General features: G+C 42.5%; 1 protein-coding gene across 2 annotated transcripts; it reads right to left on the bottom strand.

Moving 5' to 3' along the window:
* Positions 1-9,769: 9,769 nt before the first annotated feature.
* On the bottom strand, positions 9,770-84,226 carry scara5 (scavenger receptor class A, member 5 (putative)). Of its 2 annotated transcripts, XM_078399638.1 has the most exons (9): positions 84,021-84,226; positions 78,941-79,084; positions 71,801-71,932; positions 55,128-55,802; positions 47,923-48,003; positions 41,052-41,156; positions 38,692-38,745; positions 28,422-28,613; positions 9,770-11,478 (listed from the first exon to the last, which is right to left on the bottom strand). In XM_078399638.1, exons 2-9 carry the CDS (start codon positions 79,059-79,061, stop codon positions 11,342-11,344), a joined length of 1,497 nt encoding a protein of 498 aa, XP_078255764.1. In that variant the 5' UTR covers positions 79,062-79,084; positions 84,021-84,226; the 3' UTR covers positions 9,770-11,341. The 2 variants fall into 2 exon arrangements, with proteins under 2 accessions (XP_078255764.1, XP_078255765.1); XM_078399639.1 differs by lacking the exon at positions 28,422-28,613.
* Positions 84,227-131,398: the final 47,172 nt, after the last annotated feature.

The following is a 131,398-nucleotide window of genomic DNA, read 5'->3' as shown; positions in this document are numbered from 1 at the left end:
ACAAATATATAAGCACTAATCAGATATCAGGATTTTGAAAGCTATACGCAGTATTCAAAATGAAGCTGAAAATTAAATTCTGTATAGTTGACACAACCTTTCTCTGAAAAATATATTTACAGCTAAGTCATCAGGGATGTTTTTATGAAATACAATATTCAATTAGCATTTTTAATGCTGAGACAGAAAGATTTTTGTACCACTGGGAAATTAAGGTTCTCAATTAAATTACATTTCTTACTACTGTGTAAGTTTAAATACATTTTAAATATAAACTTGTTTATGGGCTATGCTAAATATCTTCCACATTAGTCTTTTTGGAACCTGCCTCCCTTCCTGAAGTTTGGCATGCTTTCTTCCTGAATACCGTTAGGCCTTTCTTCATGAACAACATTTACCACATTGCCTTACTAGGGGCCAGTGGTTTCCATATCCATACATCAAAACTCCACAGTGTCATATGCCCAGGTCATGGAAGGACTATTTCACGCCTCCCTCAAAGAGACAGGCAGAGTATGGGTCCATGCAAATTCTCATAATTTTACACTTATTTCAGAGAAAACGAATGGAGTTGAATATGAAATTATAAGAAGAGGAGATAGACACAAAATTCTGGATTAACAGCAGGACAGGCAGCATCTCTGGAGAGATTAAATGGGTGACGTTTCGGGTCGAGACCCTTCTTCGGACTGATGACAAGGGAATAGGTGGTACAGAGATAAAATGTAGTCAGAGAGACTGGTTGGAGAACTTTGAAGAAGCTCTCCGACGAGAGTTCAGCTACATCCTCTCTCACTGTTCCCCCTCTGTGATTTCTCCTGCTCTCCAACTCACCAACCACGTTTTAACCCAGACCCACAGCCAAAATTTTATTCTGTTCGAAATTTTTCGGCGACAGCTGGCTTGACGCCAATAATCGTAGCTTGTCATATCTTGTCGTGGGCGCTGTCGTAGGTTGTCGCCAGGTTGTCACCAGATGAATTTGGTTGTCGCCGGTGCTGATCCACCTTTTAATAGAATTTTGTTTGTTTGAATAAAGTAAATTTTGGACATTTTGACCAAAGATTGATGTTTGAAGTTATTGTATTTCAGAGTAGTTTCTCATGGCATCTCTTTCAAATATTTTAATTTAATTTATTTTGACTAATAAAACAGAATAAAATAAAATAAAACAAAATCAAATAATTTAATTTCAGATGCTGGTTAAACAGAAGACAGACACAAAAAAGCTGTAGTCAGGCAGTGGGTCAGGCAGCATCTCTGGAGACAAGGAATAGGTGACTTTTGAAGACGGGTCTCGACCCGAAACGTCACCAATTCCTTTTCTCCAGAGATGCTGCCTGGCGCGTTGAATCACTCCAGCTTTTGTGTCTGTCTCGGGTGTATAGGTTAATTGGCTTCAGTGCTTGGATAGTGCTTGTGTATGGGATGATCGCTGGTCGGCGCAGACTCCGTGAGCTGAAGGGTCTGTTTCCACGCTGCATCTCTGAAGACTACTTGTCCCAAAATGACCACATTGCATAAAGTGGGAAATCTCCATTCTTTCATGGGTCAGGAGAGTATCGCGAATGAGCACCTTGTGTAGATCGACATTGCTGTCAAATAGTTTTTTCTCATGCGTGTTTGTCATGCAAAGCGGCCGAGCAGAGCACGGCAGTCACTTGGGTAGGTGTGTAATGGTCGATTCTAGATGATCTTGGCATATATCCGCCCTCGGGAAATGAAACAGACATGCTGCATTCAAGTGATAATTCTATCCGCCCACAATTGTCAAATGGATGAATATTGTGTGAAATGGGAACTGTTTTCTCCTACAATCCTCGTGCCTTTTTTGTGAGATAGATATACTGATTGGTACCATTTTCGTATCGTGGGTCGCCAGTTGTCGTACCTTGTCGTCGCCTAGGTGGTAGGTTGTCGTAGCTTGTCGTAGGCATTGTCGTGGTCATTGTCGTAGACATTGTCTTAAGGTTAAAAAAATCGAAGGTTTTTCAGCGATCTGCTACGACTTTGACAGTCGCCAGCAGTCGCCTTAAAAATCGCCAAAGTGGGACAGGCCCTTTAGGCACAATCATACTATGTATAAGGTGTAAGATGGTAGACCACATTGAGTTAGTACACGAGTTGCCACGGTTTAGGTGCCATCATGCATTCTTCACATCTGAAATTTTAAAGCATATTAGAATCTTAACCTGGCCATAAACGCCTTTGTCCTGGTAGCAGCGCTGGGTTGGTGTTGCAATGGTTTTCCTGGTCAGGCAATGTGTTGACGGTCTCTACTGCTGCCCTGCCATTCGTGCTGTTGCAGGCTGTGTCCATTCTGTACGCTTGGCCACTTGGGAAAGTGCCCGATGTAATGGAGACCCAAATTGCTTCAGTGAAAGGTAATACTTAGGAACTACACTCATAGATAAATGAAAATTTCTGCTAAAGATACAGACAAGACACATACAGAAGTTGGGAGATAATAAGGCTGGACGCCGTGGAGTGAAGAGCTACTAAAGAAATTAGGTCATTGACTGTCTAAGTTGAATACTGGTATCACACTCTAGGTGGAGATAAAAAGTGTTTGTGCGGTGGCGTTTTTGCCTCTGAGATAGAGATCAGTTCTAGAAAACAAATTTGTTTTTCTATAGTGCCTTTTAAATGATTCAGGGTTCTACTCAAATATCTTAAATAAGTATTGTGACTTGGAAGTAGGTAATCATTCTGTATCGGGAACGTATAAAGAACAGTAACATTGTTTAGGAAAATAACTGCAGATGCTGGTACAAATCGAAGGTATCACAAAGTGCTGGAGTAACTCAGCAGGACAGGCAACATCTCTGGAGAGAAGGAATGGGTGACGTTTCGGGTTGAAACCCTTCTTCAGACTGAACAGTAACATAATTAGTCTACAGTCTTTTGTGTCATGATTGATAATTTGGTCAGGGGAGTAAACAGTCATTGAGATATTTAATATTCATTATCCCCCTGAAACAGGTGAAAGGGACCTTGATTCAACACTTTGCCTTCGGTACCATACCTCCGAAGTATTTCTTCAGTACTACATTGGAGTGAGTTACTTGAGATTATAGATATTTATTCTATAATACCTAGTTTTGTTACATACTGTTTAGTTGCATTCAGCAGTATAACGTGCATTGTTCCTAGTATTAAGCAGCATTACATTGGCTCACTGTCAGAAGGTAAATGCAGATCTGACAGTTAAAATTATAGTGAAAAATCACAAATTCATTGTTTTATTTTGTGTTCTGCATCAGCTTTTTCTGCTCTGCAAGGAAAATGAATGAACCATTGCAAATATCAGTGAAAATGCTTCATGTTGATTGTTGTCATGTGAATGCAGTTATATGAATTCCTGACCCATCTATAAATATTTACCCAGCTGTTTTTACTTGCTGTAGTTAGTTTAATACAACCTTTTGAATAAGCAAACAAAAAAAAATCAGCCAAAGCTTAACACGGGCAGTGGTTCTAAAGGAAATCCCTGCCAAAAAGTTTATTTATGCCTGAACTTTATAAAGTGCCTGGTTCTAAACAAACTATTTTTCCATAGAATATTCACCTCCAGATTCCCAACTGCATCAGAACTTTTCTTTCCGACACTCTGGGTAATCTTTAACACCGTGCGCGACTGCTCGCGGGCACCGAAGCAGAGACGTGTAGGTGGCAATGTTCGAGGGCGAGTGATATCACAGTGAGGGTGTGCCTAGAGCAATCACTGTGATGGCTGTTTGTGTAAAAATTGTATCTGTGTGTCCTGTGCTTTTTGTTGTCTACTGCCGGACCCTGACGTGAGAGGACGCTGGCGTTGTTTATTCGCCGCTTCTCCGTTAGGATAGTTTGTCTGTTTGTTTTTATGTTATGATTGTTTATGTAAAGCGCTTTGAGCTTCTGGAAAGGCGCTATATAAAATAAATGCTTATTATTATTATTATTATTATTATTATAATCTTGAGTGAATCAATATTTGTAAACCATCTGAGAAATAAATATATGAGTTGCTGCATATTTACACTGAACTGCTGTAGTAGGGCTTGCATGCTATGGTTTCCTGCAAGGCAAATAATGGAATCAACTACAGTACATATATGTATCCCTTTGCTAATTTACATTGTATGGAGACCTATTAAAGCTGACAGTATAGGGCTAATTTTCTGAATTTGTGCTTACAATTGTCATTGAATTCAAAAGTTTTTTGAAGATAACCATTTCTCTAAGTGAATTTGTACACATTTCATAAAAGCATGATGAGTTTTTCACTGAAGCCCAACATTATGCCAAAATTATTTTAGTTTATTAAAGATAATATTGTTCAAGTGGCTTTTGTTCCTGCACTTCTCATGCGGCCTTAATAATAAACCAGAATACCTTTATGTGAGATTGGTCAGTTCATGTTGTAACTTGAGTCATTTGGTTTTCTTGCCTCTGACAGAAAATAGCAGGTTCCAAGCCCAATTTAGTCCAACAAATTATTTTAGTACTTTCTTAAGAGTCATGTGTGTTTAATTGTCATATGTAGCAGCAACAGAACAATGCTAAGATTTGAGGTTCCCACCTGCTTTACAAGAGCATTTAAAGCAGGTGGGGACCTCAATATAGAACATCTCACTAAGTGTGTTGAGATTCCCACCTGTCATTTCAAAACAGGTGGGACCCTCAAACCATTGTAATGAGAGGTTGAAAATGCCCACAAAACTCCAGCCAGTTGTTCCACATAGGTTATAAGTACATCTGCGGGGCCAGATGCTTTCCAAGAGTTCACCCTCATGAAGGATCATCTGGCATTAGCCTCAGGTGACTGAGATTACACTGTCGTCAGGGACCATGAGTACCTGAGAAGGTTTGTGACATTCTCCCTTTTGAAGCGAGCATAGAAAGTATTGAACTCGTCCGGAAGTGATGCTTTGCTGTTGATTACTTGTTTTTGCGTTGTCGTAAACAAACACAGCAGCTGAATGTTTATCTCATTCTCATTCCTTCCACGTCCGGCAGGATGATAGGCGCTATGCCACTTAAGAGATGACATACTTGGTTTGCCTATTTTAGGCGTAGTAATCTATTCTGTGCAACCAATCATCACTACCTCAAACAATATAACTATTTGTAAAATTTAAAATGTTGAAATCATTCATTTAGTTTGTTTTTGTTACAGTGCATTCAGAAAGTATTCAGACCCCTTCACTTTTTCCACTACAGCCTTATTACATTACAGCCTTATTTTAAAATGGATTAAATTCATTTTTGTACTCATCAATCTATACACAATACCCCATAATAAAAAAGCGAAAACAGGTGTTTAGAAATTTTTGCAAAGTAATTAAAAAGAAATAACTGAAATATTATGGCGAGTCTGGAAGCTTGTTCTTTGTTAAAGAAGTTTATTGCGGCAGCAATATTCGATTACAAAGTATAACAAACGGATTTACAGACAACCATTAAATCAAACTGTTCGCTTCGAAGTTCTCTTCCCACTGACTGGTTTTGGGCGCCAAAACCACCACCTGACCTAGCTGGCCAATCCGAGGGTTCGACTCTCAGGACCAATCCCTATGGTCGCTACAATATCACATTTACATAAGTATTCAGACTCTTTACTCAGTACATTGTTGAGGCACCTTTGGCAGCGATTACAGCCTCCAGTCTTCTTGGGTATGGCACTACAAGCTTGGCACACCTGTCTTTGGGTAATTTCTATTCTCTGCAGATCCTCTCAAGCTGTCAGCTTGGATGGGGAATGTCGATGCACAGCTATTTTCAGGTCCTTCCAGAGATGTTCGATTGGACTTAAGTCCGTGCTCTGGCTGGGCCACTCGAGAACATTCACAGACTTGTCAAGAAGCCACTCCTGCATTGTCTTGGCTGTGTGCTTGAGGTCGTTGTCCTGTTGGAAGGTGAACCTCCGCCCCATTATAAGATCCAGAACGCTCTAGAGTAGGTTTTCATCAAGGATCTCTTTGTACTTTGGTCCGTTCATCTTTCCCTCGATCCTGACTAGTCTCCCAGTTCCTGCCGCTGAAAAACATGTCCACAGCATGATGCTGCCACTACCATGCTTCACCGTAGATATGGTATTGGCCAGGTTATGAGCAGTGCTGCTTGGCATTCAGGCTAAAGAGTTCAATCTTGGGTTCATCAGACCAGAGAAACTTGTTTCTCATGGTCTGAGAGTCTTTAGGTGCCTTTTGGCAAACTCCAAACAGGCTGCCATGTGCCTTTTACTGAGGAGTGGCTTCCGTCTGGCCACTCTACCACAAAGTCCTGATTGGTGGAGTGCTGCAGATATAGCTGTCCTTCTGGAAAGTTCTCCTACCTTCACAGAGAAACTTTGGAGCTCTGTCAGAGTGATCATCGGGTTCTTGGTCACCTCCCTGACCAAGGCCCTTCTCCCCCAATTGCTCAGTTTGGTCGGGCCGCCAGCTCTATGAAGAGGTGGTTCCAAAGTTCTTCCATTTAAGAATGACGGAGGCCACTGTGCTCTTCGGTACCTGCAATGCTGCAGAAATTGTTTTATACCCTTCCCCAGATCTGTGTCTCGACACAATCCTGTCTCAGAGGTCTACGGACATTTCCTTCGTCTTCATGGCTTGGTTTTTGCTCTGATATGCACTGTCAACAGTGGGACCTTATGTAGACAAGTGGATGCCTTTTCAAATCATGTCCAAACAATTTAATTTACCATTGGTGGACTCCAATCAAGTTGTAGAATTATCTCAAGGATAATCAATGGAAACAGGATGAACATAAGCTTAAGTTTGAGTGTCATAGCAAAGGGTCTGAATACTTATGTAAATGTTATATTTCAGTTATTTATTTTTAATTACTTTGCAAAATTTCTAAACTCCTGTTTTCGCTTCTTCTGTCTGGGGTATTGTGTGTAGATTGATGATTTAAAAAAAAAGAATTTAATCCATTTTAAAATAAGGCTGTAACGTAGGAAAAAGTGAAGGGATCTGAATACTTTCTGAATACACTGTATGTCAGTGTGGAAGCAGGCCCTTCAGCCCACCGAGTCCACACCATCGATCGATCACCCGTAAACAGGTGTCGATCACCCATACACAAATTCTATGTTATCCCAGTTTTGCATCCTACTTACTAGAGGCAATTTACCAAAACCAATAACCTACAAATCTGCATGGCTTTGGAATGTGGGAGGAAACCGGAACACCTGGAGAAAACCCATGCAGTCAGAGGGAGAATGTCCAAACTCCCCACATACAGCACCCGTAGGCAGGATTGAATCCTTAATTCAAGAAAGTCAGAGCTGAACCTATTTGTTAATCTACTATTAAGTGAAAGTTGGAACTTCAGTATATAAGTACATTTAGAATAGCTTTGCAGCTAAAGCATGCAAATGCTTAGTTTCCATCATAAGGAATAAAGGTCTACTAGAATAGGGTGGACCCATTGGGTCTAAACCTCTCTAGTGAGGGAGCCACTAACTCCGGCCCCGGGCAGCCATCATGGCAGGTCCCACCTCTTCAGTTCTTCTCCCCCCCCCGCCTCATTGGTCGCCACTCCTGTCATTCGGGCAGGTCCCGCCACCCCAGCGGCCATCTTGGGCATCCCCCAATTCATTGGCCACCACTCCCGTCACTCGGGCAGGTCCCGTCCCCGGTGGCCATCTTGAGCACCCCTCCCCTCATTGGCCACCACTCCCGTCATGCGGGCAGATGGCGGGTCCCGCCCCCGGTGGCCATCTTGGGCACCGCAAGTGGAAAAGGGATTTAAGGGATTTATTAAAGTTTAAAATGTCAAGAACTTTTAAAATATAACACCAATTTGAACGAAACTTGTTATTGCACACCCCAGGACCTCTCCTGCAGCCCAGGCAACCCTTGCCCATATGACGACACTCATCCACTCCATCCCCCCTCAACCCCCGTCTTTGCCCCCTCCTCCCCTCCCCCCCTCCCCTGAACCCCTCCTCCCCGGAACCCCTCCTCCCCGGACCCCCTCCTCCCCTGCCCCCCTCACCCACTCCATCCCCCATCAACCCCCTTATCTTCCCTCCTCCCCTCACTCCCCCATCACTCTTAGGGGCTCTCTTGCACTCCCCCGTTTCCCCTCCCTCCTCCTCCCCCTCCTCCCTCCCGCCCTCCCTCCCCCCAGCTCCCTTCCTCCCTCTCCCCTTCCTCTCCATCCCACCCTTCCCCTCCATCCCTCCCACCCCTCCACTCACCCACTCCATCCCCCCTCAACCCCCCCTTATCCCCCTTTGCTCCCCTCCCCCCCATCCAACTCACCCACGCCATCCCCCCTCAACATTAACGGGCCCCAACTGCGCAGGCGTGGATCCATTGGGTTCTGCGTACACGCGGATCCGGCGGTCATCTTACGTAAGTATCAGATCAACGGGCCCCAACTGCGCAGGCGCGGACCCATTTGTTCTGCGCATGCGCGGATCCGGCGGCCATCTTACGTAAGTATCAGATCAATGGGCCGCAACTGCACATGCGCGGACTGGAAAAGTGATTTTTTTAAATTTAAAAATGTGAATAACTAAAAATATAACACCGATTTACAGACGTACAGGTATGTAGGTTAATTGGCTGGGTAAATGTAAAAATTGTCCCTAGTGGGTGTAGGATAGTGTTAATGTACGGGGATCGCTGGGCGGCACGGACTTGGTGGGCCGAAAAGGCCTGTTTCCGGCTGTATATATATGATATGATATATGATATGATTTAAATGAAACTTCCTCCAGCCCATCCCAGGACAATGATGAGTAAGGTGGGCCTAAAATTGCCATGCTATCGTGTACCGTTCTGGCTGTAATTCAGGATCAAGCAAACTGACAAACCAACAAGATGAGAGTTTTAGAGATAGAAAGATAGACGACGGACGGACGGATAGACAATTTTTTTATGGGTCTGTTTATTGCTCAGCTTTCACCTGGCCACTAGAGAGCAGTATGATACCCTATTAACAATAGTGGAACATCAAGGCACACTAAAAATGTCTCAGAATATGCTCATTGATTATGGTTGTGGTATTCAATATATATGTGCAAAAAAACTATACCTAATTCCTGGTTGCAGATGATCGCTAGAAGATGACAAATAATTAATAGTTGTCAAGACATGGCATAATGCAAATCACACCATGCATCCACAGCTAAATTAAGCCTTTGATAGACATAAAAGGCTGGGGTAACTGAGTGGGATAATCAGCATCTCTGGAGAGAAGGAATGGGTGATGTTTCAGATCGAGACCCTTCTTCGGACTGAAAGCCACTTGAAAGGGAAACGAGAGATATAGACGATGATGTAGAGAGATAAAGAACAATGAATGAAAGATATGCAAAATACTAACGATGACAAAGGAAACAGGCCATTGTTAGCTGTTTCTTGGGTAAAAACAAGAAGCTAGTGCGACTTGGGTGGGGGGATGGAGACATGGAATGCTGGGGTTACTTGAAGTTAAAGAAATCAATATTCATACCACTGGGCTGTAAGCTGCCCAAACAAAATATGAGATACTGTTTCTCCAATTTGCAATTAGCCTCACTCTGACAATGGAGGAGACCGAGGGCGGAAAGATCAGTGTGAGAATGGGAAGGAGAATTAAATTGGACCTGAACAAGGTTCCTTTAGTCCTCAGAACTCTTAGGCCTAGCCTTTTTGAAAGAGAATTAAAAATCACTTTTTATTAAATGCATTTATTATTTTACATTATATTTCTGCTTCCTGCAATTATCTTATTTTTTGCAATAATAGAAACAGAAAGCCATCAAAATAAGAGTGAAATTTTATTTTGCATCACCTGAGGTAAGTTTCTCAGCAAATTATTAATCTGTGCTCAGCAGCTAGAAACAAAAATAATGTTACACAGGGACTGTAAAATACTTTAGCTCTCCAAACTAAAACAAAAGTATGAAAAGGGCATTGGATTAAATCAGATTGAAGTGAATCTGGTTCGGTGATCCCAGACATTGATAAAAATGGAGAGACTTGGCTCGGATGTTGGATCCTGAATTCATGACTACCTAACGAGACCAGTGACAAAACTATGGAAATTGGACTGTAGCCTCATCATGGTATTAATAGTCAGGCACCAGTCACACAGACTGAAGTAAATTGGAGATCAGCCAGGCAGGAGTACTGGCAGCTCTCCATGACTTTAATACATGGCTATAACATGAGGGCAATGGAAGGACCATCTCCCCAAAAGCAACGCCATCTATTGTATCTGGTATCCTCCACAAGATGATGTTGCCTGGGATGTCAAGGGACTGGATTTGTTTTCTTTGTAAAAGTGGAAAAGCCTGAGGAGGGACCTGATCAAGAAATACTGAATTCAAAGAAACATAAATAGATTATTTCCAAAGCTGAATTTTAAATGGTAAAAGGTAATTGTTTCTATTGCTTCAGATTTAAATTAGTTTGTTTCATAATTTCCCTGTTCAAGTATAGAAGACCTGTACCTTGCAGATTCTTCTTGAAGAAGGAACAAAATTTATGCAATGCTGCTGAGGAAGGCTCATGTGAACTCCTACCTTGATCGGGAATCGGATGGTTAGGCTTGATCATAAACTTGGCAATGGTACATGACAGAATGACATCGAAAGTATGGGGAGATTATGAAACGGACTAAGTTACATCTGAAGCAATAGAAACAATTAATTGCACCTTATTGACAATGACAATAAACTAATCTGACGTTACATTGAATTTTTATAATGACATGGAAATAAGTCTTTCAGTCCATCCTGGCTCTCAGAATAGTCCCATTAATCCCATTCCTCCATTTATGGCCTGCATTTAATCTCATTCACATGCCCATTAGCACCCTTCTGATTCTCCTAACACCCATCTACACCATTAACCAGTCAATCTACCGGTTTTGCATTGGGATGTGAGAGAAAACCAGAGTACTTGGGGGGGAAACTCACACAGTCGCAGTAAATGTGCAAACTCCATGCAGGCAGCACCGGAAGTCAGGATCAAATATTGAATAGCCCTGTAATCCAGCATATACATTTTAGTGGAGCACAGCATTATAGCAAGAACGAGTGACAATGGTAACATTTATTGAATCATTGATTTCAATATCCAGGGCTGCAACATGCACAATAAAACTGTATTCTTCAGTGCATAAAATAATTACCAGACAACATAACAATATTTATTATAATATTTCATCTTTTTCCACAGATAATACTGCTAAATATAGTTGTTTTCCACAGATGTTGTGACATAAAATGATAAAACTATGGAAAATAGAGAATAGGTGTACTTTTTGTAATTTTTTTAATAGGTGAAAATAAATCAAAGCAGAAACAAAACTCATTTAAAATGATGTCCTTCAAATGGTTAAGGGTTCACTTTTCAAATCAGTCAACCTTGCATATAAGCCCTGCATCTTCTGCATGCCCACAGTTAGTCTTCCCCCATCCTGAGAATTTGCACTGAAGAATTGTGTCCTCTCTCCCGGTACAGGCAACATCATCCATCCAGATTAGCCCTGTACCTGCAAACAAATAATCAGTTCCTTTTAGTTCTTTTGCAAGATAATTTTTTTAAAATATTCTATCAGTAAACGTTGTCTATTCAGGCATTCAGCTAAATCAAATGAGGCTAATTCGCCACCTGATTCACCAGTGTAACAGCTCTAAAGTTCACATATCTTTCAGATTTGCTTTAAGTTTAAACATTAGATGTCCTGCTTGTAGTTGGCTGAGTTCGCAAAACATCTAATGTTAGTGTTTCTGGTTCAAAGTGCTGATTGTTTAAGCACTTGTGCCAGATTTAAGACTCCAGCATATTTGTCTGAAACAAGATAAACAATGAATTACATTTGTTCAGTTGTCCAGAGCCTAGTTCAAACATTTTTTGGAAATTACGAACTTTGCTCCGTTTTGTTGATTTTAGTTTTAGGCCAAAGTTTTGTTGCATAATTTTTTGTTTTCCATTCAATGCTCTTGTTCGCCGATCACAAAGCAAAAAAAACCAAATATGGTGAGTTAACTCAATGCATGTGATTGTTGAATTTGCTATTATTATCAAAGCTTCCCAAGTGGAACCAATTTTAATTAATTCCAAATTACCAACATTTTGGCCAGTTTGCCATATGATTACTTTTCTGAGCCTGATTAGCAAAAACAGTTGTAGCCCCACGCACAGGGATCCAATGTGCCTCCACACAAGTATATTTAGTTTTCTAAGTCACAGCGAGTTTACTGCATACCCAATGCTTCCACACAGCACCATCGCCAACATCACCTTCCCTCACACGTGACCCCCCACCAAGAATAACCAGACAATGTGCAAATTAGATACCAGTAAGTTATTTACTTAAAAACATTGTAAATGCAGAACGTCAAAACTTGCACAGCAAGACCAGGTCTTTTTTATTCACAAACAAATATTTGAATTCATGTGAATTTTGAAGTAATCTAAAGAAATGTGCCCTTTTCGGAGGCCACATTGCAAAACGAAGTTGATGTCAAAACAGTAATCTTGAGCGTAGTATTCAGAGTGTAGACTTCGGTTGAGTAAAAATATATTGGTTGAGTTCAGATTGACATTTAGCATCTCTTATTCTTTTAAATTGCAGTGATAAACATGTAACAAGGTAACACTACATGACCCAGATACCTGAGAATATAAAACTGAGGTCCTAAATGAAGCACAGTGCATTCAGCATTGAGTGAGTGCAGCTTATACAGAGTATGAACCTTGGTGAAGTAAGGGCAATGGACACAAAATTCAATTTAATAATTATTCCGACACAGGTATGGCAAGACAGGTGTGATATACGGGAGGTGATTGAATTAATGAAATGTTGGTGTCCTCAGCTTAAGGGAATTCAACTGGGTGTTAATGAGTTGGCCTGTGATGCATCAGGAAAGGCGGAATTGCTGCTTGGATACTTTCTCTAGCAGGCCGTCACACCCCTTAGATCACCCGCTGCAGAATTGGCCAGGCAAGGTCAGGAAGACATGACGTTGACTAAGGCAGGTATAAGAATCCAAAAGGTAGTGTTGCAGAAGTGTCAACCCTTACACTTGTCCACTGGTTGAGATGATCTTTCTGTCTTATGTGGGTGAGCAAACTGACCATAGTCCATTTCTGTGGAAGTCATGTGTTGCTTGTCATGTGCTGGGATTAAGGACATCTTGAGGCTGGACGGCAATTTGGAGTAAATGGGAAACACTTAACTGCTGTGGTCCATTGAAGAACTGATTACATTGACGGAACAAAGATGGAGATTCTGCTATTGGAAAATGAGCATCAGGCTCCAATTTAAAAGCATGACTGCATGGGTGATAACCTCTGGATTACTATCCAAGCCATTGGCCAGGCATACATAAGATCAGAAAATTAAATGCACGATTCAAAGACTTGTGTAGAACAATTGGGGAAATGGTTCTGTAGAGAGAAATTTCCAGAAAGTTAAAGAGAAAGGAAAAAGTAATTGTTTAGGATCATGAAATATATGTCTGGAAGGAATGGTGCATACAAACATAAAAGTATGTTTCCAATGAGAAGTGTACGTGAACTACTGCTTCATCTGGAAAAACTGCTTGCTGAACTCCAGGATCCATGCACCAGGGTTGGTTATGAACCCAACAGGTGCCTACTCAGCCTAGTTCTTTCGGGCTTTCATTTTAAACTCTGCGGAAATATTCACAATATCTCAGATCCACTGTTCTGGTAAAGCATAGGTGTTGCTAAGTTTCTACTCCATTCTCATTTCAAAGTTGATTCCATTCTTCACATACATATCCTCCTGCTAATCATCTGGAACTCTTCAATGGTTCAATGGTACGTATTGTCACATGTACCTCTGAACAGCGAAATTCCTTTTTTTGCAAACAAACTATACATAAGCACAATCATATCGCAGTACAAGAATGTAAGAATAGTATATTACACTGAGGCAATACCGAAGTATTGCCGTGTTTCTGATGCCATCTTGTACCCTTCTCCCCTTCCTACATGGTGGAACTGATATTGTGCACATATTTTCATCTAGAGGCTATTTGTTTTATTGCCTGAGAAGGCAGCCAACATCCACAGCCCATCACTGCTGGAGAAGACATTCAGCATGGGGTTCTGAACGTATGACCTCCTGACTCAGAGAACTAGCACTATGAAAGAATGATTGAGCTTGGGACAGCTGAATTCACATTACTGTGATATAGCCAGGCCTAGATGTTGCAATATAGTGGAGAATTGATGGAAAATTGTGGGCAGGATGCCCACGACTCCCTGCTGTGTGCTGCTGGTGGTGAGACTCCCCGTCAGCAAAGTGAACTTGGGCAATCATCTTTAATGTCACGGTAAAGCTACTAAGACATTTATGTAGGATGCTCCATGGTGTCTGGAATCCTGTTCAAAGTCTCAATTAAATGCAGACACCTGCATTTAATCACAATTTCCTTAAAAGTCTTACAGCCAACAAATCTGTCTTCTATCTCCCTGACAAAGACATCTGTGTAGCAAATGGATTTTTTTTCGAAGGGGAAGTACGATGTTTTTGACATATTTTAAATAGCTTTCTCTGGTAGTGTTTCTTCAGTTTTCTGTTTCAAATAAACTATTCTCTGGGAAACATTTGATAACAGTTTCACTTAATACAGTAAAATAACATTTTTGCTTCCTTTTTGCAGCATATTTCAATTTATATTAAATGTAAAGGTCAACAAATGCCACAAAACAAATTTTTGCAGAGAAGTATTTATTCCATATGGAGATGAAAGGGCAGAAATCTATACATTCCCACGCACTATTCACACTGTGGTGTGTGTCTAATGTGTGCTTCTGAAATTAGGCTTCGTGGAACCAAGTTTTGGAAGAAAAATGTGACAGAAGATGAATTATGATGTTAATTTTCTTTCATCAAACTGAAAGCTATGTGCCAATTGTGTTGCATTTCAGTTATGAAGATTAATGGAAACATGATGAGAATATGAGCAGTCTGCCTTTTATATTGCTGCCTATTTCTTAGGTATCCATCAGGTAAGGCTGACTGGTAGACTGATACACAGACCGTGGGTTGATATGGAATCGACAGTACAGGGGATTCTCATGTTGTAGCAGTTTGGATAATGGAAATTCACCCTTACAGAATTCACAAATCACTACCAAAATATCTGAGATACAGAATAAAAATTTGGTATCATGGATATTGTGTGTCTATTTTTATTTTATTGTCAGCTCACATTTGGTGCATCTTCAGACGATGTGGCCTAATTTCGCTTTAAACCATGAAAGAGATGGTGTTTTGGGTATGCAACCCAAATTCCCCCAGGCCCTTCCTCATTGATACAGGGTTGATTCCTGCACTGTGGTAAAGAAGTCACTTTATTGCAATAATTTGCAATGTGATGGCACTGGCGTAGTGGCCAGTCATGAACAATTGTGAAAGCATTGAAGGACCTAATGAGTCAAATATCCATTAAAGAATGCAAAGGTAATGTGGGTATTACACAAGTACAATCTCTAACTGCTTCACTGCAGCAGCTAAGGATGCACGGTTAAGAATAAAATAAAAAGAGAACGTCTGAGAATATTAGACCTCAAATTATCATTGAAGTGGACAGCTGATTTCTTCAGGGCAGATATACCTGAACTTTGTTGATGTGGTGTCTCACAGAATAAATAAAGATAATTGCTGTAATAAGTGTAGGAAGGAATCGAAGATGGACACAAAAAGCTGGAGTAATTCAGCAGGACAGGCCGCATCTTTGGGGAGAAGGAATGGGTGATGTTTCGGGTAGAGACCCTTCTTCAGACTGTAGTAATATTGGGTGACTAATTTTACTGTCCATTGAAACAAAGAAAAAAAGGTAAGGTCTTGTTTTTGTGACGTCCTTCTTTAGTCTAAGTGCAGACAGGGTAGCAGTTTGAGTGCTGTTATGCTTTTCCTGCAGGATGTGGGAAGTCAGGGAAACTTCCACAGTCCCTCAGGACAACACCCATGGGAAGTGTGGTCAGTGCAACTCCTGCCTAACTGAGGGAACTGAAACTATCGCTGGGTGACCTCAAGATCATCCAGGAGAATGAGAGCTTCATAGACAGCTATAGTGAGATTGTCACAGATGAAGGCAGAAAGTAGATGGGTGAAAGTAAGAAGGGTAAAGTGAGTTAGCAGAGGGTGCAGGAATATCCAATATCTTTTGGATACAGTGAGGGGTATGATCGTGCAGGAGAACTTAGAAAACATAGAAAATAGGTGCAGGAGTAGGCCATTTGGCCCTTCAAGCTAGCACCGCCATTCAATATGGTCATGGCTGATCATCCAAAATCAGCACCCTGTTCCTGCCTTCTCCCCATATCCCTTGATTCCATTAACCCGAAGAGCTCTATCTGACTCTCTCTTGGATACATCCAGTGAATTGACCTCCACTGTGGCATAGAATTCCACAGATTCACAACTCTCTGGGTGAAAAAGTTTTTCCTCATCTCAGTCCTAAATGGCCTACCCTTTATTCTTAAACTGTGACCCCTGCTTCTGGACTCCCCCAACATCGGGAACATTTTTCCTGCATCTAGCCTGTCCAATCCCTTTTTCCTGCATCTAGCCTGTCCAATCCCTATTTTAAATGAAAGTAGTAGCAACCATATCTGTGGCATTGGGTCTGATTGTGAGGCACAGATATGGTGAACTCAGATGGGGATATGTTGATGGGAGACTCAATAGGTATAAGACAGAATGAATTATGTGTATCCAGGAATGCTTCCTTAAGAAAGAGAGCCCTACTAGGGAGAGTGTGACACTGGACCTCTTCTGAGTGAACAAGGTAGGGAAAGTAACTGAAATGTCAGTGGAGGAGCACTTTGACACCAGTGACTATAATTTATTAGTTTTAAAGAAGTTATGGTGAATGAGTGGATTGGGCCACAAATTAAGATGTTAAATTAGGGAAGGCCAATTTTGAGGCATTGGGCAGGAACCTGCAGAGGTGAATTGGGAAAGTATGTTTGCAGACAAGAGGTTGGTTGGCAAATGGGAGGCTTTCAAAAAGTGATATACCAAGAATAATAGGACAGTATATTCCTGTTAGCGTGAAGGGCAAGGCAGGCAGGTTTCAGAAACCTTGGTTGAGAAAAGTTGTTGAGGATCTGGTAAGGAAAAAAAGGAAACATTTGTCAGATTTAGGTTGTGGAAATCAAGCAAATCTCTTTGCATTATAAGAAGTATAGGGATTATTTAAGAAAGCAATCGAAGGGGGGAAAAAAGGGGACCGGAAATTGAGCTGGCAGGCAAGTAAAGGAATACCCCAAGAGATTCTACAGATATATTAAGAGTAAAAGGATAGCAGGTAAAAAATATAGGTCCCTTTAAAAATCAGTATGGCCATCCTTGGATAGAACCACAAGAGATGGGGGAGATATTAAATGAAAACTGAGGAGAAGATCATGAAAGCCAAGGAATTGGGGCATAGGAGTTGTGGTGTCTGAAACAAATTACCAAAGAAGAGTTGTTGGTAATTTCAAAGCTAATAAAGGTCTCCAAGGCCTGACCAAGTATGCCCTTGAACCTTGTGAGGAGCTAGGTAAGAAATTGTGGAAATCTATGCAGAGATATTCACATCAACATTTCCCACAGGTGAAGTTCTGTAAGAGTCAAGTCAAGTCAAGTCAAGTCAAATTTATTTGTCACATACACATACTCGATGTGCAGTGAAATGAAAGTGGCAATGCCTGCGGGTTGTGCACAAAAAGAATTACAGTTACAGCATGTAAATAAAGTTAATAAGTTACTAAACATAGCACAAAAAGTGTCGACAAAAATTTAGTCTCTGGGGTTATAAAAGTTGACAGTCCTGATGGCCTGTGGGAAGAAGCTCCGTCTCATCCTCTCCGTTTTCACAGCGTGACAGCGGAGGCGTTTGCCTGATCGTAGCATCTGGAACAGTCCGTTACTGGGGTGGCAGGGGTCCCTCATGATCTTGCTTGCTCTGGATCTGCACCTCCTGATGTATAGGTCCTGCAGGGGGATGAGTGTAGTTCCCATGGTGCGTTCTGCCGAACGCACTACTCTCTGCAGGGCCATCCTGTCCTGGGCAGAGCTGTTCCCAAACCAGACTGTAATGTTGCTGGACAGGATGCTCTCTACAGCCCCAGAGTAGAAGCAATGAAGGATCCTCAGCGACACTCTGAATTTCCTCAGTTGTCTAAGGTGGTAAAGGCGCTGCTTAGCCTTACCCACCAGTGCGGCAATGTGCGTTGCCCACGTCAGATCCTCTGCGATGCGGACTCCCAAGTATTTGAAACTGCTCACCCTATCCACAATAGACCCATTTATCTCCAGTGGCGTGTACGTCCTTGGATGTTTAGCCCTTCTGAAGTCCACTGGTGGGTAACTCATGTTGTATCATTATTTAAGAAGGGCAGCAAAGGCCAGCCAGGGAACTACAGGCCGGTGAGCCTGACATCAGTGCTGTTGGATGGGATTCTTAGGGACAAGATCGACCAGCTTTTAGATAAGCAGAGACTGATTTGGGATAGTTAGTACAGCTTAGTGCATGGGAAATAATGTCTTGTGATGGCTGAAGTGCCTGAGGGTGTTGAACTGTAGTTACTGTTCAAGTCATCACAAACACGTAGATATTCAATCATGGCAGCCTGGTTCGTGCAAATATGCAATGATAATAATAATAATAATAATAATAATAAACATTTATTTTATATAGCGCTTTTCCAAGTGCTCAAAGATGCTTTACAAAAACAGTCATGACATAAAAACAAACAGTCGAACTGTCCTGACGGAGAAGCGGCGAACAAATAGCTCCCAGCATCCTCTTACGTCAGGGTCCGGCAGTAGACAACAAAGAACACAAGACACACAATTACAATTTTAACACAAACAGCCATCACAATGATTGCTCCAGGCACACCCTTACTGTGATGGAAGGCATGATACACACCCATCAGCATTCCTTGCAGAAGGCATCTCAAAGATTTTGACTGCATCAGCAAAACGGAGGAGGTACTTTACATGCCAAAAGAATCAGGTATTTGTAGAAGGTGTTGACAATCGTGAGCTTTGTTGCTACGGTGCCAGTGGCCAGGAGAGGTTCAAGTGCTGACATTGGTGATAAGCTCACATACCATTCACACGTTCACAGGCCACCCCCTTCTTCACATTTTTTTCTTCTATGTAACAATATCCAGATTGTTCAAATGGCTATCTCTTACATAGTCCTTCCGTTCACCAAACCATACCATTTCCTATTTCAGATGCACCAGGCACACCTAATAGTATAAGAAACAAACAGGAGTAGACTGAAAATGGACACAAAGTGCCAGAATAACTCAGCAGGTCAGGCAGCATCTCTGCAGAAAAAGGATGGGTGACATTTCAGGTCAGGACCCTTCTTCAGACTCTGAAGAAAGATCCCGACCCGAAACGTCAACCATCCTTTTTCTCCAGAGATATCTTCCTGACCCGATGAGTTACTCCAGCACTTTGTGTCCATCTTCAGTATCTACCAGCATCTGTAGTTCCTTTCTACACCACAGGAGTAGACCATTGGATCCTTGTGATTGCTGAACTCTGTTATTGTCCGTGTGGAGTTTGCACCACACAAGTGCCCTAAGGATAATTTTGTGGTCTTTGTTATTTGTTTTCTGTCTTGATGACTTGGAAGAAGAGGCAGAGTTTAAGGTATCCAAGTTTGCCATTGACACGTAAAGAAGTGGAATGAAGATGTGTTGTTGCAATGAAGATGTTCGTACACTGTTACTCGATGTAAACAGGTTGAGTGAATGGAATAATAATTGGCAAATGGAGTTTAAGGTAGGAAAGTATGAAGCCATGTACTTCTGTAGGGGAAATCAAAAAGCAGACCATTGAAAGCAAAGATATTGAAAATGCTTGGAGGAAGGTGAGATCTAGGTGTTCTTGTCCATAAATGCAAAAAGATAGCATTGCAGGTGAAGCAAGCAGTTAGGCAGAGAAAAATGGCACATTAGCCTTTATTGCAAGAATGTTGGAGATAAGAGAAAATAAAATATTGTTACAATTTATCTGATACTGTTGAGGTCATATCTGAAGAACGGTGCATAATCTTGCTCCTCTTATTTAACTACCATTGTAGGCAGTCCAGAGGAGATTCACTAAGAAAATCTCCAGGGTACAAGGATTGGTCTTTCGTGAACAGTTAGATCTACATTTTTTGAAGCTTTGGAGAATGACGGCTGATCTTATTGAAACACGTGAGACGCTCTGGGAGGATGGCAGGATAGACGTTGAGGTGATTCAACAAGCAGGGGAAGCTCAAATAAAGGATCATATTTGCGAGAATAAGAAGTAGTCATTTAAAACTATCTGTAGGTCTATGGTTTGTAAAATACTTGTTCTTGGAGAAGATGGCGAATCTCTGGAATTTGCTACCTTGGAGGGCTGTTTGATCACAAGCAGTGGATATTTTTTTGAAACATCAGGGAATTAAGGGCTACATGGAACTGGCCCAGAAAAGGAATTAAGGTCTGGGGAAGATCAGCATTAGAGTCATAGAGTGTGCAAACAGGCCCTTCGACCCAACTTGCCCAAACCAACCAATACGCCCCATCTACACTAATCCCACCTGCCTGCGTTTGGCTCATATCCCTCTAAACCTATGATAGACACAAAATACTGGAGTAACTCAACGGGTGCTGGCTCGAAGGGCCGAATGGCCTACTCCTGCACCTATTGTCTATTGGGACAGACAGCATCTCTGGAGAGAAGGAATGGGTGACATTTCGGGTCTTCATGAGGCTGCCTGGAAAGTCATGCAGGGGATAGATCATCCAAGCCATGTTTACTGCCGTGGGTGTCATTGACATGGGGTGATGGTCTGCATCCACCAACTAACATAACTCTCCCACTCCCATACGAGAGAACCGATTTCTGGGATGTTATTTTATCAAGGGATTTAGCAAGAGCTCCTAATTTGTAAACCATATGAAGACACAAGGAACTGCAGATGCTGGAATCTTGAGTAAAACAATGTGTTGGAGAAACTCAATGGGTCTGCCTCCAATTCTGGAGGGGATGGACAGGTGACATTTCAGTCTGTCTAAAGAAGGGTTCTGACCCAAAATATCGCCAGTTCATTCCCTCCAGAGATGCTGCCAGATCCATTGAATTACTCCAGTATTTTGTGTTTTACCCTATTAAGTATGTTTTGTGGGGTGGAAATAAAAATCTTCCAGGACGCTTGTGGTTTCTCTAATCAGGTTCATTTCATATATTTTTTTATATCTTCCTGAAATTGTTTCTTAAAAAATATCTCCTTCTTCATAACAAAGGCATTAAAGACTTCATAGAAACATAGAAAATAGGTTCAGGAGGAGGCCATTTGGCCCTTCGAGCCAGCACCGCCATTCATTGTGATCATGGCTGATCATCCACAATCAGAAACCCGTGCCTGCCTGCTCCCCATATCCTTTGATTCCGCTAGCCCCTAGAGCTCTATCTAATGCTCTTTTAAATTCATCCAGTGAATTGGCCTCCACTGCCCTCTGTGGCAGAGAATTCCACAAATTCACAATGTCCTATATGGAAATTATTTGTCGGGGTTCCAAATTTTGATCTTCACTCAGGAAGCTTATCTATGCGGCTAAAGTCTACAATAAAAATCTTCGTTCAGAAAGCCTTCGACAAGGTCCCACATAGGAGATTAGTGGGCAAAATTAGGGCACATGGTATTGGGGGTAGGGTACTGACATGGATAGAAAATTGGTTGACAGACAGAAAGCAAAGAGTGGGGATAAATGGGTCCCTTTCGGAATGGGAGGCAGTGACCAGTGGGGTACCGCAAGGTTCGGTGCTGGGACCCCAGCTATTTACGATATACATCAATGACTTAGACGAAGGGATTAAAAGTACCATTAGCAAATTTGCAGATGATACTAAGCTGGGGGGTAGTGTGAATTGTGAGGAAGATGCAATAAGGCTGCAGGGTGACTTGGGCAGGTTGTGTGAGTGGGCGGACACATGGCAGATGCAGTTTAATGTAGATAAGTGTGAGGTTATTCACTTTGGAAGTAAGAATAGAAAGGCAGATTATTATCTGAATGGTGTCAAGTTAGGAGGAGGGGGAGTTCAACGAGATCTGGGTGTCCTAGTGCATCAGTCAATGAAAGGAGGCATGCAGGTACAGCAGGCAGTGAAGAAAGCCAATGGAATGTTGGCCTTCGTAACAAGAGGAGTTGAGTATAGGAGCAAAGAGGTCCTTCTACAGTTGTACCGGGCCCTGGTGAGACCGCACCTGGAGTACTGTGTGCAGTTTTGGTCTCCAAATTTGAGGAAGGATATTCTTGCTATGGAGGGCGTGCAGCGTAGGTTCACTAGGTTAATTCCCGGAATGGCGGGACTGTCGTATGTTGAAAGGCTGGAGCGATTGGGCTTGTATACACTGGAATTTAGAAGGATGAGGGGGGATCTTATTGAAACATATAAGATAATTAGGGGATTGGACACATTAGAGGCCGGAAACATGTTCCCAATGTTGGGGGAGTCCAGAACAAGGGGCCACAGTTTAAGAATAAGGGGTAGGCCATTTAGAACGGAGATGAGGAAGAACTTTTTCAGTCAGAGAGTGGTGAAGGTGTGGAATTCTCTGCCTCAGAAGGCAGTGGAGGCCAGTTCGTTGGATGCTTTCAAGAGAGAGCTGGATAGAGCTCTTAAGGATAGCGGAGTGAGGGGGTATGGGGAGAAGGCAGGAACGGGGTACTGATTGAGAGTGATCAGCCATGATCGCATTGAATGGCGGTGCTGGCTCGAAGGGCTGAATGGCCTACTCCTGCACCTATTGTCTATTGTCTATTGTCTATAATAACAATTTAAAGAATTGTCCAGGGAAAGAAGGATGCTGACACATTAAACAAAAGTCGTCTCTTGGATATGCCATCCATCGCAGGCTCATACAGCAAATTACATTTTCCATAATTGGATAAATGGTATCAGTCGAAGAATTGGTTATGTCTAACTACTTCACATGTACAGTTCAGTTTAGTTTATTGTACTGAGGTACAGTGAAAAGCTTTTGCTATCCTGTCTTGACATGCATTGGACTAGGTTTAAATCAGGCAGTTGTTGGTAATAGTGGTTTAGGGGGGAGACATTTGGAAGACTCCCTGGGCTTGCGGGAGCGGCTGCGACTCGTCTCCGGAGGCTCCGGCGCGGGCTGCCTGGACGTCGGAAGCCCGCAGGCCCCTGGATGGGGGCCGACATCGGGAGCAGCGGCAGCGATAGCGTCTCCGCCCGCCCCGAATTGCGGGGCTTAGGTCGGCCCGCCGCGGACCTTTCACCGGCGCGGCCTGGAATAGGCCGCGGGATTTTCTCCGCCCGGTGGGGGCTTCAATGTCGGGAGCCCCGACCATCCCGACGTGGCAACTCCAACAGCCTGACCGCAGGAGAAGACGGCAGGGGAAGAGAAAAGACATTCTGGCCTTCCATCACAGTGAGGAGGTGACTGGAGGAGACTCACTGTGATGGATGTTTCTTTTGTTTGGTGTTAGTTGTGATTGTATGTGTTATTGCATTTTTATTGATTATTCTTATTGGTCTTATTGTTGAACTGCGGGTAATGTTTCATTTCACTACACATTTATGTGTATGTGACAAATAAACGATTATTGATTGTTGTTCACCACATTTTTTCTCTCCTAGCGAATGGCTGATAATTCAATGATTAAAATCCCATCCAACGTTTCAAAGCCTTCCATAACACAGGCAGCTGAAAAATAAATTCCCAGCAACACACGACAAACATATTGCAGTCATTAAGGCCAAAGCTGAAAGGAGTCAACATGTTGGAATCACAATCCAATCCTGCCTCTGAAATTAAATATTGGAATAACATACTGCAGCTTTATTCAGTTAGAAATGCAGACTGTGGCTATTTCCTCCACTGAAAAAAAGGAAAATGGGAAAAATATCAACTGGCTGTAGAAATCCAAAAATATTTAAACATCAAAAGCGGGATAGTGCTGTAAAATGTGATCAATAATATGATATTTTAAATCTTCTCTCCGGTATTGGAATACCGCTTTCCATCAACTTCCTCGCAATTTATAGATCATCTTTGAAGCTGACTTCTCACCTACATAGGAGCCTGCCATGAAACTGGACCTTTGAAGCCCTCTGTAAATGGCTAAAGCTGTGCGTCTGGATCAAATTGATGCAAAATTACTACTCATATTTTGTACAGATGTTTTCTTTTCTGATCCATTAAGTTACTAGTCATTTCATTTTCAAACAAAGTTGACATAGCATCCATGGATTAAAGTGCGCAAAACACATTCTAGTTTACATTTGTAAACTGACCAGATGCTAACAATTACAGGTTAGTTTTCATTTTAGTGTGTGAGATGCCAGAGGATTGTTCTCTTCACTGCAAATTATTGTGTTTAATCAGATCTTGGGAAATTATTAACCTACTTTATTTGATTTTGTTTAGATTTTCTGTGATCACTGCATTCAATTCTCAGTATTTTGGCACACCTGCTAATTTACTGGAAGACATAAATCCTGCCAACTGTTTTGAATCAGAAGTGGAGATCAGATCCAGGCCTATGCAATAATAGATTCTGAGATAATTGTAATGAAAGCTTCCATGTACTGTAAAGTTTGTTTTGCAAGCATCCCATATAAAATGAATAGTATCTAATTCCTTCACAGCTGTGAGGGTTAATGATGGCATCCACTTTATTGGACTTATCTTAGTCGCAGTTTATTGGTGCTGCAGGTGAAATGTCAACTTTGACACAAGGTGGGAATTAATGGTCGACTTGGATGCAGCCCATCATTCGCTGGTTGTGTGCCGAATAGATCTACTGTTGACTGCCTCAGAGAATCTGGCAATGCACGCGTGATCTGATGGTGGTAGTCACATTCAAATTAACACAGTATAATTGCTCCTTTCACAAGGAGGTTGCAAACCTCAGAACAAGTGTGTACTGCCATTCCTACATTTTCTCTGTGCAGTTTATTCATGCCAAGTGGTGACTCTTGTCTGCTGTCTTTTTTAGAAACATGTTTATAAGTTTGAATAGATTCATAGTGCATAATTATTTAAAGCTGTCAATGTAATAGTTTTAACACTGTGGTGTTACTATTGAAGGCTGGGCGATGGGTGGGTGGGGAGAAGAGTGGAATGAAGGCAGGAAAATGGGATTAGGAGACAGAGATCAGCCATGATTCATTGGCAGAGTAGACTCGATGGGCAGAATGGCCTAATTCTACCACACTTGTGAACTGTGAACTAGTGAATTAGTGGCACCTTCAGAGAGCCAACATCGACAAAGTGAATCACTGTCCCACTGAGATACTCCAGCTTTTTGTGTCTATCTTGACAAAGTGAATAGTTTTTGTCTGTACATATTTGTGACTGAACGTTTATTTCTACCTGAAAATGATCAATGACATACCTATAATATTAGAATTAAGGGGCTAGCGGAGTCAAGGGATATGGGGAGAAGGCAGGCACGGGTTACTGATTGTAGATGATCAGCCATGATCACGATGAATGGTGGTGCTGGCTCAAAGGGCCAAATGGCCTCCTCCAGCACCTATTTTCTATGTTTCTATGTAAGCAATAATGTGTAAATGAGAAAATAAAACAAGCATCCCATCTCTTGCTGATATCTGCAATGCAAGGTATCAAATGAATTATAAGTGCCATTCACAAATTGCTTGACTTTGGTCATCATCACAACCTTCATCTTCTAATCACAACTACAGTCATGTTTCATTCTCACAAATCATGCTGCAGGAATGGGAAAGATAAATTCATGAAGATTTGTTCCTCTGGATTAAATATGAATATGAAGTAAGTACCCTGCAAATATTATGCTTGTTCTGCAATGTGCGAGTCCTGACATCTAACTGAGGCACAGAGACAAGTAAAGAAAGAGGCAGAGGGATATGTACCTACTTTGAATTTTGAAATCCAACAAATTTTCTTTGAGGGAAGTAGATGAGGCTTGGAACAAAATACAGATGGATATAGGTGAAGTATAAAAACTTCCAGCTTGGATGCAACCTCCTCAAGCACAAATGGGAAGATGAGGAAAATGAATGATGGTAAAGTGAGGTTTAGTGCAGTTCTGGTGAACATTTGAAAGAAAAGCATGAATAGAAAAAGATGAAAAATAGGAAAAAGTAAAGCTGGTAAAAATGTAGATGATAGGAGTGAGAGGGGATGGGAGTAAGGATGAATAAAGGAGTAGAGTAGAAAAAATGTGCTGTAGTCTATTCCAGGTTATGATTATGCTGCCTTCACCAGCAAGAAATTCAGTTTACAACCATCAGTGCCTTTTTTTGTGCAAAATAATATGGCAGCCACTTGAAAGGAAAGCAGAAATAACAAAGTTTAAAAAAATAGTTACAAAAATAAAATCCAGAATCAATGAGAAGGAGCGAAGGCAAAGAAGAGAAAAAAGGTATCGGAAAGAGAGTAAAGAGGTAGAGGCAGGTCGGAAAACGTTCCCTAACTTATTATGAATGCAATGTTTTGGTAAATCGCCCATTGGAATGTAATATGTACCAGCTGGAAAAAGTTATGTCCTGGCTCCTTCTGAGACTGAAAAAGGTAATTCAAAGTCAGGCCCCATTCCAGTAAGGGAATAATAATACAAGACTTCCAACAAAAAAAAACACAGCTCAACATGTGCGAGAAAGGTATTGTAACCAACAAAGAGGCCAAGGGGACATCATACACTTTCCTCAGGAAATATCAACACGGAAAGCCAGTAAAACTACAGTGGAAGAGAAAAAGTTCTGATTAATTTTACCCAGTGATTCTACCCTTGAGAACACCAGCACTGACTCTGGTCCTGAAATATCCACGTATTAATGTTAGTGTTAAAATAAAACATGACATATGATCAGAGTAATGTATGGTCCTAAAACTATATTAGAGAAAGACGCAAGTCCGTTAATATGTAAACTGATGCAAGTTGCACTGTTTTTTTAAATTAAGATTTTTTTTTTAAAAAACAACTGCATTGTAATTGTACAACAAAAAATCTACACAGATTAAGTCTTCTGTAGTTGGGCTAATATGATCACTTGTTTCAAAAGTTTTTTTAATGCTACAGTCAAATCCTTTACCCATGCAGGCTGCTCCGTCCAATGATAGTAAAACCAATGAAACAATGGGTTACTTCATTCTCATCAGAACAAAATTGATATGAAGTAAAATCTGGATTACAAATCTGGATGCTGCTCAATAGACAATAGACAATAGACAATAGGTGCAGGAGTAGGCCATTCAGCCCTTCGAGCCAGCACCGCCATTCAATGCGATCATGGCTGATCACTCTCAATCAGTACCCCGTTCCTGCCTTCTCCCCATACCCCCTCACTCCGCTATCCTTAAGAGCTCTATCCAGCTCTCTCTTGAAAGCATCCAACGAACTGGCCTCCACTGCCTTCTGAGGCAGAGAATTCCACACCTTCACCACTCTCTGACTGAAAAAGTTCTTCCTCATCTCCGTTCTAAATGGCCTACCCCTTATTCTTAAACTGTGGCCCCTTGTTCTGGACTCCCCCAACATTGGGAACATGTTTCTTGCCTCTAATGTGTCCAATCCCCTAATTATCTTATATGTTTCAATAAGATCCCCCCTCATCCTTCTAAATTCCAGTGTATACAAGCCCAATCGCTCCAGCCTTTCAACATACGACAGTCCCGCCATTCCGGGAATTAACCTAGTGAACCTACGCTGCACGCCCTCCATAGCAAGAATATCCTTCCTCAAATTTGGAGACCAAAACTGCACACAGTACTCCAGGTGCGGTCTCACCAGGGCCCGGTACAACTGTAGAAGGACCTCTTTGCTCCTATACTCAACTCCTCTTGTTATGAAGGCCAACATTCCATTGGCTTTCTTCACTTTCTGCTGTACCTGCATGCTTCCTTTCATTGACTGATGCACTAGGACACCCAGATCTCGTTGAACTCCCCCTCCTCCTAACTTGACACCATTCAGATAATAATCTGCCTTTCTATTCTTACTTCCAAAGTGAATAACCTCACACTTATCTACATTAAACTGCATCTGCCATGTATCCGCCCACTCACACAACCTGTCCAAGTCACCCTGCAGCCTTATTACATCTTCCTCACAATTCACACTACCCCCCAGCTTAGTATCATCTGCAAATTTGCTAATTTGCTCAAAACACAAAAGATAACAAGTTAACGTCTTAAAGTCGCATACATTTGGTATTTAGTGGGAAATGGGGGGGGGGGGTTTACCCCTGGAGAAACGTATCTCCTCTGATGTTGATGGTACTGTGGTATGGGAGAGGTCAATGGAGTGCCATGGTCCCATATGTTGGACTGGAATGGGGACAGAAACTTAACTGGGTTCCACACCAACTACACCCATCCAGACTGTATAATTATATGTTGCTCAAGCACAAGAATGTTTTGTTATTTCAAAAACAAAATATTAAAAAGTTACCTTGTCCAAACTTATTTGCTGTATAGGTTTCAGAAACTTCTTTGTAGCCAAGCATCTTGCAGACCACTTCTCCGTCCAACTTGTCCCACTTATCATCACACACTGTCCCCCAGAGATTGTCATAGAAAACCTCCACCCTGCCTTCGTGAGGTCCTGTGCCATTCACCAGTCTTACCACAGGTCCAATTTCTCCTAATGAAAACATGGATTAACAAAATGATTAAAAGCCAACCAACATAAACAAAGCATTGTTGCAAAGAAATTGAAGATGCATTAGATGTAATTTCCAAAACCTTCTGAACCATAAATTGTGGCCTGGGAATGAAAATTTGCAACTCTCACTCCATTGGGTAAGAATGAATGGAAAGAAGATAGAAATCAAATAATTTTAGTCCTGACCACTGAAAATATTTAGAGAGGAAGTTACTGGAATTTTCTTTGCAGAAACAAGAAGTGAACATTTGAAAAATTATGAGCAGATCATAGACTTGTGGTTTAGTTATTATCGTTGAATTCTTGAGAAGGTTACAAACACAAGAGATAACTAGTAAAAGTGAAAGTGTAACGAATAGGAGGTAAACTTCAGGCCTGATTGTTGTTGATCGGAAGATAAGAGGCTAATACACTCGCAGACTTATGAGCGTAATACAAACATTTGGCAAAATGTGAAAAATACTGCTGGAAATGAACATAACCACAGAGTTGTAAACGTTATAGTTATCACCAGAACATCAACCACATTGTGGGAGGCTCTCGGTGGGCAGTGCAAAAAAAATGCAATGAATATATTTATAGGAATTGATCGACTCTCGACTATTCGAATGTAGTTGTGGTAAACAATTCATGGTGTTTGGTGATGAAATTTCCAATAAATAATATCAACACAAAATCTAAGAATAATAGTTTTAAGTAACTAGCTATTAATGTGCGTAATGTGGAAGGCAGACAATATTTCCTGTGGGGAGGACATTTACAGCCTTTTTTCAAGAATATTTAAAGCAGTATTTGGAGATTATTTACTATTTTTCATCCCTCTAAACTTTTCCTTTGTCTTTTTAATGCTGTCACAATACCTGCCTGAACTACCTCCACTGACAGCTCATACCGTATATGTACTGCTGTCCAAAAGAAAAAGTTTCCCCTCATGTCCCCCTGTTCTTGATTCCCCTACCCTCGGTAAAAGAACGTGCATTCACTATTAATTTCCCTCATTATTTTATACACCTCTTAAAGATTACCCGTCAGCTCCTATGCTCTAAGGAATAACATCCTAGCATGTCCAATCTCTCCCTCTAGCTCTGGCCCCTCGAGTCCTGGCAACATCGTCGTAAATATTCTCTGCACTCTTTCCAGCTTAATGACATCCTTCTTAGTGTAGGATGGCCAAAATTAAATGCACTACTCCAAATGCGGCCTCATCAACATCTTGCACCACTGTAATACTCAGTATCCTGACTGATGAAGGTCAATGTACAAAATGCCTTTTTTACCACCTGTGGCACCCACAATGTGTATTTGCATTCCTCAATCCCTCTGCTTTACATCACTCCTCATGTCCATACCATTCAGGAACCAGAGTTCCTGCTCTGGTTTGACTCTCCGAAACGCAACATCTCACTCATTTATCTGCATCATTAGCCATTCTTCAACCCACTTGCACAGCTAATCAAGATCCTGCTGCAATTTTTGATAACCATTTTCACTGGCTACGATAGATGTGTCATCTGTAAACTTACCAATCATGCCTTGTACATTCACATTTAAATTGTTGATATAAATCATAAGCGTCAATGAGCCTAGCACCAACCTCTGATACACATCACTAGTTACAAGCCTCGAGCTGTTGTTTATAAAATTATTGATGGGAAGAATATTCATTGAGAGATGTGCTTACACAAAATCATTTATTACTAGATCTGTTTGCACCCTCAGGTGACTGTGTATGTGAAGACCAAAGAGTGAATGGCTTCTTTAAATGCCTTGCATTCTTTGAGTTCACACTTGGAGTATTGTGCACAGTTCTGCTTGCCCCGCGCCAGGAAGGATGTCATTTAAACTGGAAACAGTGCAGAAAAGATTTATGAAGATGTTGCTTGGAATGGAGGGTTTGTTATGAAGAAGGGGTGGATAGGCTGGGACTATTTTTCCTGGAGAGCAGGAGGCTGAGGGGTGAGAGGTATATATAGCCACGAGGGACATAAATAGATGGTCAACATATCTGGGTCGGCATACACAAGTTGGGGCAACGTGCCAGGTTCTGTGCTGTAAAATTCCATGACTTTAACTCGACAATTCCAGTTGTCTGTGTCGGTAATCTCCACCAATAAATCAGCATTTGTATATGTTCTCTGCCTCTGTTATCATTCATTGCCTTTGGCACTATGTTTTTTAGAGGGCATCCAGTCCAGGAATGGACTCTACATATTTGGCAGATGTAATAGAGAAGGTACAGGATAGGTCCACGAGGATACGTGTTGGTGTGAAAGCACTCCAATGTGAAGAAAGACCTGAAAAATCAACTACTTCAACAGAACAGAGGGAGATTCTAGGATCATTTGAAAGGAGAACCTCAAGATGTAAAAAGATGGGACGCATTAGATTTTTAAAAAAGTAATGGGGAGAATTTTCACATATGAGTTGCTTTGGGTGAGATGTAAACATTCTTTTAAACCTCAGGACCCACTTCACCGATGTTGCATCCTGTCCAATTTCATATTAGAATTAAGTGTGTCACAGTCGCCTAACTAATTTTTAAAAGGTAGGGTGGCTAACTATATGTATTATGAGGCTGATATTTAATTTAATCTAAACATAAAGTGCAGGAGGAACTCAGCAAGTTAGGCAACATCTGGAGAAGGAATGGATGTTTTGTGTGGGGACACTTCATCAGACTGATTAGTCTGGAATCTGTTGGAAACCATGTAAGGGAGAGGTGAAGGGCAGATGGAATCAGATGGGTAAGAGGATCCAGTGGCTAAAGTGTGAGAGTAGTAGGTGGATGGAACCAGGAGGGGAGAGGTATTAAAGTTTCACAGCCCAAAACCACACATCCCTGCTGTGAAAACCTACCCCGATCATTATAGGTAGTATAAGAAAATAACTGCAGATGCTGGTACAAATCGAAGGTATTTATTCACAAAATGCTGGAGTAACTCAGTAGGTCAGGCAGCATCTCAGGAGAGAAGGAATGGGCGACGTTTCGGGTCGAGACCCTTCTTCAGTTTGAAGAAGGGTCTCGACCTGAAACGTCGCCCATTCCTTCTCTCCTGAGATGCTGCCTGACCTGCTGAGTTACTCCAGCATTTTGTGAATAAATACCTCCGATCATTATAGGAGTCAATAGTATTGCAGTGATTAACAGAGATCTAGAAACAAATTAAATATTAAATCTCCATTTTAGAAACCGGAACAAGTACATTTTACAGTTTTATGAAGCTGTTGAATTCACAGCTGGAGTTAGAAATTGAAGCAAAGGCTTCAAGTGTTACCATTGAATAACAAATGAAGTAGATGGGTTCAAAAGTAAATGAAACAGAGCAGCAAGATGGGCAGCAATTAATTAAAAAAAAAATTTTTTAGATTTAGATTCTACAGGCCCTTCGGCCCACCAAGTCCGCGCCGCCCAGTGATTGCCCGCACATTAACACTATCCTACACACACCAGGGACAATTTTTACATTTCCCCAGTCAATTAACCTACAAACCTGCACGTCTTTGGAGTGTGGGAGGAAACCGAAGATCTCGGAGAAAACCCACGCAGGTCACGGGGAGAACGTACAAACTCCATACAGACGGCGCCCGTAGTCAGGATCGAACCTGAGTCTCCGGCGTTGTATTCGCTGTAAGGCAGCAACTCTACCGCTGCGCCACCGTGCATACTGTGCTACTACTATACAGTAAGTGCAGAATAGACCCCAACATATCTGGGTGGGCCAAGATGTACAGTAGCACAATGCTTATGTTGCACGACTAGGAATCTTGTTCTTGTGTATTCAAACACCACACATTCAACATTTTAAGCTTTAAAGATAAAAGCTACCGAAAATGATCAAGAAACTCTAGCTGCAGGAAAAAAATACCAATTTCCTTAAGGGAAAGAAAACATTGGCCTACAGATTCTTTCATGCCTGGAAAGGGATTAAGTATTTGAGCTGTGTACTATACTGGGAATGCTGTTAAACTCTGACTTCAGTGGTAATTGAAGGCAGGAGTTTCAAAACAATAGTTTGTATTTTTTTCTCTAGTAGAACAGCACAAGGAGGAGAACTAGCGGTACTTTTTCTTAAAGTATGCATGGGTGACATCATTATGTTCTACGCTCACATGTCGTACTTGCATTGCATGTAGCACACAGTTCAAAATCAGTGCAGCGTGGTAAACCAATAAATATTTTTTCAGGGTTTGCTAACAGCCGTCATGCTGCACAGAATAGATCTTATGCAATCAACACAATTATAGGCGTTACTCTCTTTCCTCTGGTAATCCAGTTCATGGATCACATAGTACAGATCATTAGGGAGAGATAGTCGTGGGGATGGTAGTGCTGAGTGTTGAGTAGGGTGGATTATGACTTTCAGAATTGGTTTAGGGCGTCCGAGGAAAGGGAGCACAATTTGCCGCTGAGCGTCGGTAGTTAGAATCATTATCAGAAAATGGGAAGAGAGATAAGATTGAAATTAGCCGCAAGGGTTTAGAGGTTGTGGTTAGTAAAGGGGATTGAGTGGTCTGAGGGAAATCTGTTCTTATCCACATGCCACAACTGTTCAGAACAATCAATGAGGTGGTTTCAGGCATTTTCGCACACTGCTGCATATCACTATGTATTCATCACAACCTCCATATTTTGGCAGATTCATAGACAGAAAATTGTAAACCACAAACCATGTTTTTTTTAACAGAAACGGTTACATTGAAGTTATATCATATTTTCACACAGTTGTTGCACCATACAAAAGGATTTCTACTCCCACACCAATGCACTTGACTCTTAGCTATTCCCTGAAGACCAGCTGTATCAAACTGCTGTCATGGGAAAAACAGTCCAACACAATTTTGACCAATGAAGGGGTTGGTAATAGATGCCAATTGTGGCAGCAAAGTCCACATTACATGTCATAACGTCAAGATAATTCTATCCTTGAGAAATTGCTCTGGACATTAGGGGCAGCATGGTGTTGTAACAGTAGCATTGCTGCCTTACAGCACCAGAGACCTGGGTTCGATCCTGTCTACGGGTGTTGTCTCTACGGAGTTTGTAGTCCGTACAGGTTTATAGGTTAATTGGCTTCAGTAAAAATTGTAAATTGTCCTTAGGGTATAGGATAATGCTGGTGTACGGGTGATCAATTGTCAGCGCTGACTCGGTGGAATGAAGAGCCTGTTTCCACGCTGTATCTCTGAACTAAACAAAAAGACATTACTTCACTGCTGTGGAGATGCTTTTTAAATGAGGTTTTCAGTAACATTTCCAATAAAATAAATATGGATTGGCAATGGCTCTGAGGGATTGTCTGGTCTTTATTTCAGTCAGAGCACCTGTCTGCCTCTGCATTTTAGTACCATGTTAATTTCCATCACTGCAGGAAGTATAGATAACTAGCCAGCTGAATGGCCCACGCATTTTAGTGCTTTGATGCTTCTATTCTGACTTAACTGGAGCCATGGAATGATTATTAAAAACATATTAACCTTGGTTGGACATTACCAATAATCACAACAGATTAAAGAACAGGAATTTTATGGAATTTGATGGACATGCTTCAAAAAAATGAAGAAAAAGCTAGAGTTTATATTATTAGTTATCCTGTAATGCATTACTCAGCAGTGATTGAAGAGTGCTTACTGTGTGTAGGAGCCATTTGTGTTGGTGCTGGCTGCTTTAGCATAATATATTATTTTGTCTAGATATATTTTGCCGTATTATTTTGGACACTTGGGGACTGTCGTTAGATGAATACATATATGGGCATAATAGACTGGGAGGAGTCAGAACAAAGTGGTATATCTGTGGATACAAGGACTGGGAAGAGTTAGACATGGGGAACAGCCAGAGGATGCAGTTCTTAACAGACCTGCAATGAGAGCTGTGAGCAGATGGGGGGAACAGAGCAGGCAGTCATGACTTGTATGCAAAATAAGTACAGCCTGGTATGTTCATCTCCTTGTTTGTACAACTATTTCAATAAACAACTAATTAAACTGGGAAAACGTCTGGAAAATCTCTCTGTTGGGTTTGCGTCAAAATCACTCCGGCTCCCTGTATAGTAATGTCAATTTGAAAAGAGTTTACTGGAAAAGACTGAAGTTGCCATTACACTGTGTATAAGCAAATAACTGCATCACTCTGCTTTTTGTATTGTTAGTCAAAGTAAGCAAGTTGGCCAAGATAATAGCAGAACTCTCAGCTCCTTTTTGATTTGTGCCAAGAGATCCAGCCTTGGTTTAACATTCCTTTAGAAACATGGCACCTTTAATAATACAGCACTCTCTTTGTACAACGGATGGATTATTTGCTTAATCCATTTTGGGGATTTAACTCACTCTGAGACAAAATTTAGAATAGGCAGGTATTTCATGCACTACAGAATAATAGGGCTGGGAGAGAAAATAGATTGCCCATGATTGAATGGTGGTGGAATGGATTCAATGGGCTGAATGTCCTAATTATACTCCTATGGCTTTATGTCTGTTACCTACAAAAACATGCTGACTGCATGAATGGAGAAATAGCAAAGATTATTTTGAATAAATAAGTTTAATTCAAGTTTAATTCATCAAACTGATTCATGTCTAATCATTGCCATAGCTCATTATTGGACATGTGCCAGCTGATCCTTGCTTAATGACCAGGCTAGAAGACCTATGTGAACTATTTTGATTACTCAGACATTCCAGCCTGTGCTTGTAGGTTAAGATTTATGACTAGCAGATGCAAATGTTGGACCGTACTTTAATTTATAAGCTAAAGCAGAATTATGGGTCCTTTCAGATGATATAATAGAAAAATCTGCATGTCACTTTGCAAGTCCAGCCAAAGTGGGCAGAAAGGCATTGTAGTTGAACAAATAACAATCAACATACATTAATAGCCCTCATAATAGAATGTAGAGAAGAAAGCAGCCTTATGGAAAAAAATACAACTACTTCCACATGTATCGTGCCTTCCATGGTGGAATACTGCCAATCTAATCTCATAAAAATATTTAAAAACATTTGCACCAACATTGTTCCTGTCACGTGACTCCCTCCGCATCTTTGATTAGGATGAGTCAATAGACAATAGACAATAAACAATAGACAATAGGTGCAGGAGTAGGCCATTCAGCCCTTCGAGCCAGCACCGCCATTCAATGCGATCATGGCTGATCACTCTCAATCAGTACCCCGTTCCTGCCTTCTCCCCATACCCCCTCACTCCGCTATCCTTAAGAGCTCTATCCAGCTCTCTCTTGAAAGCATCCAACGAACTGGCCTCCACTGCCTTCTGAGGCAGAGAATTCCACACCTTCACCACTCTCTGACTGAAAAAGTTCTTCCTCATCTCCGTTCTAAATGGCCTACCCCTTATTCTTAAACTGTGGCCCCTTGTTCTGGACTCCCCCAACATTGGGAACATGTTTCCTGTCTCTAATGTGTCCAATCCCCTAATTATCTTATATGTTTCAATAAGATCCCCCCTCATCCTTCTAAATTCCAGTGTATACAAGCCCAATCGCTCCAGCCTTTCAACATACGACAGTCCCGCCATTCCGGGAATTAACCTAGTGAACCTACGCTGCACGCCCTCCATAGCAAGAATATCCTTCCTCAAATTTGGAGACCAAAACTGCACACAGTACTGCAGGTGCGGTCTCACCAGGGCCCGGTACAACTGTAGAAGGACCTCTTTGCTCCTATACTCAACTCCTCTTGTTACGAAGGCCAACATTCCATTGGCTTTCTTCACTGCCTGCTGTACCTGCATGCTTCCTTTCATTGACTGATGCACTAGGACACCCAGATCTCGTTGAACTCCCCCTCCTCCTAACTTGACACCATTCAGATAATAATCTGCCTTTCTATTCTTACGCTGCAAGTGCTGTAAGGCAGCAACTCTACCGCTGTGCTACCGCAGCCGCCCATTATAATGATTATACTGATTGATCAAGGTTAATGGGCAAAACTTGGCTCAGATCATTGAAGTCAATCAGGTAAGGGATGTTCACGATGGAAGCTTCAAAATCATGCTTATACAGAATATTGGGAGAGTACGCAAAAATGTTGCACAGATATTACAGATACACTCTGTTAATTTGGCATCTGATTATTTGGAAATCCTGATGGTCCAGTATTAGACCAAAGAATAAGAGGAATGTACAGTCATCACTGGAGTTGGGGTCCAGAACACTAGGCATCAGCAGTGGAGCAGGTTTGTGGCAGGAATCAGAATACTGAGTCTTTGAATATTTTTTATTGAGTTCATTGTAAAGTGTATCATACATCTGTGCAACACGTAATACTAGGAGCAGCATCCAATAACAGCATCTACCAACAACTAGAGAGCAGTTCTGTTCTACTATCTACCTCATTCGAGACCCACGGTCTATTCTATTATTTATCAGATTTTACTAGACTTTGTCTTGCACTAACTATTATTCACATTATTCCCTTTATCGTGTATTTGTATACTGTGGATGGCTCGATCGTAATCATGTATTGTCTTTCTGCTAACTAGTTAGCACGCTAGAAAAAGGTTTTCATTGCACCTCGGTACATGTGACAATAAGCTAAACTCAAACTCAGTTCAATACTCCATAAGGTCTGCTAGTCCAGCTAAAGTTATAGGTGCTAGATTACTGGAGTTTTACTGTATAAATTATAATGTTCGTATTCATTTCAAATCAAGTAAAAGCAATCTCCTATAAACCTTAATTTTTCCCATTGAAGAACCAGGTAAAGGAAAAGTTAGGAAAAGTTAGTTAGATTAGAATAAAATGGAGCTCAAATAAAGGCAAGATGTTACAGTACATTAAGCAGACAAAACTGACTCTCTTGTGATTCCAAGGTGTTAGTAAACCAGGTAGTGGACAATGAACTGTACCCATTATCTATTTATATTGCAGGAGTTGGATTGAGCCAAACTTTTCATCAAACTTGATCTGCCATGTGCAAATACTCAGATGAATATGGTTCAGGAGATTCAGCAATATTTACTCCAATCAGGGCGTGCATAGATGACATGACCACAATAACAACAACAAAAGCATGCACCAAACGCCTGCTGGATAAACTCCAGGAAAACATCATATGGGCACGAATGGAGATTAAACCCAGCAAATCCTGCAGTATTTCCATCGTCAAAGGCCGGCTCGCTGACGAAAAGTTCCGCATCAATAACGAGACAATACCATCTGTCCTGGAGAAGCCTGTCAAAAGCCTCGGGCGATGGTACACCGCATACCTCAAGGACGCAGAGCAGGTGGAACAACTCAGGCAGGATACAATCAGTGGCCTCAAGCAAATCAACAACCCAGGGAAGCTGAAGCTTTGGTGCCTTCAATTCGGTCTGCTGCCCCGACTCATGTGACCAATTACCATCTACAAGGTCACTTTATCCCATGTCAACCAGCTGGAGAGACTGGTGAACTCACAAGTGAGGAAGTGGCTTGGGCTACCGAGATGCCTCAGCAGCATAGGGCTCTATGGGAATGGATCCCTCTCACTGCCAGTCTCAAGCCTGGTGGAGGAATTCAAATGCGCCAAAGCAAGGCTGGACATGACACTAACAGAATCCCGGGATCCAATAGTAAGAGGTGTCGCTCCAGCCCTAGCAACTAAATTGTGCATGAAATTATTACCAAAGACCTACCTAGAAACTAGAAACAAAATATTAGAAAACATGATCAGAGTGGGATAAACAAGATGCATATATTTTAGCAGTTCACCATGTCTCTTCACAATCCCTTGGAAGAATTTTCAGTTAAAATATTAACCCACACATACTTTAAAATATTGCAAAAACAATTACTTGTATCTGTGCAGGATTTTTCATTGTCTCCTCTAAAAATGTGCTGCAGAAAAACAGCACATGTATTGCTCAAGAATTTTGTTGCCAAGGAACAAAATGAACTATTTTTTTGCCTAAACTTACAAAAAAGTTGTAAATAAATGAAGCTTATTTGAGAAAAGTACCAATAAACACACAGAGTCCTAACATTTAATTATACAAGTAATGCCCCAACATAATATCATGGCCATTTACTACCTTTAAAATGATCTGCTTCATACTCACCATTATCACCTTTCTCCCCCTTTTCTCCTTTTCTTCCTCTTTCACCTCTGCGACCTTTTAAAAAAATAATGACATTACATACATGTTAGTGTACAGATATATTCAAACAATGAACTGAATTTGAAAGTCTCAGCTTATCCATCTTCACCCTATAACTCAAGCCTGAAAGCCCAGGTAACATCCTGGTGTAAATTCTTTTGCACTGTGCCCATTTACTTCTAAAGTAATGCACAAAATATTGTATTGGAGCAGAACTTGCTATTGAACAACTTTCTGATCATAAACCTTTGTGATTCCCAACTGTCTGATGGAGTCCCTATCCAAGAGATGGAGACATGGTGTGGCATTAAGGCTTGTGTTACATAATGTACTGTAATGTGGAATAGAGAGGTGAAAATCAAGTGCCAGTGTGTCTGACTTCTCACTCTGCCACTGTTCTCAGCACTGAGAATGGAAAGATCTGACCTGAGGGGCCAAATGCATTTTCAATTAAAAGTAAAACATAAATGAAAATTAGGGTCTTAGTATGATTTTGGATGCAGATCTTCCCCACTGGATATGATTGGTGATGTGTGATGCCTCTCAGTGGCCCACATTGTTCACGGACCACTGCAGGCTGCTTCAAACCTACTTTCCCATACACCGTGGCAACCAAAGCATTGTCCCTCATCCCATAATCCAGCCAGCCACCAATCTGCTGACCCAAAGTGACCATTCAACCTCCGTCATGATCCCATCCATGATCATAAGTTCATAAGGTCATAAGTAATAGGAACAGAATTAGGCCATTCGGCCCATCAAGTCTACTCCTCCATTCAATCATAGCTGATCTATCTCTCCTAACCCCATTCTCCTGCCTTCTCCCCATAAACCCTGACATCCATACTAATCAAGAATCTATCCATCTCTGCCTTAAAAATATCCATTGACTTGATCTCCACAGCCTTCTGTGGCAAAGAATTCCACAGATTCACCACCCTCTGACTAAAGAAATTCCTCCTCACCTCCTTCCGACAGGAACATCCTTTAATTCTGAAGCTATGAGCTCTGGTCCTAGACCCTCCCACTGGTGGAAACATCCATTCCACATCCACATTATCCATGCCTTTCACTATTCAATCTTCCCTCATCCTTCTAAACTCTAGCGATTACAGGCCCAGTGCCATCAAACATTCATCATATGCTAACTCACTCATTCCTAGAATCATTCTTGTAAACCTCCTCTGGACCCTCTCCAGGGCCAGCCATCCTTCCTCATATATGGGGCCTTTTCCTGTGACACCTATTTGCTACCTCCAACTACCAAGCCTATCAATGGATAACAAACCCTGTTCTACCAGTTGCCAAACCTCCTCAAAGCTTGTTCCCTCATCACCAATCTCATCCATTGACACCCAAATTCCCTTGCAAATATTAAATGTACCAGCCAACCAACAATCAAAACTTCTACTTTTCAAGCCATCCCTATGCCTACCAAATCTATCCCCATTTACCAAGCAAACACCTTGACAACCCATGTTTCCGCTGTTGGTCAGTCCTCAGCAATGATAATTTCCAATATCCCCTACAAGAACACTACCTCGATACTCTGCCGGGATAAACTACAACCCAACGGTATGAACAATTAATTTTACAATTTTAGGTAACCTGCACGTCCGGTTTTGCTTTCTCTCTCCTTCTGATCCACCTAGGGTCTCTTACATTTACCAAACCCTCAGCTTCACATTCTCCTGTTACACCTCCCCCAACCTGGTTTTGTCTGGGTATCACCCACACACTTAACTTACTGGGTCTCCTATTCGAACCTCCAACTGGTTCCATCTGCACATCTTCCTCCCCTTTTATATTGACTAGCTTCTTTTATTATATTCCAGCATCTGCATTCACTCATTACCTTCCAGCCTCTATCGCTTTATCCTCCTGCCCACTCCCTTCCTGGCACCATCTGCCCCCATTTATCTCACTTCTTTTTACTCTCTCTTTATCTGTCGCTACCCATCACCCACATGACACTGACTACCAACTCCACAACCCCTGCCCCTCTGTCTCTTCCCCATTTGGCTTCATCTGCCCATCATCTCCCCCACCAGATTATTTTGAGCAGCTTTGGCAAGATGGAAGAAAGACTGACAGGAAAATTGGAAGAAGACATAAATCTTCAGGATAACAAAAAGGTATAAATGAATTGCGACACCATACAATTTAGCATATAACATGGCAAGTTAAACAAAATAAGGGCAAATTGCTCAAACCTTCAGCAATTTTACAGACAATAAGAGAAAACTTGCTTCTTTAACAAGGGACTGGAAATGAATTGGCCCATTAATGTAACTCAGGATAATGCTTGAATAGTAACATACCGAATGATCCTTTTTGTCCCTTGACAGAAAGCCCAGGTAGTCCACGCTCTCCAGGATCTCCTTTGAGGCCCGGGATTCCAGGTAGTCCTGGCATACCAATAATCCCTAAAAACAAAATATGCCCCGAGGTGAGTAATGTCCACAGGTTACAATTCCCTCTTGAAATAAATTAAAACCAGAGAAAATTACAAGAGAAAACATACAAGGTGATTCAATTTTTGAATGCAGCAATAAAGTTTCAACAAAAATAAGACAACCAAATTGTGACAAATATATTTTCTGAATAGATCTTTGGCATCATACTAAAATAAACCCTTTATACTCAACTTGAATAAGGTACTCAAGTTGTGCTAGCAGAACATTGAAAGAGGATGGACTGTAACTACCCTAATGAGCCTGCCAAATGTACTCACCACAATAAGAAACCTCTACAATAAAATATAAGTGCTGGAGGAACTTAACAGGTCAGACAAAAGTAGGTAAAGAGCAGTTACCAAATAGGCTCATGATACGTTAAAAGGATAAGCCATCTTGGCGAGATCGGATTTGTCTGCAAATATTATATTAAAAAGGAAAAATATATGAGGCAATTACAGGCCAGCCAGTAGAATGCCATTGTTGGTGGATTTCAGAACCAAAAATCTGATAAGATATCATAACGTTAATATCTATTTGGAAATGTTAACATGTATATGGATATATTAACATCTACTGGTCAAGCATGCACTAAGAAAGGAGATGCCAAAGCAGCAGGACTTTGGAAGTGAATTTCAACACTTTGCTGCTATCTTACTACTACATGTTTGGTGCATATGACCAGAGATGATTGCAAAGCCACTATTGTGATTGATTAACATGACATGAGATAGTGATAAAGTCATTGAAAGGATAGATGAAGGCAATGTAGTTAATGTTATGCAAATGGACATTAAAAGGGTATATGTGATAGGGACAACTAATTTTGTTTGCTTTCCCATGTGCTAAAATTTGGTGTAACAACATGGAATCAAATTTGACTGAATGATGGAGAGTTGTTCCGAAAGGGTGTTCTTGTGTCTGGAGTAATGCAGTGATGCTCCTAAGGTTCAGTACTAAGACCATTGTTCCCTTTATAGTAATGATTTAGAATTAGGGCTTTAGTGCATAATTTCAAAAACTGCAGGTCATATGAAATCCAGAAGTACTGTAGAGTAAACTGTGAGAATAATAGGTTAGGATTACAAGAGGTCAAATACTGGTAGAATGGAATTTAATTTAAGAAATTAAATTCTATCCAAAGATGGGAGAGGTGATACACTTTGATTGTGGACGGCACAGGGGCAGAGCCAGTAGAGCTGCTGCATCATAGCTAGAGTGACCTGGGTTCAATCCTGACCACGTAGAGTTTGCACATTCTCCCTGGGGTTTCCCTTGTGGTGCTCCAGTTACTTTCCACATTCCAAAGACATGCAGGTTGATCAATTAATTTGCCATTGCAAATTGCCCTTGCTGCAGAGGTACACTGTAGAATGCTGGGGAACTGGTGGGGATAAGTAGGTGACAGGGAAAAGCAGTAGGGAACAGCGTTGCTCCTGGAGCCGGTATAGACACGCCTTGTTCTACGACGAAGACATGAAATATGGCAGAAGGAAAGGCAACAGATCTCACAAACCAAGTGCTACAGTTTTAAATTGGACGCTTCAGCATACGTTTATAAAGATTACAACACAGAAAATTATTTTACGCAGAGGATGATGATGATATAGAATTCACTGCCTGCTGGTTTGTGGAAAAAAAAGGTCCGGGGGTAATTAGATAATCACTTGGGGGGAAAATACAATTTGTAGATCTATATGGAAGCCGCAGGGCAAGACATAGCTTTACAATGTTATACTGGTTAGGGTGGCACAGTGGCGTAATGGTAGAGCTGTTGCCTTAAAGCACAAGACACCCACATTCAATCCTGACTACGGGTGCTGTCTATATGGAGTTTGTGTGTTTTCCTTGTGGCCACATAGGTTTTCTCCGGGTGCTCTCGTATCCTCCCACAGTCCAAAGCATACAGATTTGTCGATGTAAATTGTAAAACTGTAAAATGTCCCACACATTGTGTTAGCGTATGGGATGACCGCTGGTCGGCATGGACTCAGTGGGCCGAATGGCCTGTTTCTGCTCTGTATCTCTAAAGTGTAAAGGCTAAATCTATTAAAATCTATTAAAAAAAAAGGTAGCATGGATTTGTGGGGTGAGACAACGGCAGCACGGTGGCGCAGCGGTAGAGTTGCTGCCTTACAGCGAATGCAGCGCCGGAGACTCAGGTTCGATCCTGACTACGGGCGCCGTCTGTACGGAGTTTGTACGAGACCTGCGTGGGTTTTCTCCGAGATCTTCGGTTTCCTCCCACACCCCAAAGACGTACAGGTTTGTAGGTGAATTGGCTGGGCAAATGTAAAAATTGTCCCTAGTGGGTGTAGGATAGTGTTAGTGTGCAGGGGATCGCTGGGCGGCGCGGACCCGGTGGGCCGAAGGGCCTGTTTCTGCGCTGTATCTCTAAATCTAAATCTAAAAAAATTAACTCCATTTATACTGCAATTACAATAATTCCAAGTTAACAAAAATAATAACAAATAAAATACAGTGCAGAATAATGTGAGATGATGCATTTCTGTACAAAGAATGAAGGGAGATCCCCTAAAGTACATGCCTTTACAAGTAGAGATATTGCATTCAGGGATTTATGCTAAACTTAAATATAACACTGGTTCAGACCATGCTGGGTATTACACCAAATATTGGGCACCATCCATAATGAAAACCATTACAGAGAGAGTTACAGATAAAAGTTACTAGAACGGTCTCAGGAATGAGGAGGCAGGAGAAGATCAGGCTGTTTTTGGAGTAGAGACATTTGAGAGATTTGGTGGAATGTTTAAATAGGATAAAACAAAAACAGAAATACTTGAAGAATTCAGCCAGTCGAGCGGCATCTGCAGTCAGAGAAATCAGTCAACAGTTTAGGTCAGTGACCCATCCTCAGAAATGGTATGAAAACAGAGTTTTTGATAAGATGTTACACGTCTTGTCAATGTTTGTCCTCACTGTTTGGCCCCACTGTAGCACTGGAGGAGATTCATCTAATATAGAGGAATCCGCAATGGTGAAACCAGACAAAACACTGACTAGCTGGTTGATTTGCAGAGCATTTCTGTGCAGTCTCCATTGGTGATCCTGAGATTTCTGTTGCATGTCACTTTAATCCCCAATCCCACTCCCATTCTGATGTGCCCTTGTGTAGGTGGCCTCCTCCACTGTTCAGTGATGATGATGGGAACAGAAAGAAGCACAATAGTGAACAAGGAAAAGTTTTGCACATGAGAGGCTGGTATTTGGAATGCACTACCTGATTGGATGAAGCAAATGGACCCAAAGAGCATTCTTTGGAGAAGACTTTGGGTTAACATATGATGAGCGTTTGACGACACTGGGCCTGTACTCGCTTGAGTTTAGAAGGATGAGGGGGGACCTCATTGAAACTTACCGAATAATGAATGGCTTGGATAGATTGGATGTGGAGAGGATGTTTCCGCTAGTGAGAGAGTCTAGGACTAGAGGTCATAGCCTCAGAATTAAAGAACATTTCTTTAAGAAGGAGATGAGGAGGAATTTTGTTAGCCAGAGGGTGGTGAATCTGTGAAATTCTTTGCCACAGGAGGCTGTGGAGGCCGTCAATGGATATTTTTAAGGCAGAGATAGATAGATTTTTGATTAGTACAGGTGTCAGGGGTTATGGGGAGAAGGCAGGAGAATGGGGTTAGGAGGGAGAGATAGATCAGTCATGATTGAATGGAGGAGTAGACTTGATGGGCCGAATGGTCTAGTTCTGCTCCTATTACTTATGGCATTATGACCTTATGACTTGAATAAATATTTGAAAGAGAGGAAATGTTGATAGGGCAGAGTTTAGTGCACCATATTGAAATAACTGGATCGCTTTCAAAGCTGGTACAGACTATGTGAGCCAAGTGCTTTTGTTCTGTGCTGTGATATAGTATGTTTACAAATATTAAGGTCAATTTAATATTAACAGTTAAATATTGATATAAACACTAGTTTGTGGAAGAGCAATGGCTTTAGATTTCTCACCAATTAAATGTGGAATTACCTACTTTTTGGTGTTTCATGTTTGTGGAAATTTTTATGAGCAATAGCTCTTTCCGAAGCATAAATCAATCACAAATCCTGTTCCTTTACTTTGTGTCATCATTGTAAAAATCTTCAGAAAGTACACTCCAAACTCCAGCCACATGTCGCACAAAACTAATCTTCTTGAATGTTTGACTAATCTTCTTGAATGTTTGACTAATCTTCTTGAAGTTTGACTAATCTTCTTGAATGTTTGACTAATCTTCTTGAATGTTTGACTAATCTTCTTGAATGTTTGACTAATCTTCTTGAATGTTTGACTAATCTTCTTGAATGTTTGACTAATCTTCTTGAATGTTTGACTAATCTTCTTGAATTTTTTGAAGAGGTTACCAGGGAAATTGATAAGGGCAAGGCTGTGGATGTTGTCTATATGGACTTCAGTAAGGCATTTGACAAGGTTCCACATGGAAGGTTGATTAAGAAGGTTAAATCGTTGGGTATTAATAGTGAGGTTGCAAGATGGATTCAACAATGGCTGAATGGGAATTACCAGAGGGTAACGGTTGACAATTGTATGTCAGGTTGGAGGCCAGTGTCTAGTGGAGTGCCCCAAGGATCTGTGTTGGGTCCACTGTTGTTTGTCATTTACATTAATGATCTGGATGATGGTGTGGCAAATTGGATTAGTAAATATGCAGATGATACTAAGATAGGTGGAGTAGTTGATAGTGAGGTAGATTTTCAAAGTCTACAGAGAGACTTGGGCCTTTTGGAAGGGTGGGCTGAAAGATGGCAGATGGAGTTTAATGCTGATAAGTGTGAGGTGCTGCATTTTGGTAGGACAAATCAAAATAGGACGTACAGGGTAAATGGTAGGGAATTGATGAATGCAGTGGAACAGAGGGATCTGGGAATAACTGTGCATTGTTCCCTGAAGGTGGAATCTCATGTGGATAGGGTGGTGAAGAAGGCGTTTGGTATGCTTGCCTTTATAAATCAGAGCATCGAGTATAGAAGTTGGGATGTAATGTTGAAATTGTACAGGGCATTGGTGAGGCCGAATCTGGAGTATGGTGTGCAGTTCTGGTCGCCAAATTATAGGAAGGATGTCGACAAAATGGAGAGGGTACAGAGGAGATTCACTAGAATGTTGCCTGGGTTTCAGCACTTAGGCTACAGAGAGAGGTTGAATAGGTTGGGTCTTTATTCTTTGGAGCGTAGAAGGTTGAGGGGGGACTTGATAGAGGTTTTTAAAATTTTGAGAGGGACGGACAGAGTTGACATGGGTAGGCTTTTCCCTTTGAGAGTGGGGAAGATTCCAACAAGGGGACATAGCTTCAGAATTGAGGGACAAAGGTTTAGGGGTAACATGAGGGGGAACTTCTTTACTCAGAGGGTTGTGGCTGTATGGAATGGGCTTCCGGTGGAAGTGGTGGAGGCTGGCTCGATTTTATTATTTAAGAGTAAATTGGATAGGTATATGGATAGGAGGGGATTGGAGGGTTATGGTCTGAGTGCAGGTAGATGAGACTAGGTCAGGGAGAATGGTCGGCATGGACTGGTAGGGCCGGACAGGCCTGTTTCCATGCTGTAGTTGTTATATGTTATATGTTATATGTTAAAAAGCTTTTCTGCCTGGCTTTAATTACAAGCATAATGTAAGTCTATCTTTGTCAGAGTATTGTAAAGTCAAAACATACTACTTATGAAGCACTGTATAAACAATTGAACGGTGCACTCTTTAAGTGAGTCAGAGGACCTGATTGTCTGAAATAAAATGACTTCTGCCTAATCCCAGAGACCATTCTTGGAAATCTTTTCTTTACCCACCCTCACACTCTCAATATGGTGACAAGAACTGAACAGAGTGCTCTGGAGAACTGTCAGGAAGCTGCAAGCAGCAGAGGCCACTGAGAAGGCCACGAAGAAGTGTGTAGGAAAGAACTGCAGATGCTGGTTTAAACTGAAGATAGACACAAAAAGCTAGAGCAACTCAGCGGGACAGGCAGCAACTCTGGATAGAAGGAATGGGTGACATTTCGGGTCGAGACCCTTCTTCAGATAGCCGGACAGCAAATCCCCGCGGCCGGATTCTGGGTTGGAGACGTCCTGAGTGGACCCGGCGGTGGTCGAAGTTGGGCCGGCGGCCGGCGCGGAGGTCAGGATGGTGGTCGAGGTTGAGTAAGGGGTCGGGGGTCGAGGACGATGATGGGTGCCAGGGGTTACGGGTGGGTCGGAGATTATGGATGCCGGAGGTCGGACGGGATGCCGAGAACAAAAGAGGACTCGGCATCGGGGAACCGCCGAGAGGGAGAACAATGGAAGACCCGGCGTGGGGGGAACCGCCGAGAATGAGGGAGGACCACAAATGGAACGTGTTAAAAAAGGATTGTGTAAAATGGGATACTTTGTAACTTTGTCGGTGCTCTTTATGTGGCGACATAAACAAAGATGATCACTATGACTTGCCACATGTGACAATAAAGCATCATTCATTCATTCATTTGATGAGGCTCGATCTGCACATTATATATACATATTATAAAGGTCCATTGCTGCTTTCATACTCTATGCCTCTCTTTCTCAACCCGAGAGTTACATAAGCTTTGTTAATCACCTTGCAAGTTTGGAACTTGCTTTTGACACTTCAGTGATTATTAATTGTTAAGATATTTTGCAGTGAATTTAGGAAGGATAAATCTTCAACAACATTCGGTTGAATTAAAGCACTGTTTATTAAACTCACCATCAGCTCCATCTAATCCATTTAGTCCAGCAGATCCCTGAAATCCTTGATCACCTTTGTCACCTTTTGGTCCAGGGGGGCCTAAAAAATGGAATACTCAGTCAACCAATTGAAATGTAATAGTTTGACCACTGGAGGTAATTTTATTTCATTAGGAAATGCAAGTGTGTTAAATCTGACCGATATTTTCAAAAAGCATCATTCTTAGGTCTCTTTATGTTCACAATCTCTACATTTATCCAATGATGTATTCCAGCAAAGTAATGTCATATAAACTGAGAATTCTCATATAATAAATTTTGCAACGTTTCATATGCAGTCAACATACCACTGGGTAATCACAGATCATTTGCACCAATGCTAATTGAACAAATAATAATTGAATACTTTTTTCTTTACTTTGACACATTTAATGTTTTTGCCCAAACAAGGAATATTAAAGACAGCACAGTAAGGCACTTTCTTCAACTTAGTTTATGTTCTTTACATGGGCCACAGTTGTATTATAGTCTAGACCAGTTTCTATATATTCCTCCTGCATTATACAGCATTAAAGCAGATGCAATACCTTCCATATTAAATTAAATATTTTCATTTCCACAACTATGTGTAAGCCACCAGTTAATCTATTAAACCATTCTATTATCGAATTTATACAAGACATCCATGGTAGCATTTCGGCTGCATTGTTTGTCAGTTTTACCACTTAACTTTGGTGTGGTTAAAAAGGCTTTTGGCACATTGGCCTTCATTAGTCAGAGCATCGAGCATAGAAGTATTGTGAGCATAGGCCGCATTTAGAGTATTGTGTTCAGTTTTGGGCACCATGTTATAGGAAAGATGTTGTCAAGCTGGAAAAGGTACAGAGAAGATTTAGGAAGATATTGTCAGGACTCGAGGGCCTGAGCTATTGGGAGAGGTTGAACAGTTTAGGATTCTATTCCTTGGAGCGCAGGAGGATGAGGGGTGATTATATAGAGGTGTATAAAATCATGAGAGCACAGATGCACAGAGTCTCTTGCAGAGTAGATTCAGGAAACAGAGGACATAGGTTTAAGGTGAGGAGGGAAAGATTTAATAGGAACCTATGGTGTAATTTTTTTCACACAAAGTGGGTGAAGTGGGTATATGTAGCGAGCTGCCAGAGGAGGTAGTTGAGGCTGGTACTATCGCAACAGCTAAGAAACATTTTGGCAGGTACATGGATAGGACAAGTTTAGAGGAATATGGGCCAAACGCAGACAGAGGGGACTAGTGTAGATGGGACATGTTGGCCGGTATGGGCAAGTTGGGGTGGGCCTGTATGCACGCTGTAAGACTCTATGCTTACGATTCTTTTCTTCATATTTTTGCCAAGTTTGTTTTATTGCCATATTTGTGGGTCTGAAGAATGCCGAGCCTCTTATGTCTCATCATCATCAAGCTCAATTTTATGTCGTACTTGGCAGTGTTAGTCATTACCAAGACACAACAAAACAATGAACAATGAAGTTTATAGAATATTCAACACTCAAAGGTATTTATTTGTCTTGTGTAATAGTTATGAATCGGAAAAATTAAATTGTTACTTGCTACAAGTTTACAGGCACATTATATGCAACACAACAATGAAAAAATAAGTAGGCAATAAATTATCAGTTATTCCAAATAAACTAGACCATGATAGTGCAATAATCAGTACATGGAGCAATCATAGAAGAACATAGTCCTGAGGTAGGGTTGTGGTTCGGGTTGTGCAGTGTGATTCAATAATCTAGTGGTTGACAGTAGGAAGCTGTTCTTGAACCTGGAGGCGATGTTTCTCAGGATCGTGTATTTTTTTCCTGCTGGTAGTAGTGAGAAGAGAGTGCGGCCAGGGTTGTGCGGGTTCATAGGTTCATAAGTGATAGGAGCAGAATTAGGCCATTTGGACCATTAAGTCTACTCTGCCATTCAATCATGGCTGATCTATCTCTCCCTCCTAACCCCATTCTCCTGCCTTCTCCCCATAACCCCTGACACCCATACTAATCAAGAATCTATCTATCTCTGCCTTAAAAATATCCACAATGACTTGGCCTCCACAGCCTCTCGTGCAATAAATTCCACAGATTCACCACCCTCTGACTAAAGAAATTCCTCCTCATCTCCTTCCTAAAGGAACGTCCTTTAATTCTGAGGCTTTGAGCTCTGGTCCTAGACTCTCCCACTAGTGGAAACATCCACTCCACATCCACTCTATCCAAGCCTTTCACAATTTGGTACGTTTCTATGATGCCCCCCCCCCCCAATCCTTCTAAACTCCAGCGAGTACAGGGCCAGTTAAGTCAAATGTGTTGCCTATCATCTTTGATGATATCCGCTGCCTTCTTGAGGTAGCCTTTCCTGTAGATCATGAGACATTCCTGTAGAGTGGAGACATCAGTACCTGTAACAGACCGGGCAACATTCACCACTTTCTGCAGCCTCCTTCACTCATGAGCGATTGAGTTTACAAACCAGGCCCGTGATTCACCCAGTCAGTATGCTCCTCATTGATAGACCTGCCAAATATACTCGAACTTCTGGGAAAGTAGCGGTGTTGTGTGAGCTTAAATCAATGTATTAGGCCTCAGACAGATCATCAGAGATGTGCACGCCCAGGAACTTGTGGAATCCTTCCACTGCCATCCTGTGCACGCACGTGCATGGCCCTTCAGCTTTCCCCTCCTGAAGTCAACAATCAGCTAACATTTAAATGTAGAACCAGTATGTTTTGGTTAAGATAGAGATTAAGAAATATTGTATATGAGCAAGAATCCACAAATCAAGATTATTTTTGTTGCCTTTTAAAGAAACAGGTCATGTTCAATCACCTTGGGGCAGCAGTGTCAGAGTTGTGCTTTGTTTGTGATGGTACATGCCGATATGGCGTAACAGCACTTCCAAAAAGATAAACGTCTTTATTTAATTCCTGGCCACGTGACCCATATGTTTATTAATGTGTGTAGCAGCGCCGTTTTGTCTATAAAGAAAGCACTGGTCAATGGGAGATACGATCTTGCAGGGAGATACGATCTTGCAGGTAGTCCATTGGCACTAGACTAGTTGGAGAATAAAAACATATATGTCAAGCTGTTGTTCGTCGACTATTGCTTGGCGTTCAACACCAACATCCAAACTTGTTACCAAGTTTAGGGAACTGGTTCTCTCTGCACATCCCTTTGCAACTGAATCCTCAGCCTCATCATCAACAGAACACATTCGGTATGAATCGACAAGACACTACCTCCTCGAGAAACATCAGCACAGGGGCGCCTCAAGACTCTGTGCTCAGTCTCCTGCTCTACTCACTCTAATCCATGATCCTGTAGCTGGACACAGTTCCAACTCTATCTTTAAATTCGCTGACGGCGCCACCATTCTTGGATAAATTATGGGTAATAATGAGTCAGAGTATAGGAGGGAGATTGATCATCTGATTGAATGGTGCCAGAACAACAGCCTTGCACTCACAGAACTAAAGAGCTGTTTGTTGACTTTAGAAGAGAAAGACCAAATATCCGTCGAAGCGTTGTTGGTGGAGAAAGTCAACAACTTAAGTTCCTGGGTGTGCATATCTCTGAAGATCTGTCTTGGAGCCAGCACATTGATGCAATCATAAAGAAAGCCCATCATAAAGAAAACCCGAAGTTCAGTCATTTAAAAAGGGGATTGAGCAACTAGATCTCCTCAACTTGGTCAAAAAGGCTCACTTCAAAATTTAATCACTGCTCTGCTCACTCCGACCTGCGCGAGATAACCACTTATGAGATGTTTGCGCAGTAATCAACCAGAACCCAGAACCCATCAACGCCTCTACTTCCTTAGAAGATTGAGAAGATTTAGTATGTCAATGAATACTCTCTGGAACCTCTGCAGGTGTACAGTGGAGAGCATATTGACTGGTTGCATTGTGACCTGATTTGGTAACTCAAATGCCCAAGAATGAAGGAGATTACAAAAAGTGGTGAACACTGGCCCCCATCACAGATACTGATCTCTCCACCATTGAAGCTATGGGAGGCATTTCCTTAAAGTGTAGCTTCATCAAGGACCCACAACACCTGGCCACGCTCTCATTCTACTCCTGCCATCGGGAAGAAGGAATAGGAGTCTGAAAACCATGACATCTAAGTTCAAGAACAGGTTTTCCCCAATACAATCAGGCTATTGATTACTACAAACTCCCATTGAACTTCAAATTACAAACTATCTTGGTTGCATTAGTGATTTCGGGCTTTTATTTGTTTTGCACTATATTGTTTTTTATTTATTGAACCTTTTTTAGTTTGTTTATTGTGTTTTCTATTGAGTACTGTATTTTCAAACCTGTTGTGCTGCTGCGAGTAAGAATTCCATTGTTCCGTTTCAGTACGTGTGACAATTAAACACTCTTGACTAATGCACAACTATAGAGCTGCTGCCTCACAGCTTCACCAACCTGGATTCAATCCAAGCCTCCAGTGCTATCAATGTAGTTTCCACTTTCTGCCTGTGACCATGTGGGTTTTCTCCAAGAACTCTGGTTTCCTCCACATCCCAAAGATATGCAAAGTGCTAAGTTAAATAGCTACTCTAAATTGCCCTTGGAGTAAAGGTGAGTGGGCGAATCTGAGAGCCCAGCTGATCAGAATGTACCAAAAATAAAATGGGTTAAGAGTATGGGGAATGTTAATGGGTGCTTGATAGTTGGTGCAGTCTCGATGGGCTGCCACTTGTGCTTTATAGTAGTGGTTGCAGTCTGCTTCTGAAATTAGCATTGCTCATCGTCATAGAGTGGAAACAGGCCCTTCAGCCCAACTTGCCCACACTCTTGCAATAGTACCTGCCTCAATTATCTTCTCCGGCAGCTTGTTCCATACACCCACCACCCTTTGTGTAACAACATTATCCCTTGGGTTCCTATTAAATCCCCCCCGCCCCCCCCCCCTCCCCCACACACACCTTAAACTTTAAACCTTGGTGATTGAAGTGCAATATCAATCCTGTTCTCAAGTTTCTTTAATACTATACTTCAACATTGCAATGTAGTTGGATGTATTAAGTCTGTTGCTTTCAATTTACACTTTACAAATGGATTATTCATCTCTACTGACAGTTGACTTTAACGTGGCATTGAAGCAAGTCAAGGACAGGATACCTGTCCACTTTCCTCTCTGAGTGCTCAGCAAGACGCAAGAGGAAATGTAATTAAAAACGGTTAAGATAACCAGATAAAATAATTGAAATAGAAGACACTTGAGATATTCAGCAGGTTACGCATCAGTTCTGCTGAAAGGTCAATGTCCTTGATATATTGAATATTTAAGGAAACTATCACCACTACAAGGCCGCTTGCTTTTGTAATAAAAGCAATCTGATATTCAGCAGCAGCTTTGGACCGGATCTTGCTGGCAAAAGCCTGCTGCCCACAAATGCTACCTATAGTTAGATACCCATGTTACTTGTGTTGCAGCCATTCATATAATGGAAATTCCCCCTTACACAATTTATTAATCATGATCCAAAAATTCAGAATGGAGAATATAATTCGCTCTCGTGGAACTTATGTGAAAAAATATATCTAAACACTATTTTGTTTTCAATGCGCATTTCCTGATGCATGTACAGGGGACGCACCAATGCATTATTGGAAATTGCAATGTGGACAGTTTTAAACGAACACAACACTCCCTCCTCCTCCCACTTAACATGGGGGCCGCCTGTACACATGATCCAAATATGAAGGGATAATCCGGTCCAGCTACAAAACCTTGTCCACAGCGTTGCTCACTCTCCAATCTATGAGAAGTTTCAAATGTTTCAGAGAATCATTGCAAATATTGAAGCAAATAACCTTAAAACGTTAAAATGATCATTTTAATTCACAAATTAAGAACTCAGGTGGCACCATTGCGAAGAGGTAGAGTTACTGCCTTACAGCACCAGAGACCCAATTCTGAATAGGAGTGCTGTCTGTACGGCATTTGTACGTTCTTCCCGTGACCTATGTGGGTTTTCTCTGGGAAGCTCCGGTTTCCTCCCACATTCCAAAGACGTGCAGGTTTGTAGCCTAATTGGCTTTGGTATAAATGTAAAATTGTGCCTAGTGTGTGTAGGGTAGTGTTAGTGTGCGGGGATCGCTGGTCGGCATGGACTTTGTGGGTCGAAGGGCCTGTTTCTATGCTGTATCTCTAAACATAACTAAACTAAACTAAATTAACTGAAACATGTAATAGGAATATTATACAAAACCAAAGTGATTAAAAAGGAGCTCAACCTGCCTTTTACACCCCTACAATTCTCATTGAAATCATTTCTTCCATTAGATTCCCACTCACAAATACTTTCCTTCTCTGGATTGCCTCCTCTGACATTCTGATCACTGGTCCTTTGGCTCCCAAACATCACCCCCCTTTGTTAGAAACTACCTAGAGCCCAAGACTGGTGACCGAACAGCACAGAATCCATCAGTGCACTAGGTTACACTTTAGACTTTGGGCATTAAGTGAAGAAACAGGCCCTTCAGCCCATCGAGTCTGTGCCAACTAGCAATCACCCTGTACACTAGCACTATGCTACACACTAGGGACAATTTACAATTTTACCAAAGCCAATTAACCTACATACCTGTACGTCATTGAAGTGTGGGTGGAAACCGAAGCACCTGGACAAAACCCACACAGTCACAGGGAGAGTACAGACTGTACAGACAGAACCCGGGGTCAGGACCGAACCAAGTCTCTGAAGCTGTAAAGCAGCAACTCTACCTCTGTCCAACTGTGCTGCCCTATGAGCTGCATTTGTTTACAAATTACGGGACTCATTGGGTGTGACTTAAACCTACCTTTTCTGATGCCAAGCTTGTGTTATCCTGTTGGTATAATAAAAATTTCTAGAACAATATTTAGTATGGTTAAATCATACAGGTTGCCCTCCTGTATTTGACCTGACTGGGAGCAGCAATACCTGTGGTTATATATCAATAAAAGGCTTCTTAACAGGTGTTATCGGGGCAATGACATTCTGACAATGTAAAAAGATATACTCATAATGCAAGATAAATGAAGAGAAAACAACATTAATCTAAATGATTCAGAGAATACAATAGTTACAGTAATTTTAAGATTTTTTTTAGATAATTTGATTATCACTTACTGTATCCAAACCTCCATTACAAGCATTCTTTAAGGATAAGATCAAAAGGGATAAGAGATCAAAATTACCTTGCACTAAAGTCAGGTTTTTCAATGTAAGTGAATGCTCCCAGTCCTTCAGCCTCAGCTCCTCTGTGACATTGTTGAGCATGGCTACCTCCTGTTTCAGTTGCTTCTCAGTGTTTTGCTGAACAACCTTCAAAATCTTCGCATCTTCTGACACATTTGCCAAACGTATTTGAAATAGCTGAAGTCTCGTGTGTTGCTTGCTGATATCCTCCGTGAATGTGCTGTTGACTGTGGTAAGTGCCCAACGCACCTCCTTTACCTGCCTACTCAGATTTCCTGCATTTGACGTTAACTGTTTTACGTTTGCCTGTTGCTTTTGGAGTGTATCCTGTGCATTACTTAAACCTAGAGACAAATTATATATTTCTTGTCGGTTTGATAAGCTAAACTGCTGTAAACCATCTTCTAAATCATTCACAGATGCATTAATGTCATCCATGCGTGCCTCAAAGCTCTGCAGCTTGTTTTCCAGTCTCTGAACAGACTCGCTCAGTTGAAACCATAGGACTGAACGATTCCGGAAAAGTTCATGTAGTTTCAAAATATTATCCATGACGTCTTCCTTGGATGCCTTAAGCTCCATTGTTTGACGCATGTCTTTGAAGCCTTCACCTAAGGTTGTAATGTTGTCTGTCAATATTTTCCAATCAACAGGTGAGCGTTGATGTCTGGGAACTGAAAAAAATATAAATATAAAAATTGCAGGCAAACATCTTGCACTCTTTAGATCTAATCTCTTTTGAACAAGGTTATGTTTGACTCCATTTAAAGTGAGCAATTTGCAAACCCTTGTTTACCAGCTCTCCTAAACATTCATTCAACAATTCAGTCCGAGGATTTGTACATTGGATGTCACATGTTAAAATTCCAACTGCAAAACGTACTAAACATTGCGCCTTTTACGTTTGGATGAGGAATTTAACAGGCAATTTGGTACATTAGTTGGCAAACATATCTGAATCAAATACGAGTATTTTTTCAAATAAATGTTGTGACTTTATCTTGAAACAAGTGGTCACAGATTTCTGAAAATGCACTGCCTACTCGAGGTGACCTATTCAATTGCAGTAGTTATCTTTTAACCGTTTCATTTAAAAAACATGGATGGCACAGTGGCGCAGTGTGTGGAGCCGTTGTTTCACAGCTCCAATAAAACCTGGGTTCGATCCTGACCTCCAGTGCTGTCTGTGTGGAATTTGCATGTTCTCTTCATAGCCATGTGGGTTTTCCACAGGCCTTCTGGTATTCCCCCCACAAACCAAAGACGTGTGAGGGAGTAGGTTAATCAGCCACCATTGTTGTCCTTAGTGTGTACATGAAAGGTAGAATCTATGGGGAGTTGATGACATTGTGGGGGGAATTAAAATGGGGTTAATGTAGGATTAGTGTAAATGATGGTTGTCAGAGACTTGGTGGGTCAAAGAGCTAATTTCCATGTTATATGAATCAATGTTCTAGCAGTTTCATGGCTTTTCTCCTTATGCAGAGATATTGATGATAGAAGCCTCTGAAAGTCTTCTTCAAGGGATAGCACGTCACATAGAAATGTGAAAACATGTCAGCAGTGACAGAATGAATGAGCTAATAATATTTGAATGTGTCCATATATTCACAGGCATTAAGAGCCATGAGTTCCAAAGTATTTGAAAGCAGATCCATTCTAGTCAATGAACACAGCGCCAATTTCAGGTGTTCAGGTGCAGACATTGGAGAACATTAGTATTTACCAATATTGTGAAATGGACTAATAACAATTCCATAGATTGCTTTATAGAGTCAATGAGACATACAGCATGGAAGCAGGGCCTTGGGCCCAGTTTGCTTATATCTACCAAGGTCCCATCTACACAGTCCCACCTGCCTGCATTTGGCCCATTTCCCTCTAAACATTTCCTATCCATGTACCTGTCTAAATGTCTTTTAAATGTTGTTATAATTTTTACCTCAATTACCTCCTCCAGCAACATTCCATACACCCACCACCCTCTGTGTGAAAAAGTTGCCCCTCAGAGATTCCTATGAAATCTTTCCCCTTCCACCTTAAATCTATGTCCTCTGGTTCTTGATTCCCCTACTCTGGGTAAAAGACTCTGTGCATCTACAATATCTATTCCCCTCATGATCTTACACACCTCTGTAACATCACCTCTTATCCTGCTACATTCCAAGGCATACAGTCCTAGCCTGCCCAACCTCTCCCTATAGCTCAAGCCTTCAACATCCTTGCTTAACAAAATCCTCCTGTAGCAGGGTGACTAAAACTGAACACAATATTCAAACTGTGCTCTCACCAGTGCCTTGTAAAGCTGCAACATAACCTCTCAACATCTATACGCAATACCCTAACTGATGAAGGTCAATATGGCCTAAAACCTTCTTGACCACCCTAACTACCTGTAATGCCACTTTCAAGGAAATATGTACCTGCACTCCTAGATCCCTCTGCTGTATAACACTCCCCAGAGCTCTGCCATTTACTGTGAAGGCCCAGCCCTGGTTAGATTTCCCAAAATGCAACACCTTGCATTTATCTGCATTAAACTCCATTAACCATTCCCACTTGCCCAACTGATCAAGATCCTGCTGCGATAACCATCTTTGTCATCTACAATAAATCCACTATTTATTTTCCACTTTTTGCAAGTCCATTTTGCGCTGCTGGCCAAAAATGTACATTGATTGCAAATGCTGTAAACTGTATTCAGACACTTTGTGGAACCAGGTATATTTTTTTGAACAATAACAGCAAGCACAGTTGGGAGGCTAGGGCATATGTATCACTTTGTTTTCCATTTATATAATGGGCCACCTCTTCCATATAAAGTGATATTATGCAGAAACTGCCAGCATTTCTTTATTTAGGTGCCCCTAATTTTTGGACTTTCTCATTATTTCACATGGCACAAATTTGTGCAATTCCCCAGAACTAATACTGTGAAAGTTGCCCACTGAATTTGTGCCATGCAGTGAGAGACAGTGATAAATATTAATGAAGTTAGATTTTTTCAAATTAAATATTAACCAAATAATCTCAATTGGTTAAAGTAGGTTTTAGATGCTTTAACTGAACTAATTTTATTAATTTTTAATAACTTTTTAATTGACTCTTAGATATATTTTTTAATTAATTAATGAATATGCACATTCAGAAGCATCATTAGTCTTTAAAAGCATTGACAGCTAGATGAGCTGAGGACAGGGCTGCCAAAGTTTGTTAAGGTGTTTTGTGGTTTGGTTGCGATGTGATGACATTACATTTGCAAGTCCAACTCTATAGAAGGCTTCACCATTTAGGATCTGCAGGGCTCTTCCTATTAGATTGACTCTGGTGAACCTGCAAAAGGTAAGGATGTGCTTATTGCACCATCCAGCTGCCATTGTGGGCGGCTCATCACTGGCGGTATGCTAGGCCATGAAGTGTGTGGAAGATTTCAAAATGGTAGATGGAACAAATTGTCAAGAAGCAGAAGGAAAATTGTAAGAGGAGTGAGCAGGTCTGGAGCCCAAAGTAGGTTTCTCAAAGTCGCCCTTTGAGAAAATAAGTGAACAATTGAAACAATCCTTTTCTCAATGTGGAAGAAGAGAAAATGTATCCAAATCCTGCGCCTCTCAGAGAAAAAAAAATCATTGTAAAGGCAGGATTCATTTTTGTCGCATGTTAGGAATGTTTGAATATAAAATAAACTGAAATTGATTCTGTTCAGAGCTGTAGTTGGGCCACATCTGGAATACAAGGTATAATTTTACAAACTAGTGTGAGTCTAAATTCCCAATATACATTCCTGGGAGCATGATTCATTACATTATCCCAATATGTACCGTTTTAGATTGCTCTTATTAAGAGGGACATGGTATCTCAAGTTTAGATGCAGCACAGATTTATGAGGATTAGGGCAGGGTGACGGGGTGAACGGTTACAGCTATAAAATCTAGTAAACTGAGTGAACATGTAATTACACTCTAATTTTCATGAGCAGCCAAAACAAAGAAACCACATTCTCAAGATAAGCTGCAGAGCTGAATAATAAAATGTTTTGTGGAAAGATTTATTGGAATGTAGACTGCTTTGGCACAATGAACAGTCAATGCTAAACTTCACGAGTGTGCTATAGCTATAGAATCATATTTATTATCATATAATATTTAGTATCATAGTTACAAAATTACAGCTTTAATTGATGAGTCCCCAGGACAATAAGTAGAACATTAGATAAGCACATGTTGAATACAATTACAGATGTATTTCGCAACATTGATCTCAGTAACTACCATCCACTATTTAACAGAAGAATTGTGATCATGACAGAATCTGGTAATGGTAAGGCATTACGTCTTTCCATCTTACTGCACTGATGGACTTCATACCATTATTTATTCCTCATTACCTAACCCCTACCACACCGTGGTAATTTTGGACCTCACCAGTGTTAATAAATCTTTTCCAATGCACAGTGTTCAATCCAGCTGCAGTTGACCTTTTTTTTAAAAATACAATAGACAATAGACAATAGGTGCAGGAGTAGACCATTCGGCCCATTCAATGTAATCATGGCTGATCATTCTCAATCAGTACCCCGTTCCTGCCTTCTCCCCATACCGCTATCCTTAAGAGCTCTATCTAACAGTATCTATCTATACAACAATTTCCTTCATCAGTTCCCTGTCCCTTGTCCTCAATGTCCTTTGAGATAAAGCCAGTAGTCCATTATGGTTTCCTATCTTTGGCTGCTCGTGAAAATTAGCGTGTGTATCATACTTCCTGGTTATTTCTACCTTTGCACTAGGTTCTGATGATTTTCATTCATGATTATGATTAAAGGATGGCATGGTGATGTAGTGGTAGAGTCGCTGCCTTACAGCGCCAGAGACCTGGGTCTGATCCTGACTAGGGGTGCTTGCCTGTCTGGAGTTTGTATGTTCTCCCCATGACCTGCGAGGGTTTCCTCCGGGATCTCTGGTTTCCTCCCACACTCCAAAGACGTAAGTTAATTGACTTGGAATCATTGTAAATTAGCCCTAACGTGTGTAGGATAGCGTTAGTGTAGGGGGATCGTTGGTCAGCACGGACTCAGTGGGCCGAAGGGCTTGTTTCCGTGCTGGATCTCTAAACTAAACTAACATCCAAAATTTCCTTGCCCTTCTACTTCCCTATGGGGTCTTACCCTATGGGGGTCTGGCTTGAACTTTTTGCATTCTCTCAGGCCTCTTGAGGTGAGTGTCTGACAGCTGGCAATTCCCTTTGGAGCTGATGGTTGTCAGTCAACACTCAACAGCTCAATGTTGCCTATATTCAAAATACTTAATTTGCTTCAGAGTCACCAAGGAGAAAAATAAACTAATTATTTTAACTCTTAAAATAAGTTGAATGTGTGTTCAGCACATGAGGTCATAAGGTCATAAAGGATAGGAGTAGAATTAGGCCATTCAGCCCGTCAAGTCTACTCCACCATTCAATCATGGCTGATCTATCTCTCCCTCCTAATCCCATTCTCCTGCCTCCTCCCCATAACCTCTGACACCTGTACTAATCAAGAATCTTTCTATCTCTGCCTTAAAAATATCCACTGACTTGGCCTCCACAGCCTTCTGTGGCAATGCATTCCACAGATTCACCACACTCTGACTATAGACATTTCTCCTCATCTCCTTCCTAAAAGAACGTCCTTTAATTCTGAATGTGGTTGGATGGATAGGTTTCTGATTTATTTTAATGCTTTTATTATATTTTTGTTTTGCAGATTAGGAACAATTGCTTTTCCATTCCGGGATTCCTTTTAAATTCATCATCAATAGATTCTGATGGTTGATTGCTTGCGATGGAAATTGGAACGTTGTTTTAATTAAGTGTGCTTTTTTTATTGGCTGCAGTTCTGTTAATTTCAGGAGCTTTGCGTTTTTTTCAATATCATGGTTTTTTTCCCCTGAATTGAATGAGTTGCAGCTTCAACAAAAATGTTGATGTCAGACACATCGCTCTGCCTTTCAATGATCAAGCTTTGGTATTCAGGCATTGTAGTCGCAACTGTTTCAATTTTGAGTTGAGATTCTGAAATTTTCTAAGCATATCTAATCTGCTTTGCATTTCAATCAACATTTGAGTATGATGTATTTTACTTAAATGGAAATATCTCGATATGGAAGATGTATGAAGTTGTTCAAATCAGCAACTGGAGTAATAGGGGTAAAGAATTCTCATATTTGACTGCTACAATATCTGCTCAGGCAACTCCTCCTCTTTCTGTCTGAGTAATAATAATAATAATAATGCATTACATTTATATAGCGCTTTTCAAACACTCGAAGACACTTTACAGGGATTTCTAGAACATAGAGAAGTGAATAAATAGATAAATAAGTAAACGAGCAGAAAAAGGAGACAGAAGGTGAGGTGACCTTCAGTGGTTGAAGGCAGTGCTGAACAGGTGAGACTTCAGTGATGTTTTGAATGTGGTGAGTGAGGAGGAGTCTCTGACGGTTTGGGGTAGTGAGTTCCATAGGGTGGGAGCAGCGATGGAGAAAGCCCTGTCCCCCCAGGATCTGAGTTTGGTCCGGATGGGGGGGGCAGGAGATTGGCAGCAGCAGAGCGGAGGGTGCAGGTGGGAGTGTGCCTGTGGAAGAGGTCAGTCAGGTAGGATGGGGCCAGGTTATGGAGGGCTTTGTAGGTCATGAGGAGGATTTTGTACTGGATTCTCTGGGGGATGGGGAGCCAGTGGAGTTTGTAAAGGACGGGGGTGATTTGGTCACGGATCGGGGAGTGGGTGAGTAGACGGGCAGCGGAGTTTTGAATGTATTGAAGTTTACTGATGATTTTTGAGGGTGAGCCATAGAGGAGGCTGTTGCAGTAGTCCAGACGGGAGGTGATTTTGCGTTTTTGCCTTGGAGCTGGGGTGGGAATGTTGACGGACATGGTGATGGCTAAGTGATCAGAGAGGGTGGGGTCGGAGCCAGAGAGGTGATGTAGATTTAGTCCAGTGAAGCAGACAAGGTCCAGAATGTGCCCACGGTTATGGGTGGGAAAATTGACGTGTTGAGTGAGGTTAAAGCAGTTGAGTATTTCAGTGAAGTCAGCGGTTATTGTGGAGTCAGTGGAGTCCATATGGATGTTGAAATCACCGAGGAGGAGAATTGAGGGGGAGAGAGAACAGAACTGGGTCAGAAAGTCAGAGAAGTCAGAAAGGAATGATGGGTGTGGTTTGGGAGGGCGGTAGACAACTGCCATGACTAACTGTGTGTGACCAGAGAGTTTAAAAGCCAGGTGTTCAAAAGCCAGGAAGGAACTGCAAATGCTGGTTTACACTGAAGATAGACACAAAATGCTGGAGTAACTCAGCAGGTCAGGCATCATCTCCAGAAAGATGGAAAGAGTGACATTTCATTTCGAGACCTTTCTTCAAACTCATTGTTTTCCTCTTTATTCCTTCTTTATAAATATCTTTGTCAGAGGAGCTGACTGGTGATGCTGTAGATTGAGGGGATGAAGTAAAGCAAGCAGGAGAAGTACAGAGAATGATTTTCTCACTTATTACCAGTTTTCATATGTTATTGAATTTAAATAAAATTAAGTTAGACAGTAAAATATATCTGTACATTGAATTTTGAAGAACATTGAATTCTCCAATTTTATGTCACTACAAAACCCTCCCACTCTTTCTTCTTCCCCCACGCCACCCCTCTTATCTTGAGCCCCCTTCCCTGTGCCACACCTGGGCTTGCACCTATTTCTCCCCCCCCACCCCCCCTCCACTCACATTTTTTCCCCTAGCTTCATAATTGGCAATTCTTCAATCCTTTTCTCACACACCTTGTGTCTTTTCATCTCTGGCCTTTGTCCAAACGTCTGCCTATCAACCCCTCTCACCTGTATCAACTGTATTAACCTAAACCCTGCCAGACTTTGTTCTTCTCCTCCTCTCTGTCAGCTTTCTGCCCCCCCTCCCCTCCCCCTCCCCTACCTCACAAGTTTTCTGAAGAAGGGTCCGGACCCGAAACGTCACCCATCTCTCCAAAGATGCCTGACCCACTGATTTATTCCAGCTCTTTGTATCATTTTCAGTAAAATATATTGCTGGTTAGGGTAATGTAAATAGTGGCACTAGTAGTCCACTTTATTCTATTTAAGGAACACTCAGAACTAAAGATAGACACAAAACGGAGTAACTCAGCATCATCTCTGATGCTGCATCTCTGGAAGGAATGGGTGATGTTTCGGGTTTGAGACCCTTATTCAGACTACTTGCTCCACGAGCCAGTACGATCGTGCCTGACCCATATATATTGGTCCCGACTCTTCTTTCCTGACTGATTTTTATAACCTTTGAATCTGTTATGGTCCAAATATCTGTCTATTTTCGCCTTGAGTATGTTCAGCGACTCAGCCTTCACTGCTCCCTTGAGCAGGATTCCCAAAGATTTATGAGGTACTGAAAGAAGAAATTCCTCTCACCTCAGTTTCAAGCAATCCCTCAAAATGAATGCGCTTTTGGAGAGGTTTCATGCGCCACATCAGAGATGCTTGAAACGAGTCTCCCTAACGTGATTATCTAAACATAATTGGGCAGGAAGGGCCTAATTTTTCCCTCAAGTTTCTTAAACTCTTGAATACAAATGGATAAAGCAATAAAGAAAGTCCATAGAATTTTGTACTTGGCGAACAGGGGCACACAGTAAAATAGCAGTGATAAAGTTATATAAGACATTTATCTGGCCCCAGTGAGGTTAGTGTTTGGGTGCCCCAGTGTAAAAAGGATATTAAAATCACAGGGAGCTGACAATCATTTGAATGCAGTTGTCTCCTGTTATCCATTGCTAACATTAGAAAGTGATTTTGTTTCAGCTGTAAATGTTTATGTCATTTAAAGAGGAAATGAACTTTTTCTAAGCTGTATATGCTCCTGATCTTATTTCTTACATTCGCGTGATCTTAAACTGGAAACTAGTTATTTTTAGCTATCTGTGATATTTGTACCTTGACTATCAGGGCAAAACAACCCACTCCAAATCAGCCATCATTAAGCCAGAGACTGAGCACACATACGTACTACGCCCATTGTTATCGGTTCCATGTACATAATCACCCTTTTTTAAATGTAAAAGTAGTACTTTTTTGTGATGTCATATGCCAATATGCTGTAAAAAGTTAAAAACTAGATTTAATCTTTTTCAATGTTTTTATTACAAAAGGTTACTACAGTTTAAAAAACAAAATGTATTATTTAAAGCAAATGGTCAGGCCCTTAAACAGCTAATAGGCCATTATTTTCTCAGACAACTTTGTTCTCATCACTCCATCATGGGAAAACATAATCCAAAAAACATTCCTAAACTCCAAAATCAGATCTCCCATTTATTTTTTATATTTCAGTTTGTCATGAAATCCCTTATTGAATAATTAAAGGTGGAGGATAGGTCCCGTGAAACAGCTTCTTGGACGGATTTCCTGTACCTATTCCAGGATCCTGGGCATTATTCCCTCACTGCTTATTATAATCAGGAGGAACAGATGCCTTCTAATGATGTGTCCCACTGTTTACTCATGGTACAAGTGCTTTCTTGGCATGGGTAACCATCATTCTGCCAGCTTTACAAAGTTCACACTTTATTAAATCCATGTCTAGAACATCCAACACAAGAGAGCTGAGAGTCATAGAGTCATAGAGTCATAGATTGATACAGTGTGGAAACAGGCCCTTCAGCCCAACTCGCCCACACCGGCCAACAATGTCCCAGCTACCCTAGTCCCACTGGCCTGCGCTTGGTCCATAACCCTCCAAACCTGTCCTATCCATGTACCTGTCCAACTGTTTCTTAAAAGATGGGATAGTCCCAGCCTTAACTACCTCCTCTGGCAGCTTCTCATATTGGACTGCTACAATATCTGCTTAGGCAACTTCCCTCTGTGTGAAAAAGTTACCCCTCGGATTCCTATTAAATCTTTTCCCCTTTACCTTGAACCTATGTCCTCTGGTCCTCGATTCCTCTAGGATGAGTAAAAGACTCTGTGCATCTGCAGTTTTTTTTCCTACTGTGCATCTACCCGATCTATTTCTCTCATGATTTTGTATACCTCTATAAGATCTTCCCCTCATCCTCCTACGCTCCACAGAATAGAGACACAGCCTACTCAACCTCTCCCTATAGCTCACACCCTCTAGTCCTGGCTACATCCTCGTAAAGACCTTAGAAGATTGTACTAAATGTGTAATTTAGTAACAAGTACCCTCCGTTTGAAATTTAGTCCTAATAACAATCAATAAACCTGAATTTTGATAGATGAGTACAATCTGCAGCTTATTTAAAACGTGACTGAGGACAAATGTCAGGAATGAATGTAATCCTCAATTTATCGATTGAATGGAAATAATCTGTTTCTTACTGTTAAGGCTAGTGAATTCCTGACTTGGAATGAAAACTATAAGTAATACCCAAAGCATTAGGGCAATCGAGTTGGGTACAGCAGTGATCCTTTTTCCTCATGTCCCTCATTGTTTTGGTCAGTGATGGGAAGCAGCATCCAAATAGCGCAGCTAATTGTACGTTTGAGTTCTCTATAGATTCATGAGTTCAGAACAAGGTGGATTTAAAAGGAAGTGGTCACTGTGAAGTTAATTCACAGTGAGGGTATTTGTTATTTTAACAGGAAAGCCAGTTTGATTTATAGGCATAGCACTGTGCCAGACACGAGCTGTTGCAGAAGACCCAGAATGTTTGCTGCTGAGGCAGACATTACAAGGTGGATGTTTGTATTGCAGGCATATAGAAAGATTGGCAACAGAATGAGTGTGGGTTTGGAGAAGGTGCAGCATTATTTATGAACTTTTAAGGACAAAGGGTGGTCAGTAATTATGATCGGCAAGGTAATCTTCAAGAGGTAGACACAAAATGCTGGAGTAACTCACCGGGTCAGGCAGCATCTCTGGAGAGAAGGAATGGGTGACGTTTCGGGTCGAGACCTTCAAGCCATTCGTTTGAGGTACCAAGCCAAGATGACCAAAAAACATTTGTTTTTTTCCAAGCCAACCTCTCATTTTTTAGCTTTCAGTTTCTCAAGGGGTGGGAAACCCTAAGTGGTTAGTGCTAAGGTGGAAGAGAGAAGCTGAAAGCTCAGTAAAATCAATAAATGTGGCATGCCTCTTGGGTGTTGATTTGGTTGAATGTAGAAATGATGATTTTTGACATTGGCTGGGGATCAGATTTTAGGTATTTAAAAGTGATCTATAGCCATCATTTTGGTTAATATTCCCCTGTGGAACTCGATAGCATGTGGACAGTCAAAAAGCCTACAGGTGATCAATTAGTCTCATTTCCCAGGCCTTTCCTTACACCAAAGCAACGCACAGATGCGATACGGACCCAGTAAACTGTTAAGCTCTGAACATATGGGTTTATTCAAGAGTTTGTTTTTATGTTAAAGGTTCGGAGTTTTAACATTTTCACTTGTTTACCTGTGAGGAGTTACAAAATCAAATTTCTTCAGTGAGGTTATAATTTCCCATTCAGTTCTGTTACAGTCACCAAGGACCAACTCACAGCATTGATTTGATTCGTGATTCATGATGCAATGACTCATTTCTAAGATGTGAGCCAGATGCAGCAATTTTTCCTTCACTGAAAGATTTTGCTTGGAAGGAATAAACAACAAATTGCTTGCCAGTAGTGACATGAATGTAGGTTTTATGTGATGCGACAAATGTCTAAATAACATTACTTTTGGTGGTGCAGCGGCAGAGTTGCTACCTTACAGCATTTGCAGAGCCAGAGACCTGGGTTCGATCCTGACTACGGTTGCTGTCTGTACGGAGTTTGTACGTTCTCCCTGTGACCACGTGGGTTTTCTCCGTGATTTTCGGTTTCCTCCCACACTCATAAGAAGTACAGATTTGTAGGTTCATTGGCTTGGGTTTGTATACTTGGTATGTGTAAATTGTCCCTAGTGCGTGTAGGCTTATGTTAATGTGCGGAGATCGCTGGTCAGTGCGGACCCAGTGGGCCGAAGGGCTTGTTTCTGCGCTGTATCTCTAAACTAAACTAAACTAAAAATCACACAACTGAATTTCAAATACAAATGGTGCTGAGCTTGAAGTGAGTCAGAATCATCAGGTTTCAACCCTTAAACTGGATCACCAACCCCATACATTTGTTGCTTTTACAGGAGAACTAGAGGTAGATAGCCAACATAAATGGAGCCATTTCTCACAACTTAGTACCTTCTATCCATGAGATCTCAACCCATACTGGTTCCTAGAATAAGCATACCAATTCCCTTCCCACTTTGATGTCAGGAGTCAAAGCATTGGGTTGAACTGATCCCATGAACTATCATTCATAATTGGAATTGCTTGGATCATTACCCCTTCCCCCTGACCACTGCACACCGCACACTCCCTGAACCTGCAGTTAGCTCCTGAATGCTCCACGTCTGAGCAGAAGCCAAATCTGCTCATCAAATTGTGAAATTTAGATCACTTGGAAAACTCAGATTTTTTGCCTAGAACTCTGGCGGCACAGTGGCGCAGCGGTAGAGTTGCTGTCTAACAGCACCAGAGACTCGGGTTCGCTCCCGACTACGGGTGCTGTCTGTTTGGAGTTTGTACGTTCTCCTTGTGAATGTGTGGGTTTTCTCCGGTTGCTCCGATTTCCTGCCACATTCCAAAGATGTACAGGTTTGTAGGTCAATTGGCGTCGGTAAAATTGTCCCTCGTGTGTCGGACAGTTTTAGTGTATGGGGTGATTTTTGGTCGGTGCGGACTGTGTGGGCAGAAGGGTTTGTTTCCGTGGTGTATCTCTAAAGTCCAAAGTGTAAACTCAACTGTTAACTGCCACTGTTAATTGGTGGGTAAATGGAGTGAACTACCAGAGGTTGTAGATGAGGCAGATACAATTACAGTTAAAATACATTTGGACAGAATATGGATAGGAAAGGTTTGGAGGGATATGGACAAATTTGGGAAATGTAGAAACAAGGAACTGCAGATGCTGGTTTACAGAAAAAGCCACAAAGTGCTAGAGTAACTCAACGGGTCAGGCAACATCTGTGGAGAACATGGATAGGTGGTGTTTAGAGTCGAGACCTTTCTCCATACCAGAATATGGGACTAGCTAAGATGGGGCATCTTGGCTGCCATGGACCAATTGGGCTGAAGTGTCTGTTTCTATACTCTATGACCCTATGTTGTAAGATAACCTGCTATAGTTTAACATGTGGTTGAATGGATATAAAAAATCATCTGTAACATCTTAAAATAGATGGCAATTCTTAGAATTTTACCATTAAATTTGACCAACTCAATTTCTGAGAATAACTATCGCTGCTTGAAAGTTTCCTTCACTGCAATGTTACTATTGACAATAATATTAGTGCTTAAAAGCATGGGATACGCAAGCAAGTAACTAAACTATCAGCTTGCTCCCTAGTGTAACACTGGTATCGTGAATTGGTCACCTATTATAGAAAGTGTGTAATTGTCAGTTCTGTATATTTTCACCTGGGGGAGATTCGAGACATTCTCAATGAAATGTTTGAGGATATCAGAGACAGAGAATGGATGGAAAGATGTCAAATGTGATGTTGCTGAGACAGTCAGAAATAAGAAGATTTTGTCCAGTCAAGGCAGAAGAAAAGTAATAGGGCAGAAATGTATGGGGCAGGACAACTTGGAAGCATTGGCAATCCACTCAGAAGAAATGTTTGGTGGGATTTCATCTGTAACAGGGGAAAGGGCAGTGGGAAGTGATGGTAAGTTAGTGAGTATGGAACATAATGCAGAAAAGAGAGGATGTTTTTAGTTTTAGTTTTAATTTAGTTTAGTTTATAGTCAAGTTTACGAAGGTACAATAAAAAGTTTTTATGTTGCATGCTATCCAGTCACGGAAAGGCTACATGATTACCATCAAGTCAACCACAGTGTATAAATACAGGATCAAGGGAATAATGTTTTGCACAAGATAAAGACCAGTAAAGTCCAATTAAAGATAGTCCAAGGGTCTCCAAAGGAGTAAATGGTAGGTCAAGGCTGCTCTCTAGTATGTGAAAGGATGGTTCAGTTGCCTGAAAACAGCTGGGAAGAAGCTGTCCCAGAATCTGGAGGTACGCGTTTCACACTTCTGTACCTCTTGCCTGATGGGAGAGGGTGGAAGAGGGGGTGTCCAGCGTGTGATTTGTCCTTGATTATGCTGGTGGCCTTGCCAGGGCAGTGGATGTATCAGAAGACCAACATCATCTGCCAAAATGTCCATTAGCCATTTCCATTTGCCCCATTTCCTGCAACTATCAAATAGTTTGTCGGCTGGAATGTACTGTGAAATGCCTTTTGTAGCCTAAATTCTTTGCAAGCAGCCTCAAGTCTTAACGATTGAAAGGCAGTCCTTTTCCATCTCCACTCTTTGATAGACCGATCAGCTCCAGGATACAAACATCTCAATTCTTGGTTTTAAAGTTCTAGACCTCTGTGGCCCTAACACTACTAAAGAAGGGGCCTCGGCAATATTAATGCCGTTAAGTATCACGTTGAGGTAAGACTTTCTTTTGTTACAGAATGTCTTTGCTCAGCACTTGTCCAGTGTGAAAGCTGTTTGCCATTTTTCAGCACCTGCCTGAAGGTTTGCCAGAGCATGCATGAATTATCTCCATATGCGAGGAGCTGGAAATAGAGTAAAATATTGTTCATTCATCAGTGAACATTCCCTCTTCAGGGCTTTGTTGGAGGGATGCCATTGATGAAGCAGCTGAAGATAGTTTGGCCCAGAACACTTCCCTGAGGAACTACTGAAATGTCAAATAGGGAGCACAGAACATAGGAAAGTATCACGTGGGAACGGGCCCTTCAGCTTACAATGTCTGCGCTGAACACAATGTCAAGATGAACAAATCTCATCTGCTTGCGCATGATTTACATCCCTCCATTCCCTGTCCATCTATCTAAAAGACTCTTAAATGCTGCTATCATATCTGTCTCCATCATCATACCTGTCAGCGTGTTCCAGGCACCCACTACCCTCTGTAGAAAAAACCTGCTTTGCATATCTCCTTTAAAGGTTGCCCGTCTCACCTTAAAGTTACTCCCTCTAGCCTTTGACATGTCCACCCTGGGGAGAAAGGTTCTGACTGCCTACCCTATCTATGCCTCTTATAATTTCAAATGCTTGTATCAGGTCTTCCCTCAATCTCCGGAGTTCCAGAGAAAATAACCCAAGTTGGCCTGGGTTGTTCATTTCCAACAACCATAACAATCCCTCTACATACAAGGTATAACTCCACTCAGGGAAGGGTTTTCCCCTTTTTCTCCACTGACTCCAATTTGCAGGGCTTCTCAAATTGTACACTGTCAAATACTGCCTCGTCATCAAGGGAAGTTAATCTCACTTCTGTCTCAAAATTCATTTTGTTTATCCATAATTGTACCAAGGCTGCAAGTTAGCCTGGAGTCAAATGGTTTTGGTAGAACCTTAGTAGAGTATTAGTGAGCTCATTATTGATCAACAGGTGCCACTTGATGGGCTATTGACAATACTTTTCTTCACTCTGATAATTATTGAGAATTACCTGCATATAAAACGCAGAGTGATATAGCTAGCTCCTGTTTAATCATTCTGCTTGCAATGCTCATTGGAGTGAAGGAAAGGTTTGTCAACAGCTGCATCAGGTAGCACTTGTAATGGATGCAAATATAATGGAATAGGTTGGCACAGTCGTGGAGTTGGTAAAGCCACTGCCTCCAAACGTCTGGTTGGATCCTGGCCTTGGATGCTGTCTATGTGGAGTATGCATGTTCCCCCTGAAATCCTGTCGGTGTCCTCTGGATGTTCTAGTTTCCTCCTAAATCTCAGAGATATGTAGGATTTAAGATTAATTGGCCTCTGCAAATTGCCTCTAGTGTAGAGAGTGGATGAGAAAGTGTGATAACATGGAACTAGTGTGATCAGATGATCGATGGGTGGCATGGGCTCGGTAAGCTGAAGGGTCAGTTTCCATCCTGTATTGATTCCAGCATCTGCAGTTTGTTGTGTCACCATATATTTTATACTGGTTTTGTACTATCAACCGTTACCTTTGTCTATTAGTTTAGTTTCGATTATTGTCACGTGTAGTGAGGTGCAGTGAAACATTTTTATGTTGCGTGCTATCCAGTCAGTGGAAAGACAATACAAAATTACAATCAAGCTGTCCACAGTGTACAGATGCAGAATAAAGGGAATAATGTTTAGTGCAAGATAAAGTCCAGTAAAGTCCGATTAAAGATCGTCTGATGATCTCCAATAAGGTAGATGGTAGGTCAGGACCGCTCACTTGTTGGTAATAGGATGGTTCAGTTGCCTGATAACAGCGGTGAAAGAATTATCCATGAATTGGAGTTATGTGTTTTCAAACTTCACTACCTATATATAGCATGATGGGAGAGGGGAGAAGAGAGAGTGTCTAGCATGAGACTCATCCTTGATTAAAAATGTACTATTTCATCTTGAGAGTGAAAACAGAACATTTTCTGCATTTCACCTACTTTTTTTTCAGGTATGGTTTTCAATGTATTATAACAATTCAGAAGCTGCCTATTGCTACATTAAAGTATATTATGTTCACTCAAAGTTGTGAAAGGTAGTATTTTTTGACTGAACTATGTTTTTAAAAACTTGTTAATAGTGATCCAGTACAACAATGAGGTGAAGATAACATTTGTTACCTGCAACAATGATAATTCCAATGCAAATGAGGAAAACGAGAAGATACAGGACAACTATTGCACATTTGATGCCTCCCATTGAACTCCATCGGTTGCAAAAATTGCTTGGTGCCCTTCGTCTCCCAGTTGGCCCTAAACAAAATAAAAAGTATTGTTACTCTTTCATCCTCTTCCCACATGTATGCATTGCTAAAAGTACTGCACAAATCCTGTTAACGTGTTTATACACTAAAGTCTATTTTCAAAGCCACCACGTGCAATGCATGCTGAAAAATATCAGCATGTTGAGGAAAGAAGTTTCTCCTGAATTTGGTGTTGAACATATGAATTGGCTAAATTATGGTCATTATTCGAAATAGTCGCATGGTTTTGTTTTGGGATTTTTTCATTACCAGAAACAGCTTGATTACTCAATAAGGAAAAATATTCTCTTCACAGAACCAAATGTTCTTGCCATTTTTTTTAACAGACTTTGGTGTTTCCGCATTGCGGCACAGAAGTCAGGAATGGACTGAAGGTCATCTAAAATTCCACTCCACTGCTGGATTCCACATTAATTCTCGAGGTGGAACTCAAACAATTGAGCTGAGGGATGCACTTTGCACCTGGCCTCTCAACCTTGCTCCAACCATAGCCCAAATGTGAAGGGCTGCCTCAGTAATCTTTATGGGGTCACTGGTCTAGAATGAAAAGACAAGTCATAGTAAGTGCCCACTTTTACTCCTTATTAATGTTGTAATCAATTTAATCAAATAAATGTATTTTAAAATAAATTCATTATTAATGGAGGGTGAACATGAGACAAGAACTGGGCTGAACACAATCCGGCAGAATATTACAATATTGGGCACTTATTCAATTATATTTTATCCTTTTCGGGTTCTGTTGCGTATACTTCGAGTAAATTATTTTGCTTCCATAGCAACTGGGAGGATTTCATTCTTTGTTTTACAGAAATACAGCACAACAGCACAGCTGTTAATGAATGACACATTTAAAGCCTTTTAAAAATTGATTTTCCAAGTCCTCAAAAACAACTGCCAGCTTGAAATACTGCAGCAACAAAATAAAGCAGGGTTCGTTCATTGTGGGTTACACAGACTGTGACAGTATAAACCATTGTACAGTATTTTACATGTCTGAATGTGGTTTGTACTTTGCAAGAATTTAACTAGTTGAGTCTGCTGATGACTGTCAAAATTTTTATAGTTATAAATGTTAGCAGGAGACATCAGCAATGCCAGTCACTTTCCTTGCAATAGAGGCAACTTCCAGCATTTCCTTATCACTGAATGGCAACTAGAACTTGGCAGGAATGCCTGAATATTCTAAGACCGCAGGTAATGTGATCGTTAACAGAGAGATAATTAACAGCCCATGCTATCACCTGAGCTTTGTGGCTCAATGTAATGGAACACGCCTTTCCCAACTTGCATATTGTCAGTGACCACCTCCACTGGATCAAGCGCGGCACTGCTCGTTAATGGCGCTGAGATTGACAAATGCATTTGTGATTTGAACTGTAAGGATTGATGTTTTCCTTTTCCGGCATTTCTTTCAATGTTTCCTTCTTACTCTGACCAGAGCCACAAATAGAGATTGCAAGAACGAAAATTTCAATGGAACCAGCGTGATTAAAATGAACGTGCTAAAGACAGCTTGAAGAAGTACTTCAAGTAGTTTGATTAAATTATGGGACAGCTTACCAAGTCATCATTATCCCTGTCATCTGTTGGAGGCAGCATGATTTTTCCATGAAAACATCTGCCTAAAGGGAACAGACCTCTCTGGGAATGTCCAGAGAAGCATTTATTCATGAGGACTTAGCTTTGGGGAGCCAAGCTATTTCCAAGCTATTTTGAACTATGTACTCAAACTACCACTGAGAGCAAGATTCCTGTCCACAAAAAACAATCCTTAAACACAACTGCCGTACAGTCCTTTGTACTTCGGATGGAAGATCTCTAGATAGTGTTCACAATATATGGAACCTACTTGTGTCACGCAAAGCTTCTTCCCTTTACTTTTATGTGCACATCATTTAAACTTAGGTATACGTTCTTCCAAGCAATTCTTCGAATGAAATAAAAATGACACAGGACCGTTTCAGGAGGTTTCACTGTGATGTCATTGGAATAGACTGCACCACCTACTCTAACTGTCTGTTTTCAAGGTGGTCCAGGATCTAGCTGGGCAAACCTCATTGGTCTTGGTGTTTTTATTTGGCATTTCAACCATGGGTATAATGGGCGATGTGAACATATTTGTTCTTGTAACATGTGCGCCATATGCAACATCAGTTTACAGACAATAATTATTGCATTCGTGCTGTCATCCCTTTGACGTCAATGTTATGTGCTGAACTGCTCTCTATACACCAATAATGGCATATAAATCTCCAGCCTCTGTGTCTTCGGATTGCTGCCTAACGCTAAGATCTTTCATTGAGCAGGAATCTTTGTTGATACAATAGTTTGAATTGCTGACTTTTCCAAATTTTAGAGAGTGAATGAGAGGGATACTGGATTGAACTGTAAGAGGTGCTGGTTGATTAAATCATAAAATGTAGATGTTATGCCTGAATGAGAATGCAGAAAGAATACCTCCCTTTGGAATTAACATGCCGAGAGAAAATAAGCTGTGTGAGTCGCGATAGACAATAGCATAACAAATAAAGCTTCCGAAGCTGTTGCATTTCCAGGCAAGATAACTGTCTAAAGATTGGAAAGAGTGTAACAAAGAGCTTGTATTTTATGCAAATCTTTCACAGCAGATAAACCAGAGCAAACTGAAGTAAAATTGTAATTGCTTGCATTTCTTTGATCACAAGGGAGAACAATATCACCATAAAATCCTTAACTGAAACCTTAGAGAATGCATTGGATATATGACAATGACATCATAACTTAAATAGTAACGGTAAAACTACTTCTATTACTGCTTCTTTAACCGCAATGGGGAATAGGTTTAATCCATTGATACTTCCTTAATATCAAATTATTGTAATTTTGTAGATTTATTGGACTCCCTTATGAGGGAATGGATTATTTATGGAATTCTGAGGTAACACCGACTATGTGTGATGGCATTAATTTCAGTCAATATATAGACATAGAAAGCATTGGCGATAGCCTAGCTACGTTGAATGGCCAACAAAAGGAAGTACAGAATGCAGAAGAGGGAAAGGTCCTACGAAGTTTGCTTAATTGTTGCAAGTATAGTGGATAACAACCCAAGTGGCCAAGAAAGAATTGGTCTGTAGAATGGGGGATGGAAAATCATTTCTATAAACATTGCATAAGAGGACATCAAACGCCCATGGGATAGATGAGGTAGGCCTGAAGGTAGTGACAATGTCAGAATTAGAATACCAGTTGAAAGCTATGGGCTCAGGTCAATTATATGGAAGAAATAATAATAATAATAATAATACATTTATTTTATATAGCTCTTTTCAGGATACTCAAAGACGCTTTACAGAGCAAACAAGACATAAAAACAAACAAACAAACAAAAGAAATGCCCATCAGATTAATTTATGCTAAGATGCTGGGTCAAGAGCAACCTGGGAGACTCAACTAAAGATGCACAATGTCATTCTGAAGCAAGTATTTAGCTGAATGGTGGTGGTATTGAAACCAATGTGTTATGCGCTAACGATGTACATAAAGGCTGCACTAAAACATTGTGGGAGATACTCTTTGAAGTTGGTGAGCCAAATGAATCAAGTGGGAGAAAGGTCATACAGTGACACAGCCAGGCAAAATGCTGCGTACACATATTTTCCCTGTGACTGATTTCCTCTGGCATCAAGGAAGTATCTGAGTTGCTTCTCAGCTGGCAATTTTCTATTGCACATCTACTATGACTAATTGCTCTTCCTCATGTCTCATCAAGTTATTTCTACACAAGCTTATTCTTTGTTTTCTCTCAAATTTGGGAACTTAAGCATAAGAAGATGAGAAATGGAAATAGGGGTAAGCCATAAAATTCTTCAAACTACTGCATCATTCATTCATCATTCATTTTTGCCCATTCAATCTCTTTATTGTGTAACTAAAGTCCAAATTCTAAGAATCCCAGCCTTGAATATACTCAACAGCTGAACATCCACCAGCCTAGGAGGGATCTTTATGTATTTGCTGTACCTCTCATCTGAGCCCCAAATACCTATCCCCTTTTCTAAGATACAGTAATTGCTTGTGGTTCTTGATTCCCAGCTTGAGATAACAGCCAGCGTCTCACCAAATCATGTATGTCATGGTGAGATTCTCCCCCCCCCCCCCCCCCACTTCCCTCTCATTCTTCTGAATCATCACAGTGGCGCAGCGGTAGAGTTGCTGCCTTACAGTGAATGCAACGCCATAGACCCAGGTTCGATCCTGACTACGGGCGCCGTCTGTCCGGAGTTTGTATATTCTCCCCGTGACCTGCGTGGGTTTTCTCCGAGATCTTCGGTTTCATCCCACACTCCAAAGACGTACAGGTACGTAGGTTAATTGGCTTGGTAAATGTAAAAATTGTCCCTTGGTGGGCCGAAAGGGCTTGTTTCCGCGCTGTATCTCTAAACTAAACTAAACTAAACTAAACTAAACATCAACATCCAATCTTAGTACATTTCTCCTTATTGAAAAAAATCCTCATTCCTGAAATCAATCTCGTAAACCAGCACTGTACTGCTCAAAGTAAGAACAAAAGTAAGAAATGTGGAGAACAAAACTCTGCAAAATATTCTGGATCTGAGCCCAGAGCTTTATTGGTCCGGAGTAATTTGTGGCAAATGTTGCAGAGTTGCTGTGTACACTAAGACTCAGAACTGTGGGTAGTCTGCTTTTGCTGCACTGCAAGGTGAGAATGAACACAATGAGACACAATGTCCTGTGGAGATGCTAAACTAAAGCCCCATCTCCTCTCCTTTGGCTCAATCTTGAATATGGGCAGGAAGTTTTGTGTTGCACCTTTGCCAATATTTACAATATGAACGAGTAGAGAAATGTTTCAGTAACCTGGCATGGTTGGGACTTTGGTGGTGCCACACCAGCAACATTTATGGACTATTGGATATTATTTCTATTCAACTCACATTACACTTTCAATTTACATTGATACACAATATTATAATAAATCTCCCAGTGAACTAGGTAAATGTAATTGGAGTGTTTTGAACCAGTGACTTACTGAGTGGGAACAGAGCATAATAACTGGGGCCCTGGAGCGTGGACAGGCAGCAGAGCAACATGGTGAGTCAGATGCAGAGCCATTTTGATCATGGTGTTTCAGAGGGTTTTAGACAGGTACATGGATGTGCAAGGAATAGACGGGATATGGAACATGTATTGGGTTTGAGTTTAGTTTGTTATCATGTATACCGAGGTACAGTGAAAGGCTTTTGTGTGCTAACCAGTCAGCAGAAAGACAACACATGATACAATCAAGCCATCCTCAGTGTACAGACATGTTAAAAGGAATAATATGAATAACGTTCCATGCAAGATACAGTAAAGTCCAATCAATACTGAAGGGCCCTTTTCTGTGCTGTGCTGTTCTATATTCTATGTTCATTAGGATTGCCGAATGATCAGATGGTGGATTATTAATTTTTCTGAACCAGGTAACATGTTACAAGAATTTGCCATGTGGGGTTCATTTTTTATGTTGCAACATTAAACACAAAGCAAAAATAGCTCACTAAGTTGTAAACTCTTTGGATGGCCTAACGTCACAATAAGAGTCTAATGATTTATCCTGCTCCTAATTCATATAGTCTTGGATCCTTAAGAACATTGCTTGATCCTTAATTTTCTATTGATCCTTAAATGACAAAAAACTTTTGTCATTTGGTCCAAACTCTCCTTTGACAGAAGCCTTTGATATGTTGGGAGCTGCTTACTTAGTTTCCAGTCCAAGATAGCTGTAGTTTCTGCATCACTGACTCTCACATTGAAGATGAGCAGTGGAAACTCAGCAGTAATTTCATACCAAATGATTCCCTCTCAATTACCTGCTGAAGGGACAAGTGGAATGGGCACAAATGCCAAGATTTTCTTTTAAAACCACAGTCGTGGTAGGAAGTGTCATAACTAAAGGAGCTCTAAAGAAAGTGTGACACAAAGTGCTGAAGCAATTCAGCGGGACAAGCAACATCCCTGGAGAGAAAGGGTAGGTGATGTTTCAGGTTGGGACCCTTCTTCAGACTGAAAGTAGGGGGTGGGGGCTGAAGAGCTGGAGGCGAGAAAAGACAACGACCAATCAGGGCCAGCCATAAATGACCTCAGGCAGGTGATGCCTGCATTTGTGGCCGGCCCTGATTCATCCAGGTCTTTTCTCAACCCTCCCCCTTCTACTTTCAGTCTGAAGAAGGGTCCCGACCTGAAACGTCATTTAGCCTATTTCTCCTGAGATGCCGCCTGACCCGCTGAGTTACTCCAGCACTTTGTGTCTATCTTTGGTACAAACCAGCATCTGTAGACAATAGACAATAGACAATAGGTGCAGGAGTAGGCCATTCAGCCCTTCGAGCCAGCACCGCCATTCAATGCGATCATGGCTGATCACTCTCAATCAGTACCCCGTTCCTGCCTTCTCCCCATACCTCCTCACTCCGCTATCCTTAAGAGCTCTATCCAGCTCTCTCTTGAAAGCATCCAACGAACTGGCCTCCACTGCCTTCTGAGGCAGAGAATTCCACACCTTCACCACTCTCTGACTGAAAAAGTTCTTCCTCATCTCCGTTCTAAATGGCCTACCCCTTATTCTTAAACTGTGGCCCCTTGTTCTGGACTCCCCCAACATTGGGAACATGTTTCCTGCCTCTAATGTGTCCAATCCCCTAATTATCTTATATGTTTCAATAAGATCCCCCCTTCTTCCTTGTAGTTCCTTCTTCCTAAATAAAGTGTTTTTACTTCATTAGCAACAGGGTGTGAACATGTTTAATGCAGCAATGCTGAGCCAGGAGGAAGTACTCTTCCATTCAACCACATTTAAAATCACCATGAGCTTCAAAGTCTTAACATCTAAGTAATAGTTTAAATAACAAGCTAAGTGAGGAATGGAAAATGAGTATTTCCTCACTCCCGCAGTGAAAACAATGAACCTTTGCCACAAATTATTTTTTTTTACAAAATAAATTATACATACTTTCTTCACAGAGGTTCAACTTTGAAAGGTTTCTTCCAACAAATTCATCAAGTGATTCTTCAAACATTGACCCATTCTCCTGGAACTCATTTGCGATCAGAGGCAGATCTTTGTTCTCCATTTATACTGAACAGTGGACTTTACCTAAGAAATGCAGAACTCAGTTATTCCGTTGTACAAATAAATATTTTGGTTTTAGAAACCGTACTAAGTCTTGTTCATGCTGTCTCAGCACGAATTTATAAAGCATTTTCTCCAAATAGCATTCTCAAGAGCACTCAATGCATAATACAATTGTCTAAATTTTGGAGATTTTCATGGTATAAACTTCCAGGAATGATAAACTCTATCCAATGGTAGGTATGTCTACATGTGGTCCATTGTGAGCCTGAGCTAGAGGTAGCGGTTGGGCAAGCTAGAACTTTATTCCTTGAAGCGCAGGAGGCTGACGGGTGAATGTATAGAGATGTATTTAATCATGAGGAGCATAGATAGTATGAATGCAGTGTCTTTTTCCCAGAGTGGAGGAATCAAGAACCAGATGGCATAGGTTTAAAGTTAGTCATCGAGCCAAACAGCATGGAAACAGGCCCCTCGGCCCAACTTGCCCGTGACACTAGTCTCACCTGCCCGCGTTTGGCCTATATCTCTCCAAACATTCTTAGACAATAGACAATAGGTGCAGGAGTAGGCCATTTGGCCCTTCGAGCCAGCACTGCCATTCACCGTGATCATGGCCGATCAACCATAATCAGTACCTTTCTTGTCTCGGTACCTGTCCAAATGTCTTTTAAATATTGTTATAATATCTGCTATGAGAGGGAAAAGATGTAATAGGAATCGGGGGGGGGGGGGGGGGGGGGCGGGGGAGGGGGGGGTAGGGAAGCCAGGGAGGTGGCAGGGAGGGAGGGTTTCGGGGGGTGTTGGGGGTAATATTATGGGGAGAAGGTATGGGGTGGATGGATTGGATTGTTTCACATAGAGAGTAGTAGCCAGAAGAAGTAGTTGACACATGGACGAGATATTTGATCAGGAACAAGGAGAGGGAAAGCTAAGAGGGATATGGGCCAAATGAGGGCAAATGGTAAATGGGGTATCTTGGTTCGCATAGACGAGTTGGACCGAAGGACTTGTTTCCCTGCTATAATATTTCAATATCGCATTTATCTGAAGAATTTATAAATAAATAAAGGCATACAGCTGCTTACTTAGGAATTGAACTTAAACAATCTAACTTTTTTTTTGGAGATCAGTTCTTTTGTACTTCTCTTTTTCTCACAGTATATTTCTTAGCTGAAAAGTTAGTCCCAGTGCACCAGTGGGCCAAATTGAATCCAAAGGCTATTGCTCAGCATGAGTGAAAACAGCATATAAACCATCCAACGTTTCACATTTCTCAAGTACACCACTGTCATTTTTGCTGAGAATTTCCAGCACGTTGTTTTTGTTGCAAGCTTATGTTATTTATAGCCATTGCAAGAAAGTAACTCCATAAAGCGTAAACCCATTAGCAAATCAAATAAAGAAACAGTGTTGGGATTACTAATGTGGAGCATATAAAGTATTTTAACTGAAAACATTTTGGGCCGTTTTCCCACATAGGTATATACGTGAAGGTGTTATTTGGCCACTTTACATGCTCATATAAAAACACAATCTGTCAGTTAGAATTCTGATGAGTTGTAAAATTACGCAGTGGGAGAGGTTCCACATCAGTCACTGTGGCAATGAACATCTGCTTTACGTCAGTCTTTAGCCTAGCGTTGACTAGTGCCTGGCTGAATGAAGAACAGCTCATAGCGCATATTTGTCTAATTAACAATGATGCCCCTTCAACTGACTTTCGGAATACCTTTATTCATTGCATACACTGAAACTATGTCATGTAAGTCAAGTGAAAGGGAAATGCGGCAATAGATCTCCCCATCAGAGAGTGCAGAGGAATATTTACTCCAGCTATACAGGCATGTGGTCATCTTCCAAACTGTCACATGCAGCTCCATTCTCCCAGTGAACTACAGCTAGAGCTAGGGCAGTAACATTCCCCCCTCCGCACCCCATTTTTGATGACAACTTATAGCTGCCAATTGGCTTGGCATTCAAAAGACTTGGATACGTGATCTTTGGTAATGAAACGATTTCCTTGCCAGTTTCATTGGTACGATTAGATTTTTTTTTTGTATTTTCCTCACAGCACATTGAAAGAAGCACATCTGTGAACCCTAATGATTTAAAGATGTTGTGTGTGTAAAGGCAGGATTATGATCAGATTTTGGGCACAAGTTCAAAAATACCACAGCCTCTAGCCCACTATTCCTCCTCCCCGCACCTCCCCCCTCCATCTCCCCACCAAATCTACTCTCAAGTGCAAGATCAACCAGGATCATTATTACACACTTACCCTAACAGTCTTTTACAAGTTTGAGTTAGACGTAGTATCATGAAAGAAAATCACAGTGAATTAATCACGCTGATGCAAGGGAACAACATTCCTTGAAAAATATCTGTTTATTCAATAGTTTTTATTTTATATCATGCTAAGAGTTGACACTTGGGAGCTTCCCTGTCGAATCTCAGCCAGTAACAACTACCTCCATTTGTCCAATAATGAGGTTAAAAAAATCTCAAGAGACCTCATAGTATTATAATTTAAAATTTGATGCCAAACTAAATAATGGGGAGAGAATCCAGAAATCGGAGGTGCAAAGGGACTTGAGAGTGCTGGTGCAGGATTCCCAAAAGGTTACGATACGACACAATATGATATGATAGCACTTTATACCAGCAGGGAAATTGATAATGTTCGCAAGTAAAGAAGGCGTGCAATGCTAGCATTTATTTCAAGAGGGCTAAGAATACAAAAACAGGGATGTAATGCTGAGGCTCTTTTAGGTGCTGGTCAGGCTGCATTTGGAGTAATGTGAGCAATTTTGGGCATCATAATCTGAGGAAGGATGAGCCGACCCTGGAGAGGATCCAGTGGAGGTTTACAAGAATGATCCCAGAAATGAGTGGATTAAAAAATGTTTGGTCAAACAGACTTAAAGAGGGGTGGGGTGTGCAGATTAAAGGAGAGAAATGCAAAGCTGAAGTCCTAATTTGAGGAAGGACATTCTTGCTATTGAGGGAGTGCAGTGTAGGTTCACAAGATTAATTGCCGGGATGGTGGGACTGTCATATGATGAAAGAATGGAATGACCAGGCTTGTATTCACTGGAAATTAGAAGTGTGAGAGGCGATCTTATAGAAACATATAAAATTATTAAGGGATTGGACATGCTAGATGCAGGAAACATGCTCCCGATGTTGGGGGGGGGTCCAGAACCTGGGGCCACAGTTTAAGAATAAGGGGTATGCCATTTAGAACTGAGATGAGGAAAAACCTTTTCACCCAGAGAGTTGTGAATTTGTGGAATTCTCTGCCTCAGAAGGCAGTGGAGGCCGATTCACTGGATGCATTCAAAATAGAGATAGATAGAGTTCTTCGGGCTAGCGGAATCAAGGGATATGGGGAGAAGGCAGGAACGGGGCACTGATTGTGGATGATCAGCCATAATCACGTTGAATGGCGGTGCTGGCTCGAAGGGCTGAATGGCCTACTCCTGCACCTATTTTCTATGTATCTATGGATCTATGTCTGAAGCAACTGAAGGTATGGCCTTCAATGATAGAGCAATTAATTCAGTGGTTAAATATAAAGCAAGAGGTGGAGGAGTATAGTAATCTACTGATCTTCTGATCTCTATCTACTATAGAGAAGGCTTCTGAGATGGAAACAGAGAAACTGGGGTATATTTCTGAATCAATTAAACCTTTCTGGCATTGCCATATCCACTGCTCCTTCCATTTCCATTATTCCACATTCATATACACCATTGGATTTAACTTAAGACCAAAAAATCTGAAGACACAAGAGCATAATTAGGCCATTGAGCCCATTCAGCCCATTGAGTCTGCTCCACCATCCGATCATGACTGATCTATTTTGCCCTCTCAAACCCATTCTCCTACCTTCTCCCCATAAGCTTTGATGGTCTTATTAATCAAGAACATATCAATCTCTGCTTTTTTTAAAAACAGTGACTTGTCCTCCACTGCCATCTCTAACAATGAATTCCACAGATTCACTATCCTAAGAAATTCCTCCTCATCTCCACTCTAAAGGTACATCCTTTCCTCGAATGTTTCCAACTATCGCCTATGTTTGTCTTGTACCAACTAGCTAGTATTTGATTATTTGAAGCCCTAACACAATCATGGGCCTCACTTTGTACTGTTGTCCCCACTTTTACTGGCTTTATATTGGCTTAATTTTTCGCCACCAGTAATGTTTTCCAGGTCTAACATTAGGCCATTCACTTAAAATGTTAATTTCACTTTTCCCATTCCATTGAAGCTGTCTGACTGCTGATTGTTTCTAACATTCTCTTTTTTAAAACTTTTTTTTTCCTTCATTTCTTTCTAGCTTAGGTAAAAATGCAACAAATCGCACCATCTAATTGAAATTAGCTGCCTCAGCACTAACTTTGGATTACGCTTGAAACTAGGAATTGCCCTGGGGTCACTCATTTATTATTTCACCGCTGTTTGTGGAGATTATGACGTTGGTCAATTCTGCACTCAAACTGTCAATAGACCCTTTTCAGATGCGTTTCTATTTTGTTAAAACTATCAGCATAGAGAACTTCCCAGCCATGTTTTAAATATTTGCTCAGGTTGAACAAATGAGTGACACCACATGTGGTGCATTCACCCAGTACAGTGATTCCATCATGCAGGGAACAACATTTACACTAACGGGAGGACATAGTCATCCAAAACTTGATACAAGCATAACTTCCCTGTTGGGAAAGCCAAAATTCCTGAAGGAGCCCTTCAAAGCAAGCCGCGCTATCGTTGACTGCAGAGAGTCTTACAACATTTTTTGTTCATAACAGCTATATTTTTCAATAGCAAGACGCTGTTTTCCATGCCCTTTATCCACATACTTATAAATCAATAATCACAGTTATTGATTTCTGACCATATTCTGCATATTAAAACACAGTCCATCAGCGATTATAAAGTTGGAATGATTTACCTTTGTGTTAAAGAATCCTTGTTTTTTCCTTGCAGTGATAGTTAAACCAATATGCTGCGTCATTTAAACTGAAGTACAGTAAATGCAAAAGTCATCCGGTTGATTCACATTATTCTATCTTTGAACATTTTTTTCTTCTGTTCCACAAGGTGACTTGGACCTGGTCTGTTATGAAACACAATGCATGATCCTACTATAACACTGGACCAGTGTTGTCACACTAGAGTGGTTCTGTTCTTAATCCAAAAAAAACTCTTCCTGGAAAGGAAATTGTGAAATAATGGGAGGTGGAAAAGATTTAAGGGAGGAGACAGAGTCTGCATCAGGCCTGTGTTCCAAGTATTCTGCAACTCAAGATATTATGACTACAAATGTTAAAACATCATCATTTCTGACTGGGAAGTGTACTGGTGCACCCTGCTGATGCTGTTTGTCATGGATGTCTAATATAATCTTATTAAGTAACAATTAAAATAATACTTAATTCAGGTATGCACAAAACAAAATACTGCTGCATTTCCCTGTTTCTGGAATGTTGGCGCAATCTAGTATTGCTGGCAAAAAGCAGAATATAATATTAATACAGGCTGTAACACTAACCACACTACTTATCATCTGCCTCTAAAAGTCTTTTAACATGCTGCTGCTTTCCCTATGTTTTGGGTTGTTAGGAATTACTTTTGTGATACAGTCATCCCATGTAGTTAGAGTAACCTTCCTTACATTTCTCCACAAATTGTTGCTTTTCCTTCTGTAACCCGAGACTAATTGCTTTTGCCTTCTGTCATTAAACTTCCACCATCTGCTTATTTTCTTATTTTTCTTTCCTCGTACTTTGCAGTCATGAATTATGCATTAGATTTCGAACAATATGAAAGCAGCAAGCAATCAGAAAGCACATTATTACTCTTAAGATTAAAACAATTACAACATGGATGGAGTCAAAGAGCTATGCAGCATGGAAACAGTCCCTTCAGCCCAACTTGTCCATGCTGACCAAGTTGGCATGCTGGCCTCTAAACCTTTCTTATCCATATATCTGGACAAATGTCTTTAAAAAGTCAATTATATCCACTTCCATAGTTTCCTCTGGCAACCTATTCCAGATAAGGACTACTCTCTGAGTGCGATAGTTGCCTTTGAAGTCCCTCCTAAAGGCCCTGTCCCAGTTAGGCGTTTTTTAAGGCGACTGTCCTAGTCGGAAAACCGGTGACTGGACCCCCCCTACGAAAATGTCTACGACGAGCTACAACAACCTACCACCTCATCGACGTGAAACTACTGCAAGCTACCGAAAACCAGCGACCCAATCATCGCAAGTAGAACATCCACCAGCGACCGCACGTACGACAACCTACCATCACAGAGGCGACAAGCTACGACAACCGAAGTCAACCTACGTTCACCCACGACAAGCTATGACCCTGAAGACTGAAGACAACTGAAGACAATTCACGTTTCACCCACTTTCCCTATAAAAGGGGGTGTACAGTAGGGCTTCCAATCATTCTGCATCATGTCTATTTGAAAGTGATGCCATGAGAAACTACTCTGAAATACAATAACTTCATACATCAATTTTCTGTCAAAATGGCTAGAATTTCCTTTATTGATATACAAACAATTTTTTTTAAAAGGTTGATAAGAACATACAACAGTGCATACAAAATATTGTAATAAACTTCAATAAATTGCAATAAACTTCAAACTTTAAAATTCAAACTTTAAACAGAATACAAGTGCAAAAACATACAAAACCTGACATCATTTATGGACACATTACACTGATGGATGATCAGATCAAGTCCACACTTGGAATTCGCCGAAGTCAGCACCGGCGACAACCTTAATCACCTGGGGACAACCTGGCGACAACCTACGACAGCGCCCACGTCAGGAGACGTCAAGCTACGCTCATTGGCGTGAAACCAACGGTTGCCGAAAAATTTCAAGCCTTCACAAAATCCAGCGACGACCAAAAACACGCTACGACTCTTTGGAGACTACTCACGACCATGCCCGCGACACCCCGGCGACCGTGCGGCGACAGCCTAGTCGCTTATAGTCGCCTAAAAAATCGCCGAACTGGGACAGGGCCTTTCGTCTCTCCTCTTTCATCTGTATTTTTAAAATCTGCACTAATTAAGGATCACATGTGTATTACTCCATCTGTAATATTATTGTGATTTGTACATCATGTTACATGAGGTGGTTCACTGTTTTGTTTACTATAATTTAGCATCTGCTTTTTTCACCGACAATCCTTGGAATATCAGTAGTGAATCTGTGGAAATCTCTGCCACAGAAGGCAGTGGAGGCTAATTCACTGGATGTTTTCAAGAGAGAGTTAGATATAGCTCTTAGGGCTAACAGAATCAAGGGATAGGGGGAAAAAGCGGGAACGGGGTACTGATTTTGGGTGATCAGCCGTGATCATATTGAATGGCGGTGCTGGCTCAAAGGGCCAGAAGGTCTACTCCTGCACTTATTTTGTATGTTTCTATGTTTCTAATATCCTCTAACTGAATCCAAGAAGCACTACTTAATGAACATCAACTGCTATCACTTTATCAGGATCAGTTCCTTGAAGTTTCCTTAAGGATGATTCCATTTTGCATGCTTTGTGGACAAAGCCAGTGCTGAGTTATGGCAATCTCTTATTGATGGTGGTGTTCAGGTGATTGGGGTGACATATGCAAGGAGGTAGTAATATCAACAACGCATTCAATAAAGAGCTCAGTAGACTGTTATTCTCATTTTGCGCCTCTCAGGAATGTCACCATGACGTTTTTGGAACTTAAATGTTCCAAGTTTAGTTCAAAATAGCTCAGAATGACTTGAGACTAAGTGCACAGAAAAGCAAAGGATGGAATTCTAAAGTGCCAGCTCTGGTCTTTTGAAGCAGATTAGTGGACATATGGAGGAGGTGATCTACAATGGAAACAAGTTGTGCTCTAATAGCAAATTGGCTTTTATGTCAGTCCAAAGTTAGTGTGCAGGGTCACACAAGTCACAACATTTCATTGCAATTTTTAACATTGATGAATTACACCACTGATATGGACATATCAGGAATAGTTTCAGGTTCAGATAATTGGCGTCACCGACTCCTAACCCTTTAAACTTGGCAATCACTGTGTCTTCTTTGTCATCAACAATGTATTATAGACAATTTGCTGAACATTAAGGACTTTGTAAATTATGTGCCACATCTCAGTCATGGCCACTCTAGGGAAGAATGCACCTCATCATTTGCCTGCCATAATGGTTTAGACAATAGACAATAGACAATAGGTGCAGGAGGAGGCCATTCGGCCCTTCGAGCCAGCACCGCCATTCAATGTGATCATGGCTGATCATTCTCAATCAGTACCCCGGTTTCTTTTAGATGCATTTACTGCTGGATCAGCTTCACTCCAATGATTTCTGTGCACAGGTCATCCAGATCATCCTATCCTCCTCTTGTTCTCCTGTGATTAATCTATTCATGGTTGTTATAACAATAATCCCTGTGTAAAAATACCTATTTACTGTTCAAGTACTGATGCACTGATGCTCTAAATACTTTTTGTTCAGACCACTCATTCTAATACCAGTAGTTTATATTAACTTACTTGACTGTGCATCAGGGAAATACTATACATTTTTTCATTTCATGCAGAAACAGCAATAAACACATTGTTTTATTTTCTTGATGTTAAGATTTATTTTAAAGAGTACTTTGCCTGAACATGCAGAAATAGGCTGTTAATCCTTTCTCCCTAATTCCATCACTTTTGGATTCCAAGCTGCATTTTCTGTTTGAACTAATGAAGTCGGGAATGTCAAACCATTTATGACTTAATCCTGAGGACTACAAAGAGCGGCAGGTACTCCCTAAACACATACACCAGTAAACATTTTCTAAGTTCATTCCAGTGCAAGAGAGGATTTTCACATAACTTTTATAACTGAGTTAATCCATCCCAAGCGCATTCCAATATAATAGTGGTAGTATAAATGTACTTTAATTGAATCAGTGTGTGTGTGTGTGGTTAGGGAGAAAGGCAGCTTAGAGTAATTGAGCTACAGCTGGGTAATGTACTGAAAAAGAAATGCAAGCCAAGCCTCACACAAATTGACTTCATTTAACTCCTTTGTTACCCTAATGCATTTTGTTTTCATTTCATTTCGAGCACAACATATCCATGCTTGTTTTACTACTGCCATTGAAGGGTCTTACCTCGGTTGCAATACTCCGTCCTAGAGATTCCTTTAGCACAGCCGTTCTTGAATCATCGACTGCACTTGTAGTTTCAAATACCGGATTTTGTGAAATCAAATAATGCAGAAGATGACTGCTGAGATGAGCCTTACCCTGTAGCTGGACACCTCTTTTCAGATAAACCCCTTTCTGGCTAATGCAGTAGTGCTGTTGTCATTGTAACACATTTAATTAAAGGCAGGCTTGTTAAGCCACATCTGGAAAATATGATGCTGATCCAGATTATAATATGAATGTTTGCCCTTTGGCCATGGGATGAATGAATTTTACTACATTATTATCTCTTAGGCAGCAGGTGCTTAGACTCCTGGTGTGTCGCAAAAGTAGCCTTTTCTAGTGTGGTCTGATTTTAATTCAAATTCAATAATTTGAGCCTTTGTTCCTGGGATGAGTCTGCATACGTCCAAGAGGGTCTTGAGGTGACTAACTAGAAAACAACAGCCCTATCCCGACACCGACGGCTTTTATCCTTCCCCGAAGGGAAAAGATTCTTCAACTTCTGACATGAATGATAAAGCACATCTGAGAGGAAAAAAGGAAGTGACATCTTCACCTTCTTCATCTGGAATGTCGGAGTGAAACCTCAAAGGCAAGATGGGAGGAGGGCAAAATGGTAAAGAAAACAAAAAAAGACCATGGTGTGTAATAACATGACTTCTTAGAAGATTTACCCTGGAGGCAAGACAACAGTAAGTGCACAGCGAAAATATAACACCATCTGCACTTATCTTCTCTGCTCATGCTGTGAGCAATCCTGGGGGTTAAAACTAATGCACCACTATGCGTGTGTGTTAAACCAGGAGAATTTAATATAGTTATAAAATGAAAACAGAAAATGCTCGAAATATTCAGCAAGTCAGGACATAGCTGCAGGAAGAAAAACAGTTAATGTTTCAGGTTGAGGACTCAGCGTCAGAACTGGGAAGGAGAGAGAAGGAGCGGTAGGAGAGTGAACTGGGGTAATGCCTCCAGTGCCATCAAGGTTGGCTGCAGGAAGCCCCCTCTCTCCGGGACACAAAGATGGCCAGGCGAGCCGACCGGACATTGGACATTGAAAAACGGAGCCAAAAATGGCGGCGTTCACATGTGCAAAATGAATGTCACTATTTCACTATTGCCTATTGGCTATTGAAGAAGTTTGTTCCACTACAGGGAGGGTGGGAGGAGGGGGAAGTCTCTGAAAGGGTGAAACCAGAAAGAGCACATGGTCTTATTCCTAAATGATAAACAGGATTATCTGGTCAATGATTGAATAAGAGCAGTTAGAGATTGAGAACATAGACAAAAGAATATAGAAGTTGCAAAAGCCAGACCAGGAAGATCTGCTGGCTAGTCAGGATAAGCTCATTCACCACCCTCAGAGAGCATTAAAAATAAATAAACAAAGGAGCTAAGAGGAAATCACAGATTGACAAATGATAGAGGCAGAGAAGTCAAGTTACCTGAAGGGTTAGAATTTGGTATTGAGTGTTGAAGGCTACAGCATTGCCATGTTGAAGATGAGTCCCTATTTCTCTAGCTTGTGGATTTAGGCCTCACTGTAACATCACAGGAGGCCACATTCTGATAGGTCAGAATGGGAGTGGGATGGTGAATTATACTGTTTTAAATTTCCAGCATCTGCCTAACTTTTTGATTTTCAATTTTAGAATTTAATATTATCCAGTGTGGCCTGCGGCAACATAATATGTTCTATTGATGTTGAATGGAAACTTTACTAGCAATCTGCTGATTTGCTCAAAAACTTCCAAACTGCACTATAACCATTTGACAAAGCTATGGGAATGAAACAAGAAAAGCTCTGGAACATTCTATGCAATGCGTTCCAGGAGTTTTTCAAAAATTAAATGGATAAGAATGGATTTGATTTTACGAATGTTGTTCCTGCTGTCCAGTAGCAAAAGAGACCATTTTTACATCAAATTGTGCAAATAAGATAAATGAATGTTCATTGGCAATAGCATTTAGGGTGCCATGGGATCCCTTACTTCAAATGAATTAGTAAAACAAACAAAGCTTGCTTTAACATACATGAATGGTGACATATCTCTTAGTGCTGCACTGTCTTGGTGGTGTAAAACCGGCACAGTGGCGCAGCAGTAGAGTTGTTGCCTTACAGCGAATGCAGTGCCGGAGATCCGGGTTCGATCCCGACTACGGGTGCTGTCTGTACGGAGTTTGTACGTTCTCCCCGTGATCTGCCTGGGTTTTCTCTGAGATCTTCGGTTTCCTCCCACATGTACAGGTATGTAGGTTAATTGGCTTGGTAAATGTAAAAATTGTCCCTAGTGGGTACAGGATAGTGTTAATGTGCGGGGATCACTGGTCGGCGCGGACCCGGTGGGCCGAAAGGGCCTGTTTCCGCCTGTATCTCTAAACTAAACTAAACTAGATCATAAGCTCATAAGTGATAGGAGCAGAATTAGGCCATTCGGCCCAACAAGTCTACTCCGCCATTCAATCGTGGCTGATCTATCTCTCCCTCCTAACCCCATTCTCCTGCTTTCTCCCCATAACCTCTGACACCCGTACTGAAGAATCTTCTTAAAAAACAGAAAAGAATGCAGTCTCCAGGCAGGTCAAGCAGCACCTGTTCACAGATAAATAGAATTAACTGAAGAAGGGTTCCGTCTGAAGAATGGTTCTGATCTGAATCGTCACCTCTTCCTTTTCTCCAGAGATGCTGCCTGACCCACTGAGTTACTCCAGCATTTTGTGCCAATCTTCAATAGAATTAACTTTTCGAGTTGATAAACTTTCATCAAAACTTCCTAAATTACATGCGTAAGCAGGACTTAAGCCTTAGTTTAGGCTCTGGGTTGAGAGTCTTGCTGGGATTGGCAAACTCATACTTATGTAATTATTGGACACTCCAGGCAGAAAACAGTTTTTTTAAATTTTTTTAAAGTCAGTTGAGAATGTCCTGTTTCTCCCCATGTAATCTGACTTTTGTGCCCTGTTCTCATGGCCTTTAGTATTTCACCTTTTCAAACAACTCTGACATCTCCTTTAAAGAATTTGCAGATCCTCTTTCGGCCACAAATTCCGCACTCCAACTGCTTTCCCAAAAATGTTTTTAATTGGTTTAGTGGGGTACATTGTGAAATGAGAAAGGAATGGACCTGGCATTACAGAGTGCCTTCCATGTGCACAGGGATCCTAAAGTTCTCTATAAACATCTAAATTGCGTTGCTGCTGCACTGTAGGAGATACAGCAATAATTTCAGCATAGCTGCGTCCCAAGCTTTTTCTTCAGACAAAAAGATGCCGGTGCACATATCATCCCTTGCTGCTGATGTCTATGCTGGATTGTCATCCTAATAAGGACCTGATAACGGATTACAAATAATAAATATTATTTTTTAAACTTAAATAATAGATTTAAATAAATATTATTTTTGTCATGTTAGAAATTCTAAAAATGTGAAAAATCTAGTTTAAAACTTTTTAGAGGAGCCACTATGCCATAACAACACGAGTAAAAAGCACTGGCTCCGTCCCATGAACCAGACTGTGACAATGACCAGCTAAGATGGACACAAAATGCTGCTTAGGGTCTAGACCCTTCCCGAAACGTCACCCATTCCTTCTCTCCAGTGATGCTGCCTGTCCCGCTGAGTTACTCCAGCATTTTGTGTCTATCATCGGTTTACACCAGCATCTGCAGTTCCTTCCTACGCAATGGCCAGTTAATTGGCTTTCAGTGCTGTAAGATGGTGGCAGCAGCAGGAAAAGGCACAATCTTTTAAAAACTGCCCTGCAACCTGAGATCCTAGATGTCCTATATGGTATTTGGGTCTTCGTCGCGACACTTACTATCGAGCACATAATTCTCAGGAAAAGAAAGCGCTCACAATCAGTTAATATTTCTGCAAGGTTTTGCATAACTGTAGTCACTCTGCACCTCTGTTATTCATCAGTGTAAAGGAGAAGGAGCAGGCTGGGGCTGGAGACTTCCTCAGCTGAAAGACTCCTGGACCATTACCTCATGGTTAGGAAATAGATAATGTCCCCAGAGTACAAGAGCTCTCAGCAGGCATTGCTCATAAAACATATTTTTCCTTCTCAGGCAGTTACAGAATTGAGGATGACTTGCTTCCACTTCAGTTCCGTGTGTTCCCAGGTGGTTGAGGAGGCCAGACTGAGATCTACAGACTGCACCTACTCGGGCAGGAGATACCCAATAGAGCAGATGGGTAGAAAGGAACTGCTGATGCTGGTTTATACCGAAGAAAGACACAAAGTTTTGGAGTAACTCAGCGGGTCAGGCAGCATCTCTAGAGAAAGAGGATGGGTGATGTTTCAGGTCGGGACCCTTCTTCAGCCTAATGTCAGATGGGTGGATTGTTTGGAATGTGCTGCGATCTGCCCACTGCTTGAACCTGGCACCTTCATGCGACTATGGAGAGAATCAAAGTGTTTGGCACCTTCTCTAATGCTTCTGGACAAGTTTCAGCAGAGGTTATTGGTTATTGAGCAGAGCTGGTGAGGATGATAACTTTTTTTTTAACAATTGTTTTGAGGAAATTCTCGAAGTATTTCCTCTCCTCCCCTGCAAAGTGTTTCACATGAATAAGTTATGAATGAATGAATAAGTTTATTGGCCAAGTATGTGCATATACAAGGAATGTGCCTTGGTGCTCCGCTCACAAATGACAACACAAACATACAGTTAACAATTAAGAATAAAGCATAAACCCATCAAAACAATAAGGATACAACATTACGGTCTAAACATGTGGGTGAAAATAAATCAGAGCAAAAAAGAGACCACAGACTTTGGTTATTGAGTAGAACTACTACTCGTGGGGAAAAAAAGCTGTTTTTATGTCTGGCTGTGGCTGCTTTGACAGTCCGGAGTTGCCTTCCAGAGAGAAGTGCTTCAAAGATTTTGTGGCCAGGGTGAGAGGGGTCAGAGATGATCTTGCCCGCTCACTTCCTGGCCCTTGCAGTGTACAGTTCGTCAATGGGGGGAAGGTTGCAGCCAACAACCTTCTCAGCTGTGCGAACGATCCGTTGCAGCCTCCGGATGTCGTGCTTGGTGGCTGAGCCAAACCAGACCATGATGGAGAAGGTGAGGACGTGACAGAGCTTGGTGCGAGTGCCAATTTTGGGAACCCAGTGTCAGTGATGCCGACAGCTTGGCTCACCCGTTGAGGCGTTTTGAATGTGATCAAGGCACCAGGTATTTTGTCATTAGGTCTGTCCTCATGGGAGGTAGCTCCTGAGTGACTGGAAGTGGTTCACAAGGGGCGGCACGGTGGCGGAGCAGTAGCGTTGCTGTCTTACAGTGCTTGCAGGGCCAGAGACGGGGGTTCGGTCCCGACTACAGGTGCTGTCTGTACGGAGTTTGTACGTTCTCCCTGTGACCATGTGGGTTTTCTCCAAGATCTTCGGTTTGCTCCCACACTCCAAAGATGTACAGGTTTATAGGTTAATTGGCTTGGCTTTGTATATTTGGTATGTGTAAATTGATAGTGTTAATGTGCGGGGATTGCTGGTCGTTACATGCTATAATTACGAAGTCACGCTAGTATCTTCCAAACCTGTGATCTCTAACACATGATGTTGGAAATATGTTGTCAAGCAGGATAGGGTGCAGAGAATATGTACAAGGGTGTTGCCAAGATTCAAGGGCCTGAGCTATAGGGAGAGGTTGAGAGGGCTAGGACTCGATTCCTTGGAGCGCTGGAGGATGAGGAGGATAGAGGTATATAAAATTATGAGAGGAACAAATAGGGTGAATGCACAGAGTCTCTTGCCCAGAGATGGGGAATCGAGAACCAGAGGACATAGGTTTAAGGTGAGGAAGGATGAATTTAATAGGAATCTGAGGGATAACTTTTTTACACAAAAGGTGGTAGGTATATGGAACGAGCTTCCAGGGAGGTAGTTGAGGCAGGTATTACCACAGTCTTTAAGACACATTTAGACATGGATAGGATAGGTCTTTTGGGATATGGGCCAAATACAGGCAGGTGGGACTGGTGTACATGAGACATGTTAGCCGGTGTGGGCAAGCCTATTTCCATGCTGTATGACTCTATGACTCTATAACACCAAGAATGACAAGGGCAACAGGTGCATGGCTATGCCAGCTGGTTCAAGTTCTCTACCAAGAATGACAAGGGCAACTGGTGCACGGCTATGCCACCTGATACAAGTTCACCACCAAGAATGACAAGGGCAACAGGTGCACCACTATGCCACCTGGTACAAGTTCACCAAGAATGACAAGGGCAATAGGTGCATGGCTATGCCACCTGGTGCAAGTTCTCCACCAAGAATGACAAGGGCAACAGGTGCATGGCTATGTCACCTGGTGCAAGTTCTCCACCAAGAATGACAAGGGCAACAGGTGCATGGCTATGCCACCTGATACAAGTTCTGCACCAAGTTGTGCATTATCCCACTCAGAAATAAGTGATAATCCTTTATCTGTGTGGGCATCGCATCAGCCAAATGTTACTGTGGGATCGTGGGAGCATCTTCACCAGAACAACTGCAATCGTTTCCAGAAGGCAGGTTAGACCCTCAGCTGTGAAACCCAATATCCTGAAAAATGAATACATTTAAATAAACGTTCAACTTAAGGCCCTCCTCCAATATGGCTCTGCGAAGTTAACTGCAATAAATTGGAATGGCATCTGATTATGCACAAGGTCGGCACAGTGGCATAGCTTGTAGAGCTGCTGCCTCACAGCAGCAGAGACCCGGGTTCAATCTGTGTGGAGTTTGCACGTTCTTCCTGTGACTATGTAGGTTTCTTCTGGCTGCTCTGGTTTCCTACCACATCCAAAGATGTGCAGATTTGTAAGTTAATGGATGAGTGGATGAGGAAGTGTAAATGGGTGATCTAGAGAGAGTGTGGACTCGATTGGCCTGTTTCCATGATATTTCTCCAACTTAATCTGCAACTGTGATCTGTACTGTGCAGCTCAATGGCTGAGGTTGGGGTCTGTGGAAAAGTGGTAAAGAATTGAAAAGGGGAGATAGAGGAGATAGTCAATGTGATGAAACAGCTTTGTTTGACCATGGCCTGCAATGGGTAAAATATTAGCAATAGTTTCTATTTCAGGATGATAATCGGGGTTGGACCCTAAAAAATCTAATTGTGCAAGTGGCAAAAGGAGAAAACATCGTAAAGTTAAGCAGAGAGGATTGTTCATAAGTTCTAGGAGCAGAAGTAAGCCATTCGGCCCATCAGGTTTACACCATTCACTCATGGCTGATCTATCTTTCCTTCTCAACTCCATTCTCCTGCCTCTCCCCAAAACCTTTACTAATAAAGAATTTGTCAATCTCTGCCTTAAAAATATCCATTGACTTGGCCTCCTGTCAATGGCCATCTGCGCAATGAATTCCACAGATTGACCACCCTCTGACTAAAGAAATTCCAGCTCATCTTTCTAAAGGTACGTCCTTTTATTCTGAGGCTAAGGCCTCTGGTCCTAGACTTTCCTACTAGTGGAAACATCCTCTCCACATCACTCTATCCAGTCCTTTCACTATTCACCATTGAGCAATAAAAAACACATACAACATAAATCCAGTCCGATCCATTAAAGGCCTTGTCTTCATGCTCCTTGACAGTTTTATTTCATGGGTGAATTTTATTCAGTAATATAACAACATCCCCCTCTGTTAACTATCTATTCCTCTTTCTTTATATTGTAGAGTTAAAGTTGTTATTTTACTAGACTGTCACATTTGTCAAATGCTTATAACTTTTTTTATGCTATGCATGGCCTACGAAATTATATAGTATCATTGTTTTAAGTAACAGGTACATGGACAGGAAAGGATTAGAGGGATATGAGGCAAATACGGATAGGTGAGGCATGTATAGATGGAGCAAATTGGTCGGCAAGAGCAAGTTGGGCCGAAGGGCCTGTTTCTATGTTATATGATACTATGACTCTAAGCGGTGAATTTGGCTGACGAGAAAATCATTCATTTGAAAAAACTGCTTCACACTTTGTTCGAATGAATGATTCATAATACGACCTTTAATCAAAATGGTATGTTGACTTTTGATTCTTAATGATCAATAGGAAAGAGGATTTACTTTTATACCTCCAGGATCAAAGTGAAAACACATCAATGCACACAATCTCATGTTTTATCACCATTTTGCCGATTGACTTCTTTTTATTGTTTGGTAGATTAGATCGATAATTATGTGGAAACAAGAGAGCTTTGAAACTGGAAACCATAATATTTACCCTGTGGGTGAAACTGCTTAAAGCAGTCTTCAGCAAAGTATGAATTAGGCTTATGAAGAAATTAACACTGTTGTTCTGGAGAAGGAGGTTAATTGCAATGTCCAAAGGGCCTTTTTGTGTTGATGTGCACAAAGGCAAATAATAAGGATAGAGTTACTAACATTGCATCCTCCATTTAAGACAGCCAACTGAGTACAACAGTGTTTCAAAGGTCACATCACTTGGCGCACACAGTTCTTAAAGGAACACTTATATTCAGTACCATACTGATTCCCTTAAAAAGAGTAACAAACCCAGAGCAAATCAACTACCTACATTCAATTATATATGTAATCGACTATTCATGTGTAAAACAATGCACTTTGTTAATTATTTAGAGAAGTGTACATTTTTTAGATTTAACAAAACATAAATTTACTCCTTTCAGCTACAACCTAGCTAAAAACCATATATCTGCAGATTGACCATTGCAGATACAGATAATCCCAGAAACCACTACTCCAGATATTAATCTTACAACCTATGGAATAATTGTATGATCTTTCATCCTGAACATCAACTGTAACACAAACCTAAACATAACCTACTTAATGAAGATAAACACAAAATGTTGGAGTAACACAGCGGATCAGGCAGCATCTCTGGAGAAAAGGAATAGGTGACTTTTCGGGTCGAGACCCAACTTCAGACTTAATATTTGTTAACTACTACAAGTCCTATAACTATTGCAAGCTCAAGACTTGTATACTATTGTCCTTATATATTATGATTATTATCAGGCATAGGGGCCTGAAAACTGCAACATCCAGGTTCAGAAGCAGCTTCTTCCCAACACCCATCAGGCTATTGAACACTGTAATCTCCAACTAAATCCTGAACTATGAACTGCCTGATTGCACTAGGGACTTGGGGCTTCGTTTTTATCTTTCAACTATATTTTACTTTATTTATTGAACTTATTTTTGGTGGTGATTATGGTGTCTACTGAGTACTATGCTTACATGTCTGTTGTGCTGCTGTAAGTTGGAACTTCATTGTTCCATTTCAGGACATATGACAATAAAGCAATGGTGATTCTTGACTCTTGATCTGACGATCTTGCTCGAGCATCCTTACCCTCTGGCTTCTTACCTTCCACATTTTTTGCATCCTTGCGATGGATTAGTCATAATCCTGACACTGATGGAAAGTAACTTGTCTCATGCTGTCCAAACAGATGACAGGCCCTTCCTCTGACCTACTTGTTATCTACTGTGTTATCTACTTAGTCACAGGCAATTGAACCATCCTACCAACAACTAGAGAGCAGTCCTCAGCTACTATCCACCTCATTGGAGACCCTTGGACTATCTTTGATCAGACTTTACTGGACTTTATCTTGCACTAAATGTTATTCACGTTATTCCCTTTATCATGTAACTGTACATTGTGGATGGCTCGATTGTAATTTTGTAATGTCTTTCCGCTGACTGGTTAGCACGCAACAAAAGCTTTTCACTGTACCTCAGAACACATGACAATAAACTAAACTAAAACTATACTAACTATAATCAACTTGTTATCAATTGTTAAGGGCTATGATTATTGACATTGTTCTTAAAACAGTAAACCATTGTCCAAATGAGTTTTGGCAGCTGAAAATACATTTTCTTTGTCTATGTCTTTGTCTCACGTGGATTTGTTCTGCAAATTTGACTTTTTGCCACGTGGTGAAATCCACAGATGTTTTGGGAATGGGCATCTTCTCCCTGAGCACCTTCCTGCCACTGTATTGCAGTCTCTGTTTTACTTCCTGCCCAGCGAGGAAGCAAAAGCTGATAGACACTCCAATAATCAACAATGCATACCCATGGCCTACAAAAGAAAATTCTCTTAATGAACCCTTTCCATCTCAAAAATGTAACGCGTTGTTGACATTCCCAACTCATGCTATCATGTCGCTTCTGGGAATATCACCTTGTCTTTCACTGCCGTGCAATTTCACTGGAATGTTACATTCTAAACTACTCAATGGTGCCCAGTGTCCCTTTACTCTGCTAGATGTTGAGATATTTCCAATACACATTTCAGCTTATGCTTCATTAATAAGTAACAGGATATTTATGGTATCCACAGCATGGCCTTTAAGTAGTGTTGTCTTCCTCTTCAAATGCGTGCTTTTCTTTTTCCTCCTTCCTTCTTCCTTCTTTTTTTTCTGCATCACCTTAGGATTGAGAATGAGTTACTTGCCCTTGGGTTTTGTGCGTTCTGAGGTGGCTGATGCCAATTTGGGTACTGCAAACTGTTTCACTGGTGGGGCATACGGTGTCTGATGGGATGGATGCTTGGGCGATTTGAGAGGGGTTAGGGTGGTACAGTGGCATTTTGGTAGAGTTGCTGTCTCATAGCGCCAAAGACCTGGGTTCGATCCTGACTACGGGTGCTGTCTTTACGGAGTTTGTACTTTCTCCCGGTGACTGTGTGGGTTTTCTCTGGGTGCTCCGGTTTCCTCCCACACTCCAAAGCCTTACAGATTTGTGGGTGAATTGGCTTTGGTAAAGGTTTGCCCCTAATATGTAGGATAGTGCTAAAGTACAAGGTGATCGCTGGTCGGTGTAGACTCGGTGGGCCATAAAGACCTGTTTCCTCACCGTATCTCTAAAGTAAATCAGATAAAAGTAAAGGTTTGTGGTTTCCAGAGTCCTTAGACTTTAGAGATACAGCTTGAAAATAGGCCCTTCGGCCCACCAAGTCCACGCTGACAAACGATCATCCTGTACATTAGCACTATCCTATATACTGGGGAGAATTTACAATTTTACCAAATCCAATTAACCTACAAACCAGTACATCTTTGGAGTGCAGGAAGAAACCGGAGCTCCCAGAGAAAACCCGTATCATCAACACAGGGAGAACATACAAACTCCGTACACACAACACCCTTAGTCGGGATCAAACCCAGGTCCCTGGTGCTGTAAGGCAGTATCTCTACCAATAGAGGGCAGGGCAGTGTGATGCCTAGTCTAACAATAGTCTGGAGGGCAGTGTGATGCCTGGTCTAATGGTATGTTGTTTTTCAAGGTAGCTCAAACGCATTCTTGAATCTTTTTTTTCTTTCAACCTGGTAATCCCCTCCCATGATAGAGCTTTGAATGAAGTTTAGAATGAAGTGTCTGTTTTGGGAGTGGTGTTGGGTATACAAACAACATGATCTGCCGAGTGTTTCTGATGGTTGTAATATGGGGTGCAGAGGTGGCAATGGTGGCCTGAGAGTGGATGCTCCTGCACCTATTGTCTATTGTCTATTGTCTATTGGTCACCTTGCCCTTCCTGTGATTTTGGAGGATTTTGTAGAGGTATCATTGGTTGTGATGTGCCATGAGTTGATGATCCAGGTCTTAGAATAACGTAGGAGGGCAGAGATCGCTGCTGCCCACCGAGCCATAAGGTTTGTGCCTGGTCTGAAGTCTTGATCTCAAGCGCCCATCTTTCAATTGACCACGGCTATTTTGGTCATTGAAGGCAGTGATTGATTTCCATAATCAATGTTAGCTTACCTTGGCATCATGTGCAGCATGGACAGTGTGAGCCAGAGGGTTTGTTCTAGTGCTGTACTGTTCTGTGTTCTATGTTCTGGAGGGCAGTGTAGTGCAACTGAGGTAGGATGGTCCTTCAGACACTGGTCTCTAGTCATTGGAGGAGCTAGGGCACATCGTCTTTGGTACAGGAACCAGGCAGGATGTCTTCCACATCACAGGAAACCTCTCCAGGCTCAGGCTCAAGATATCCTGGAGTACGCACAGCTGGCTGGCACACGCCTTGAGTACCCTAGGCCTGACACCATCGGGACCCATGGCTTTGCCTGGGCGGAGTCTGCTCAGTTCTTTCCTCACCTGCTCAGCCTTGATGGTCAGGTGTGACAAAAAAAAGAGCATAATAGCAGCAGGGGTATGATTACCATATATGTTTTTTGTCCTTAATTCCATCAATTAGAGAAGTGGTCTTTCTGGTACCCTGTCTGTCTACTTCCACTCTTATTTTAAGTACAGATGCCCTTTGTGTTTCTTTCTAATGCAAGATGTGGTTTCTTCCCACCTGTTATCAGGCAACTGAACCATCCTCTCATCAACTAGAGAGCGGTCCTGACCTACCATACCTCAATGGAGGCCCTTGGACTATCTTTAATTGGATTTTACTGGACTTTATCTTGCACTAAACCTTATTCCCTTTATTCTTTAACAGTACATGTGGACGGCTAGATTGTAATCATGTATTGTCTTTCCGCTGACTGGATAGCACTGAACAAAAAGCTTTTCACTGCACCTCGGCACACGAAACAATAAACTAAACTCCTATTCTGCAGACTTCTGAAAGTGGCTTAGCCTTATTTCCTATTAACCTTTGCAAACTATGCTGTCCATTTTTTTAATTTTCCACACTGTGTAATAAAAAAAGTCATTTAGAGATTTGTCTTTATCTGATAATTATTGTGTGTTCATATAAATGTTCTTTTGACCCCTTTGCTTCAAGTGCATTTGTTTTAAATGAATTAATGACCGTTTTGAAATAGTGCCCAGAGAGTATTTTACATGATATTATTAACCAGAAACTACCAAAGAAAACAAATTCCTTTGCAGTTATGACCAGAATATTGTGCTGCTCCCATTGCTACCTTATGATTCATCGAACATGACAGGCAAACATAAACATAAAACCTCAGCAATATTGGCTAGGTTAAGGACCAGATGTAGTAGACTTCTGCAAGCCAGGTCTTCTGGGTAATGAAAAAGAATTCAACATTCCTTTAAAACCTGAACTCAAATGGGGAACTTTGAACTCACATTCCATTGTTTACAACTATGGCACTGCTTTGTCTAAATCAAAACAGAAAGTGCTGAATACACTCACCATTTTATTCCCTTTCCCAATTTTAACACGGGGTCTTTGTCTTAAAATGTTAACTGTTCCTTTTTTGTTCCGTTTTAATGTGACCTCCCTCTTTAATATACAGTATTACATTTCCCCAAGGAGACTTTGAGAACTTCCTTCAAGCATTATCTCTGTCCTCCTGGAAATCTGTTTTGGGGACAGAACTTAAAACAGTGTTCCATTTTGGGGGAATTTTTCTCTTGTTCTCCAGGCTATCTATTGCTGGAGAGAAAGCAGTGGGGAGGTCTAGTGTCAGCCATGTGGGTGAGGTGGCCTACTGGAGGTGGCTGAATGTGATCACAGCCTTGATGCTGGGCCTGGTAGGACTTGAGGAGAATGCCAGTGGATCTGAACGGTGCCAAGGAGGCAATGGTGCTGGCATTCCTACAGTGTTTGGTGATAGCTATTGAAGGATGATAATAATAATAATAATATATTCCTTTATTCGTCCCACACTGGGGAAATTTACAGACAGTACCCGTAGTCAGGATCGAACCCGGGTCTCTGGTGCTGCAAGCGCTGTAAGGCAGCAACTCTACCGCTGCACCACCGTGCCACAGCCTTTATTTTTTCCCCCGCGGCCGATCCCGCTGCAGTCGCACCGATCCGCAGACCCCTTCAAGGAGTTGCTGTGCCTTCAAGAGAATGGGGAGCCCTCCTGTTGGTAGCCATGGTCTCAGCACTGGGTTTGAGGTATTTGTATTGGTGCCTCACTCAGTCAAAGGCCGTAATGGCACATTGAAGGCAATTTTGGCATGGATGTCTTCCTTTGCTGAAATGCGGCTTCCAATATATGGAAAATGATCAACATTTTCCAGGCTACAATTCTTGATCTTTCTTGATGGGAAGGAGGTGTTGCAACTGTGACTGAGTCACTGGAGACTGAAGCTGGTAAATAAGAAAAGGTCTTTATTCATCACATGGAGACCTTCCATAAAATCCATGTCTCCCTGCCCACTCTTAACAATACAGTAAAGTTTTATACTTTTAAGTACAAATACAACAATAAACGATTAACTTCAGTTTCAATTGCTGTAATTACCTACTTAACTTTAACACTGGCAGAATGGCAACTTTGCAGAACTACACATTTACAATGGGAGCACATCCCCTTTAAATATTTACATGCAGGTGGCTGGTCCATTGGGCTTTGAGCACAATGCAACAGACCCGCAAAATATACTAACTGTTGTTACAGCATTAAGGGACGGCACCCAAGAAACAAATAGCCAAAATATTAAGTGACAAAACAGACATAGAGTCATGAAGTCATATACCATAGAAACAGGCTCTTTGGCCCAACTTTCCCATGCCGACCAAGATGTCCCATCTGCACTAGTCCATCTACCCATGTTTGGCCCACATTCTTCTAAACCTTTCCAATCCATGTCCAAATGTCTTTTAAATGTTGTTAAGGTACCTGCTTCAACTATCTTCTCAGGCAGCTCATTCCATATACCAACTACCCTTTGTGTGAAAAAGTTTCCCCTTAGGTTTCTATTAAATCTTTCCCCTCTCACCTTAATCTTTTCCCGATCCTCTTTAACATGTCTTCAACCGTGCAGGGATATCCCATTAATGAGGCATTCACATAGGAGATGATCACTCTGATCTAAGCATGAGGTTTTCATTGAGGGCCAATTAGTAGGAACATTTATCTACTGTCTTCCACTCTAATGGTGAAGGATCACAATGCCCTACACCCGATGATTGCTTTCGATAGTGAAAGCTAAATTGTAATTATTTTTTTTAAGACTGGTTTTCATTTTAACTAATGCCTGTTATCCACTTAATTCCATAACTCCAGAATAATTTCTATTGGGCAGATGGAGGCATAGTGGTCAGGTAGATGACATTGGTCATCATCTGGGTGTTTTCTGCAGAGTGCACAATCTCACATACTTCAGTGAAGGAGTCCACAAAGGCTTGGAACTTGGTCTCCAGATGTACACATAAGCAAGTGTTGTCCACTTCACAAGCTTTGCAAGCTACACAAATGCATTAAGGCACAGTATGTACACACCACAAATCTTCAAACTCCTGTTACAGACTGCTTTACTCAGGTAGCACCACTATTAAATTGTCACAAAGCAGACACATTACACAACTTTCCTGTCCAGCAGAATCACCTATGTTCCTACATATAGAGTCACTACTCTATGCCCTTTTTAAATAAAATAAAACATGTTCGTTAATGCTTCTTTTACATTTTCAACATAAAGATACAACTAAAATACACACATTTCATAAATTGATAAATGTTTTTCCCTTTTAAGTGAACAACTAGCTTCATCCTGTCACAAATCTTGGAATATTTCCAATTGCCTTACAGGTTTTGGTGTTGAATCAATTTTTGGACAGGTTCTGGATTTGAACTCAAAGAAGGTTCTGTTTCTTTGTCAGCCATGTTTGGAGTTGGTACTTCACTTTCTTAAGTCTGGATTGGATCCAACTCATTTGATCTGTCCCCACACATACCTCTTGGTTTTGTAAACCTTTACTGTGATTGCTACTTAACACTTGACTTATCGTGTATGGCTAAGAATACAAACCCACTCATTTTGCTTGAAATTATATTCTTTCTGATTAGTATGAATGTAACGTTTTTTAACTGGACACCTTGCATACAACACTTGAAGCCAGCAATTTGTGTTTTGATCAAGACTCCAGCATTTACAGTTCCTTTGGTCAGCCCATGAATTTAGGTTGGTAACCAATAACCGTTACAACTCCATGGCTATTTTGACACCACCTCTCACTCCACTTCTGGTTATGCTTTCCATAATTTCCACCAATATCCAGGAGGTATCGCCACTAGAAACATCTTCCCCTCTGCTCCCCTCTCAGCATTCCAAAGGGATTGCAAGGTTGTTTTGGCTTTTTGTTACTACTTAGTTTGGGTTATTATTGTCACGTGTACCAAGATACACTGCACATTTATGTGTATGTGACAAATAAAATTGACTATTGACTATACAGTGAATCACCTTTGTTTGCACGCTATCCAGTCAAAGAAGAGACTATACATGAATATAATCATGTAGTCCACACTGCACAGATAAAGGACAAAGGGTACAGCATTTAGTACAAGATTAGTCCGATAAAGGCCAATTAAAGGAAGTTCTAAGGTCTCCATTCAGGTAGATGGTGGGTCGGTTGGGAGGACGATTCAGTTGCCTGATAATGCCTGAAAATGTCCCAGAATCTGGAGGTGTGTGCTTTCAAACTTTGAATCTGGAGGTGTGTGTTTTCAAACGTACTATTACTTACTTTTGTTATCGAATGAAGTTCCAAATGATGAAGCTCTCCTCTCTGTTGTAGTTTTAAACTGACACATGAGTGTCCCTTTTGTTGGATTGGCACACTGTCAAATTGCAACATTTATTTTGGCAAATTAAAAACGTGGTTATTTTACACTGACGAAAGAGTAGTGAGTGATCGTGTTTGCAATGATAATAGTTGCTGAACTGAATTTTGTTGTAGCTTTCTGATTGTGATCAGTGTATGCAACAAACTCTCAATATTATGGACCTCTTTATAACGGATTTTGGTTAACGTGCATGGACCTTCACGGCCAGGCCGGGCTGCCAATGCCACCCCAGCCTGCACTGCCTCCAGGGCCACTTTCAGGCTGGCCTGCCAACCCTCACCGCCAGGACGGGTTGCCGATGTCAGCCGTCATCACCTCCCAGGCTGCTTCCAGGCCAGACCTACTGCCGCCACCACCGGCCCACACAGCTTCCTCGGCCACTTCCAAGCTGTGCCTGCCGCCGCCATCGCCAGGCCAGTCTGCCGAGGTCAGCCGGCACCACCTCCTGGGCTGCTTCCAGGCCATGCTTGCCATTGCCCCCCCCCCCTCCCTTTTCACAGTGGTTCCCCCACTCCGGGTCCTCCATTATTCTTCACCCCCATCACAGCGGTCCCCCCACACTCTCATCGACCGTTGACCGTGGGTCGACCCGCGAGGCTTCACCGCCGCTGCGAGGCTTCACCACCACCGAGGCCTCACCACTGCCGATGCCCCACTTCACGTGTTTGGCTCGTCTGTCGGTCGGCACCATCATCGGCCGCCACATCGACTTCCCCACAGCGCCGCCGAGTCTTAAATTACAATGTCTTGCACTAGCACCGTCTTTTTCATTGTCTTGAGTAATGTATGAATAGTTTATGTTTAGTTTAGAGTTTGTGTGTTGTCCAAGTCTATGTGCCTGCAATGCTGCTGCAAGCAAGATTTTTGTTGTACTTGCACCTCATCACCCTTGTACGCATGGCTAAAAAGTGGACTTGACTTGACTTGTTGGACTCTGTGCTTTTGCCAGAAAGTTGCCTGGGCTGGCATTCTCATTGCCAATTAACAAAACTGTCACAAATGCATCAGACTATTTATAAATATATTGTTTATTTGCGAGACAGAATTGCACATGTTGAGACCTGCTCCAGTACATTTATAGACAATAGACAATAGACAATAGGTGCAGGAGTAGGCCATTCAGCCCTTCGAGCCAGCACCGCCATTCAATGCGATCATGGCTGATCACTCTCAATCAGTACCCCGTTCCTGCCTTCTCCCCATACCCCCTCACTCCGCTATCCTTAAGAGCTCTATCCAGCTCTCTCTTGAAAGCATCCAACGAACTGGCCTCCACTGCCTTCTGAGGCAGAGAATTCCACACCTTCACCACTCTCTGACTGAAAAAGTTCTTCCTCATGTATCTCTATAGTCTAGTCTAAAGACAGTTTACTGGTTCTACCACTATTACATGGCAATGGGTGTGAAGGAATGCTCATTGTTCCTGCAGATTCAGAAGGGAGGCTTGTATCATGTGATTTACACTGCAGCCATTCGTTTATAAAGCCTCTGGTTTTAAATCATCAATTTGTCGGTCTAAAGGGAGCAGCTCCTTGCAATCTTTGATTAGAGTGAGGGCTAGTCACTGTGAGAATTGAAGTAGTAATTGAGCATGGTTACACAAGCTCATACTGCCATGCTGTGCAGTGCAGGAATGATTCACTACGTAAGTACCAGTCATGGCAAATTATCACCGTCAAACAGGCAAAACCACAAAGCAATGATACAAAGCCCCATTGGCCAGGCTCAACAAGGACTGAAAAAGACGGAAAGTAACTGCACAAAACTGAAGATATGAAAAAAATAAGCATCAGTTTCATCTTTCTTTGTAAGCACAGGAGTAGTATAGCACAGGATTAACCCCTTTGGCCCACAATGTCTATGCCAAACATAATGCAATGCTAAACTAATCTTTCTGCCTGTACATATACCTGCATATCCACTAGCCTATATAAAAGGCTCATAAATGTTACGATCGTATCCACCTCCACCATCAGCCCTGGCAGCATGTTCCAGGCACCCACCTCTTTCTTTAAAAAACTTGTGCACAATAATTCATCCCCACTGTTATCAGGCTTCTGAATGGTCCTTCCATTAGCTAAGATACAGTCCATATTCTCCATTGCGAATCTCATTGCGAACATTGGGCTTTGTCTCTGGAACTCTTAGGCTACAATGCCAAGAACTATTTTCTGCACTCTGTATCTTCCTCTTCCCACTCCCTATTGCACTTGAGTTTGGTTTGTAGAGCACCAGTTCCATCGAAAAAGTTCAATGTCGGCAATGGGATGAGGTGAATCTGACCCTACCATAGCTTAATTCCCCGGTGTGGGACAAATAAAGGAATATATTATTATTATTATTATTATTATTATTATTATTATTATTGTTATTATTATTATTATTATTATTATTATTATGGTAGACCTGTTCAGAAACCTGATAATAGAGGGGAATAAGCTGTTTCTAGGTATGGTGGTGATGCATGAAGGATCACATTTATTGTGATTAATTTGCCAAACACCCCAGGGCTAGGACTGTCAGGATCCAAAGGAATAAATGCTGGAAATTTATTTGGACATTTCAAAAATGCAATTGAAGATCATTTGAACCTGGAATAGAAAATTTTGTGCACAATATTAGGAGCCTTAGCTTCCACGATGTAATCCTTCCCCTTGTATCTTGTAGGATTTTCATTTTTATTCATTTTCCACTATAAACCTCCTCTGAGTAATTTCAGCCATAGTGCAACGTGCAAAGTTCGAACACACCAGAAATTAGATTTCATACACTTTGAATGCATAAAAAGGGTTCTGCGTTTAACGCTAACGTCTATAAGTGCAAATGATGCCAGGACAATAATGGCAATGCCAAGTCAAGTCAAGTCAAGTTTATTTATCACATACACATACAAGATGTGCAGTGAAATGAAAGGTCACCCACAGTTCAGCAATAAGAGCAATAAAAAATAAAATAAGCAATTTCACACACAATCACAAACCAACACAAAACACAAAAAAGAAACATCCATCACAGTGAGTCTCCTCCAGTCCCCTCCTCACTGTGATGGAAGGCCAGAATGTATTTTCTCTTCCCCTGCCGTCTTCTCCCGCGGTCAGGCTGTTGAAGTTGCCACGTTCCAGGCCGCGCTGGACGTTGAAAGGTCCGCAGCGGGCCGACCCAAGCCCCGCGATCTGGGGTCGGCGAAGATACCGCCGCTGCTCATCGGGGCGGTCGTGGCTCCCGACATTGAAACCCCCGCCGGGCAGAGAAAATCCCGCGGCCTATTTCAGGCTGCGCCGGACGGCGAAAGATCCGCGGCGGGCCGACCCAAGCCTCGCAATCCAGGGCGGGCGAAGACGCTGCCGCTGCCGGAGCTCCCCATGTCGGCTCCCACCCAGGCCCGCGGCCGAAGCCCCCAGAGCCTCCGAAGGCGAGTCGCAGCTGCTTCCGCAGCACCACCACAGCCTCGAAGACAGCCAGCTCCGCAGATGGTAAGTCCGGTCCGCGGGGTAGTCCAGGGGGCTATCATACCCAGAGTTTTCCTGTTCAAGTTTTGGAAGGATGGGAGTTCCCTAGAAATTGGCGCAAAGGCAAAAAGTGATTATTTAACTGCTCCACTTTCTGGGAAGGCAGTTGTTATTTACTCACAGACACATTTTTTACCAGTCTCCTTTACCTGAAACTGAGTTTGGTAATGTGCTTGCAATGAAACAAAATGTTTTCCCCTTGTTGAAATCCCAAGCATATGTCACATCCATATGTAAGTTGCTTTACCCAAAAGGCAATTTGGGGTCATGGCCACACTCATCTGGTAGAAGATACGGAAGCTTGAAAGATTGAAAGCATGCACCATCATACCTCCTCTGGCAGCTCGTTCTATGTACCCACCATATGAAAAAGTTGCCCCACGGGTTTTTAAATCTCCCTCCTCACAATGTAAACATATGTCCTCTGATTCGTAATGTCCCTACTCTGGTTAAAAACTGTGCAGTCACTCTATTCCCCTCATGATTTTCTACTCCTCAATAAAATTACCCCTCAGCCTCCTGCGCTCCAAGTCCTAACCTTCCCAACCTCTCCTGACGGCTCGGGTCCAAGAACAGACAACGTCCTCTTGATACTCAGTATCAGTATCTTTCCAGCTAATTGATATCCTTCCTCCATAACAGGGTGACCAAAACTGATCACAATGCTCCAAATCAGGCCTCATCAACATCTTGTACAAACTGTAACATAACATCCCAACTTATATACTCAATGCTATAATATACAATGCCAGTATCTGTGTTGGTGACCAGAAGTGTTGAATTGAGTGAGGGCAGCTGGTGGAGCCATTGCCTCACAGTGCGATAGACCTTTGTTCGATCCTTGCTCGGGTCCTGTCTGTGTGGAATTTAAATGTTCTCTCAATGGTAGCATGGGTTTCCTCTGGATGCTCCAGTATTTTTCCCCATCCCAATGATGTGTGGGTTTGTAGGTTAATTGTCCCTACTGTGTAGGAAGTGGATGCAAAAGTGGCATAACATAGAACTAGCGTGAACGGGTGATTGATGGTCGACATGGACATGGTGAATCTGTTTAAGCTTGAATTGACTGGAGTTTAGAAGGATGAGAGGGGATCTTATAAAGACATATAAAATTATAAAAAATGTTCCCAATGTTGGGGGAGTCCAGAACCAGGGGCCACAGTCTTAGAATAAGGGGGAGGCCATTTAAAACTGAGGTGAGAAGGAACTTTTTCACCCAGAGAGTTGTGAATTTGTGGAATTCTCTGCCACAGAGGGCAGTGGAGGCCAAATCACTGGATGAATTTAAGAGAGAGTTAGACAGAGCTCTGGGGGCTAGTGGAATCAAGGGATATGGGGAGAAGTTGGGCACAGGTAACTGATTGTGGATAATCAGCCATGATCACAATGAATGGTGGTACTGGCTCGAGGGGCCGAATGGCCTCCTCCTCCTATGGCTTGTTTTTTTTTTACTTGTTGAAAGTGAAAGGACTGACAAAATTAAAAGGAAATGCGGTAGATGTGAGTTCTAATCCCATTGCCACAGTTTGAATTTGGTTAAAAAAATTTGGAAGTGTATAGCAGAACACGTAATTGCCAATAGACACAAAAAGTTGGAGTAACTCAGCGGGACAGGCAGCATCTCTGGAAAGAAGGAATGGGTGACATTTCGGGTCGAGACCCTCCTTCAGACTGAAAATCATGGGAAAGGGGAATGAGAGATATAGACGATGATGTAGAGGTATTTGGAACAATGAATGGAAAGGTTCTCTTCAATGGAAAACCAACTGTCCTTTCCTGCATCAAACCTGTCCAACCAGTCCTACCTCAACATGACTACCTATTCAAACCTCAAAGGCTGCCCACGAATAAATCCTGAGGTTGACCAGAGTGCAATAAATAATGTAAGAAAAATTCTTCAGTCTGAAGAAGGGTCTCGACCCGAAACGTCACCCATTCCTTCTCTCCTGAGATGCTGCCTGACCTGCTGAGTTACTCCAGCATTTTGTGAATAAATCAAGATTCAAGATTCAAGATTCAAGATTCAAGATTCAAGATTCAAGATTCAAGATTCAAGATTCAAGATTCAAGATTCAAGATTCAAGATTCAAGATTCAAGATAGCTTTATTTGTCATCCAAATTGGACGAAATTCAGTCACCCACAGTCCAACAACAAAAGCATTAAAATAGGCATTAAAATTACACAACCCCAAAAACACACAAGAAAAGAAACATCCATCAAAGAAACATCCATCACAGTGAGTCTCCTCCAGTCCTCTCCTCACTGTGATGGAAGGCCACAATGTCTTTCCCTTCTCCTGCCGTCTTCTCCCGCAGTCAGGCTGTTGTGGTTGCAGGCCGCGCCGGATGGTCCGCAGCGGCCCGAGCCTAAGGCGAGTCGCAGCCGCTCCCGCAGCCTCCGAAGACGGCCGGCTCCGCCGATGATAAGTCCGATCCGGGGCGGGCGAACACACTGCTGCTGCCGCTGTTGCTGCACGTCGGAGCGGTCGTGGCTCCCGACATTGAAGCCCCCGCCCAGCAGAAAAAATTCCCGCAGCCTATTTTAGGCCGCGCCGGACGGTGAAATATCCGCGACCCAAGCCCCGCGATCCGGGGCGGGCGAACACGCTGCCGCTGCCGGAACTCCCGATGTCGGCATCCACGCGGCCCGAGCCTATGGCGAGTCGCAGCCTTCGAGAGTGCAATAAATGGTAGCCTTCTCAAGGAGCGTGAAACATTTTATATAATCTGGACAGCTAAATTCGAACATTACCTGAGGCTAATCTTGTTTGCATGACAATTGAAGTCTTCTTCAATTGAAGTTGATATTTAGATTTGAATTCCAAGAATGCTGGTTTGATGCAAATACCTATCAGGTAATTCAGCAATGTGACATCAAAGTCTGATGGACAAATGGAACAAACAGGAAAAAATCTATAATTATCATCCGAGTTCATTGTATGCACCATTCCTTGTTGAGTAGCTGAAGGCAATGTGATGAGCCATTTTTTTTGCAGGAGCATTTGACATTTTGATTTGTCAATTTTATTATCTGTTTCTTTGTTCAAAATACCTTTATGAATTAAGCAACGTTTGACATTTCCCGAGTGCCGTGTGGGCCCGATCCACCCGCAGAACAACCGCGCCACCGACCGGAACGCGCCCCAGTAGGCCCCACAGGCCTCCCAGGGGACCGCGGAGAAGCCGGGCGGCGATGGGAGCCTCGGCGGCAACGGGAGTCTCGGCAGCGGTGGGGCCTCGCGATCGACCCGTGATCAGCAGTCGATGAGCGTGAGGGGAAGAGACAACGGGGAGCCGGCGTGGGGGAATCACCTTGAGAGATAGTGGGAGAACAAAAGGGGACCTGGTGTGGGGGACACTCTAGTTTAGAATCCTCTGTCCAGGGAATAGGTCTGTGTTTGTTTGTTTGTTTGTTTGTTCGTTCGTTCCGGTGAAGGCGCTGTGCATACGGCAGCCAGCCAACAGTTGCTTATCTTTTTCTTGTGGGTTGTGACTGTTGGCAGACCAATTTCCCTCTGGGCATGAATAAAGTTTTATCGCATCATATCACATCATATCTTATCATATCTTATCGTATCGTATCGTTCCACCCTGAGATTAAGGTTCTGACTCTCTGCCTCACATTATTTGAAAAACTTCTATCAGGTTTCCCGTCAACTTCTAGTGTTCCAGGGAAAACAATCCAAGTCTGCCAACCTCTCCTTGTAGATAATATATCCGAAACCAGGCATTATTTTGGTAAAACCTCCTTGTACCTTTTCCAAAGCCTCAATATCCTTCCCATATTGGGGCAACAAGAACTGCACACAAGACTCCATATACGGTCTATCCAAAGTCCTATAAAGCTGCCTCATGACTTCCTGGCTCTTATACTCAATGCTCTAATCAATGAAGGCAAACATAATATACGCCTTCTGTGGCTAGAAAAGACACAACGATCTCCGCCATGGCTCCTGCAATCTGTTGCCACTCTCAAAAACTTGGGATTGATCCCATTAGGCCCAGGGAATTTCTCCACCTTAATGCTGTTCGAGGCCCTTGAATGTTAGCATACCCCACACTGATCTAACTGTTCTCCAAGTTCTTCTTCTTGGTGAAAACAGATACAAAGTGCTCATTTAGTACTTTGCCTACATCCCCCCATTCCAAGCACAATTCCCTCCTTTATTCTTGAGCGGTCCTACCTTCTGCCTGGTTACCCTTTTGTTTTTAATGTAGGTATCAAAAGCTTTGGGATTTGTTTAAATTCAACTCACCAAAGCCATTTCATGGCCCCTTCTGGCCCCACTATTTGACCACTTGAGTTCTTTGCTCCTTGCTTTATGCTCCTTAAAGGCCCTGTCTGATTTCATCTTCTTGTATATACTTCCTTTTACTTTTTGACCAAATTTACAACATCTTTCATCATCCAAGGATCCCCGACTCTGCCATCCTTATCCCTTCTCCTTACTGCAGCATGCCGGTTCGGTCCGGAACTGGCCCTTAAACAACTCCCATCTCTCAGATGTGGACTTACCCAATAACAATTGCTCCCAATGTAATCTGCCTTACTCCAATTTAGTACCTTCTCACGTGGTCTATACGTACCCCTATTCAAAGCAGTCTGAAATCCAATGTAGTTGTGATCACTATCCCCAAATGTTCTTCCACTGAAACACCAGTCAACTGGCCAGGCTCATTTACCAACACTAGGTCCAGTATGTTTCCTTCTCGGGTTGGAAACCCTCTTGGAAACACCCTGCAAATTCTGTCCCATCTAAGTCATTAGCACTGAGCACTGAGCACTGAGCAAGTCCCTACTACGACAATTCTGTTGATTTGGCATCTTTTGTCAATCTGTCTACATATGTGTTCCTCTATCTCCGGCTGGCTATTGGGGAGGGGAGGGGGGCGGGGGGGGGGGGGGGCGGGGGGGGGGGCGGGGGGGGGGGCGGGGGGGGTGGGGGGGAGGGGGCGGTGGGGGGGAGGGGGCGGTGGGGGGGGGCTACAGTACTGTCCCATTAGAATGTGTGCACCTTTCTTATTTTTGAGCTCTACTCATATGGCCTCAACAGCCGAACCCTCCAGCATATCTTCTGACATTCTCTTCAATTAGTCAAGTTACTCCTTTGCCTCATGTCCCGCCCTCTCTATCACATCTGAAACATCAAAACCCCAGAATATTGAGCTGCCAGTCGTGTCCATCTCACAACCACATTTTCACAATGGCCACAACATCACAGTCCCAAGCACGGATCCTGGTTCTGTAAGTTCATCTGCTTTCCTCACAATATTGCTTGCATTGAAATAAACACACTTCAGCCCTCCAGCTTCACCATATTCCTTCACCTCTCCCTGCTATCCTTCCTATGAGACTTACTGGTCCTAACCCCTACCTTCTCATCACTTCATCCTCCCTGCTAGGATATTGTTCCTCCTCCTGTTCATGTGCAACTTCCAGCTCTTGCCCCAAGAGCTGCCCCAGAAGAGATCCTAGTGTTTAAAATCTGAAAGCCTGCTTCCTGCACCAACTCCTTAGCCACGCATCCATCAGTCATCCTAACTTACATGTGGCACCAGGAGTAACCCGCAGTTTACTACCTTTGAGGTCCTGCTATTTAATCTTTTGCTTAGCTCCCTATATTCACTCTGTGATGCTCTGCCCACTTGTAGCATTAAAACTGTCAATTCTTATCTGGTGTCAAACTAATAAAATAAGGAATGACATTTCAATACATGTTGATACACCATGGTACTCCTCACATTTTTCAACGTAAGCTATAAACCTGTTGATGTGCTGAGCAATTCCACGAGTTAACAAAGCTCTGGAGAAGTTGGCACTGGAGGTGGTTTATATGAAGGTTTAACAGCAAAATAAAAGAGACTCAGTCATAACCTCATGAAACAGATATAATTGGAAATAATGGCATTTATAGATTATATTTTTAGAACAAAAGTTCAGTGAATACTTGATTTTTATTTCTATTTTTGATGCATAAACAAGGAAGCTTAGCTCAGAATTTCACCTGATGACGTTCAAGTTGTGGTTTGTGGAATTTACAGGCGTTATTTTTTTATATCCCCCTTCCTGAATAGCTCCAAATCCAGTCATTGCATGTCTGATTGCTCATAAACAAATTAGGTCATCAGTTTGCTTGCCTTATGCTTCTATCACAGGCTGAGAGGAAGGAGATTTTAAAGGGATTTAAAATGAGAAGTTTTTTTACACAGTGATTAGTTGATAGCTGGAACTTGCTGGCAGAGTAGATAATAGAATTATATACAATCACCACATTTAAGAGATATTTAGCTAGTCACTTGAATAAGCAGGGTATATCTGGGTGGCACAGTGGCGCAGCGGTAGAGTTGCTGCCTTACAGCGCCAGAGACCCGGGTTCGATCCTGACTAAGGGTGCTGTCTATATGGAGCTTGTATGTTCTCCCCATGACCTGCATAGGTTTTCTCCGGGTGCTCCGGTTTCCTCCCACACTCCAAACACGTACAAGGTTTGTAGGCTAATTGGCTTGCTAAAATTGTACATTGTCCCTATTGTGAGTAGGATAGTGTTAGTGTGCGGGGATTGACAATAGGTGCAGGAGCAGGCCATTCGGCCCTTCGAGCCAGCACCACCATTCAATGTGATCATGGCTGATCATTCTCAATCAGTACCCCGTTCCTGCTTTCTCCCATACCCCCTGACTCTACTATCCTTACGAGCTCTATCTAGCTTTCTCTTGAAAGTAACATAGAAACATAGAAACATAGAAAATAGGTGCAGGAGTAGGCCATTCGGCCCTTCGAGCCTGCACCGCCATTCAATATGATCATGGCTGATCATTCAGCTCAGTAGCCTGTACCTGCCTTCTCTCCATACCCCCTGATCCCTTTAGCAAAAAGGGCCACACCTAACTCCCTCTTAAATATAGCCAATGAACTGGCCTCAACTACCTTCTGTGGCAGAGAATTCCACAGACTCACCACTCTCTGTGTGAAGAAATGTTTTCTCATTTCGGTCATAAAAGACTTCCCCCTTATCCTTAAGCTGTGACCCCTGGTTCTGGACTCCCCCAACATCGGGAACAATCTTCCCGCATCTAGCCTCTCCAACCCCTTAAGAATTTTATATGTTTCTATAAGATCCCCCCTCAGTCTTCTAAATTCCAACGAGTACAAGCCCAGTCTATCTAGTCTTTCCTCATATGTAAGTCCCGCCATCCCAGGGATCAATCTGGTGAACCTTCTCTGTACTCCCTCTAAGGCAAGAACGTCTTTCCTCGGGTTAGGAGACCAAAACTGCGCACAATACTCCAGGTGCGGTCTCACCAAGGCCCTGTACAACTGCAGCAGAACCTCCCTGCTCCTAAACTCAAATCCTCTTGCTATGAATGCCAACATACTATTCGCTTTCTTCACTGCCTGCTGCACCTGCATGCTTGCTTTCAATGACTGGTGCACCATGACACCCAGGTCACGTTGCATCTCCCCTTCTCCCAATCGGTCACCATTCAGGTAATACTCTGCTTTCCTGTTCTTGCCGCCAAAGTGGATAACCTCACATTTATCCACATTATATTGCATCTGCCATGCATTTGCCCACTCGCCTAATCTATCCAAGTCACTCTGCAGCCTCCTAGCATCCTCCTCGCAGCTAACACTGCCACCCAGCTTCGTGTCATCCGCAAACTTAGAGATGTTGCATTCAATTCCCTCGTCCAAATCATTAATATACACTGTAAATAACTGGGGTCCCAGCACTGAGCCTTGCGGTACCCCACTAGTCACTGCCTGCCATTCCGAAAAGGACCCGTTTATTCCTACTCTTTGCTTCCTGTCCGCCAACCAATTTTCTATCCACCTCAAAACTGAACCCTCAATACCGTGTGCTTTAAGTTTGTACACCAATCTCCTACGTGAGACCTTGTCGAAGGCCTTCTGAAAGTCCAGATATAACACATCGACTGGTTCTCCCTTATCCACTCTATTGTTACATCCTCGAAAAATTCTATAAGATTCGTCAGACATGATTTGCCTTTGGTAAATCCATGCTGACTTTGTCCGATGATTTCACCACTTTCCAAATGTAATGCTATCACATCTTTAATAACTGACTAGCATTTTCCCCACTACTGATGTTAGGCTAACTGGTCTATAATTCCCCGTTTTCTCTCTCCCTCACTTTTTAAAAAGTGGGATTACATTAGCTACCCTCCAGTCCTCAGGAACTACTCCAGAATCTAAAGAGTTTTGAAAAATTATCACTAATGCATCCACTATTTCTGAGGCTACATCCTTAAGCACTCTGGGATGCAGCCTATCTGGCCCTGGAGATTTATCTGCCTTTAATCCATTTAATTTACCTAACACCACTTCCCGACTAACCTGGATTTCCCTCAGTTCCTCCATCTCTTTAGACCCCCGGTTCCCCGCTATTTCCGGCAGACGGTTTATGTCTTCCTTAGTGAAGACAGAACCAAAGTATTTGTTCAATTGGTCTGCCATCTCCTTGTTCCCTATGATCAATTCACCTGTTTCCGACTGCAAGGGACCTACATTTGCCTTAACGAATCTTTTTCTCTTGACATATCTATAAAAGCTTTTGCAGTCTGTTTTTATGTTCCTTGCCAGTTTTCCCTCATAATCTATTTTCCCTTTCCTAATTAAACCCTTTGTCCTCCTCTGCTGGACTCTGAATTTCTCCCAGTCCTCTGGTATGCTACTTTTTCTGGCTAATCTGTATGCTTCATCTTTTGTTTTAATACTATCCTTGATTTCCCTTGTTAGCCACGGATGCACTACCTTTCCTGGTTTGTTCTTTTGCCAAACTGGGATGAACAGTTGTTGTAGTTCATCCATGTGACCTTTAAATGCCTTCCATTGCATGTCCACCGTCAACCCTTTCAGCATCAATCGCCAGTCTATCTTGGACAATTCACGCCTCATACCCTCAAAGTTACCTTTCTTTAAGTTCAGAATACTTGTTTCTGTATCGACTTTGTCACTCTACATCCTAATGAAGAACTCTACCATATTATGGTCACTCTTGCCCAAGGGGCCTCGCACAACAAGACTGCTAACTAACCCTTCCTCATTACTCAATACCCAGTCTAGAATGGCCTGTTCTCTCGTTGGTTCCTCGACATGTTGGTTTAGAAAACCATCTCTCAAACATTCCAAGAAATCCTCTTCCTCAGCACCCCTGCCAGTTTGGTTCACCCAATTTATATGTAGATTGAAGTCACCCATTATAACTGCTGCGCCTTTAGTGCATGCATTTCTAATTTCCTGCTTGATGCCATCCCCAACCTCCCTACTGCTGTTAGGTGGCCTGTACACAACTCACACTAGCGTTTTCTGCCCCTTAGTGTTTCGTAGCTCTACCCATATCGATTCCACTTCCTCCAAGCTAATGTCCTCCCTTTCCACTGCTTTAATCTCCTCTCTAACCAGTAACGCTACCCCACCTCCTTTTCCTTTCTGTCTATCCCGCCTGAATATAGAATATCCCTGGATGTTGAGCTCCCAGCCTTGGTCACCCTGGAGCCATGTCTCCGTAATCCCAACTATATCATAATCATTAATAACTATCCCCACATTTAATTAATCCACCTTATTACGTATACTCCTTGCATTGAGACACAAAGCCTTCAGGCTTGTTTTTACAACTCTCTTACCCCTTGTACGATTATGTTGAAAAGTGGCCCTTTTTGATTTTTGCCCTGGATTTGTCTGCCTGCCACTTTTACTTTTCACCTTGCTACCTGTTGCTTCTACCCTCATTTTACACCCCTCTGTCTCTCTGCTCCAGCTCCCATCCCCCTGCCACATTAGTTTAAATCCTCCCCGACAGCACTAGCAAACACTCCCCCTAGGACATTGGTTCCATTCCAGCTCAGGTGCAGACCGTCCTGTTTGTACTGGTCTCACCTCTCCCAGAACTGGTTCCAATGTCCTAAAAATTTGAATCCCTCCCCCTTGCACCATTTTTCAAGCCACGTATTCATATGAAATATCTTCCTATTCCTACTCTGACTAGCACGTGGCACTGGTAGTAATCCAGAGATTATTACCTTTGAGGTCCTACTTTTTAGTTTATCTCCTAGCTCTCTAAATTCACCTTGTAGAACCTCATCCCGTTTTTTACCTAAATCGTTGGTGCCAACGTGCACCACGACAACTGGCTGCTCACCCTCCCCCTTCAGAATGTCCTGCAGCCGGATAATTGGTCTCCACGGCCTTCTGAGGCAGAGAATTTCACAGATTTATAACTCTGACTGAAAAAGTTAAAGCAAGGTATATCTGAGCGGCACGGTGGTGCAGAGGTAGAGATTGCTGGTCGGAGTGGTCTCAGTGGGCCGTAGGGCCTGTTTCTGCATTGTATCTCTAAATTAAACTAAAGTAAACTGAACTAAAAGCTTTGCAATGAATAAAAGATTTGCAAAAAAGTAACGATGAAAAAGGAAACAGGCCATTGTTTGCTGTTTGTAGGGTGAAAATGAGAAGCTAGTGCGACGGGTGGGGGGGTGGGGGGGATAGAAAGAGAGGGAATGCCGGGGCTAGCCTAGCTTCAAGTCACACTTGCTTCTCGTTTTCACCCTACAAACAGCTAACTATGGACTGTTTCCTTTATCATCGTTACTTTTTGCATATCTTTTATTCATTGTTCTTTATTTCTCCACATCATTGTCTTTATCTCTCGTTTCCTTTATCCCAAACTAGTCTGAAGAAGGGTCTCGACCCGAAACGTCACCCATTCCTTCTCTTCAGAGATGCTGCCTATCCCACCGAGTTACTCCAGCTTTTTGTGTCTATTTTCATTTTAAACCAGCATCTGCAGTTCCTTCCGACAGATTAATGGAGGAAGTATGTTGGTTAAATGGGGAAGGAAAAACCTCTGAGCTTGTGGGCGAACTATCTCCAATCTACCAAATTCCAGGCATATTGACTAGGCTACAGAATTGGCGACCAACCCACTCCCAGGATGTGTGAGTGAAGCATCAAGTGAACCATAAACTCTGGGTTGAACAGCGTGTTTCTCTGTTGTAAATTCAACCTAAACTCACCTCCGATCTTCATGTTTGATCAATGAGTCAGGCATTGAACATCACCACATTATTGAGGAAAACAATTGCACCTGAAGCTTTGTGGTTTGGGAAATACAAATGATAAAAATGCAGCATTCCAAATGCCCAGAATGAATGCATTCGAGAGCCTACAATTGCCGTGATAGTATTTTTTTTACTAAATAAAATGTGAACAGAGTTACTGGATCTATTTTCAGTCAAAGAAATGTTAAGTATGCAGATATTAGCAAACTCCTTGGGTTAAAAAAAAGCACTATTTTTTTTTGTAACCTGATAATGGTGCCACAATGGCTCATTAATATTGTAAACAAAATACAAGTTCTCATATCATCAGTTTTATTTTTCTTTGCTCAACTGAATTGAGAACTTCATATTGCTTTAATTAAAAACATTCTTTTGCATTTGGGTTTTGTTTTGGTTGGAAGGTTATTTTACTTCCTTTTTGAACATTTACTCTTTGATAATTTTTCTTTTGACTGTTTGGTACCTGATTAACATAGTGTAATGCAAGCCATGCAACAGAGGATTAGAAGAACCAGCATTATTCTTTGTCTAAATCGGACCTCTCAAGCCAGCCTCCAGAATTGTTTGAAAAGAACTTTAAAAATAACATGCAATTGAAACACTACCTTTCACATCTTTGAAACCAACTCTCTATATAGTTTAGTTTGGTTTATTATCACGTGTACTGAGGTACAGTGAAAAGCTTTAGTTGTGTGTTAACCAGTGATATACAGTAAAACCGTGATAACCTCATATTCTCTGGACTCTGGTAGTAGTGGACAGGCAGATTTATTGGACTATTAAATACTATTTCTATTAATAACGCAATACGCTTACCATTTACTTTTTTTTAGATGTTACACAGTAGTATAATTACATTTTCAGCAAAAACAGCAAGTTTATATGGAGTCTGGGAACTAGGTCCCGCATGTGTTTATTGGGAGCGGGGGAATCATGGTCCCAGTGTGTCGAAAGGGAGTACGGAAAACAGCATCCCATTGAGCTTAAAGGAAGCATGTGAATAGAGGCGCAGGTGAGTTTAGAAGGAACTAGGAACCCACTGAGTTTAAAGAATGCTTGGGAAAAGGGCTGTAGTAAGTTTAAAGGGAGGATGGGTAAACAATGCCCTGTTAAACCAGATACCAAAGTATGGGATTTCCAAACAATGGTATAGTGAATTATTAGAATGATTGTTCGCCTTAATGCTCTGATCGATCTACTAATGCATAATTCCTACTATGAGAGAACGGTAAATAAGCTTTGATCTGCGGAGGGATTCAGCTAGTCTGAATACATTTACACACAATTATTCTTTTTAATTGCTGCAATTCTTAAAGAGATCTTTAAATTGCTGTATTCACTGTATAAGAACAATTCTGCGTGATCTTTACCATTGTAAAGCCTTGGCCACCCTTGCTTTGGAATCCCCAGTGGAACGTGGTTGGAACAATACAATTGCTGATCAGTCTGGAATTAATCACTTCATCAGAGAAGTGGAGAAAAATGGTCCAGAACTAATCCTTGTGTATTTACCCAACAAAAGCACAGATGGCAAACTTAAGAAATAGCAGCACTATTGTAACTTGAATAGTTAAAGTTCTTGTTCCCATTTGATAAAGAAGCTCTTGTTGCTAAATAGTGTGCACAAGTATTTCATTACAAAACAAATAGGAAAGGGAGGCATGGTCCATAAATATATGTCGAAACAGCTGAACAGGGAAGTCACGTATTATTTGGAAGATTTTTAGCATTTGTCAGGATTTTGCAGTGAATTGTGCATTGACGAAAGTTAACATTATCATTCACAGCTTGTAAAACACAGAAACACACCATTTGGCCCAACCAATGCATGACATTTATTATCCACTCAAACGTTCCCCAATTTCAAGATTGTACTATATGTGTGACAACCTGACTCCCCATCCCCTTTCCCTTTCCCCTCATGTGCTTGTGGAGGCCAAGTCAGCGGATAATTTTGAGGTGGAGATTGATAGATTCTTGATTAGCATTGGTGTTAGGGGTTATGGGGAAAAGGCAGGAGAATGGGGTTGAGAGGGAAAGATAGATCAGCCATGATTGAATGGCAGAGTAGATGTGATGGGCAAATGGCCTAACTCTGCTCCGACATCTTATGAGTGTACGAACTGATGAACCTCTCTTTGAAGATCACTGCTCACTACTGCCTTTCTTCGTGTCAGCGGGTTCCATTTTTTCACCACTTTTTACTTGAAGGAGTTTCATCCTCATCTCTGTCAGATTTCTTCATTACTCACACATTAATTGCCTCTTCCTCACCAGTGGAAATATTCCCTGTGCCGTTTCATCATTTTATAGGACTATTTGTTCATCCTTCAGCTTTGTATTTTTAAGAGACAAAAATAATCTCTGCTGAGTTTGAAAGGAGAATCAGAAACAGATCTGCGTTGAATGGAAAAGGAGTGTGGAAAAGAGAGTCTGAAGAAGGGTCCCGACCCGAAACATTACCTATGCATGTTATCCAGAGAGGCTGCCTGACCCGTTAATTACTCCAGCACTCCGTGTCTCTCTTTTTGTGGAAAAGAGAGTCTGGGTGGGTCTAAACAAGCTTGAGGTTTAAACAAAAGAGCTGAGAAAATAAAAGAAGTTCCTTCAGGGTAAGTAAAACATTTGGTAATCTAATTGTAATAGTATTTGGAATATTTTTATATCTGTTATATCTGTTAGCTTTAGTTAATCTTATAAATAGGGTCATGCCTCAGACCCGTGGAATGTACATCCTGTGCCATCTGAGACTTCCGGCATGTTTCCCATATCCTGGACATTCCCACATGCAGTAAATATGGTCGACCGGACGTGCTTGGGCTCCAGGTTCTGGAGCTTGAGCACCAGCTAACATTAGGACAGAGTATCCTTCAGGCTGAGTGTGTCGTAGATAACACATTTCAAGAGGTGAGAGAGAGCACGCAGAGGATGAATGGGTGACTGCCAGACATACAAAAAAGGCGAGGAGCAGGTTTCCCCTGGGAACAACACCAGCCTGTTATTTAAAACCAGTTTTTCCCTAACAACAGTTCCTACCTGTCTGGCTGGGTATATTGTATATTTTAGTTTAGTATATTGTCATGTGTACAGTGAAAAGTTTCTGTTGCATGCTAACCAGTCAGCGGAAAGACAATACACGATTACAATCGAGCCATTTACAGTGTATAGATACATTCAACAGTTCAACAGTTCAACAGAGCTTTATTTGTCATTCGGTACCAAGGTACCGAACGAAACTACATAGCAGTCACACACAAAAAAGAACACAAGACACATGACCCCAACACAAACGTCCATCACAGTGACTCCAAACACCCCCTCACTGTGATGGAGGCAACAAAACTTCCACTCTCTTCCCCACGCCCACGGACAGACAGCTCGTCCCCGACCGACCCGCACAGTCCCCGCAAGGGGATGGAAGTCCCCACGGCCGAGTCGCACCAGGCGCTGAGACGTCTCGCGGCCGAACCGGGCGATGGAAGGCCCCGCGACCGAGCCGTGCGCAGCTAAGTCCCGCGGCCGAGCCGCACCGGGCGATGTTAGGCCCCGCAGCCGAGCCGCACCGGGCGATGGAAGGCCCCGCGGCCAAGCCGCACCGGGCGATGGAAGGCCCCGCGGCCAAGCCGCACCGGGCGATGTTAAGTCCAGCGGCCGAGCCGCACCAGCGATGAAAAGTCCCGCGGCCGAGCCGCGCCGGGCGATGTTAGGTCCCGCGGTCGAGACGCATCGGGCGATGGAAGGCCAGGGAGGTGCCATTGCAGGTTGACCTCTACCATGGTCAGCTCTCAGACCTCATACCTACCCCTTGACCATGACCGTAGCGATGAACACCAGGCCACCATCACCCATACCATCATTGATTTTACCACCTCTGCTGATCTCCCCTCCGCAGCCATCAACCTTACAGTTCCCCGGCTCCGTACTGCCCAATTCTATCTCCTTCTCAAAATCCACAAGCTGGACTGCCCTAGAAGTCCCATTGTTTCTGCCTTCTCCTGCACTATTGAGCTCATCTGCAATACCTTGATTCTATCTTTTTCCTCATTTATCCATCCCCTTCTGGTCTAGGTCCGAGACACCTCACATGTTTGTCACCAGTTCTAAAACTTCCAATTCCTAGCCACCCACCGCCTTAGCTTTACCATGAACGTCCAGACCCTGTATACCTCCATTGACTATCAGAAACGTCTCAAGCCCTCAAGTTTTTCCTTGAAACCCAACCAATTCTCTACTAACTACTAACACCCTCTACTAACACCCTTCTCCACCTGACAGAACCTATCCTCACACTGAACAACTCTTGACTCCTCTTATATCTTCACTTAAAAGGTGTAGCCATGGGCACCCGCATGAGCCCCAGTTATGCCTGTCTTTTTGGTTGCTTTTGTTGAACACGCCTTCTTCCGAACATACCCCAACTCATTCCCCCCTAGAACTTGAAGAAGAATCCCAACCCAAAACGTTATTTGGCCATTCTCTCCAAGGAGGTTGCCTGAGTGCTGAGTTCCTCCAACACTTTTTTTTTGCACAACCATTTGCCCTGTTCTCACTCCCCCTCCCCTTCTCTCGATAACTTGGTTTTGTAGGGACATACGGATTGGCCAGGTAGTCTAGAACCCTCGGATTGGTTTACGGGTCACGTGGTGCGGGAGCGCGACGTATTTGAGTGTCTGGCGCCAAACTCGGGTTAGAGATTAGATTAGCGAGCGAAGTTAGTGTGTGTCCAAAAGTAAGTGCGTTGCGTTTGTCACGGGTTTTATCGACAATAAAGTCTTTGGATAATATCGCTCATTTGGACTCACTACATTGGTGACCTCGAACGTAGGAATTGAAGCAGCAGCATGTCGCAGGCGGGAGCGAGCGTGAGCGAGATTCATCCACCGCCGTTCTGGGCCCATCAATCGCACCTGTGGTTTGTGCAGGCGGAATCTCAGTTCCATCTTAAAAGGGTGGAGGAAGACCAGGAGAAGTTCCACCACCTGGTGAGCTGTCTACAGCCGGAGGTGGCTGCGCGGGTGGGTCAGTACCTGACCAGTCCACCCCAAACGGGGCAGTACGTGGGGCTCAAGAGGCTCCTGCTGAGGACTTTCGGCTGGAGCCAGAACCAGCGGGCTCTGAAGCTCCTCCATTTGCCAGAGCTGGGGCAGCGGCTACCGTCGGAGTTGATGTCCGAGATGCTGACTGTGATGGGCGACCATCAGCCGTGCATGGTGTTCGAAGCGGCTTTTCGGGAGAAGCTACCCAGGGACGTCAGGTTGGTGTTGGCAGACGTCTCGTTTGAAGATCCGGTAGCGTTAACCGGGTCTCGAGGCCCAGCGGCAGTCGGGGGAGCGGCCGGAAGGGCGACGCATCGGCCGCTATTTCGCAGTCAGCCCGCCAAGAAGGGGCTGCGGCGCCTGTTTATTGGCAGCGGGCTCGAGCAACTGGGCCGAATAGGCGCGGCTGGTGTTTCTTCCATCAGCGGTGGGGCAGTGAGGCCCGGAGCTGCAGAGCCCCGTGTTCGTTTCCGGGGAGCCGATCAAATGTAGAGGCAGTCTCGATTGGCCGTAACTGCCGCCTCTACGCTACGGACCAAAGTACCGGGATCGTCTTTCTGGTGGATACGGGAGCGGTCGTGAGTATTGTGCCCCCCTATGACTGCGAAGTTCGAGCGGGGGGGAAGGGCCCACCCCTCATTGCGGTGAACGGTAGCCCCATCCGTACCTACGGTAAAAGGGCCATGTCCCTGTCCTTCGAGTCCAGGACCTACCGTTGGGATTTCATCGTTGCGGATGTGGGCCAGGCCATCTTGGGTGCAGATTTCCTATGGGCGTTTTCTTTCGTCGCAGACGTCCGCGGAAGGGGCCTGCAACCCTCAGCTAGCGTACGGCCCCTCCAAGCGCCGCCCCACCCAGCCCAGCGATTCAGGCCATTACCACGGCTCCCGGTCAATTCGATGCAGTCCTAGCCGACTTCCCGCAGCTCCTCGTTCAGCGGTTCGATGCACCTTCCGAGAAGCATGGGGTTGTTATTTTCATCCCGACCGAGGGGCCGCCGGTTTTTGCCCGGGCACGGCGCCTCCCACCCGACAAGCTGGCCATGGCTCGAGAGGAGTTCCTAAACTTAGAGAGGCTGGGATTGTGCGGCCTTCAAGTAGTCCGTGGGCCTCACCCTTGCACATGGTTTCCAAAGCATCTGGGGGGTGGAGACCATGTGGGGATTTCCGTCGACTCAACACGGCAACACGGCCGGACCGCTACCCGATTCCGCACATTCAGGACTTCTCAGCCAGCCTGGAGGGGGCTACAATTTTTTCAAAAATCGATTTAGTGCGGGGATATCATCAGATCCCGGTCCACCCGCTGGACATTCCAAAGACGGCTACCATTACTCCGTTCGGGTTGTTTGAGTGGTTGCGTATGCCTTTCAGCCTGAAAAATGCAGCTCAGGCATTCCAGCGTCTGATGGACCGTGTGGGTCGAGGGTTGCCGTTTGTGTTCATTTACCTCAATGATATTTTGATTGCCAGCCGTTCGGTCCAGGAGCACTTGGTCCACCTCCGCACGGTGTTCCAGAGGCTGCAAGACCACGGCCTGATTCTCCATCCGGCCAAATGCCAATTCGGCCTGTCAGCGGTGGATTTTTTGGGTCACCGGGTTACATCGGCCGGTGCCACTCCTTTGCCAGCTAAGGTGGACGCGGTCCGCTCTTTCCCACGCCCTACTACCATCAAGGGCTTGCAGGAATTCGTGGGCATGGTGAACTTTTATCATCGGTTCGTGCCTGCAGCAGCTCGGGTCATGCGCCCCCTTTTTCAATGTCTCGCGGGTAACCCCGCTGAGTTGGTATGGTCCGCAGCTGCAGAGACGGCTTTTGTCGCGGTCAAACAGGCCCTCGCCAACGCCACCATGCTGGTGCACCCGCGCTCCTCCGCCCCCACTGCACTGACGGTGGACGCCTCAGACGTGGCGGTGGGTGGGGTTTTGGAGCAGCAGGTCGAAGATCAATGGCAGCCCCTGGCGTTTTTCAGCCGGCAGCTCTCTCGAGCCGAGCTCAAATATAGTGCATTCGATAGGGAGCTCCTGGCCCTCTATTTAGCAGTCCGCCACTTCCGTTATTTTTTGGAAGGCCGCTCTTTTGTGGCCTACACGGATCACAAACCTCTGACATTCGCTTTTGCTAAGGTTTCTGATCCGTGGTCGGCTCGCCAGCAGCGGCACCTCACCCTGATTTCGGAGTTTACCACCGATGTCCGTCATATTGCGGGTAGGCTTAATACTGTTGCTGATGCCCTGTCCCGGCCGGCCATTCCCTCCGTTGCCGTGGTAGGCAGACAGGTGGATTTTCAGGAGCTAGCAGTGGCTCAGCGCCTGGAAGGAACTGCCGCGGTGTACGCCTCCACAGCCTCGGGACTGCATTTGGAACAGGTGGCGTATGGCCCCACAAGTACCAAGTTGTGGTGTGACGTTTCCCTTTCACGCCCTCGCCCGGTGGTGCCTGCCGCCCTGCGGCGTAAGGTTTTTGAGGCCATTCATGGACTGGCACATCCGTCCGTCAGGGCGACTTCAGCCATGGTGGCCGCCCGGTTTGTCTGGCACGGCCTGCGGAAACAGGTGGCAGCCTGGGCACGCGCCTGCATTCCGTGCCAGACCTCCAAAGTTCATCGCCATGTCCAGCCCCCATACCAGAGATTCGAGGTTCCCCCTGTCCGTTTTTTCCACATCCATATGGATTTGGTGGGTCCATTGCCCTATTCCAGGGGTTATATTCATCTGCTGACGGTGTTTGATCGGTTTACACGTTGGCCGGAGGCGCTCCTATTGTCGTACACCTCGGCGGCCTCCTGTGCACGGGCCCTGGCGTTGCATTGGGTGGCCCGTTTGGGCGTCCTGGCTATCATCACCACGGATCGGTGGGCCCCAGTTCACCTCGTCCCTCTGGGCCGCGCTGGCACAGTTGTATGGGTCTCGCTTACAGCAGACCACCGCCTACCATCCCCAATCCAACGGGATGGTTGAGCGTTTCCATCGGCAGCTGAAGGCGTCCCTCTGTGCCCGACTGACCGGCCACGATTGGGCTGACCAGCTGCCTTGGGTCCTCCTCGGCATTCGTACGGCCCCAAAGGCTGAGCTAGGCACATCCTCGGCCGAGCTCGTCTACGGTTCGCCCCTGCGGGTGCCGGGTGACATTCTCCCTTCCGCCCCCGCTTTGCCACCGTCCGTCACGTCGGTGTTGGGTTCCCTCCGGGCGCGGGTGGGTTCTCTGGCTCCAGTCCCGACCTCCAGTCACGGAAGCACAGCAGTCCACGTTCCGTCTGACTTGCGGGGCTGTGATTTTGTGTTCCTTCGGAAAGATTCCCACCGCCCCCCTCTTCGGCCGGTTTACCAGGGCCCGTTCCAGGTGCTTAAAAGAGGGGCTGTCACCTTCACCTTGCAGGTGGGAAATCGCCAGGAGCTCGTTTCGGTATCCCGGCTCAAGCCGGCCCATTTGGACCAGGACCTCCCCCTGTCGGTGGCCCAGCCTCCGTGCCGGAGCCGGCCTATGGCCGCCCCACTGGTCCCGCCAACGGCGCCCTGTTTGCCACCTCTCGGCCCCCCGCCACCTATGCTTGGGCCCGGGCCGCCGTTGCCGATCAAGCGCTCTCCGTCACCTACACCCTCCGCTCCCGTGGCCCCTCCATCGCCTCTAGCGGCGGCGCCCTCCCCGCCTCCTGTCACGTTGGCGGTGTCGGCTTCCCCCCTCCGTACGCGTTCCGGGAGGGAGGTCCGGGCGCCCGTGAGGTATGGTTTCGAGGGTTCTGGGGGGGGGGGTCATGTAGGGACATACGGATTGGCCAGGTAGTCTAGAACCCTCGGATTGGTTTACGGATCACGTGGTGCGGGAGCGCGAGGTATTTGAGTGTCTGGCGCCAAACTTGGGTTAGAGATTAGATTAGCGAGCGAAGTTAGTGTGTGTCGAAAAGTAAGTGCGTTGCGTTTGCCACGGGTTTTATCGACAATAAAGTCTTTGGATAATATCGCTCGTTTGGACTCACTACAGTTTCTTGTTTTTCTCGTTCTGCAGGTGAGGCATCAAGCTGGATTGTTAACTACTTTCTTCACTGTCACTGTCTGGTCTTTTAAAATATACGAGACTTCCTGTTTTTATTTCAATCTAGCACAGTGGTGGGAAACCTGACAAAGCTGTTCTGTGAACCTTGCAATCAAAGATTATGATCTTTATGGGACTTTCATGAGCAATATTAGAGTGACACACCAGGCTATATTAACATCAAAATGGAGTGATTATTTTTACGCCAAACTGTTTGATGAAAAACAATCATCCTGAAACGTTTACCATTTGTTCACAGATGTTGGTTGACGTGCTAGATATGGCCTGAATTTTGTTTTTTATTATAGCTAATTAGGAATTTAACTGCTCAGTACAAGGATAGAATCTAATATTATTCTTGTGTAGGAAGGAACCGCAGATGCTGGTTTAAACCGAAGGTAGACACAAAAAGCTGGAGCAACTCAGCGGGGCAGGCTGCATCTCTGGAGAGAAGGAATGGGTGACATTTTGAGGCAAGACCCTTCTTCAGAGTGAAAGTCATGGGAAAGGGAAATGAGAGATATAGAAGATGATGAAGAGAGATAAAGAACAATGAATTAAAGAAATGCAACAAAAATAACGATAATAAAGGAAACAGGCCATTGTTAGTTCGAAGAAAATGAGAAGCTGGTGCGAATTGGGCAGAGAGGGAGGGAATGCCAGGGTTACTTGAAGTTAGAGAAATCAATATTCATACCACTGGGCTGTAAGCTGCCTAAGTGAAATATGAGATGCTGTTCCTCCAATTTGTGTTTAGCCTCACTCTGACCACGGAGAAGACCTAGGACAGGAAGTATAAGAAAATAACTGCAGATGCTGGTACAAATCGAAGGTATTTATTCACAAAATGCTGGAGTAACTCAGCAGGTCAGGCATTATCTCGGGAGAGAAGGAATGGGTGACGTTTCGGGTCAAGACCCTTCTTCAGACTGATGTCAGGGGGGCGGGACAAAGGAAGGATATAGGTGGAGACAGGAAGATAGAGGGAGAACTGGGAAGGGGGAGGGGAAGAGAGGGACAGAGGAACTATCTAAAGTTGGAGAAGTCGATGTTCATACCACTGGGCTGCAAGCTGCCCAGGCGAAATATGAGGTGCTGTTCCTCCAGGAAGGTCAGTGTAGGAATGGGAAAGAAAATTAAAGTGTTTAGCAACCAGGAGATCAGGTAGATTCAGGCTATCGTCCATTCCTTCTCTCCAAAGATGCTGCCTGTCCTGCTGAGATACTCAAGCTTTTTGTGCATTCATTCACAAAAGCTAAATGAGCCACAAACATAGCTTGCGTGTTTGCCCACTGGCAAAGCAGACAAGCCATAGATGTGAGTTTGTATTTGAGGTTGGTGGAGATGAGAATTTCTATGAGGACAATGGATTATTTTGAGTCGTTTTCCGTTTGATCCTAACTAGATGCCATCTTCGGATTATGAAATTCGGACTTATGGACATCGTGTACATATAAATGAGTTTCCAAATATATTACTAAATTCAATCAAGGAACAATTTTGAAAAAAAATTCTGTATACATGTGAGTCAGGTAGCATCTGCAGAGGGAATGAACAGACAGAATTTTGGGTGGGGATCATTCTTTACACCTGATGCATTGTTTGTCCACTCTCTCCACAGATGCTGCCTGTCCCATTGAGTTCCTCTAGCAAGATTCCAGAATCTGCAGTTTAGATGTTAGAGAGATAAAGCACAGAAACAGGCCCTCTGGCCCACCGAGTCCATGCCAACCAGCGATCACCCCATACACTAACACTATCATACGCACCAGGGACAATTTACAATTTTACCAAAGCCAATTAACTTACAAATCTGTACGTCTTTGGAGTGTGGGAAGAAACCGGAGGATCTGGACAAAACCCATGCGGTCACAGGGAGGACGAAAAAACTACGTACAAACAGCACCTGTGGGCAGGATTTAACCCAGATCTCTGGCGCTGTAAGGCAGCAGATCAACAGCTCCACCACTGTGCTGCCCAAAATGCCTCTGGTGTGCGTGTGATTTCCCTGCAATAATCAAACACCAATGTCTCTTAAGAACACATACAGGCTGCCAGTTCAACATGGGAGGCCACTTAATTGACAACCTGCGGCTTTTATGGATATTTGTGCAACAGCATGCTATTAAACATTGTAACATGCACTGATACTTCAAGCCCATTAAACCAGCCTTGAATATGTGACATCCTGATTCTGTACCATTGTAAATCAGCAAGGGAGACCATGGTTCATGTTAATTGGTCTTCATCATCACCATTTTTTACAACACTATGAAAAGGTATGGTTACTGTAGGTTTAAGGTGAGGGAGGAAAAATGTAACAGGAACCTGATGGGCAACTTTTTTACATAATGGATGGCTGGTAAATGGAATGAGCTGCCAGAGGAGGTTGTTGCGGCAGGTACTGTACCAAAGTTTGAATTTAGAACATGGACAGGTAATGCTTCAGGTCAGCACCATTCTTCAGACTGAAGAAGAGTCCCGACTTGTAATGTTACCTATCCATGTTATCCAGAAATGTTGCCTGACCCGCTGTTACTCCAACACTTGGTGAGTTTTTTTTTGTAATCCAGCACCTGCAGTTTTTTGTTTCTAAATTCTTACTTGCTGCAGCTTTAAAGACACATTGAATGCAACGCATGTCAAATAAATATGCAATAAATGATCAGTTATAGTAGATAAACCAGACTATAATAGTGCAAGCCAAATTATGTAATTAAACCACAGTACACAAAGTGCATACTTGTTCAGTGTTGTGGTCTGGTTGTGGTTATGGTTTTGCTGCGTGGTTTAAGAAACTGATGGTTGATGGAAAGAACCTGGTTGTAATGGCTCTCAGGCTCCTGCACCATCTTCCTGATGGTAGCAGAGAGAAGAAAGTATGACTGGGTTGGTGTGTGCCTTTGATGATATTAACTGCCTTCTTGAAACACGTTTACTGTAGATT

This window comes from Rhinoraja longicauda, chromosome 5 (assembly GCF_053455715.1).
Source record: "Rhinoraja longicauda isolate Sanriku21f chromosome 5, sRhiLon1.1, whole genome shotgun sequence".
NCBI classification, from domain to species: domain Eukaryota; kingdom Metazoa; phylum Chordata; class Chondrichthyes; order Rajiformes; family Arhynchobatidae; genus Rhinoraja; species Rhinoraja longicauda.
This window is presented reverse-complemented; position numbering and strand designations above follow the sequence as displayed.

Bases quoted from the DNA above. Each gene is read 5' to 3' on its own strand.
- scara5 (XM_078399638.1), bottom strand. From the start codon at position 79,061: ATGGAGAACAAAGATCTGCCTCTGATCGCAAATGAGTTCCAGGAGAAT. The intron at 38,746-41,051 runs GTATGTTACTAT...TTTTTTTAAAAG, and splicing joins GGGACAAAAAGGATCATTCG to GTCGCAGAGGTGAAAGAGGA. The intron at 11,479-28,421 runs GTAACTTTTTAA...ATTTGTTTGCAG, and splicing joins AGCAAATAAGTTTGGACAAG to GTACAGGGCTAATCTGGATG.